This window comes from Salvia miltiorrhiza, chromosome 7, assembly GCF_028751815.1.
Source record: "Salvia miltiorrhiza cultivar Shanhuang (shh) chromosome 7, IMPLAD_Smil_shh, whole genome shotgun sequence".
Lineage (NCBI taxonomy): Eukaryota > Viridiplantae > Streptophyta > Magnoliopsida > Lamiales > Lamiaceae > Salvia > Salvia miltiorrhiza.
In genome coordinates this window covers 30,207,319-30,329,214 of record NC_080393.1, presented here as the reverse complement: position 1 = coordinate 30,329,214, position 121,896 = coordinate 30,207,319, and the positions used below count along the sequence as shown (strand labels likewise).

Here is a 121,896-nt window from a genome sequence, read left to right as displayed (position 1 = left end):
AATACCTCCAAACAAATGTTCATGTAAATTATTAATCTATTTAATACATGGTTATCTATCGAAGGTAAATATTTAATAAGTAGCCAAACTCACATGAAAAGCTAAGCTATTATTAATCTATTTAATTAAACAATACGTTCATTTCATTGTTCATCAGACAACAATATGATAGAATGTAAATCCGTCAACATAAGTTTGAAAAACATAGCAAAGAAACAATTAAAAAACAAAACTAATATCTCACCTAAAAATAATGTCTCATGTATCTAAAATATGTTAACAAAACTAATATCTCACCTAAAAACAATGTCTCATCCTGTAAAAACTCCATCAAATTTTGACGCATTCTCTGAAAGTTCAGCCTCATATTTCGTAGATGACTCTATCAAAATCTCATCTTTGTACTTGTTCTTCTCCCATGAAACAATTGTTGCACAATATCGCAGCCTCAGCAATCCTAGTTGATGTTGTGTTGCCTTCATTAATCCAGTATTCCAATTCACAGAGGTATCTCCCTCGAACGTCTCCATATGCCTCATCACTCTGTCACGACCGGACCTAATTAAGGATAATTAAGCCGGGGAAACCGTGACTAATGGAGGGATATTAGGAGCGGGGTAGAAAGGGAATAATTAAATAAGGAAGGATCGCATTTCATCATTTAACAAAAGGAATATTTATAATATAACATAAGTTTAGTCGTATAGACTCAAATAACTAGTAAGTTCAGATATCTCTGACTTAGCCAAATAAACATAAAACTTCTGAGTACGCAGCGGAATATGATTCTGATTACATGTATGAAGACATGTAACCCTAGAGTTCATTAATACATAATAAGACAAAAGAATCCTGCTCGTCACTTCATCACCATCGGCAGCTGCTCAACCTGCACATTTAGAAATATATGCAGGGCTTGAGTACAAAAGTACTCAGTGGACACGTATGCCTAAGTATAAAATACATGCTTCAAAACTGTAAATTGTCATGCCATAATAAACAGTACAGCAAGGGAGTTTTTCGCTAAAAGGCCCAAGCTTACTAAATTCATTTGTGATTCTTAAAGTTCGACTGCAGTCTAAGTTCTCTTGTAATCTATCATATCTGGAACTTTGTGCCGGAGAGGTGGCCACCTCTCACGGTCACTTGACCGGCCAACCCGCTAGATGACTCACGGCCACTGGTGTACACTAGCCCTGGCAGGATAGCTATCAACTGCTCAAGACCCGAATTCGATTACATGATAAAAGCCACATCAGATAGATATCATACTGAAATTGAAACATTTTATGGCAAGACAATATTTGAAATAACTTCAATTAATTTAGTCATGAAATAACTTGCTTGAACGTAACATTTAAACTTATTTGATATATATGAAAGTAATGCCCACCTGATAGCAAAGCTTTGCTACAGATTAGTGACTCCTTGACGAGCTCTTATTCTTGCGCTCGACCTTTAATCCGAGAAAATAACGTAAGACTTTAAATCGAGGGAAAATTCTCAATTAAATGAGAATGCGTAATTTAACTATGCATGAATCTCGTATGCATGAACTATTATTCTGAGATAATAATCAGGGAATTTCTATTGTTAATCCAGGCTATCAGATTTAAACAAAAGCTAAGTCTCGTCTCATGAAGCCGGATAATTAACTAAAATTAATCTATTCTCTTCAGGATGTTATACTCCACTGATTAAATAATCCCGCTCTATGTGGTAGATAGAAAGGAACTAACTCGGCTTATTCATTACATAACCTCGTAGGAATTTATCGGGCTTATCAAATATGAATGGAAATAATAATATAATTTCAAATAATTAAAAGGCTCAACATAAGGCAGCCTAATAATTAATTAAGTAGAAGTGGGCTTGAATAATTAACATGAGAGGCCCAATTGAAATAATTCATCGGCTCAAGTAATTAAATAAATCTTGGCCCAATAAATAAATAATTTGATTAGCTGGGCTCAATTAAATAAATCAAACGAGGCCCAACGAAGATAATATAACAGCCCAATAAAATAGATGGGCTTCAATTTAAATAAATTCAGCCCAATGAAATAATGTAATAAAAGCCCATCTGAGTAAAATAAATAAATTCAGAGGCCCAATCAGTAAATAAAATCGGCCCATATAAATAAAATCAGAGGCCCAATCAGTAATTAAAATCGGCCCATATAAATAAATTCAGAGGCCCAATTCATAATTTAAAATCAAGAAAGCCCAATTAAAAATGAATAGGGAGGAGCCCATGGATCCAGTTCACTTAAAAGGAATAAATTCAGCCCATTCTTTAATAAACTCAGCCTAAATATCGGCCCATCAAGAAAATAAGGAGCAGCCCAATTCGAATTATAAGGGAAGCCCAAAACAATTAAATAGATCAAGCCCAAAGTAATTAAATGCAATGGCCCAAACCAAATTAAACAAAGCCCAAGCTCAAAATTCGGCCCAAAAGAAATTAGAGGCCCAATTCTTCTTCTCTCTCTGTTGGAGCCGATACTCTCCCTCTCTTCAAAAAAAATCAGAACACGCCTCTCTCCTCCCTCTCGAATTCTGCCGCCTCCGTCTCCGGCCGGCGTCGGCTATCGCCGAGTTTAGGTCCGGCGCGACCGCACCCGTCTCTCTCTCCGTATCTTCTCTCTTGCTGGCAGTTCATCCGAGGTGAGAGGGCGTGCCCTAGTTCCTTCCTGACATCGCAATCGCCGCTGTCGCCGCTGCAATTCCCGGCGAACGGCGGTCGAACCTCCTCCCTCACGTCCATCTCTGCCTTCTCTCTACTCAAATCAGACTCAAGCATGCCCAATCGAAATTAGAAACCGAGCCCTAATTCATTCCTTTCTCAAATCGCCGCTGTCGCACCTCCATCTGGAATCCGGCGAAACAATCGGCGCCGGTCGTGGCCGTTTCTATCTTCGTCTCTACCGTGAGCTCCTGGTGCGGCCACCGCTGAGTTCTCCAGTGCCGCCGCGACTCAGAGGTTCCCCTAAAAATTGGCGAGGACAACGCCGTTCGTGCCCCCTCTTTTAAAACTGAATCTGCGGCCCCGGGTTCGCCGCTGCTCTTGAATCCAGCGAGGTCGAGGCGACCGTAGGCGCCGCTTCTGAAATCCCGGGTCACCGCCCTGGTTCGACGCCGTTGCGTCTGTAAATCCGGCGATTTACAATCGCCGTCCATCTTCCCGATTCAAAGCAGGGTAGTCGGCCACTCCTTTTCCGATGAGTCAGACGTCGTCGGCCACCGGTCTCATCTGCCGTTGTTGCTGTTATACACTGAAACAGAGGAGACAACGAGAGTTCGTCGTCTTCGTTTTCGAACTCCATCACGGCAGCAGAGGTTCGTCGTTGCTTTGGGCTCGTCCGAACAGGCAGCCGGCACTATATCTTAAAGCTAAGTCCTAAATCCTTCTGTTCTAGTTTCTATTTTGTTAAAGGCAGAGGTTCTCAAGCTTTTGTTGTTCTAGAGTGCAGTAGGATGAAAAGCACAAGTCTTTCTATACATAACGTGGACTGTCAGATATATTGGTGGAACATGATTATGCATATGTGATTTACTATATCCCTCTGTAATTCGAAACTGATCATGCTTGATGGTTGATGCGAAATGGATCGAATAAGTTGAGCTTAGTATATACCTTGTAATTGATGTTGGTTGGCTGCTGTGGTGTTAAATGAACTGGAACTTCTTGAAGTTTTGGCAGGGAAATGAACTGATGGTTTATTTTACTTCTTCCATTGTTAACTGGAGTAACAAATGCTTGAAACTGAAAATGGTAGTATTTGTTGTTGCTTAATGAATGCAGGTAAAATCATGGAAGAAGATGGAGAAGTTTAAGCCAAAGCTTACCTTGAAGTTGGCAGGACACTGGATGGAGTTTCTCTTTACTCTTCGGCGCATTTCTTAGTGTAGAATGGAGGTGAATGGAGGAAGGTTACTGCTGAATTGTTAAAGGATTGGAGATAGTGGCTATACTTGAGGGTGGTGGAGAAGTTGTTGTAGTGGGTCGACAAATTGTAATGCTTGACAAAATGTAGTGTTTGACAAGATGTAGTGGAAAGAAAAAGAGAAGAAAAAGAAAGAAAAAAAATGTAGAGGAGAATTATTGATGTATTTTCTCTATCTCCGTGATTCTGTAACTGTAATAAAATACTGGCTTCGATTCTGCTTGATACTGTATTTACATAAATCTCGATTTCGACATGTGATATCTTACTAAAAACGATAAGTTATGAAATGAATCTAAATTAAATCCGTAGATTTAATTCGTTCATTGATCTGATATCTAAATTAAATCCGCAGATTTAATTAACTTATTGAGTCGGAATTAATTCACGACCTGAGTAAAAATAAAATCAAATTCCATCTCGCTTAAATAAATAACGTGACTTTGCTAAGTCAGTTATAACTCTGAAATAATATCATTGACTGCTTTAATAATATGAATTCAGGATCATAAGCTGAATTCATATCAGGATAATAACCGTTTTCATTCGCTGATGAATAAAATAAACACTCATTACTGGATTTAAAATATATAAAAGAGCGGGTCACTACACATACAACCCAACATCTACTGATTTTATACGGACTGTAGAACTGAGATTTTAAACTTCTATAACTGATTTTGAAACAGATGCTGAACTTGAATGTTCATGGTTGTTGTTCAAAAACTCCGCCAATAAGGACCGCTGAAATTAAATTAACAATGTATTGAAAAACAATATTTATCGAACAATTTATTGAACGGCCCAATTCTGAAAACTTACAAGGATATGACACAAGTCGTTGTAGTTGGAACCAACGGGGTGTTTGTTCACTTCCACAGATGTGTCTATGATGAAAATCGCCTCTTTCGGAAGGTCAAAACATAGAACATATGGCTGGTTGTCGGGAAACACCGGGAAAAAGAACTGGGAAGCAAATAAACAAATTTGAGAATTGATAACAAAATAACGTAAATTGTTCTTACATATCATTACCATATCAATAGAGCCAAGTGAATTGGTTTGATACAAGCGAAGCTCACGATCCATCCCATCGAAAAATAATTTCCGCCGTGAAACATAAGTCATTCCAGGCTAGGATATGCAATCAATCTGTCACTCAATATAAAGAAAACCAAAAAAAATCATCCATCCACATCCAAGCCAAATAAATGTTGTTTTAACTATGAATACTTACATATATGTCTGTAAAGGCAAAGAAACGAACTGGTTTTTGTGATGAACCAGCTATTTATACATAAAACATACGACTGGCGGCACGTATAGGTACTTGTTGTTTACCTATTTATACATAAAACATACAATGATTATGCTTTGATATAGATCACACTTTTACTGAGTTAACAAAAAACGATAAGTATACAGCCAACCTTTCATTAATCTAGAATGATGATGGGAAACAAATTTCGTTCGTTTCTTATCTGGTGAAATAGAAGAATCACTTGTTGAATCTGAATATATCAAAAACTGTTTCATTAATACTAACATTCAATTATATATACAACAATTCGATAATTTACCTGGTACAATGACATCATTGCCAGGAGACGATTCCACATCTAAAACAAAGAATATGTATTCAGATTACAGAGATATATGAAGAACTGCTGAGATATGAAACACTATCTGAAAATATTTCTTATTCTTCTTTACAATTCATAAAACAAAAGTTCCCAAGAAAAAGAACATGTCTTGTTTACAATTGAACAGATATTCAGCCAAATTCGAATGAAGGGACAGAAAACCTTAAATTTACCAATTCAACAGATGTTCGACAGATATTCGAATGAGCAATCAACCAAATTCACCAGATCAAAAAATTCACCAGATATTCGAATGAAGTATATGTTTACAATTCAACAGATATTCGAATGAGCAATCAATCAAATTCACCAAATCATGAAATTAGATTTACCGAATGAGTAATCAACCAAATTCAACAAATCATAAAATTAAAATCAAAAATCAAATACAAAAACCACAAAAAACAAACTTTGATAATTCAGTTCACCAAATCTTTAAATTATATTTACCTAGAATCAGCTATCAGATTCACCGTCTTCGTTGATATCGAGAGACTGCAAAATGCCCAGAAAAAATTACCTTTCAACCGATGAATATGAAAACAACGAAGTAAGAATGTTTCAGGAAATCTTTCTGCTACGAAAATATTTGTTGAAATGGAAAACATAATCGCCATTCTATCGGAACAGAATTTTAGCGCCGAAATGGAAATTTCGGATTACACGGGATTTGCTGTAGAAGAGAGATCGCTGATTTTGAATTTTACATTGTTACCCTTTTCGATGAATATAATTCATACAAATCATTATTAAATTCAAAGAAATCATAAATCTCAAATCAACGTGGATCGTTGATTTGATTAATATCAATGGACCAAGATTGGTCTTTATTCTCCATCTAAAATAGTGGTTGTCATGGAATGCAACCCTATATATATATATATATATATATATATATATATATACACACATGTGTGTGTGTGTAGGGATCAGTTTATATACATGAGTGTGTGTGTAGGGATCAATTTATATAAATATCTCAGCTTTAAATAGTATATAGATCATAATCTCATCCACACATCTGTAAAAAAATTGATCTATGAGAATTTTCATATTAAAAAAAATTAAGGTAAAGGTATAATTATCCCATGAATATCTGACGAATGAGAATCTTTTGCATTTTTTATATGTTTAACGTGTTTTTAGGATGCATAATGTTAAACATAAAAGTATATGGATAATTTAAAAAAATTATAGCTAATCTAGAACATAGCTCTTCCGATTTTAATGGGATTTCAACATGAAGTTCGAATACATCCATATTTTATGCGCTTAAACCTATACACAAAAATGCATAATATTAAACATAAAAATATATAATGATAAACACAAAAGTGCATATATCAATTTTTTAAAAATATAAGATATCTGAAAATGAACACAAAAGTACATATATAATTCAACTTTTTATAAGTTATCCTCAAGTGGAAAAAACAAGGCACATGTCAATTGATAAGACACTTCTCTCCCCCACCCACAAAAAAAAATTAATTAGATTGGGAGTTGGAGCCATGACCAGAGTATATGAGGAACTATTATTGGCCCTCTTTAATGCATGGGGAAAAATGGTTATCTTAAAATGGTCTCTTCATAATTTTACAAAATTTTGTCATTAAATCATGTTATATCCATATCTTTTGAGGAAATTGATCGAAAAATATTTCTTTTCTTATTATGCATATATGTTTCTAAGGAGAATAATCTTTTGTTTTCGAGAATAATTAAAAATTGAAATTGTTCGATTCGAGCATCGAATCGTAGCCCTAATTACTCTTCAGAATAGAAAGAAAGAAAGAAAGAAGTGAGAGAAAATCTCAAGTGTAGAAAATGATTCAATGATTTCGAAAGAGTTTAATAAAGAGTCATATAAGATGAAAATATCATGTGTGATTATGTACAATGACAATAAGAATGACATATATGTCAAATATCATCTTAAAAAATTAATATATTTCTTCTGTAAATTTATTTGAACACAAAAGTGTATAACATTAAACACAAAAATATATAACATTAAACATAAAAGGTGCATAAGTATGAGATTCACGTGAATTTAATAATACCTTTTTGTGTTTTTTTTTCTAAAAATTATCTCTTCCTATATTACAATTATGCCATCTGCACTTTATTTATTGAAAAACTTTATTATGTGTCGCGTTTTAATGTAATCTGAATTATGATATACTCCATCTGTTTATGAAAGAACTTTTTAGGAGGGAGTGACACAAATTTTAAGAAAAAAATTGTCGAGTATATTGAAAGTGGAGAAAATGTTGTTGAGTATATTGAAAATTGTGAAAAGATGTTTTAATTTTAGGTAGAAATTTTTATTATGAACATTTTAAAGGAGAAATTTTTTTAGTTTTTTCATGATCGAAGGCTGTATATATTACCAAAATTACCTAAAGAAGATTATCTACCGGATTATATATATATAATATATATTAATGTCAGGGCTTATTACTTATTAGATCCCTTAAGTTTGACCACACCGAAAACGAGACAGAAAAACTAAAGAAATTTGAACATATATAGAAACAAAGTGATAATAAACTTCTAGATTTTTTTATTTTATTTTTTTTGATGGCAAACTCCTAGATTTATTACACCAAAATTTGTTACAAAATTGTCGGCCATAAAACTAAAACGACAAAGGCGGACAAAATCCTCCATTCTCTTCCCTAATACTTAATCAATAATCATACACGGAACCTATAATCATATTTAAATATAAAATACAAAAACTCCAAATCAATCCTTTTAAAAAAAATTGTGTTCAAAATTTGTAACTATATCATCAAAATTGGCTCAAATGCCCCCCTAATTGTAGCAAAAACTAATCCATGTTTTATGGAACAAAGGGGATTTGCTTGTTATGTATGGGACGTCTTCTTTTGACCCACCCATAGTCCATTGTAAAATATTCCGATTTGTTGGGGCCTTCTTCTTTTTCTGCTGCATTCATCACATTTTCTTCTTTTTCATGTTGTTTGGTACCTGGACATGTTACACATAAAAATAATAAATATCTATATAAGACACACAAATCATGTGTGAATTGAATAATGGGATGGATTATCTAAACATTAATTGATCCTCGTTTGCTGTTTGTACTGATGCAATTGTAGTATATAAGCGTGTGACGCTAGCTCCATCATCAACTTGTTTTATAATTAAGTAATTATTTGAGTTTGAATTTGATTAAACACGATCATCATCCGGTTCATTACAAAATTAAATTGGCAAATATATCCCGTTTGAATAAATTAAACATATGATCATATCCACTAACTAATTAAATTGGCAAATTAAAATAGATCATGTCACATGCTTGCCATTTGTAATTAATTAATACACATCCTTCATGCATAATATTACTTAATATATCTCAAAAATTTCAAAACATTAGTTGTTCTAACTACCTGATGATGCTTGTCTATATTTGATCACACAAATGGTGCAAAAACCTCAAAATGAAAACTTCCATGCATATATAGAATATGTTAGTTAATCATCTCAAGAAATATAATGATCACTGCGCAGATAGTTTATATATATCACATTATTTTTCTCTAAAATTTTCAAAATAGCTAAGATACCTGATGAGGCTTGTAGGGTTTCTTCCTCAGCAGAGCTCTTCATCTGATCGGATTGATACAGCTCAAATTAGCAGGTAAAACTCCAAGTGAAAAATATGTAACAGAGAGAGAAAACTGATGTATTAAGAAAAATAAGTACTAACTGTTTGGTGATTGAGATTGATGGGAGCAAACTTTGCATGATCACCTGCATATATAATTCCCAAGAATATTGATATAATGAGATTGATGTAAGCAAAAAAGGTGTACGTGTGAAATATTACCTTGTTGAATAGGTTTGTTGAGATTGAGGTGGTCGGAAGCACAGGGTGATAACAGAAATGAGATGGCTAGTAGTAATGAAACCATTAGGGTTAGCAATTCCATAAGTAAGACTAGCTCGGGATTCAACAAGGTTTTTAGTTGAGTTGTTTTCCAGTTTTTGCTTTCTGAAACTTGGGATTTATAGCAGAGAGAGAGAGAGAGAGGTAAAGACACGGGTATCAAGAACATACACAGAGCACAAAATTCAGAGTTCCAAAACAACTACACAGAAACCCTATTTTTTAATGTTTAGGAATTGAACCTTATTCACACAATTTGGGTTGAATTCTTGTCACCTACTCCTATATACCATATATTCCACCAATAGTGTTTATTTTTGTTGACTATACACGTTTCTTCAAGTAACAAGCAACTCACCACAAATCTTAGTTCGTTGCAGTCATTATTAATGACAACAAAAATCACACATAAATCTAGTTATTTACTTTTTCATATTGCACTTTTCCACAGTGTTAAATTGAGATTAATTTGAGGGTATACGTAGGATCTCTGTTTGAATATTATCCCAATGGGCTCTCACGGGGATTTTATTAATTTGAGAAAAATATTTACAATGTTTAATATAAAATAGTAAGAATATTGATGATTTAATTATATAGTACGTGCAGTCAAAAACATTATATATTCTTTCCTTTTGTTTACCCTCTGATCTGACTAACCCCTAACGAAGAAACAAGGCAATTTAGGAGTTGAAAGCGAACTCTCTGCAACAAGAAAATCCTGGGCTGACTCAGACTGGCATTGAAGATTCTAAACTTCCACTGCCAAGAAAGCTCACATCTAGCTAAGATAATCCGAATTAACCTAAGATTCATTTTTTGCTTCCTTTGGGTCTCTTCGTTTAGTATCACTTCTATCTCGCCCGGTTTTGTATGCATACTATAACTTTCTTTGTCTTAGTCGATTTGATTTATTTCTTTTTAGCACGGCTAATTAATAATAGTATATAAGATTGTAATATAAAAGTTTGGCTCATCTTTATTACAGTGTAAAATGATTATCAAAAAATGAAATAAGTCAAATCAAATCAGCTGAAATGACCGAAAATAAGTGCAGATTGGAAAAGAATATTATATTAGAGTCAATTTTTTATATAGCCATATTGAGAAATGAAACTCAATATTTGTCTATCTATCTTAAAAACACAAATTTTGGTCATTTTTTACATTTCGGACTGTATTGTCCTTAATTTGGACGGATCGAATCGAATTGGACGTGCGGGTTCGGGTGGTACTTTTGGCACTAATGTTATAATTATTAATTTCTGCCAAAGGTACCAATAGAAAATTACAAAACAAAAAAATACTAAGTAATTTGGTACTTTCCACACTAATGTTATAATTTGTGCCAAATGTACTAAATTACTTAGAGCAAATGAGAATATTAGTACCCAAAGTACCAACAAAAAAAAAATTAAAAAATCAAGTAATTTGATACTTTTGGCACAAATGACAATATTAGTACCAAAAGTAGCAAATTACTTGATATTTTTTTGTTCTAAGTAATTTAGTACTTTTGACACAAATTATAATATTAGTGTCAAATGTACCACCCGAACCCGCACTCAATCCGCTTCCATTCGCCCAAATTAAGAACAATATAGTTTAAAATTACAAAAAATAATAAAAATTTATATTTTTAAAATACTAAGACAATATAACAATATAAGTGTATCTTCTCATTATAAGTGCATATTCTCATTATATGAAACGTAATTTCTTGATTAGGATCAGTGAATCAATTAAGTCGGCTATGGATTAATAAAGAAAAGTTGTGCAGAAGTAACTTAGGATAGAGTCACTTTTACACCGTGGGGTTGGGGGTAGTATTGTCTGAAAAGCATATCATATACTAATATAAAATCTATGTTAAGAGTAGGGTGGGCTACAAAAATTAATTGAACTCAATTGATGCATATCAACTCATGAGTGCAAGAATGATCACATATATAGAATTATATGATTTGCATGTGAAATGCGGAAGATAGACATATAAAATAAATAATTTATTTTTTTGCGTACACGGGCAACAGCTCAAGCAACCGTATATAACAGTGAAGCAGGATACAGTTTGAAGATTTTGATTTTACCAAATATAATTATAATATCATCTTTTTTTCATAGATATAAAAGATATATTTATGTCAACGAAATTGAGCCGTTTCCCTTCTTAGAATAAAGTAAAACTACTAATTACACCTTATTTTTCTTAAATACATTAGAACTCTCACTTTCATTTTACTTTTTCATTTCACTTTTTCACTAAACACTAGTTCTTTAAATCTCTTGTCTAAGATAAACGCCTCAACTTCGTTGGGATAGAGGGAGTAATAATAATGCTATTACAAACTAGACTGAAATAAATACAACCTAATATTCAAACAAAATATTCCATCTGTCCCAACTAACTTGATTAATATTCTTTTTTGGATCTTTCTACTTAATTTGATCAATTTTTTTATGTAAAATAAATATGAGAAGAAGTTAATCAACATGCACATGCTCTAGTGAAACATGAATTAATGACATCTTGGAAGAGAGATATCTATTTGGTTCATTAATGAATTAAAAGTTCTCCGAAATATTTTGGTCTCTTCAAGCATAATTGCAACATTAAATGTTCTCATAATTAAGGAGTGTGCTAAAACAGTTGTGTTCAAATTATTTGCAAAAAGAACAAAAACAAACAAATGTGATATAAAACAAGAAAAAATTGGGCTTTCCCCTTCTGCAAAGCCCAAATGACTGAGGAGCGGGATTTCTTCATTAGCAAAGCCCGTGGCCCATTACCATAATTTCCACTATGCAAACGATATAAACACATGAATTAACAAGGAGGGGAAAGAATGAAAGAAAAGGTTTAAGCCCTGCGCATGTAACAGTGGATATCATATGGCAGCAGCTGTGACAATCAAAAACCTGTCGTATAAATATCGACTCACATACTTACAATACTCCATTTCTGAAATTTTCAGACGTATATTTGTTCACTAATAACCTATCACAGAAGCACTTAGAATCTACAGCAGAGAAGACCTGATCTCCAGCCCTTGTGTTTCCTAAAATCTCTCCTATCCGCTTTCGCCATTCGAACTGGACTGCTATTCCACTCGGACTGTAATCTGCAACGAGGAAATAAGACGTGACTAATGAGATCACTAGTATTGAAACAAGAACGAGAGATCAAATCTGGTAAGGTGAGAATGTTTACACTGGGAAAGCAAATGATTTCCCGCTTGTTGTGCTGCCATCAGACCGATGAGAGAGACTCCCAGAATAGGCTATTGGCCCAGAATAAGTGATCATGCTAGCTGCAGAGAAGCTCGTCTCGCCCATATCATGTTGTAACTGGTTAGCAACTGGAACATCTCCGGATTCCCTTTTGTCGGGGTTTGGACAATTTGCCTGAGAAGCCTGTGCATCATTTGTGGCAACTGGGCCCGTGTTGCTAGGAGACTTAAATGGGCTATCATCCATGGAAATATCATCAGAATTTGCTTGTTTATGTTCAGGGGATCCTTCGCTTATAGTTGACCCACCATCAGAATTCCCTTCATTGCTTACCAGGGATTGCTGGTGGGAATCATCTTCTCCGTTGCTTGCACACTGAACTTTTGCTTCCATGGAAGCTGGAAGAATTTCGGCATTTACATCCTTGTGTGCATCCCCCGACTCAGCAGACTGTTCCTTCACATCTTCAGGCATGCCGTTGCCAACTACCACCCCATCAGGGGAGCTGAAGTTGAAAATAATGGTTCCATTTTCAATCTTGCTATTGTATGCTAGACAGGTAGCTTGAACATCTTTCCTTGTGCCTCCTGCTTCAGCTGATGACGCAGCAGGAGTTTGAAGAACTGCTACTTGATCAAGAACCTATCAGGGATAGAATAGCAACATGAATCAACTTCAGGAATAAGAAAGCATCACAAGATTGTATAGCAATCTAGAGTAGTTCATGCTACAGATAGCAAAGCAGGCTACTAGGAAGAAATACGATATAACACAAATTGGTGTTGTACAGTGAAGCTCAGAGCAACCAATCAGCTGGTATGAAAATGGTGGGTGAAGCAAAGTTGGGAACAAAAACCTGGTCAGGCAGAGTACCAATATCTTCGTCTGGAAGTTTCCTATCTGCAAGGGAGTCATCTGAAGAATTAGTCTCAGCCCTGCCAGCTCCATCAGAGCATGCTTCACTTGTCTCCACTGCGTTCTCTAGGCAAGAATCAGTCTTTTCCATAGAGATCAGTTTTTTGCCATCATTTTCTTCTTTGCTCCCACATTGATCAGCAGTAAAGCTATCGGCATCCATTGAGGAATCTTCCTTAGCCTCAAGACCATCATTGTCATTAGGAGGCAGGGGAAATATGGAACTTTCTATCTCGTTTGCATCTTCCTCAGGCCTACCTTCATCGACACAGATATCCTTCAAAATTTGACAATCAATCTCTCTATAGCAAACCTCCAACTCTGGAAGACGACATTCCAATACACTCTTATCTGTAAACAATGGAGAATTAGAATCTCTGGGAACACTTCCATTACAATCTGCTAACTCTTCAACTGTGTCAAAACTTTTACGCTCTGGACTTCCCTGCTCTTTCTCCATATCAAACGAGTCAGAAGACAATGAATCTGCATCCTTATCCCAACTGCTTACATGATGTGCTTGTCCATCTTTACTTTCCTTTCTAGGAAAATCTATTGTTCCATTATCTATGATTTGATGATGTGAGAGTCCATTTTGACCTTCCTTCCAAGGAGAAGCCATCGTTCCATTTTCATCATTAATAGAAGAGTCATCCGCAACTTTAAAGTTTGAACAGTCATCTCTATCTTTTGCCTCTATTTCTGTAAGATTGGCATCCATTTTAGAATCATTTAGCGCGTATCTTTCTTTACTCCCGAATGCTAGGGCATCAGTCTCCCTCTCTAAACATCTTGAATCAAAGGTGGTTTCTTTCCAATTTTCCTTCATGGTCATGATTCTTCAGCAGGTCAAAGATGCTGCCAAATGCATTTGGAAAAAGTTAAGAAAAATTGTTAATGCATTACAACTTTGGACAGCTTTTTGTTTGAAATTATGAGACTATAATAATTGAGAGATAGTCAAATTCGTAAGATAATACAAAACTGAATCAGTAAAGATGACGGGATGCAGAAAACACAGCCACCAGCATAATATAATAGATAAGCTTTACAAACCAGTTAAAAAGTTTAGTGAACAAAACAAATATCTATGATCACAGTTAGTCAATCCTAAAACAAGAAAAAGGAAAAAGGAACATTAAATATTGAACTGGACCGGCCTTATTCTCATCAAGAGAAACAAGGACCTTCTACTAATTATAACTCTATCAAAGGCCTTTTATTTAATTCTGGGTTCGTAAAATCCAGTTCCAAACTAGAGTCCTGGATGTCAAATGCTATCCAACCAATAACGACTGCTTTAGCTTATTCATAAACTTATCAGTTACTAGAACAATCTGAAGCATCATATGTATGCAAAAATGCAAATAAAAGTTGCACCCAGACAATCCTAGAGCAACCATTGAAGAACAATTTAGATTTCATAAACAATAGATGCTTCCTGTTCCTGGCTTTGATTGCTCCTAAGAGAACAAAATAAAATAGAGGAAGACCTAAAAATCCTCAAACTGATTACCTCACCTTTGCTTTTGCAGATGAACAACATTTTATTGATATCCAGACATGGGTGCAAGGCTGTATGTCTTCACCAATTAAACCGGGTCTGTTATGGGATAGTATCTTTTTAAGTTTTAATCGGAAATGCAAAAGCTCCGGCGTCGTACATATTTTAGATTAGAAGAAATAAACAAAAGAAACAGCAATTATGGAATATTTAGCAAATTTCTTTGACACAAAAAACTAAATAACCTATAAAAAGTTTGGGCACAGACAGTAGACTTAAGCTTTGGAATCTTCCCTTTGTCTAAAGGTGAAGAAGAGGACAAGATAAAGTCGCCCACTTTTTCAAACATTGCAACAAACCTTTAACAGCTAAAATACACTCACTTTTTTTAATCTATATTTCTTGCTTCAAAGTCAAAAACCCCAGGCCCAACTACATCATTTGCCGGCTCCTCTCTATGACACATTCTCCCTCATTCAGATCTAAACAAACCAAATCTCCCAAACCTCTCCCACTTGCGTTCAAAAATATTTCCCAAACTCTTAAAAAAATCCTAAAATTTGAGAGGCTAGATTTTATGTGATTGCCGAAATCTCAAAACAGTCAAAAGGGAAAAAAAAAGAGAGAACGATAGGAAATACTCAAATACCTGTTTGATCGACGACCCCCTTATATTTATTCACAAAAAGACTGCCAAAATCCCCTTTCACTGCACCATTCCAGAACCATGGTCAATAATTGAGAGAGGAAAGCAAAAAAATCGATAGAAAAAGGTACGAAAAGAGACAATCATAACAGCCTAAATCAGAGCAAAAACAGTAAACAAAGACATCACGAAAAGATTAAGAAATACGATCTAAACCCAAAATTACGAATACGCAATTTTAGCACGCAATACAGCTGAAAAACACTTTTCAGGAAACCTCAAATTCTGCCTCAACTCCGCAAAGAACAAAAACATAGAGGATTACCCTTTTTCATTATATGTAGAAGCGAAAAAAAAAATGGTGGCGAAATCTCAGCCCGGTGCACGACACAGCATCACATACGCATAAATACAATAACCCCTATAAAATCATAGGTAGATAGAGACAAACGCATCCTCGGACGAGAGTTCTAGAGAGAGAGAAGGCGAGCTGCGATGGTGCTGTGTGTACGAGGCGTTTTAATATTTAAGTGAAAAGGCAATCACTTCCAACACACATTTAGTCAACTTTCTCTCTCTACGCATACTTATTGTTTTATGTTGTGGTTATAATAATAACGGCATTAATCACTGGGGTTTTTCCTATCATTTTCAGACTCAGAAAAGCTGTAAAATAATAACTAAAATAAAATAAGTATATATTTACTTACCCTTTTTTTTCTTGACCCAATGCCCACTCCCACTGATTCAGCACGGTGTCGTTTTGGGACCCTGTGATTAGTTATTATACATAGATCCCTAGATTAATAAAATATGTGGAATAATTGTTTACGGGATGAGGGCAGAGCCTGACAATGGAATCGTGATTGGGATAGAAATACTACTATAGTATAAATAGAAGCTAGAGAGAGAGAGAGATTTCTATTTTATTTTAATTTTTAGTTTTTTATGCTGTTGTGGGGGGACAAACTGAAGTCAAAGGTGAAATCAAATCCCAGTTTTTGTTGCTAATCTTTTCGTGGTTGATTTGGAAAGTAAAAATTAACTTCTTACTATTTATTAATTTTGTAAATATTGGTTGATTTGGTTTTTTATTTCCATAATCTAAGTAGGGTCAAAATTTAAAATACCCACCTTCATAACTTATCTATCAAAAATACCCACTTTCACAAAACACATATCAACCATATCCAACTCATAATTAATGCCAAAACTACCCTTCAACAAATCCTCTACAAATCCATCATTAAACCATTTCATGTTCAAATTAAAACTAGTCTAGAAAGACATAATCAGGCCCAACATGCTTCCGTAACACTTCGAAATAATTCAAAACATAAATCAACAGTATACCTTTCGTCGACTGGTCACCTTCAGGAGCTCTTATCGCGTTTTACGGACTTCTTGCCTCCTCGGCCTTCGTCCAACCACACACTCGCAAGTGATGGTTGCAACCTTCTTCCTTCACTGTGTTCCGGCTTTCGCCGAATGGTCACCTTCAGGAATCAGTTTCCCTCCTTCACTGTGTCTCGACGTCTAGTATTTTTGTTGATAAATGAAAAGAAAATATTTTTACTCAACCCGGAATAGTTGGACAAAAACTAAGCGTTTATAGAGGAATTATATAATAATTAATTTATTTCATAAATCTTCCTCAAGGGAGGAGACTAACTTGTTTAGCTACTCATAGTAGCTAATACTTGTGTACATAAAATAAAAAGGAAACTAAAACTAAAACGAAAAACTTTGAAAACAAAAATTTAAAAAATACAAAGATAATTTTTCTAGAGAGAGGAAGTGGTGTGTGAAAATGTGTTGTGATTTTCGGATAGCCTTCTTCTCTCCAGCACTTGGGTTTATATAGAGGTTTGAACCCCTCTATTATTGCTCGGTTGTTGGCCTCGGATTCCACCTTCGTGGCCAGCTGTTTTGAATGTGACTTCCACCTTCTTTTGTCGGCCTTGATTGCCGACATTTGTTAGTGTCATCACATGGTGCTGGGCCCTTGCTTTATCGCTTTGTGATAATGCTGGTAGGGGCCGGCTGCTTTTCCCTTCCACTCACGTTTGTCCTGGAGCGTTTGGTGAGTGGTCCTTCTGTCATTCCACCCACTTTTGTCGTTTCTTTTGTGGGTGCGATCCTTGCTGTGAATCACATGATTCACTTTGCTTTGTCGGCCATCTTACTTTTTTGGTGCCCGAGGGGTTCTTCCCTTTGGAGTCTGATGCTCGTCATGTTCATCAGACCGGAACCTCCTTCTGTCAGGTTTTGGGAAGAAACCTTTGCCGAATTCTAGCTCCTTCTGCGACGAACATTGATCACAGACTTTCTCGATCCAATGGCCCAGATGAGCCATATTGCAGAATTTGCGACGAGTCTCCTTGCTCCCCGCTATCCTGTTTCCCCATAACGTTTGCCTTTTATTCTCGAAAGATTTTTCGGCAAACTTGGTTGTTGTTCCTGTCATTGTGTTGACCAGGAACGTTCCCAGATCTGAACTTTGAAAGAACTTGAATCTGGACTTCATTTTGTCCATCTCTGTGAGACAGACCCATAGACCCCATGCTCGTCTCGTGGAGGTTTGATCCTCCTTATATGTTGAGACGATTGCGGCCTGAAAATCGGGAACTTTGATCCGGTTCAAGGCTCCCGTATCTGGTCTCCGAAGCTTGATGAAGTGGAAAGCTTCATGGACTCCTTTTCCAACGGGTTCTGGTGCTGCGCTGAAGAAGTACAGTTCCAGAACATCTCCCCGTTTAAGGGACTCGTTGTTCTCCCATGCCTCAAACACCGTTCTTTGGATCCATTTGGGTAGACCCTTGATTTCGTTGAAGGCTGGAGAGGTGGTATAAACTGAGGCCAACGCCCCAAACTCATACCATTCCTTGACGTCGTTTGGATTGGCTCCTGGAGTTGTCCAAACCCTAGGGTATTTCCCTGCAACATCAACCCGGCAATTTCCCGGATTAATGCCCTTTCTCGTGAGAAGTTTCTCCCACCTGTCTTGATACATCTGCCAGGAAGGAGAAATATCAATAAAATCAGTATCAACCTTAACTTGGCCTGTCATGGGCCTAAGATTGATCTCTTCCTCTTTTACCCCAGAGGTGGAGGGTTGACATGTTGATTCAGGGTGTGACCCCTTAACAACATCTTTTCCTTTGGGCTCCGGCTGTAAAACCATCGCCTTAGGACTTGTGCTAGGGGTACTTGAATCCCCTGCTACAGGTAATCCGCCCTGTACGGAAAGCATTGCTTTAATTCGATTATCTCGGATAACGCGCAAGAGCGGCTTGTTGAGTGCTTCCTGAAGATTGAACATCTTCATGAAGCAAGCATCGATTTGGTTAGATACTTGGGCTTCGTCAGCCGCTTGTATCTTTCCTGCTTGAACACACTTTTGCCATTCTTGTTGTAGCAGCTCTAGGCTTTCAAAGAGCTGCCCCTGTATTGCCTCGATGGCCTCCACTTCAGGGAGCTCCATCCCTTGTAAGGAAATCTGCAAGAACATTCTGATCAGATTTCAAGATGACAATATCATAATCATAATATTGGCATTATGCTTGCCATCTAAGCAATCTAGCCTTTTCAGGTTTAGATTCAATCTTTTTTGTTAAGAAAGCTTTAACGTTAGTGTTATCTACTTTCAAAACGAATTTTTTAGCAAGTAAGAAAAGCGGCCATTTTTTAAACGCCTTTCGCACTGCAAAGAATTCCTTCTCGTTGACGTGCCATCGCACAGCTTCGTCGTCGGAGAAAAGACCACTACAGTATCTGCAAGGTTCTTCTCCATAAGGGGTGATCTTTGTAAGCACAGCTGCCCACCAGAAATCACTCGCGTCGGTGTAGAGGACCAAGTCATCCTCGTCTTGTGGTATTGAAAGTTTCGGGAGATTTTTACAAATCTCTTTCAACTTCTTCATACCCTCCCGATGTTCCTCCTTCCATATGAATGGAATATCTTTCTTCAGTAGTGGACTGAAGACTTTTCTCTGTTCTGCAAGGTTTTTGATAAACATCCCTGCAAAATTGACAACTCCGAGAAAACTTTGGAGCTGCTTCTTCTCCTTGAGATCCTCCGGAAAATTCTGGACCTTTTCCACAATATGATCTTGTAGAATGATTCCAGATTCATCGATCTCAATTCCCAGAAACTTCATCTTCTGGGTGGCAATGACTGCCTTCTTTTCAGACAGCACTAGTCCTTCTTGTTGGCAAACATCTGCAAAGATCTCCAGATGCCTGACATGTTCATGAATGTTTTTTGATGCAATAAGAATGTCATCAATGTAAACAAACATAAACAAAGAATAATCCTTGAAGAGATTATCCATCTTCCTTTGGAATATCTGAGGCGCGTTGGCTAACCCCATTGGCATGACATTCCAGACGTAATGTCCTTGTGGAGTTGAGAAGGCTGTGAACTTCTTACTCCCTTCCTCCATGCGAATCTGGTAAAAACCTGATTTGCAATCGAACTTTGAGAATACCCTTGCACTCCTGATGCAGTTGATAAGGTGTTCTCTGCTTGGGATGAAATATCCGTCAAACTCAAGAATGTCATTAATCCCTTTATAATTAATGACTAATCTTGGTTTTCCTCGCTTGATCTCCCCATGATTTCTCACCAGAAATCCAGGACTGCTGTAAGGCGACTTCCCTGGTTCGATCAGCTTCAAATCAAGGTGTTCCTTGATTATACTCCTCATATCCTGTTGGTCTTGAGTGTTCATCAAGATAGGTCTGAATCTTACAAACTCATGCTCTTTTCCAGTTTTAACTTTTAAGGTAGCTTTGAGCTGGTTCTTGTCCCACCATGCCAAAGGATTCTCATGGTAACACTTCTGAATCCTCCTTTTGACGTCGGCAATGGACACCTGTTCTTCTTCCTTGATATCTTGGTGTGATATCAGGGAGACTTTGAGGATTTGAATTTCTTCCTTGGAGAGATCTGGGAATCCCTCAGTTCTACATTTGAGCAAAACTTCTCCGAATCTCCTTTGATCCTTCATTTGGGGTCTCCGGAGTCTGCCATCATCACCACGCTTGCTGCGGAATTTGATTGGCATCGAGCGATGAAAAGCTCCATTGAGCCTTTGCACAATGATCTTGTGATCACAATTGGTTGTGAACACTAGCCTCCTAGCTTCATTGTCTTGTATATACCTTTTGAAGCTTTGCAGAAAATTATTTCCGAATAATATATCTGCTCCAGTATCATGGAAATAAATTGGTGGAGTTTTGACCTTGTACCAAGGTGTTTGTCCTGCTCCGCCAATCAATATCTCCGTTTGTTTTACTCCCTTTGATAGAAGCAAAATCTTTTTGGAGAAATCCCTTCCTGCAATTCGAGGTAGGTCTTCTTCAACTTTTGCTGGAAAGACTCCTCGTTTTGCTGTACAGATTCCTGCTCCTGAATCCACATAAGCAGCAAAATATTCTGCTTTGAACTTCTCATATAACATCCCTACAGAGATGTATATTGAGAATGGACTTGTCATTGGATCATCAATCTTTGGCGTCCGATTGTGATCTCCATTCCTCCTGATTTCCATGACCATGGCTTATATTTGTCAAGGAAATCTCGTCCTAAGATTAGGACGTCCGCTTCTTGTCCGGCCTGGCCTTCGGTTTGGATTTCAAAACCTCCAACCTCCAGAGTTCCGATGTATCGGTTGTCTCCTGGATTTGCCAAATAATACAACGAACTACAAGGAAACTTGTTCTCCCTGTTTGTTGTATCAAATCTTGTAGAAACTTGTCTCCATCCTTCGGGACATTTGAGTTTGATTCTCATGTCCGGAACTGGTGTTTCCTGGATCGCCCTTCTCTCATACGAATGAGAGAAACTCCTTGTTATAGGCCCTGAAGTTAGCCTATTTCCTTGGAATGATAGCCTTGGTGCTCCTAGTCTGAGACTCTGGGTATGGCTAAGCACCGGCTTGTCTCCATTGTCGATGTCGATTTCCCTGATCTGAGGAATCTCCACTCGGTTTGGATTGACTGCCTTGGCCACCTCCTTGAATATTTCTGGAATTTCAATGTATTCTTTTCCCAGAAATAATTCCGTGTGATGGGAATTTGATAAGGCATACGAGACTTGATAAGTCAGTGAGTATGGCCTATTTCCATCCGTCATATATTCCTTCTTCTTGTAGTCCTGATAGAGAGTCAGGGCTCGGCTGAAGGATGAATCTTGCAGATTATAAGCGATTTGTGGATAGAACTCGGTTATAATCTTCTTGGCATAGAGATTGCCTGAAAAAGCTCCAAGAATTGATTCCCTGGCCTCTTTGATTCTTTTGTCGCAGAGTGCGACGTCAATTGGTTGGTCTGTCCCTGGGGAAAGGGAAGATTTGATTACCAATTGAATTGCTCCAATATGAATCCATTTCATCGTACTTGCGACTTCTGGCTTCATTTTCTTGAGATCCTGCCTAATTTCTTCGGCTGGAACCAGCTGGATTTCCACCTGATTACTTGTGATCTCAATTGGAAGCGCCATTTCTTGGCTTGTGACGCCAAAATAGACATGATGCTTCCTTTTGGTTGGAATCAAGCTATGTAAAACTCGATTCAATCTTCCATTGGAAAACCCTTGGTAGGTTTGAACCTCTTCGGTTTCCTTCTTGAGTTTTCTCACGAGCTTCTTCACCACCTCTTCTTGTGGAATCAGGAAATGGCTGGTAAATCCATTCTGATCCTCCTTCTGGGTGTGGTGAACCTCATGCTCCTCTTTAGTCTGACTCGTCTCCGGTTGATCCATCGGTCATCTCCGAATCCTCAGAACTAAAGACCTCTTCTTGCTCATATATACTCTCATCAGAGGATATATCTTCGAACTGATACACGGGTATCAATTCCTGGTGGTAGATAGCGTCTTCGATATCCGGGATGGATTCGAATATTCTTATCTTCCTTTTCTCGTTGTCTGGGCAATTGGTTGAAATATGCCCCTTTGCCCCGCACGACCAGCAGTTGCAATCTTTGAAACTTTCATTTGCTTTGGCCTGAGTACGCCTGAAAGTTTTTCTCACCGGGATTCTCTTTTGATTTGAGAATCTGTTTCTTGATGGTCCGCTCCGTTGGCCTGATTTGTAGGAGCGTGCCTTCTGTCTGGTCCACATAGTTCTTGGCTTCCAAGAACTTCTTCTGGACTTTCTTTCATAGGGTTGGTACCTATGCTTTTTTCGGCTCTTCCTTTGATATAGTAATTCAGCACCAATCTCTGTTGGAAGATCAATGTTATCGCACATCAAAGGAGATTTCTTATTGAGTCTCCTCAATCTCTTGAGATTCCTCTGGTCCGCCGCCTTCTGACACCATTCGGACAGCTTCTTGTGGACATAAGACATCCTCCTTGAAGCACTATCAAGTGGATATCCTCCTGGTGAAACATACTCATTGATGAGCATCTCCCTCCATGGACTCGGAAACTTTGGGAAGAAAAGGTCCATGGCCTTCTGATCTTCAACCTCCCCCATATGGACATATAGGGTGTATAGACGCAGAAATTCATCGAGAGCTTTTGGCTCGAGCACCATCAATCTTAGATTGTAAAGTGCCTGTTGATATTTCTTGCGCTTTTCCTCGGCGGATCCTTCGAAAAAACCCATTCCCAAGAAATGGATTTTTATCTGTCTAGTAGTTTCCTTAATGATATCATACATTGACGTGCTACTAAACATTTCTTCCCTTGCTGGGACCTCAATTTTGTCCCAGTATTGTTTTGCCATGCCTGCCAAACTGGCTTCGAAGACTCTGGAAAATTCTTTTTTGTCGTAATCTATTGTGGCAATCACGACTTTCAATGATGAAGCCCATTCGTCGATGAGACCCTCCCATTCTTTGAAACTGGCTTCGTCGAGGTTGAGAATCGATCCATATGGATGGACTGGTTCTAGTGTAACCTTTCCTACAGGAGTATCCTGCATCTGAGGCCTCCGTCGTCTGGTTCGTTGGAACTGGCTTGCATCGTCTTGAGCTGACCCCTTTTTCGATGGTTCTCCTTCTTGAGGCTCGGTTTTGGGAACCTCATCTCCTTGGTTCATCTTTAGATCAACCATATTGAGGTTAGCAAAAGATTCTGCTAACTCTTGTAGATCCTCTAATCCGATTCTGTCAAGGCTATTCATGATATTTGCCTTTCATGATTCGGATTATGTCCTCCGGCTGCAACTCCTTGGGTGTTGCATCAAATAGAGATAGATGTGTTGGGTCTTTGGACCATTGATTCCGAATTTTTCCGGAACATGGTTTTCGCCTTTCGATCTCCTCCATTCTTTTCTGGATATCACGCAAGAGGGTTAGTATTTCCTCTTGTTTGAGTGATATTCTGCTTATCTCCATCGGTAGATCATACAGCTTGATGCCATAATATTCCACCGTCTTTTGGATCTCCCGCAAGTTGACGTTGTCGGAAGAGCTTGGCTCGATCTTTTGATAGCTTGGATAAACTACTCCCGCCTTGTCTTTTGGTTCCATCAATCGTGCGACTGATGGGCCTCGTCCCTGTTTCGTTCAATCGTCGTTCTGGCTGCGGCGAATCTCATGAGATTCTCATGATAGAATTGGATACTCGCGATAATATCGCGAATAAGCTCGATATCTCCTCCCCGTCGTAGGTTGGTAACGAGGACTCGATTGTTCCAGTTGAGATCGCCTATAAAGCGACTGGTTTCTATCTCCAGATTTTGGAGAGAATTCCTGTAGTGTACACATCTCGGACATTCGTCCGGATCCATGAATTTTAATGGAGTCTCCTCCCACATAGGTTAATTATAAAATAAATTAAAAATTATATAATTCCTCTATAAAAACCCGCTCTGATACCATTTTGAGAAGCGCGGGATCAATTTGAACAATGATCAATAAAATCGTTTTTTGCTTAACAGTACGTGGCGTTGTCTCACAGTCCAGACCCAGATTACAGAGTAACCTATCGGGCACGAGGAAAGTTTCCAGCCGATATACCAGTCAAGCTTAATTAGGCAAAAGATGGAAGATAAAGAGAAATTAAGTATAAGGGTAGAAATGGTATTTCACTATGAAGTGGGTATTTTTCATAGATGTTTTATATAGGTGGGTAGATTTGATAGATATATTATAAAAGTGGGTATTAAAAACCATTTGCCCATCTAAGTATTCCTCTTTTATTCATCTTTATATTTAGTTTTTTTTTAGGGTATCTTTTATTCATCCGAGCAAATATTGGTTGATTTGGTATCTTACTATTTATTAATTTTGTAAATATTGGTTGATTTGGTTTTTTTATGCTGTTGTGGGGGGACAAACATTTATTCATCTTTATATTTAGTTTTATTTCCGTAAGCACAAGCCCAGAGTGTTTGTCAGTGTGATCAACTGACCGTGGACATAGGAATTGAATTCCGAACTATGTAGAAATCTCTTTGTCGTTTATTGCTTTCAGTTTTTACTTTCTTATCTGCGCACAAACTCTTAGTTAACTGATACTGATTAATTGCAAAGTGAAACTAAAATCTTGACACGTACGTCTTAATCACAAAGGCTATTTCAAAAGAAAAGTTTTCCGCTGCCAGTATTATTAGTCTAACTGATCAATCTTCGGATAGTCAATGAAGACTGCAACGTATCTAATGTATCTTGATATCAAACCTTCTAAAAATAAAGGAATTTGATTAGTATTATTTTGGGTGATTAACGGATATGATTAAAGAGAAATTAACTATAACATCCTCTGCTGTAAATTGGATGCATATAGTTAGGTTTAATATTAACCGTTCGATGGATCATGATCAATGGATGAGATTGTTTCTCCCTTCTTTCAACAATATTTACCTTTCTCTATTTGATGCAGCCCAAGGTTCGTTAGTACAAGACCCGGTGCATGTTCCTGTTGGTCCAATTACTAGAGCACGAGCCAAGAATTTCAAGGAGAGCTTGACGGTCTTAGTTGAAGAAGTTTGGAAGCAATAGTTGATGAAGAAGCTAATCGGAGATGGTGGAGTTGGCGAGTTGGATAGCCCATGTTTGATTAATCTCATTACATGCGAGTGGGCCGAAGTTTGAAGACTTCTTTTTATTTATTTCAGTTTTGTTATTTTCACATAGCCCATTAGTTTTAAGGGCTTTGTTATTTTCGAATTTATAAGGGCCTTGTTTGGCTGATTAGGGTTTTATTTAAGTTGTTTCCTTATTAGATTAGGTTTAGTCTTTGCCTATATATAGGGCTTTTATGTTAAACGAAAATTTCAGCTTTTCATTAATCAAATTGTGAGTTTTATTCTCTCTTGAGAGTTTTTGAATTCTTCTTGATTTTTCCAAGACGAATTCAATTTATCGACGTAACGGCGAGTCAACCAACCCTCGTCGGGTGTCATTCATCGTCCCCAAGTTGCTGCGTCAACATCACGTTGGGGTATAGGGAATGAATTTTCCATCTATTGTACATTCTTAAAGTCTTCCGTTTGCGTGTTCGTTTGAACGGTCTGGCAAGGATCGTATCACTATTGAACCTTTCCTATATATATATGGAGAGAGATACTTTAGAGCGGTGGAAGCGCGGCGACAAAGTTAGGATTTCAGAGAGAGATGGTGTGCGGAAGTAATAAAGACACACACACACAGAGAGAGAGAGAGAGAGAGAGAGAGAGTTTGTGTTTTTTTGTACATAACGAAGAGAAATTAAAAGACGGGTAATTCCATCTAAAACACTTAATTTGGGTTATAACTTATTGAAACTATGTTTGGGGCCGCTATTGATTTCTATTATTTTGTATGACTATTCTAAAGTCCGCCTCAAAATATTTTGTGGTGATACGATATGACCAATTCAAATGAGCCAATATAACATTATGCAACATCTTATATTGCAAAAGTAGATTATTATACACTTGAATAAGAATTAAAAATAAAATTTTATTAAGTAAAATTTATATAAAAGAATGTAATATTCTGCATGAATGAATGATGGAATTAAGGTCCATTATATTTATTATAGTGTAGGTCCAAATTAAGAAGATATTTCATGAATGAAGAGTATAATACATTATTAACTTGTGTTAAACAATTGAACAATTTCAATTGTCCCCAAAAACTATCAAATTTACTTGTTAGCCCAAAAAAGAAATGGGTTAATTACCGCTAAATTCATATACTTTTCAATTTTCGGTTATTTCCCATGACAAAAAAAACTGCTTTTAAATCCATGGATACTATGTGGCGCAATTCAATCCAGGTGTTAGGTTTAAAGAGTGACATGGGCGCCACATAAGATAATTAGTTTTCCACCTAAGCATTTCTCTATCCCCTCTCTCTCTATCCCCTTCTTCTTCTTCTTCTTCTTCTTCTTCTTCTTCTTCTTTTCTCTCTCTCTTTCTCTCGGTTCACAGAATTCGCTCAACACACCCACAAAATCAATTTTTTTCTCTTGGCTTTTGGCCTCAGAATTCGCAGTTGCGACCCTCCTTCCTGGCGAAGGGCGACACCCGTGCACCGCTCTCGACCTTTCTCTTCTCTTTCGCTCATCACAGATCGACGACACCCATGCACCGCCTCCTCTCGATCCCCGGCGATTGCAACAGCAGCCATAGTCGCCGCCGCTCTGAGCTCTAGCCACCGCTCTGTTCACTCTCTCTTAGAAAAATTTCTCCTCACATACGGAAACTCTGCTACCTCTCTCTCTCCTTTCTAATCCAACCGCTACCACCCGAACGCTAAATCTCCAACCCAATCCTTCTCTCATGCAACTTTCGTCGAGCAGTGGTGAAGACCGCCATCGCCGATCCCTCATTCTTTCCCAGTTCCAGCCGACAACAACAGGGCCATCACCGACTCTCCTCTCTCCTTCGTCCCCATGGCCACAATGTTCATTCCATTTATTTGCTCCTAAATTCAAGCTTGTGCTGAAGTTTTCGTCCATGTAATTCGAAGAACCCTAAATCCTCTTCAAAGACGCGAAATGTAGAGAAACCCTTGATTTTGGGTTAATTTGTCAACAGCCATAATTAAAACGACATCGTTTAATTAAATTTCAAACGGTGTCGTTTCATTTAACGGACGGCGAAGACACGCTGGATCTCCGACTGCCAGCTTGGACTAAATTTGGGGGTAAAATCGGACGCGGGAAAAATTTCCAATCGATTTTTCAATTCATGGATTTTAAAGCAGATTTTTTTTGTCATGGGAAATAACCAAAAATTGAAAAAGTATATGGATTTAGCGGCAATTAGCCCAAAAGAAATTGTCCTGTGAAATTTTTATCGTATCAAATTAACACTATAATATATTTTATACGGATTACTCACATATTTTAATAAAAAAATTATAAATATTCTATCAAAATATTTAATATAATACTTATATATATCGTATTAAGTATGCCACCTTATGAATGCTTTCATATAGTTAACTTAATTATCACACAAATATTATCTCAAAAAAAAAATATCACACCAACTTGAGAACATCAAGAATTGACACCTCTATCAATAGTGCTTAGAAAATAGTAGTATTAATTTTAGGGTTAATAGCCAGAAAATACACGAACTTTCATCGGAATTGCATATTGCACACGACCTTCAAAAATAGCCAGAAAATACACCACCTTTTATTTTAGTCGCAAATTGCACCTTTGAAGTACCCAATCGTGATGCAATTTGCGACTAAAATAAAAGGTGGTGTATTTTCTGGCTATTTTTGAAGGTCGTGTGCAATATGCAATTCCGATGAAAGTTCGTGTATTTTCTAGCTATTAACCCTTAATTTTATGTCCCATCATAGCCCCGCTTAGGAGCCACTAAGAAACAAGATGATAATTTTATTCTTTTTTTTACATTTCAGAACCAGAAACAAGATTATTTGAAATCTTCTCTCAAAAAAAAAAAAAAAAGATTATTTGAAATCGCTGGTTGTGGTAATTATAGTATTTTTTTTTCCTTTCATTTTATTATACTTATTACATTACATTGATATATTAATATCCCATATGGCGATACATAATTGTAATGACCTACACAGAAAATCATATCCTTAAATAAAGGGTTGAAAACGAATGGATTGCTTGTTTGCTGGGATTAGTACTAAAAATATGTACAATGAAATTTGTCTGAGTGTGGGTGCGAAGTAGTTGAAATTTTATATTGACTTTGACAAAAATAAATAATGACAAACGAATGACGCATTCAGGCGGAGGCGTACTTTGCTTTATTTGCAATTAATTATTGCTATTGTTTTATTTCCATTTTGTGAAAAATATTTGATTTTCTACAAGTATGGGACCACTGATCCTCAAATTGTTCTAACATGTATGATCACTATCTTCATTCACGTTTTATTTTATAAAATTGTAGATTCGCTCTTTACTTTTAATTTTTACTAGTTGAGCAACTTGTAGAATTTCAAGGATGAATCACTTTTACAATAAATATAAATATGAATTAAAAAAATAAATTAATATTTTGTTTCACTATGATAATATTCTATAATTCATTATAAGAAACATTAGAAGATAAATAAAATTATAATAGAAAAATAAGTTACAAAGTACTAGTATATTTTTTAAATTTTGTTTCAATTCAAATATTTAAATATTTTTATCTATATATCGATATCTAGGGATGTCAAAAACGCCTGAAACCGACGGATCGACCCGAATAGACCGATAAAAAAGGTGGGTTAGGGCTGAAAATTTTTAGCCCGAAAAAAATTAGCTCGAATGGCCTGAACCGAAAATAGTCCGAACCCGATAGGATTGGCCCGAAAATCGAGTGAGTTGGCCCGATTAACCGAACATATTTTTAATAATTAATTTTTAAACTTTAATACTTTACTTTTTAATTCGATAATAACATTTTGAAGCTTGTAAAATATGTTTTGATTTTTTTCCAACGGTTAATAACAAATATCTATGATATAAAAGTCAAAGAAAGATAGTCATTTATGTTAAATCTATATACAATTTTTATCAGAAACGAAATTAAAGTTAGATATTCTGTAAACTTATGTTAAAATAACACTATTTTTTGTATCTAAAATAAAGTGAAATGTCTTGATTTAAAAAATACGACATATTTTTATTACAAGAATATGATTATCTATACAAAAAATAAACATATAAAAAAATCGTAAAACTTGCAGGCCCGAACGGGCTAGCCCGAAACCGAGTGGGTTAGGGTTAGGGTCGAAAAATTTTAGCCCAAAAAATAAAAAAAATCGACTAGCCCGAACCGAAAATAACCCAAAATCGAATGGGCTGACTTGAAACCGAGTGGACTGGCTCGATTGACATCCCTATCGATATTGATTATAAATCTGATTAAAACGTTATTTAACTATGCGTTCTCGATTCAAACTCATATGGTAATACCCGTTAAATATTCGAATATGTTTAAATTACAAAAGTTATGTCAATAATTACTTATGTACCTCAATAAAGATTAAAAATAAGAAAAAGGATTATGTGGACATGTTCATTAATCTTCGCTTTAGAATTAAAAATAAATAATATTAATAAGAAAGATTTACAATAAAAAAATTCATATAGGTATGTCGATAAATGTTCGAACTTGACTATAATGGAGTATACATATACTCATCATAAATCTGATTATTTATCTGATCCCGTTTTAATTTATAAATATATATTGTTACAATATTTCGTTTAAAATGTTTGTACATGCATAGAATGATAATCAATTGAATATTTCTTTTAATTAAAAAAATTATTAAATCTATCTCAATCTTTTTAAATTTGTATCAATTTTTTTTATCTAACTACTGCATTTGGTGTGGCATAGGATGACGTGTTATTTTGCCATATGTACACCTTATTTTTTTGGCGAAATAACATGTTATTTTGTGACGTGCTACAGTACAATTTGTGACGCCGGGGCAAAAGTAAGAAGTGATTGTCGGTGCAAAAGACACAGACAAAGAGCGGCTCCTATAAGTGCTTTGAAGCGGAGGGGTACATCAACAAATCGAAACACACCTGAAAGAGAGGGATTCTGAGAATATGCAGGTATGAGACTGCATATTCGAGGAGAGTTTAAATGATTTAATAGATGTGACTCATACTAACAAAGTGCATCTTCTTTTTTGGTGACCACGTGGAAGAAACTCCAATGTTAAGTGTGCTTGACTTGGAGCAATTTCAAGATGGGCGACCCCCTAAAAAGTTTCTCGGGGAGCATGCGAGTGAGGATAAAACACGCTAGAACGGACTCGTGTTGGTATGTGGTGACAATCGTCAAGTCTGGAGCCGGGTTGTCACACAATCCAATCATAGTAGATAGGTTTTGATAGATTAAATAACACAAAAGTAATAAGAGAAAAAAAAAAAAAAAAACATACTCCCTCCGTCCCTGAAATAAGTTCCTCTTTTTCCTTTTTGGGGCGTCCCCCAAATAAGTTCCTCTTTCTTTCTTTCTATTTTTGGACAACTACCCCACCACTAATAATACTTTATTTATTCTTACTTTTCACTTTTTCACCACTCCCAATACTAATTATAACACTTTTTCACCTTTTCACCACTCTCAATACTAATTATAACATATTTTTTTACTATCAATACACTTTACCACTTTTCCTTAAAACTCGTGTCGTCCCCAAAGAGGAACTTATTTTGGGGACGGAGGGAGTACTTGAATTGGAATAGATGTTCAAAAATAATAAAATCAATCTTTAAACAACACCAACGTCGCCTAAAGCAAATAAAAACATAATAGAAAATTAAAAGGTGCCCAAATGGCTTATTTATTCCTTGGCTAGACTCTCTTAGGAAATAAAGGTACAAAACAAACTAATCTAAAATTGTGACTTTGATGGGTAAAAAGTGTGTTGTCATGTGTTGAAAAGTATATTCTGGCCTAGGGGAGTGTATCTATATATAGAGATCACAGTGGGCCTTGAGCCAGGTCTAGGGGTGGGAAGATAGGGTTCGGGTATAGGGTACCCGATTACCCGATCCGAAAAAATTGGGTATAGGGTACCCGATACCCGAAAAATTAGGGTATCGGGTCAGGTTCGGGTATTTAGGGTATACAAAAATCAGGTATTGGGTATACTCGATCGGGTATCAGGTATACCCGAAATACTCGAATTTTTAATTAAATATATTTTAAATTATTCAATTAAATTTAATTTTAAAAAATCTGAAAATAGGGGCTACATTTTCGAATTTTTTTTTGGGTAAATCGAGTATTAGGGTACCCGAATACCCTATTAAGCTAAATCGGGTACCATAATACCCGATTTACCCGAATTCACAGTTTAACTTTGAAACTTTCCATTTTGACCAGGTAATTTAGGGTACCCGAATACCCTATTAAGCTAAATCGGGTACCATAATACCCGATTTACCCGAATTCACAATTTAACTTTGAAACTTTCCATTTTGACCAGGTAATTTAGGGTACTTGAATACCCGACTCGGGTACCTGATTTATGCTTAAATTACTATATTTTTAAGGGTTTGTTTGTGCGTGTTTTAAGATAATCTTCTGGAAATTGGTGTGTTTTATGGTGTGTTTTATGCTTTACAGGAGATTTAGGCTTTCAAGATGGAAGAATGAAAGTTTGGAGAATTTTGGATGAATTTGGCGTTTTCTAGGTGCTCTGGTCTCCAGAGCAGAGGAATCGACATCTCCAGAACAGAGGAATCGACATCTCCAGTGCAGCGAAATCAAGAAGCCAGACCAGAGCAGCGAAGTCAACTCACCAGAGCAAAGAAACCAATCGCCAGAGAAGTCGATAGTCAGAGCAGAGGGGAGAGAAGTCAGAGCAGCGAAGAGAAGCCCAGTGCTCAAAAGTCAAAGAAGTGAAAAGTCAGAGAAATCAATCTTCAGAGCAGCGGAACCAAGTCATAGCAGAGGAGAAAAGTTAGCTCTGACTCAGCAGCCAGAGCAGAGAAGTTCACCAGAGATGAGAAGCGCTGCAGAGCAAAGAAATAAGACAGAGCAGAGAAATCACCCATTCCTCTGGCGATAGCCATTTCTCTGGCGCGACACGCTCCCCTGGCGATAGCCGTTTCTCTGACGATAGCCGTTCCTCTGGCGAGAGCTGCGAATTCGGCAAGAGTGGGAGTATTTTCCAGAGCGCGCATCCAGCTGGAGAGTTGCCTTATTTTACACGATTCTATTACCTTTAGAATTCTACTTTGCATGACAACTTCCATGGTGATCGAAGGAAATCTGAAAACTATAAATAGGTCCTCTTTTGACCTATTCACGACCCAGCATTCATATTTCAGTTTTATAGCTTTAGAATATTTTAGCTTTCTAGTTTTCAAGGCTTGGATCAAGATTGAAGATTCAAGCCGCTACAATCGTTTTCATTCAGTTTTTATACAATTTATTTTTACAATTGCGTTGAATTTAATTATGTTTATGTTTGATTTTATTATGTCTGGCTAGTTCTTTTAATCTGAACCTAGGGTTTGTACATAGCTGATTAATTATGTGTGTATGATTTATTGATATCAATTTGCCTTCCAACTTGTGATTCATGATTCCTTGTGCTTAATTTCTTGTGAATTATTTGGCCAATAATTTTACATGTTTAGCTGTTCAGTTTGAGTCTTGAATGTGATAATTGTTCAGCCGATTCAGGAATGCATGATATAGTGTTAGCCTTGAGTCTTGAATGCGATAGGTGAAGCTATAGGAAGCTATTCTTTATGTGCTATTTGGAGTTAATTTATTCCTTGGAGTCTTGAATGCGAAAAGGGGCTAATTAATCTACGTTCATAGGTGTTCGTTAGAGAAGCTTGTGAATAATATAGTGATCTTTCATCAGGGTTGGATTAAAATTGGTAATTGAATCAATAGGTTGAATGCATGTAGTTGATTAGTGAAAGTACATCCCTAGGGTCAGAGTTTTCCTTACATTTGAGTTAGTATCGTTATTTACATGCTCTTCAGTTTTTATTTAGTTAATCTTAGTTCGTAATTCACCTTCATAATTGTTTTACCTGCATACTGTTAGAGTCTGTTTAGGAAATAGATATAGTAATTTCGTTTTACAGTCTCTGTGGATACGATACTCTGCTTGCTGTTTTCATACTACAATTACACTGTTTAGTTGCAGTTTTTGTTGCTATAAAAATAGTGATCAACTTTTTGGCGCCGTTGCCGGGGACTGTTAAGAAGTTGCTTTAATATTTTCGATAGGACTCTATAGTACTACAGGTTTTATTTGTTTTTATTTTTCTTTTCTAACTTTTAAAAGGTGTGTTTCTGTAGGTTGCGTATGAACACTAGATCTCACGAAAATCCTCTTTTTGAGTTGGACCTTGAAATCAACAAGACTTTGCGCGATCTTAAGAAGCAGAAGAATCAAGTTGAGACAGATACGATGGCTACTCCTGAGCAAATCCAAATTCGAGCTCTGCAAGAGCAGTTGAAGAAGCTGATTGATGAACAGGAGACGAGAGAGGCTCAGAAACAACTAGCCATCAATGAAGCGTTCATACCACAGTATGTGTATCAGGAGCCTCCTCGAGTGAACGTAAACAACTTTGAGCTGAAAACGGGTTTGATCACGATGGTTCAACAGAGCCAATATGGTGGACAAGCGATCGAAGACCCTAATGCGCACCTGGCGCATTTCCTGGAGCTGTGTAGCACGGTGAAGATGAATGGTGTCCCCGATGACATTATCCGTCTTCGTCTTTTTCCCTTCTCACTGCTGGATAAGGCGAAGTCGTGGTATCATACGCTGCAGTTGGGAGATAATATCATGTGGGAAGATTTAGCTCATGCATTCCTACGCAAGTTTCATCCGCCTGGCCTTACGTTGAAATTGAAGATGGACATCGTGCAGTTTCAACAGTACGACGGAGAAAAGCTAGCGGAGACTTGGGAGCGGTATCAGGAGAAGCTCAGAAAATGCCCAAGCCATGGATTTGATGAAGGTACGCTCGTGATAATGTTCTACAATACCTGCGGGGACCGTACAATGATGCACATGGATACAGCTGCAGGTGGATCTCTACTCCAGAAAAGTAGTTCTGAAGCATGGAGCATTATTGATAGTATGGCTTCTACGAGCTACCAATGGCCATCTGAGCGAGTACAATTGAAGAAGGTTGCAGCTGCATCAAGTTCTGATCCTATGGCAGCAATGGTTACTCAACAGGCAGCGATGGCTACACAGTTGGCAGAGCTGACTACAAAAATTAGTGAGTTGAATGTTGGACGTCATGAGCAAGCTGTGATAGACCCGTCAGGCATGGAAGATGTCAATTATGTGAATGGCAGAAATTATGGGAATTTCCAGCGAGGACAGCCAGGAATGTATGGCAGAGGTCAACAATTTTAGCTGGGTCAGCAGCAGTTCCAACCAGGAGCACGCCCGCATCCTAACCTTTCTTACGGCAATCCGAACAATGCTTTGCAGCCTCCACCTGGATTTTCTGTATCTAGCGGAGGAGTTATAAATGAGCCAAAGAAAGTATCACTGGAGGATATGATGCAGCAGATGTTAACAGAGATGTCTAGCATGAAGACAACTGTTAATTCAAGGATGACTAATTTGGAGTCTCAAGTGGGAAATATTGGGAATAATTTTTCATCACTGTCCAAGCAAGTGCAGATTTTGGAGACTCAAGTTGGTCAGATTGCCAACCAAGCAGCTGCACAGCACACACCAGGAAAGTTTCCTAGCAACACTGAGATCAATCCTAAAAATCAGTGTAATGCGATTCATCTAAGGAGCAGGACTCAATATCAAAATCATACAGAGCAGCGGAATCATCCAGAACAGCGGAATCATCCAGAGCAGCGGAATGGCAAGGAAAAAGGTGTCGAGATTTTTGAGGAGGATGATTTGGAGACGAGTGTATGTGATTCGCCGCCTACTTCTAAGGCGTCGCGTTCTTCTGCTGTTAAGGAGCCTGTTCCTACCCCTTCATTCCCTAGACCGGAGTACAAGCCTGTAGCTCCGTTTCCACGGCGTCTACTAAAGCCAAAGTTGGATGAGAAGATGGGCAAGTTTATGGAGATATTTTCAAAGTTACAAATCAATATTCCATTACTTGATGCGCTGAGAGATATGCCAGGGTATGCTAAGTTCCTCAAGGATGCCGTCTCCAACAAGAAAACGTTGGAGAAATATGAGACGATCAATTTATCAGAGGAGTGCAGCGCGGTACTACAGAAAAAGCTACCGTTGAAGCAGAAAGATCCCGGTAGCTTTACCATCGCTTGTGTGATTGGAGGACAGAATTTCTCTCGTGCTCTTTGTGATTTAGGGGCTAGCATCAATTTGATGCCTCTATCTATTTTCCAACGATTGGAGATTGGAGAGATCAAGCCTACATCGATTGCTCTGCAGATGGCAGATCGTTCCCTTACTTATCCAAAGGGAATTGTGGAGGATGTTCTTGTGCAGGTGGAGCAGTTTATTTTTCCTGCAGATTTCGTAGTGTTGGACATGCCGGAGGACAAAAATACTCCATTGATCTTGGGGCGTCCGTTTCTAGCTACGGGCCGTGCATTGATAGATGTGCAAGAGGGAGATTTGACTTTCCGCGTCAATGATGAAAAAATGACGTTGTCCATTTATGATGCGATGAAGAAGCCAGCTGAGCTACAAATCGAGGATTGCAATTCAATTGAGTCTGTAGTGGATTTTCCTGCAGCCGTGGGGGATCCTTTGGAGGAGTGCATCACACAGTCATTATACCCTTATTCCAATCTAGACGAGGCGTGTGATGAGATCTTAGATTATATTGCAGAGCTGGAGGCCGTAGAGAGACATCCCATCGATCCTGTGCCTTACATGGATATTCACAAACCTGTTGATGGGGGAAGCAAGTCGGTGGAAAAAGAAAAAGAAAAAGAATTCCTTGCGCCATCGGAATCATCCAGAGCAGCGAGATCATCCAGAGCAACGGAATCATCCAGAGCAGCGGGATCATCCAGAGCAGCGGAATCATCCAAAGCTGCAGCCGCACCCAAACTTGAGCTGAAACCGCTTCCTGAGCACTTGAAGTACCAATTTTTGGGTGAGAATGATACTTTCTTGTTATTGTATCTGCCTATTTATCTCCGTTGGAGTTGGAGAAGTTGATGCGAGTTTTGAGGAAATACAAGTCTGCTATAGGATGGTCTATTTCTGACATCAAAGGAACTAGTCCTTCTATTTGCATGCATCGTATTTTATTGGAGCAGGAATACAAGCCTAAGGTGCAGCCGCAGCGACGTTTGAATCCAGCCATGCAAGAAGTTGTGAGAAAGGAGGTGCTCAAGTGGTTGGATGCAGGAATCATATATGCTATCTCTGATAGTGAATGGGTGAGCCCAACTCAAGTTGTCTCTAAGAAGGGAGGCATGACTGTGGTTAAGGATGAGAGAGATGAGCTTATAGCTACGAGGCTGGTCACAGGATGGCGCGTATGCATTGATTATCGAGCTTTGAATGCAGCCACACGTAAGGATCACTTTCCTTTGCCTTTTATTGATCAGATGCTTGACCGTCTGGTAGGATATGAGTAATACTGTTTCTTGGATGGGTACTCGGGCTACAATCAAATTATGATAGCACCGGAGGATTAGCATAAGACCGCTTTTACTTGTCCCTATGGCATCTTTGCTTTTAGGAGGATATCTTTTGGTCTCTGCAATGCTCCTGCCACTTTTCAACGCTGCATGATGGCGATTTTCCATGGGTTGATTGAGAATATTATGGAGGTATTTATGGATGACTTTTCTGTTTTTAGCTCCTCCTTTGATAATTGTTTGGGCAATCTTGCTCAAGTGTTGCAGCGTTGTGAGGAGACGGCACTCGTGCTCAATTGGGAAAAGTGCCACTTCATGGTTCGTGAGGGCATTGTTTTGGGGCATAAGGTCTCTGCCCAAGGTTTGGAGGTGGATCGTGCTAAGATCGTGGCCATTGAAAAGTTGCCGCCGCCTACTTCTGTGAAATCTGTGCGGAGCTTTCTTGGGCATGCAGGATTTTATAGGCGCTTCATCAAAGACTTCTCCAAGCTGTCCAAGCCACTTTGTGCTTTACTAGAGAAGGATGTGAAGTTTGTCTTCACCGATGAATGCCGCATCTCCTTTGAGAAGTTGAAAGCCGCGCTGATCTCTACGCCAGTGTTGATCACGCCAGATTGGAGTGCTCCGTTTGAGTTGATGTGCGATGCTAGCGATTGGGCCGTGGGAGCTGTGTTGGGGCAAAAGAGAGATAAGTTATTCAAGGTAATTTACTACACTAGTAAAACTTTGGATTCTGCTCAGAGGAATTACACAACCACAGAGAAGGAGCTGCTAGCTGTGGTGTATGCGTTTGATAAGTTTCATTCTTATTTGATTGGAACTCATTCAATTGTCTACACTGATCATGCCGCCATCCGCTACTTGTTCACAAAGAAGGACTCCAAGCCCCGCTTGATTCGATGGATCTTGTTGCTTCAAGAATTTGATATGGAGATTCGTGATCGAAAGGGGTGTGAGAATGTGGTAGCTGACCACTTGTCTCGATTGGAGAATCCGATCGAAGGAGATGATCCGAAGATGGCCATCAATGAGTCTTTTCCCGATGAGCAGATTTGGGCGGTGCTATTTAAGGATCCTTGGTATGCCGATTATAGCAACTACTTGGTTATTGGAGCTCTTCCCGAGGGGATGTCGCACTATCAAAAGAAGAAGTTCCTCCATGATGTCAAGTTTTATTATTGGGAGGATCCTTACCTATACCGGAGGTGCGCCGATGGCTTTATTTGGCGATGTGTTAGGGAGCATGAATGGCCAAAGATCATTGAGGAGTGCCATAGCTCACCTAGTGGAGGTCACTTTGCTGCCAACCGCACTGCCATGAAAGTAAATCATAGTGGATTCTATTGGCCTTCTATTTTCGCAGATTGTCATGCTTTCGTGAAGTCTTGTGATCGATGCCAGCACATGGGCAACATTACCAAGCGGGATGAGATGCCGCAGAACATCATTGTCGAGGTAGAGCTATTTGATGTTTGGGGAATTGACTTCATGGGTCCTTTCCCTCCTTCATGTGGTTTTTCCTATATTTTGCTTGCGGTGGAGTATGTGTCTAGATGGGTGGAGGCGATCCCAACCGTCACCAATGATTCAAAGGTAGTCATTAAATTTTTGCAAAAATATATTTTGACTCGGTTCGGAGCACCGAGAGCGTTGCTTAGTGATGGGGGGTCGCACTTCAACAACAAGTTACTAGCAAGCGTGTTGGCGAAGTATGGAGTAAAGCACAAGGTGATGACTCCATATCATCCTCAAGCTAATGGGCAGGCAGAGTTGGCAAATCGAGAAATCAAGCAGATTTTGGAGAAGAGCGTCGCCAACAAGAAAGATTGGGCAAAGAACTTAGATGATGCTCTTTGGCGTATCGCACTGCCTACAAGACTCCAATTGGTATGTCTCCCTATCAACTTGTTTTTGGCAAATCCTGTCATTTACCTGTTGAGATTGAGCACAAGGCATATTGGGCGACGAGGAGAATCAATTTGGAGTTCAAGGAGGCCGGTCATACAAGGCGAGATATGTTGACGGAGCTGGATGAGTGGAGGAATGAAGCTTACGAGAGTTCTCGTATCTACAAGGAAAGGGCGAAGAAGTTCCATGATTTGAGCATCCGCACAAAGGAATTCAAGCCGGGACATGAGGTACTCTTGTATGATTCTAAGCTTCGACTATTTCCTGGCAAGCTGCAGTCTAGATGGAGAGGTCCTTACATGGTTCACAAGAGCAATTGGAATGGGACCTATGAGTTGCTTGCGTCGAATGGGTCTACTTTCACTGTTAATGGCCATCGCCTCAAACCGTACTTCAAAGCAGAGTTGGACCGCGACGTGGAAGTGGTCAACTTCGTTGATCCGTGATTGAAGGTATCGTCGAGCTCTAGACGTTAAATTAAGCACTTGTTGGGAGGTAACCCAACTGTTTTTCTTTGTTTTGTTTTCCTTTCTTTCAGTTTCGTTTTGCTTCGTTTTGTTTCTCTTTGTTTCTTTGTTATGCTTGGGTTTTTAGTGCGGTGTTGAGCTTGGAAGTTGCGAGATCTCGCACTTTGTTCATGCCACCGCCATGGGCATGTGTGTCTCTGCCAGGTTACTGGAGGTTTTCATGTTTCCAGCGCAGCCACTCTCTTCGCTGCCCTGTCCAGCGCAGACCTCTCTACTCTGCCCAAGGCCACAAACCTTCCTTTTCGCCGCCTCTCACGATGCCGATAATCAGGGATGTTTTCTCACTCTTTTTCTTATGCCCTGAGGACATGGCATGCTTTAAGTGTGGGGGGGTGTTTTGTTGCTTATATTTTTCAAAAATTGGGTGAGATCAATCTTTCTACGCTTAGTTTTTGGTCTCGAATCTTGCTAATTTTTTATGAATTTGTGGAAGAGAAGATGGTTTTCGATGTGCATTTCGGGTTTGTGTTTGTTTGGTGGTTATTCTTATTTTACTTTTAATATATGTTTCTTGATTGTGCAAAGAATTATGAGTTTTGTTGCAACACTTTTGTAAGTTAGTAAAACGTGATTTGTCCGGTAGATGCTAGAAGGAGTGTTGTCATTGTGATTGCCTACGATCATATCTTATCTGTGAAAAATGAAAAAGTTGGACGAATTGCCAACTCTGAAAATGCCAGCTCTGAAACATCTGGCCTGTTCTGAAAAAGTGGCAGCTCTGAGTCTCTGCTCCTCTAGTCTAACTATGAGCATGAGAAACCAAATGAAAAGACTTTGGATTACATCCAAATGGTTTTATTTCATGAATTATGGCTCAACTGTTGAAAACTCTAAGCACACAAAGTGTGAAAAATGGTGATATTAATTATAAAGGCGATCACATTAGGGAATTCACTTCTAGCGGAGAATTGGGTCTGATCGAATTACTTGCATTACTCTTTTGTTGCTTCTTAAACTTTGAGTTACTTGCATGATTGAGAGATGTGTGTTGATTGTAAAGTTTTGAATTGACTTTGTGAATGTTTGGATGAAAATTAATATTGTTGAAATCAATCTCTTCCTAGGATTCATATAGATTTTGCTTGAGGACAAGCAAAAGGCTAAGTGTGGGGAAGTTGATTTATGCTTAAATTACTATATTTTTAAGGGTTTGTTTGTGCGTGTTTTAAGATAATCTTCTGGAAATTGGTGTGTTTTATGGTGTGTTTTATGCTTTACAGGAGATTTAGGCTTTCGAGATGGAAGAATGAAAGTTTGGAGAATTTTGGATGAATTTGGCGTTTTCTAGGTGCTCTGGTCTCCAGAGCAGAGGAATCGACATCTCCAGTGCAGCGAAATCAAGAAGCCAGACCAGAGCAGCGAAGTCAACTCACCAGAGCAAAGAAACCAATCGCCAGAGAAGTCGATAGTCAGAGCAGAGGGGAGAGAAGTCAGAGCAGCGAAGTGAAGCCCAGTGCTCAAAAGTCAGAGAAGTGAAAAGTCAGAGAAATCAATCTTCAGAGCAGCGAAACCAAGTCATAGCAGAGGAGAAAAGTTAGCTCTGACTCAGCAGCCAGAGCAGAGAAGTTCACCAGAGAAGAGAAGCGCTGCAGAGCAGAGAAATAAGACAGAGCAGAGAAATCACCCATTCCTCTGGCGATAGCCATTTATCTGGCGCGACCCGTTCCCCTGGCGATAGCCGTTTCTCTGACGATAGCCGTTCCTCTGGCGAGAGCTGCGAATTCGGCAAGAGTGGGAGTATTTTTCAGAGCGCGCATCCAGCTGGAGAGTTGCCTTATTTTACACGATTCTATTACCTTTAGAATTCTACTTTGCATGGCAACTTCCATGGTGATCGAAGGAAATCTGAAAACTATAAATAGGTCCTCTTTTGACCTATTCACGACCCAACATTCATATTTCAGTTTTATAGCTTTAGAATATTTTAGCTTTCCAGTTTTCAAGGCTTGGATCAAGATTGAAGATTCAAGCCGCTACAATCGTTTTCATTCGGTTTTTATACAATTTGTTTTTACAATTGCGTTGAATTTAATTATGTTTATGTTTGATTTTATTATGTCTGGCTAGTTCTTTTAATCTGAACCTAGGGTTTGTACATAGCTGATTAATTATGTGTGTATGATTTATTGATATCAATTTGCCTTCCAACTTGTGATTCATGATTCCTGGTGCTTAATTTCTTGTGAATTATTTGGCCAATAATTTTACATGTTTAGCTGTTCAGTTTGAGTCTTGAATGTGATAATTGTTCAGCCGATTCAAGAATGCATGATATAGTGTTAGCCTTGAGTCTTGAATGCGATAGGTGAAGCTATAAGAAGCTATTCTTTATGTGCTATTTGGAGTTAATTTATTCCTTGGAGTCTTGAATGCGAAAAGGGGTTAATTAATCTACGTTCATAGGTGTTCGTTAGAGAAGCTTGTGAATAATTTAGTGATCTTTCATTAGGGTTGGATTAAAATTGGTAATTGAATCAATAGGTTGAATGCATGTAGTTGATTAGTGAAAGTACATCCCTAGGGTCAGAGTTTTCCTTACATTTGAGTTAGTATCGTTATTTATATGCTCTTCAGTTTTTATTTAGTTAATCTTAGTTCGTAATTCACCTTCATAATTGTTTTACCTGCATACTGTTAGAGTCTGTTTAGGAAATAGATATAGTAATTTCGTTTTACAGTCTCTGTGGATACGATACTCTGCTTGCTGTTTTCATACTACAATTACACTGTTTAGTTGCAGTTTTTGTTGCTATAAAAATAGTGATCAGTACCTGAGTCGAGTATTAGGGAACCCGATTAGAAATCGGGTTCAGGATCGGGTACCCGATTTTTTCGGGTAGGGTACCTGATCCCGACCCGATTCCCACCCCTAACCAGGTCCATGCAATCTTAGCGTAACAACTAGGGCATCTAAGCGCATCAGCTAAGGTTTTTGGGCACAGTCAGGATTGCCGAGATTTGTTGTCTTGTATAATTAACTCAATCATATATGCATACTCATACTTTGGCAAGTAATCGCGCTGGATCTCTCTATAAAAAGGTGAGTGAATATCTGCAATTTTCTTTCCTTTTGCTGATAGGGTGCATCGCTTTGTCCAGTTTTCGCTCAAAGTCTGGCTCGTCGCTTTGCTCTTAAACACTAGCTAGTTTTTGCTCAAAGTCTGCTAATGTCTCTGCCCCGTTTTTGCCTAGAACACGATTGGATCTTGCACGGTACTTGGTTTGAGCAAAAGGTGCACAAGTGTGGTGCCCACGAATGATTTCAAGTCCTTAATTATCTCTTTTGCGGAATGCAGCTTGTTTTGCCCAAGATCCGTCCACATGTCCTATTGCCCAAAATGTGTCATCTCAGACATAAGACACACAAAAAGAAGACTTAATATAGATCTAAACAATGCATAAAAGTAGCACGAAAAATAGGTTTGTCATACTCACACACTTTAAGCACGCATTAACCTCAAGCGTGTAAATGCAATCTGCCCAAACAGAAAACTGAAAAGACAAAGACACAAACAACCAACCAACCAACCAACCATGATCAAGATAACAAGCATTATGAGCAAAATAGAAACTTATTAATGCATGTAAACAGTCAAATCAAAATTAAGATTATGCCTTCAAGTGAGTCAAGATTAGAACATTGAGCATTTTAGGTTATTCCTCACCAAACACTCATCACTCTATGTATTTTTTTTTTTATTTTTTTTTTGGTAATTGACTGAAAATTAGAGTATGTTTTAATTATTTTAAAAACACATAAAATCTCAGTTTGTGAATGTTAGTCCATACTTTTGAAACAAATATACATTTGAACTATAAATATATACTCTCTTCGTCCCATAATTATACATACTTTTTTATCATTTTAGAACGCTCCACAAGAATATGTATTTTTCATATTTGGCACTATCCCACCACAAACCCATCATTTTTCTAACATCACTTTTATCAACTTATTCATAATTTTACCATACATTATAACTACATATCTTTTACTTTTTATCTCGCTATCATAATAATATAATAAAAATAGGTCACTTCGTCCAATTATAATACCCCCTCCTAATATTTATTAAAATTTGTACTATAAAACAAAGCATATTTTTATGAAATTCAGAAAAAAATAATATTAATTTCAATAAATTTCTTGCTCTTTGAAATGACGTCATCTATTTATTTAGGTCAAAAGTCTATAATTGCTAGCGTCCATTTATTTTCCCCCAAAGAAATAACATAAATATAGTTTTACCATATGTATGCAATATTAATTAATTATAGTTCATTGCTCACGGCCTCCATTTCAGTTTCATCAATTGATGGCTATAGCCTAGTATATAGTATAAGGATGGCTCACCAAAACAGGTCAAAAACTACCATAATAACGACATCTATCCTTAATGTTACACGAAATGTGATTGTTGGTAGCGAAATAAATCTTGTTGATGATACGTCAAAATATAGATAAAAATAAACTAATAAAATATTTCATTTGTTTAACCAATATTGTATTTCATTGTTATAAAGTACATGTAGCAATATGATGTAATTCTATATATGATTGGAAACAAGCCCTTCCAAATTTCATTTAAGTTATGTTGGAGTAGATAGTTAAATAAAGTTCGTACCTATTTTTTTCATTATCGAAAAAATCTATAGCAGTTACTTATTTTTTTGATAAATTACACAAGTAAATAAAAAAAATTAAATATCGAACCATAATAAACTCGAAGCCTCGAACTCAAAACCTCAAACATTGAGCATTAACCACTTACCATTATGCCAACACACCTACGTAATTGCTACTTTCAAACAAATAATATTTGAGAATCTCGCTCGTATTTGATAGTGTATAAAGTTGGTGCACACATTCAATCGATAAGATCATAAGGTCTTAAGTGAAATCCAAACTTAAAACCTGTGATCCACACACCACACAATCAGACTCAGTAGCCCCAAATTGGTATTTCCTAGTTTCAAGATAAACTAGCATTTGCATCCCGTGCAATGCACGAGATTTTTTTATTTTTTATGTTTATATATAAATTAATACTAATTTAATTATCAAACTCATGAATATAATAAAAATTAATTTTTAACTAAATATATTTTCCTAAAAAAACTAAATATATTTGAATTTAATATTAAAAATAAAAAATAAAAAGAATTTACAATTATAAAATTTGATATTATGAAAAGAAAAAAAAATACTAATAAAATAGAATTAAAAATATTTTTTTTTCAAAAACATGAGAGAGGAGAGAGAAATTTATAAGATTTTAATATTTAAACAAATTTCATTTGTACATTTTAAATCAAATATTTTTACATAAAATATATGAAATTAAAGTTCTTATCGTGATCTTTAATTTGATATGCATATTAAATATTTTATAATTAATCGAATTTCACAATTTTGAAAAGAAATTAAAACAACAAATCAGAAGTTAAAGAAATGGAAAATAAAAAGAACAATATAGTTAAAATATAAACCTTCAATTTTATTATAATTATAAAATTATCACTTAATTTTGAAATTGATTTCCAATTAGAAACTGGTTTTTTAATATAGTATAGATTGCCTAGTTTCAAGATAAGATCATAAGGTCTTAAGTGAAATTGCCTAGTTTCAAGATAAATTGCTACAACTTCTTGTTTTGGTGTTTCCAACAATATTTTGCGAAAAAAAATGACAAAAGTATAAAAACGATATTTTTTTTATTAATTGCACTCTGAAAATCTGAATATAGTATTGGTACTCATTTATAACTTTGTATATAACTATGACTTTCAAAATTAAATTGACAACTTTGAGGTGTTTATTATAAGATCAAGATGTATTCCAATTTGCTCTATTACCATTCCCAACAAATGAAATAAGTCAACCTAGCAAAGAGATAAGTAACGAAATGATGCAATTTTGGATTAGTATTGAAACTATATTTATGATATGATGAAATATGGAATAGTATCTCCAACATTAGGGGTGTTGGCTTATTATGAGAATTTTTGGTACAGTTTGTGCACGGAATGATAGTCCGCACAGAAAGGAGGAGCCCCCAACGGCCCTCTTCACATGGCCCCCCACGTGTGCCACCTTGTACAAACACCCGAATACCCCTCATGCAATTTCTCTCTATTTCGTCTTTATATTTTTATTTTTGACTACTTCATTTCATTAAACTTTTATGCAATTTTTCGTTTTTCCAAAGTTGTTTTGATTTATATGATTACAATAACTTTGATCATTTTTATAGTCATGAAATTAAATACAGGGACAGCCAGGGAAAACATTCTTTACGGAGGTGTTTCTAAAATTTCGAATTCGACCAGACAGTTCTCTTGTGATTCACTTTGATGATTGAGGCATTTGGATTGAAGTTGGTGTAAAATGATTTTGATTTAACGATTTCATAAATATAAATTATTAAAAGATGGGGGTGGGGTGGGGAATTTGAAGCCATGATTGAACTTATTAGTTTCTTAAACATACTCCCTCCGTCCATGATATCATTTTTACTTTTGACATTTTGGTTCGTATCACGATATCATTTCTACTTTCATGTATAACAGTATGATTTATCAACTCCACTCATAATAATAGTGGAATCCAATTTCATTCACAACAATACCCATTACTATTTACTATTTTCTTAAAACTCGTGTCATCCATAAAGTGGAAACGATATCGTGGATAGGGGAGTGTATAATTTAGGAAGATTATTGAGTGGGGTGAATATGTGAATCCAAAAATATTAAATATAAATAATACAGTAGCATAAATATGGCAATGCGAGTGGATTGAAAATTGGAGTCACATTGCGGTAGATTTGAGTAGATACATAAACATTGCTAAGTGCGTGCAATGTTAAAAGGAGTATTTGATGTTGTGTGAAGGAAGTAATATTCAGGTAGTGCGTACATTGTTAAAAGAAAATGGCATTTAATAAGTTGGTATTTGTCTATATTCAATTAATCATTAATGTTTGGCACATGCTTCACTGTACAACTATCCGTTGTACTTGTACATGATGAGGATATACCACTCAACGAACTAATGTCATCTCCATTTATTAGATACATAATACACATATTAATATACTTTTACTGATTAATATACGATAAATTCCTTTTGCATCGACTTCCATATATCGACTAATACATTATTATTATTAAAATAATGTATAATTATGAAGATTGATACACTTATAATAGTCTACCTAGTTAAGTGTTTAGTAATTTTTATGTATACATATATGAATTTTATACATTTCATTACAAATGCATAATTTTAATTAAAAGAATTTGTCAAATCTGGACGCTTCAATGGTTAGCAGTTAGCACCACCTTTAATCATTTTATTACAAGTTAATCGTTTTGGACATTCAAAAAAGTGTTACCGTGAAAAGCACTAGTTTTGATTTAAAGTCCAAAAGTTTGTGCGTCTTCCTCTCTATTTCTTTTGTTTTAAATAAGCCAAAAATGCCAACAAATTCTTTTCATTTGGTATGCAATAATGCATGTAACAAAAAATGTGATCTCTGCAGTTTAAGAATGAATGATTTAGTTTAAAAGGTTCATAAAAACATGATATTTGAGAATCTAATGCAAAATTTAGATTTCAGACATCATACTGAAATCATTACATCCTATAAAAAATATAGGATTTGGACATGAATATCATAAGATACCAAATTGGCCTTAATCAGCAGAAATCTGCCTGCTTACCTATCTTTATATTCTGCTTGCCTAGGAAATCTATGATGGCAGTCTTCTGCCAACCCTTGAAACTCCTGCACGAATACGAAAGGGCAACGCAGTTTCAGAATCTGGAAAAAAAATTATGCGGAAAAATAGTTGTCTCGACGAACTTACTTGTGATCAAGATGAGCCAAGATTTCCCCGCCTGGGAAGGCTGCTTTTGTAGCATCGAAAGCAACTTGGATTGATTGTTTCCACGTCCCTCCAATGCTTTCAGCACTTATACTCGATTTTGTCTGCCCGGGATCTTCCATTGGAAGAGAATATCCAGATATGAGGTGGCCAACCCAAGTTCCCTCTTTTCTGCAGTATTTTTTTTCCGGACGAGAGTGATTTAAAAGATCGCTCAATGCATTGTAGACACTATATCACATCAATGCGTCTACTTAATTGCACTTTTCCACAGAGGAAGATACATTGGAGGGATAAGAAAAGGTGGAAATTCATCATGAAAAAATGAGGGATAAGAAAAGGTGGAGAAAATTATCACACCATTTTTTTATCTCATGTTCTCTAGGCAGGAAAATATGGAAAAATATCATCACACCACTATTCCATGATAATATTATCATAAATTGGAGTGAAAAGGAGGAAAAAGGGGCTGCCCCATCCTGCCCGAGGAAAATTATCCATCATACAGAACATGTGAAAAGAGTGGAAAGATTGTGAATATATATAATTTCCATCCTTTTCCATCAAAGAGTGGAGTAATATTGCAATGAGCAGCACAAATGAAAGTGTGATGTCGTTCATTTATTGTTTCAAGAACGCAACTGTATGTGAGGGATGTATAGTGTCCTCAATAGGCTAAATCATCTCAACTTAAAAAAGAACACATACATGCTCTAAAAAAAAGAACACATACATTGTGTTGGACCAACCAAAATGCTTTACATAAAACAAATACTGATAGAATGAGATGGTATGTGACGAATAACCAGGATTCTATGTAACACAAGCACATACTATAGATTCTTTATTTGTGTAATAATAAAAGAAAGGTTTCAAAAGCACGAACACTCGACATAATAGTTGAGGCAATCGACTTACTGAATTATGTCCATATGACGGGGTACATAATGTCCTCCTCCAAGACCAAGCAGCACTCTCTTCTTTTCAGTTGTACTGGTATTAACACAACCAAAATGTATCAAGAAAAATAATGTGGAAAAATGAATGTATGTAGAACTCAAGACTCGATTCCATGTATATAAGAGAAAACAACTTATATACAGCACATACTAAATATGTAGGCACCAATTTTTGGCAATAACAAATTATATCATGAAAGCAATCCAAAAGCCCTAGTGTATAGTTCTCTGAGAGAGCTAATATGTTTTCAAGAAAATTAACTATGAATAGAACTATAAAAAAATAATGAAAAATAATTAGGACTAACTTCATGAGTTGGAAAAAACCTGCGCCAAACTCCGACAGCATCACTTGCTCCAAGACCAAGTCCCTCCCATACCAACTTCAACAATAAAAGAAAAATATCATCACAACTTATAAGTTGGAAGCACGTATATAATACTAGATGCTCTCATATATCATCACAGAAAATACTACATAAGACATAGTTAGTAATCATTCGGCGTTCATTCTCTGTTTATTTAATGACAAGTATGCTAAACAACTACAATAATTGTATTATATAACTTATATTTACATATGGAACACCCACTCACCCCTATACAAAAGTTTCATGACATTTCAATCCAAAACATTCTTCTAGCTGCAGCTGATTTCAGTAAAGCGCACTTTCAGAAACTAATTCAAGAATTTCACTATATAGACTGGCATCAGCTTGTACTCACTTGAGCAATAACTTGAGCAGCATCCTCTCTTCCCCAGTATTCTTCTGTGCTACCTAAAATGAAAGTACAGCAAAACAATTACGGAAAACCCATAATGAATTACAATTCACACAGTCCCGTTTAATGACAAATAGAAAACATTAGATGCAAGAATTGAAACTGCAACCAACCTATAATCAAGTTTAATTGCTTTTGATAATGTATTAAAAAGTTCATAATTACCTATCTCAATGAACATAGCTGGTTTAGATGTTACAGGTCCATGATGAGTAGCTTCCAATGTTATCTGTATCCAACATAAAGAAAATGATACTAATTGATTAACAATCTCAACCTTCTACACAACACAGTTGTTAAATTTGAATTTTCACAAGAAGTCCAAGCTTAAAATCAAGAACTGAAACTCTATTCGGAACAAAGAGGAGCTGCACTAAGTCAAAATTGTAATGTTCTGGATTTAAATTTTAACCTCAAATTCAGGTACTAAGTTGTGGGATTCAGCAAGCTTCTTCAAAAGCATCAGCCATGGCCCTATACGCGGACAAGGCGGTGCAGCCCATCCCGCCCTTCCCCCTTGCGGTAGAACATCTCCCTCCTTCAAATGTGGTACTCCTGCAACCAATGTAGTACAAACTAGATTAGCTCAACCTCATATTTCTAGCATCAGAAAAAAAATTAAAAGAAAAAAACTTCATCTGATGCTTGGAATTCTAATTCAAAGGCACAAAGTTTCAATGAACTCAACATATGACATGAATAATGTTTGAAATGAAATGAAGCAATCAAGATCTCAAACAATGAGTATGCATACATAAACAGACTTCACCTTTGATCTTCACAAGCATTTAAAAGTAAATACAATTATTGTCTATTGATGATCAAATACATAAAGACACGTGTCATAATGCGATTATACGATACCTATAGGGTGGATGGTGAGGGCAGGGCGGGTGGAGACGGCGGCGTGGCGGGAAAGAAAGAGGAGCTCCGCCACAGTCTCACCGGTGGCGGCCTCCCACCTCAAGTCGAGGTCGTCTTCTTCAATTATGAATTTGTCCTGCTGCAATAGACGAACGACGTCGCCGTTCTTGAAGCTCCTGATCCCGCCGTCGAGGGTGGGGCCCGGCAGCCAGCCGGGCATGGAGAGAAGGGCTTTGGCCGGGTTGATCGACGCCGGATCAGCGGTGGTCGCCACCACTAAAGTCGCCATTTTGCGGAGGGCGGAGAGAGGTGGCGTGGAGTGGAAGTGGCTTCCGCTATATAACTTGGTGAAAATGTTTTTGCCGACGGCTCTTGTTTCACCTTTCATACTTCCGAATATTCTTCGACTGTTATCACAATTATAATTATAAATTGGGTTAATTACGCGAAAAATCATGAACTTTGGTCGGATTTTCAAAATTTCCATCAACTTTTTTTTTTTATCAAAAATTTCTTGAATTTAAAATGATGAATAATTTTTCCATAATTTTCAAAAATCCCAAAATTGAATACTGATATGGCATTTTTAAGTGACCTGAAATATGACATAGTATCGCCGGACGGGAACCAAAACGACGTCGTTTAGTTGGGAGTAAAACGACGTCGTTTTACCTTAAATTCCAGCCCCCCGTTTTTCTCCTCTCTGAACTCCGACGAGGAGCCGCCCACCGAAAATTAGTTAGGGATTTACTAAACAAACTATTAAACTAGAAAAGAGAGAAGAAAAAAAAAGAAAAGAAAAGAAAAGAAAAAAAGAAGAGAATGGATGACAGCAGCAGCCGCGAGCCACCGCGGTGGAGGCGCGACTAGCGGCGGCGAAGGCCGGCGCTGCCCGCGTCACGGCGGTCCGCGGCGGCTGCCAACAACAGAGAGAGAGGGGGATCGAGCGAGGGATAGAGAGAGATAGGGGAAAGAGAGAGAGAGAGATGAACGAGGGGAGGGAGGCAGAGTGAGATAATGATGCAGCCCGAACAGAGCTACTGATGCAGCCCGAACAGAGCTACGCTCGCGCCAGAGCAGAGATGAGTTCCGCGCCAGAGCAGCGAAATCAAGCTCGCCAGCGGGACGGAGCTCGCCAGCGGAATCAAACAGGGCAGAGGAATCGAAGCGCCAGAGGAATCGAAGCGCCAGAGGAATCCTCCCGCCAGAGGAATCCTCCCGCTAGAGGAATCCTTCCACCAGAGGAATCCTCCCGCCAGAGGAATCCCGGCTTTCCAGAGCAGAGGAGCGGACGTGCAGAGCAGAGCGTACGGAGCTGGTTTTCTCACTAGGGTTTATTTTAGCTTGTTGAGCAAGTTTATTAGTTTCCTTGTTTTTACGATTATGTCCTTTAAATTAGGGTTTTATTTTGCCTATATATATGGCGGCTGTATGGAACAAAAGAAAAAAAACTTGGATGATATATGATATCTTTAAACGATGTGAACAAAAAAGATCTAGAGAACGGTGAAATGAGATGGTTATAGACTTACAAGTAAATACATAGCATTTTAGTTATAGAAATTTAAAGATACTGAAGAAAAAAGATGTTCAATGGTTGTAAGCAATTTTTTCTGAATATATTGATAGATCTACAACAAAAAAATAGCATATAACCAAAAAAAAATCGCAGAGGAATTTTGAAATTGCAGAGTATTGCATGTGAGTTCCACGTAAGTAATCAGATTTTTGAGTGTATTAGACATATGATTTAGTTATGCTTCACAACTCATCTAAAGCTATAAATCAAGAGAACAAGAACAAAACGAGAGAAGCATGTGAGTTCTACATAGTGATAAAAAAAATTTAGCCTATTAAGTATAAGAATCACTTATGTTTCATAACTCATCTAAAGCTATAAGCTATAAATTGAAAGACCGAGATAAATCGAAGGAAAGAGAAGCATAAGCGAAAGAATAAGAATGAATAAAAAGAGAGAAATGTGAGGTTAAAGAATGGGAAGCATTAAACAACATCATATGGGCCTTAAAGTAGCTAGTTTGATGGACTTTTTTTATAAATGAAACTAATGGGCGTTAAAAGATGAAAGTTGAAGAAAGCAAGTTCTTAGCATGGTTTGAGGTAAATAAGAAATATTTTGAAGCAAAAAAACTTATATATGCAGAATTTTGAACACGATTTTTTTGGCATGGAGATAAAAATAAAAATGCATGGGAGCCAAAAAAAGAAAGGTATTCGATTGGAAGAATTTTTTATTTGCCTCATAGGAGTGGAGAAATGTATTATTTGAAATGTTTACTCAACATAGTATGTGGGCCTACATGTTATGAAGATATAAGAACTGTTAATGAAATTGTATATGGTATTTTTAAGGGAGCTTGTTATGCAATGAGATTGTGAATGATGACAGAGAATACAATGATGGTATGATTGAGGCAAGTTGTTGGGCATCTGAAAAAATCTTTAAGAAAGTTGTTTGCCACATTATTGTCGTCAGATTCGTTAGGATGCGTAAGAGATGTTTGGAACATATGTTGGACATACTTATCAAATGAAATCTTATACAATCGAAGAGCTTTGTTGCATCATCCACGTGAAATTAATTATAAATTTTTATGTTATAAATGTACATATTTATCATTTAAAAATTTAAATTAGATTATATAAATTTATTTATTTTATTTGCAGAAATATATTTAGCTGAAGATTGATCAAATCAAGTGTTATATACTTGTGGAAATTAAAAAATTATTGAGTAGTTTTGGTAAGTTCAAAGTTCTTTGAATTTGCTCAAAATAATTTGATCAATGATGAATTATGATATGATCGAAAAGTATTATGAAATGAACGTATAGTTTTGGTTAATAGGCTTATAGATGAATAACATTGTGTTTATGACACTATTATGAATGCGATAGAATCAAATTCTGGAGGAATGCTTTTCATATATGGATATAGGGGTACATGAAAAAATTTCATATGGAACACGTTATCTGCAACTCATATATCTAAAGGGAAAATTATTTTAAATGTTGCTTCAAGTGGTATTGCATCCTTGCTATTGCCTGGTGGAAAGACAACTCATTAACGATTCAAAATTCACATTATTAATGAGGATTCCACGTGCAACATTCATCAAGGATCTCCACTTGCAAAATTGATTGTTAGATTTATGCTTATAATTTGGGATGAGGCACCGATGATGCACACATTTTACTTTGAAGCACTGGATCAAAATCTACGAGATATAATGCGGTTTGTCAATTTGTGAAGTGCATCTACTCCTTTTGGAGGCAAGACAATGGTCTTTGGAGGTGATTTCAGACAGATATTGCATGTTATTTCAAAACAAAGTATATAAGATATTATTTTTGCAACAATAAATTCTTCATATATTTGGAGATATTGTAAGATTTTACGATTACAAAAAATATGAGGCTTCAAAACATGAGTTCCAGTGCTGAAGCTATGGAGTTAAAAGAGTTCTCTAAATTGATTGTGAGTATAGGCGATGGAACAATTGGAAGTGCAAATGATGGTTATGTCAGCATTGATATTCCGACATATTTGTTAATAAAATGGTCAGGAGATCCAATCGAACACATTGTTAATACCATTTATCCATCATATTTTGCTGATAATGTAGATACAAGAAAAAACAATTAATACTTGCTCATACTCTTTATATTGTTGAATCTATAAATCAATATATGATTTTTTTGAACAAGACTGAAGGACAGTTATATAGAAGCTCATATTCAACTTCTAGATCAGATTCAGTCACTGATTTGGTGCAACAGGTTCATACTCCAGAATTCTTGAACAATATCAAATGTTCAGGGATACTAAATCATGAATTATATTTGAAGGTGAAAACTTGATTATATTGTTAAGAAACATCGACCATGCAAGATTGTGCAATGACACACGACTGATGATAACAAGACTTGGTCATTATATTTTGGAAGTGCGAATTCTTATAAGAGATAACTAGTGTATTACCCGTCGAAATTCGACGGGTACATATTTTCTTGTAATTTATATATTTTATGTTATTCTTATGATAATTATATAAACTCATTTGGTCATCTATTCCGCATGCTCGCCATTAAACTAATTAAAGCTATTATTAGATTATAACTTGTCAGGTCGTTGTCCCCTAATTATAGAGCTGGATTCTGTCCTCATCATCCCGCTCTGTCTAGTAGCTCTGTATTTCCTTCCTTGGGGCAGACTTCTACTCTTTGGCTCCGCTCTGCTAAGTAGCTCCGCCTTCTGGCGAATTGTCTCTGGCGTGTGGCTCCACGCTCTGGCTCCAATAGCTTAGCTCTGACTCTGGATCTGGCGATTTGGCTCTGGCTCTGACTCTAACGACTTAGCTCTGACTTTGGATCTGGCGACTTGGCTCTGGCTCTAACTTTAATGACTTAGCTCTGGCAGCTCTGCTCTGGAAGCTCTACTCTGGAAGTTCTGCTCTGGAAGCTCTGCTCTGGAAGCTTTGCTCTGGCATCTCTGCTCTGGTTAGCTCTGGCTCTGGCATCTCTGCTCTGGCAACTTGACTCTGGCCCTCTGCTCTGGTTAGCTCTGTCTCTGGAAGCTCTGCTCTGGCAGCTCTGTTCTGGAAGCTTTGCTCTGCCAACTCTGCTCTGGTAAGCTTTGCTCTGGACTTTTTCCTCTGCCTATTTCTCACAGCTTCTTTGCTCTCTGCTGCTCATCTTTGGTATTCCAAGCAAAGCCACGTGTCCTGATCTTAGGACCTTGCATATTTCACCCCTCATCATAGTTGATAAATCATATTGCTTCCATGCAACAATCACAACACACTTGATAGCAGATGCCAAAATTCTTTCCAAAATTTGTTCTTTCTAAAATAATAATCATTCTATATTTAAAATAGTGAAACACGTTATTAAATTAGGAAACTAATTTAATACTTACCATAGGTGTGTAGGAAGAATCACGACAGATCAGGAAATGGAGGTATCAAAACAGAGAAGTCGTCGGTGGGGTGGGGGTCGACGGCACGGTGGACGAACTCCAGGGCTCAGCGGTGACTTGGCGGCGGACGAACCACAAGCTCAACGGCGACTATTTCGCCGGAGTCTAGAAGAAGGAACAACAATGGGTTATAGGAAAAAGAAATCTTAGGGCTCTTGTATTAATTGCTTCGAATGGAGAATTCTCATGGGTTTAAGAAGTGGAAACAAAATCGAACTAATTAAGGAATGGAAGAGGGAGTCAGAGATGAGGCGGAGCAACGCCGCCCTTAGGACGGCAGCGACGCCTGAATTTAGAGGGAGAGAGAGGCGGACAGTTTAAGGGGGGAATTAGGGCTTGATTTGAGTGTGCAATCGACTTTAGAGAGAGAAAAGGATCGAGAGAAGAGAGAGACAGTGAAGGGGGAGACGACGCCGACCGGATTCAAGGACGGCGGCGATGGTGTGAGGAAGAGGGAAGCGTGACTTTTGTTTTAAAAGTGCGAATTCTTATAAGAGATAATGCAGTTCATACAAATTTGATTCCAAGAATGTCAGTATCAAGAGTACGAAGTCGAGAATGACTTAAAATTTTGCTTTCTGAAGATGGTAGAGATAGATACAACTACAAACGTTATATATATAGGGAAGTTTTCTAAAATGTGTAGTATTATGTGTATTTATTTGGTATTTTTTTTTTTTGATGAAATTACATTATAAATAATACAAACCACACACACCCCACCTAGTGGTTATTGTGGCCGAGAGTATTCGAACCTGTGACCTCTTGGACAACAGACAACCACCCCAACCACTAGGCCATCCCAAGGGGACTTATTTGGTATTTAATTATAATTTGATTTGATTGACTTACCAATAATATTTTATATTTATATTTATTTTACTTAAAATATTCAGATATATAAAGCACGGGTGGGTGTATTAGTTATTAATAATAATTTAATATTGAATAATAAAATTATTAGTTCCCTTCTTGAATTATCGAGTGAGAGGACAGATGTTGAATTCGTCGGCCGCGCGTAAGCTCTCTCTAATCGCGCCCAAGCCTCAACGCTTCGCATACTGTAAGTGACACGAATCTCTCTCTCTCTCTCTCTCTCTCTCTCTCTCGCACACAGAGCGCGGTCACGGGGTAGGGAAGTATATCTTATTTTGGAGACGCACAAACTAATTCATTGACGCATTTCATCGAACAGCTGCAGAAATTGTTGGTGCCGCCGCCAAGAAGCCCAGAACTATGACAACCAATGCGGCTGACTCTGACCAAAACTATATGAAGAACGCCTTTTCCAAATACGCTACTTACCTCAACAACCTGGTACTCTCCCTTTTTTCGTGATATTTTGTGAAATCAAGCAAAATCGCTCGTGCTTGAATTTCTTCCGTTGCGCAAACATGTTTAATGTTTTCTAGGTTTTCCTTATCTTATTTTAACTAATTAATTGGTGAACATTTGGTTAGTGACAGATGAGATTAAGCAAGTTTGCAAGATTCGTAATTTTGAATCTATAACATACTATTATGAGAGCGTTTACTTTGGAAGATTAGTCTAGATAGATAAAAATAGTACATGTCATTTCCTTGTTTGTTAAGATGGATTGAAACTTTGGAATATTTCAAATCCCTTGATAATTTATATAATTTGAACCTATTTTGCTTGATTCATATCTCATTGAAAAGTGGAATTGGAGATACCCTAGTATCGAGGATAAAAATACTTTAATTTATCAATCATGAAAAACAAAGGCCCCCATTGTGTAAATTTGATCATTTTCAAATATTTGAACTTTCAGAAATTTCTTTAGTTCGACAAGTTTCTTGAAAGGACTAGTGTTCTACTTTAGCCTTATTTAGATTTGATACAGCTTTGTGACGAGTTACTTGATTTCTTTAGTTATTGATATATTACAAATGCAAGAAAAATTTGGATGTTGGAACAATCATGTAAAGTTCTTGGTAAATTTGCAGATTTCTGTAGCATTAAGCGGTGTTTTTGTACGGCATGGATTAGTAGTTCCTTTGAGATATTTCTTGAATGTGTCTGCTATTAATAGAAGAAACGGCGATAAAATTCCAGTCCAACTTTCTTCAATTGATATTTTCTCACACTGTTGATGCATATGAATTTACATAAATGTATGATGCTCTTTATCACCTGATAAGATTCGTTACTGTTGATCCATATGCACCACAGAATGACAAGAGAGAAAGGGTGGTAAAAGCTAGCCGGGATATAACTATGAACAGTAAAAAAGTCATATTTCAAGTGCACAGGTAAAAAGATATTGTTGCTTGTGTTCAATTGTTTCATGAATGTTCATTCCTAATATTTGTTTCCTAGTTTATGTTCTGAAGCATTACTACTAGCATATCTTCAACTATGTATGCTCATTTCACATTGACTTTTACAAAGTTGATGGCAAAGGAATATCTAATTCTCTTTGTGCTTTTCAATAGCTATTGGCATATGAGGTTTATCACGAGCAATTGGTGCTCACCTGACTATTTATAATTCATGTTAACTTGTTTAATTAAACCCATACCCATGTTGTTTCTTGGTATTGTTTGAAACTACCTTGAAGAAGAGTTACTATTTGTTTAACCTTTGTAATCACAGAATCAGTAAGCACAACAAAGACGAAGTCTTACAAAAAGCAGAAAATGATCTAGCTGCTGTGATGGATCAGTATATAGCTCGTTTAGTAAAAGAACTTGGAGGAACAGATTTTTGGAAGTTAAGACGAGCCTATTCTCCCGGGGTAACCATTCTGCCATTTTAACTTCTGAAGGCTTCAAAATGTTTTGGAATCTTAATATTGATTTCCTTGCATTTCTAGGTTCAGGAATATGTTGAAGCTGCTACACTGTGTAACTTTTGCAAAACAGGTGCTCTTTTGAATCTTGATGAGATCAATGCTTCCTTGCGAACTCTAGGTGACCCATCTAATGAGCCTTTGCAGATTAATGTGCTCGACTATCTGTTGGGGGTAATTCTCTAATATTTTTGTGACACTCATACACACAAATAGTGGTGATCATCTGCTATGTTAGGCTCAAGTCTATTTATGTATTTGAAAGATGACTACATTGTCTTGTTCAATATCCGTCTCTAACACTAATTACCAAGGCATCATAATCAGCTTGCAGACTTAACTGGAGAGCTGATGAGGATGGCAATGGGTAGGATATCAGACGGTGAACTTGAGTTTGCTCAAAAGATTTGCAGATTTGTACGTGAAATCTATAGAGACCTGACACTTGTTGCTCCAAAGATGGACGACCCCTCGGATATGAAACAAAAGATGGATGTAATGCTCCAAAGCGTAATGAAAATAGAAAATGGTATGATGCCAATATTGTTTGTAGATATCTTGGTTTCTTCCCTTTCTGTATGCTCCAAATGAATGGGCCATTGTTTTAAATATTCCTCAAGATGGAATCTCAACTTGCTTATTGTGCAGCTTGCTTTAGTGTCCATGTGAGAGGGTCAGAGTACATTCCGTTCCTTGGATCTGAAGATACCAGCTTTTCGATGTTGGGAGCGCCTGAGATTGAGTGATATAGATGCTGAGAAGTGTCGAGTTACGTTCACTCATTTCACAAATACCATTTTGCATCTGCAGTATATGTTGGGAGAAAACCAGCAGGATTTTTGTTAACTAACTAGTGAGTATTCATACTTGGTAGATGTGCTAAGAGAGATTTTGGCAGTAGGTTATTTGAATATAAACCGTGGTGTAAATTTGCTCTGTTTGTCCTTGTGGTGTTGTTCTGATACACTCATAAAGATAATAACACTAGGAGAAAAAAATGGTGGCATTGTGGCCACCCTCGTCTCATTCATATCATTTCCAGAATTTCGATCGATTTTCTTGCTCATCTTTATTGCATCTTACGGAGGATAAATTGTTTGTCATTTTGGCAATTCTGTTGGGGATGTGACTTATTATTATACATTTGCATTATCGATCATGATTTCATTAATTTGATTTTCCTATACGTTTTCAAGGAACAAGAATTCCATTTTCAAGTGTAGTAGCATTATGAATAATACTAATAGTTGCGTTGCGTCACTATCGATTGGCATGGGGCAGGACCATGCACTTTATAATTTGCGTGGGTTCAAAAGGAAATAAAGTTTCCCCAGACCCAGAGCAGGACCATCAACCCACATGACTTTTGCATTACGTGCATGCTGTCAGAAGCTAACTATTTAACACGCCAATGTCACGTGCTCAACTATTACTCCAAAATTTTCTATTTTAGGAGTGTTGGGCCACGATAAATTAAAAATAAATAAAATTAAAAATCTCGACTTGGCATTTCAATTTTAGCTCTTGGGTGCAATCGATTGTACCGTACTGTACAAATTACAATTAATCAAGTTGCATTCTGACCCATACGCTGATCTGAACCCGCATTCTGATTTAAACTGTGTAAATGACACTGTTAGTAATTGATACAATTCGGTTATACAAATAACACTGCCTATAAATGACATTATAACATTTTAAAATGACATCGTGTATAACCGAATAGTGTCAGTTATAAGAAAGTATCATTTGAATAACCGAATATTGTCATTTATACGGTTGGAGTAAGGAGAATGAGGGTAATAATTCATTCCTAGTGGGGTAGCAACCCTCCACTGAGTCTCCCTATATGTGAAGGTGAATCCAGCATGCAAATTAAACCAAAAATGCCATCAGAAACGAGTCCAGCAACTCCAGAATATCTGCAGCAAGAAGAAAGCGTAGGTGAAGAAGTGAACGAGCTGATCAGCAGACTCCCGAAAGAAAAGGGGTGGCTGACCGCTCACCTCTACCAATATCAAGGCTTCTGGTATCCCGTCCGCCACCTCGCCGGCGTCCTCGCCTGCCAAAAGCACTTCCTCTCCGAAGACAACGACATCTTCCTGGTGTCCACCCCCAAATCCGGCACCACCTGGCTCAAGGCCATCGTCTTCGCCCTCGTCAACCGCTCCCGCTTCCCCACCAAGCCCCACCCCCTCACCGCCTCCAACCCCCACGACCTCGTCCCCTTCCTCGAGATCAACCACTATGTCGACGGCCGGATCCCCGACCTCTCCTCCTCCCCCTCGCCGCGCCTCTTCTCCACGCACCTCCCGCTCCTATCCCTGCCGGAATCCGTCGGGAGGAGCCATGCATGCAAGATCGTCTACCTCTGCCGGAACCCTAAGGACATTTTCGTCTCGCTCTGGCACTTCACCAACGGCCTCAAGCCGCTCCACTCTCCGCCCAACTCCATGGCCGATGTTGTAGACATGTTTCTACGCGGCGTGAGCTTGTTCGGGCCGTGTTGGGACCACGCGCTTCACTATTGGAATCTTTGCAAGGAGGATTCCGGCAGGGTGATGTTCGTGAGGTTCGAGGAGATGAAGGAGCGCCCCAAGGCTCAGCTGCGGCGCCTCTCCGAGTTCCTGGGATGCCCTTTCTCCGCCGCCGAGGAGGAGGCCGGCGCCGTCGAGGAGATATTGCGGCTCTGCAGTTTTGAGAACTTGAGCGACCTCGAGGTTAATCGGAGCGGGAGGCTGTCGTCCGGCGAGGAGAATAGGGTGTTCTTCCGCCGTGGAGTCGTCGGAGATTGGAGGAATTATTTGGATGACGAGACGGCCGCCAGGTTTGATCGGATTGCGGAGGAGAAGTTCCGGGGATCCGGATTGGTGCTATGATTCTTCTCCATTTTTTTTTTTAAATTATCAAGCTCGTGAGTGTGCAGTATGTGAATAGTCGGTCGAATTTGAATTTGAATTTCTATCGTGGATTTGGTGGTGCTTTTTTATATTAAAGATTGATTAGTATATCACGATACCCACGCGATATATGAGGTTTGAAAGTTTGTGTGTAATAGTATTTTTATTTGAAAGTTTGGAAGTTGTAATGGAATTAAGGTTTGTGTGTTTGTCAATTGCAAATAATGGTGTTTGTATTTGAGGAAAGAAAAGAAAAGGGGGGAAAAGGAAATTTCTTATTGTTTCAATTTTTGATGCAAAGTTGCGCAAAAGATTTAAAGCACCTTTTCTTATTTTCAACTGCACATCTTCTTGAAATCCGCATCTTAATATATTATCTTTTTTTTTTCCTAGAATTGCACATGGTCAGCCAACTATCAATCGAGAAAATGACGTGAACGCCAAAAAACGTAACATATACACGCCGAAAAAAAAAAATTACTTGATGTGGCAGCCATGTAGGAATTTTTTTTTTTTTTTGCTATTAAATTTGAATTTACACATTTTAATATTAAGGAATTAATTTCTCAAATCCCCAATTTTCCCCTAAATTCCCTAATTTTACAATTTCCTCCCACTTTAGAATTTCCCTAGCTAGCGTCTGGTTTCATTTTCGACCATATGCTATAGCCATTCCACCAAGACCAAGAGAGGCAGGCTCGACCGCATCTGGGTGTGGGTTCGACGGCTCACGACGAACCGGCAACCAAGCCTCCGGCGCATCTCGAACCAGGTACGGAGACGCACGCAACGAACCGGTGACCAAGGCTCCGGCGCATCTTGAACCAGGCAGGTAGACGCATGCGATGAACCAGCGACCAAGGCTCCGGTGCATCTCGAACCAGGCAGGGAGACACACGCGACGAACCGGCGACCAAGGCTCTGGTGCATCTCGAACCAGGCAAGGAGACGCACGCGACGAACCGGTGACCAAGGCTCCGACGCATCTCGAACTAGGTAGGGAGACGCACCCGACGAAGAGACGACCAAGGCTCCGGCGCATCTGGAAATTTGTGGTCTTGATTTCACCTGTTATCTAATCTGAACTAAACTGCTCATTTTCGGGCCAATTCCTTCTTCCCCCACTCTGCTTATTTTAAGACATGTGTAAAAATGAGTAAGCTTTCTACCAATTTTCATCTATAGTTGTGTTTTTGTTTAATTTATTATTTGTGATCTTATTGATATATAGTTGCTCCTTGCTCTTTGCAACCGGAAAAGGTCTAAAGATGAGTGCTTTCGCTTCATTAATGAATGGTTATGTGTTATTTATGCTAAATTTTTAGCGAACCAGAAACTGAAACAATTAATTGATTCATCGCGCATTTCAGTTGTCCAGGTGTTTTGAGCAAGCCTTCTGTTGCAGCCTCTGGACTCCAACAAGGACAAATTTAATTAAAAGAATTCTAACAATTGAATTGTGTAATTTGATGTGGACAAATTTAGAATTTAGGGAAATAAGTGGGTTTGGGCTAAAATATTAAAAATTAGAATTTAATAGAAAAAATAATAATAATAAACAAAAAATTTCTACATGGCTACCACATCAATTAAAATTTATTTTCCGGCGTGTATATGTGGCGTTTTCGGCGTCCACATCATTTTTCCAATTGGTGGTTGGCTAACCATGTGCAATTCTAGAAAAAAAGAAAAGAAAGGTGATGTATTAGGAGGCGGATTTCAAAGGTGATGTGCAATTTCATAAAATGGGAAATGTAATGTATTTAGAGGGCAATTACCCCATATTTTTGTCGGATTACTTTTCAGCTCTATTCAATAATTGGTTCAGACAAGGAAATAATAGAAAAAGAGTTTCAATATAATATCATCATTAGCGCATAAACTGATTGTATATCACCATTAACCGCTCGTTGAATTATGAAAATTTCCCATGAGCCGATTGCATCCATTGAGCAAATATGGATTTCAAAATTTACTTTTTGGGAGTACCAAAAGCAAGCATGACATCATTATGTGAGTTTTGTGCATTGTCTAATAGTCTAGATTCTCTACTTAATTTGTTTATAATGATGAATTTTCATTTTCGTTTAATTAACATTTATCAACGTATGAAATATGATGTGTGCATGTGTTCGTTTAGCTATAAAATGATTAATTAACATTGATAACCTTAGAAGACATCTACTACTTATCATGCTCCTAGCGCATCACATACACATATTATGTAGTTCATATTTTGGATTTATATACTACATTAAGAGGGTGGATCAACATGATCCACTTATATATATAGGGAAACAACAAAAATGTATGAATTTTATGTAGAACATGTATGAATTCGCTGCATAAAGATATAAATTGCGAAAAATAATTTTTTTGCTACCTATGAGATTCGAACTCGGGATCATGAATTCGTCCAACAAGGTGATGAATCAATCGTAGATCTTGATGATCTAAGGGCTAAAAATTGCTCCTATTTTATATGCTAAGATGTGTTTTTATTTTAGCCCACCCCTATCTATCTATCTATCTATCTATCTATCTATATATATATATATAGGGAGAGGTTCAAATAAGAACCACTAAATAAAATTAGAACAGAGAACCATTTTAAACCATTCGATCATCAAGATCTACGGTGGATGCATCATCTTGGTGGATGAATGCAGATCCTGGGTTCGAATCCTGAAGGGAGCAAAAAATTTATTATTTTCGGATGCATTAAATTTAATAGCGAATGCATTAATTTATATAGTAGATGCATTGATTTTAATGGTTCTTATGTTCTCACGATAAGTGTGGTTCTCACTATAACCGCACCATATATATATATATATATATATATATATATAGGGAGAGGTTCAAATAAGAACCACTAATAAAATAAGAACGGAGAACCATTTTAAGCCATTCGATCATCAAGATCTACGGTGGATGCATCATCTTGGTGGATGGATGCAGGTGCTGGGTTCGAATCCTGAAGGGAGCAAAAATATTATTTTTTTCGGATGCATTAAATTTAATAGCGGATGCATTAATTTGTATAGCAGATGCAGTAATTTTATTTGTTCTTATGTTCTCACTATACCCGCACCCTATATGTATATATGGTTAAGTTCAATGAAAAAGGCCTAAATGTAAGAGAGAAGAGAGAAGTAATCTCATCCGTTGATCTTATCTAATCTAACGGACATGATTTATTCACGCCATGTTCAACGGATTTTTTCGTTGAACATTCGTCAAATATTTGGGGGTTCTTGCGTTCGACCCCCCATATGTTCAACGGATTTTTTCGTTGAACATGGCGTGAATAAATCATGTCCGTTAGATTAGATAAGATCAACGGATGAGATTACTTCTCTCTTCTCTCTTACATTTAGGATATATATATATATAGGGTTGGGTTCCGGTGGATCCCTATGCTTATAATAGATCCGTAGATCCAAATCTAGACCACACATTTATGACATGTGGCGCATAAAGATGGTGACACGTGGCAAGGCATTTCAAGGCAAAATCTGGAGAGGGGTAAAATTGGAATGTAATTTTTGAAATTAAAAAAAAAAATTCACAAAATATGTATATTTTAGATGCATAAAGTTTCATACGAGAATGCATGAACTTTCATATAAAAATGCATAAAGTTTCATATAAAAATGCATAAGATTTCACCCCACCCCACCCCAGAACCCCACCCCCACCAACCCCCCACCCCCCCCCCCCAAATATTTTTTTTTTTATTTTTTTAAAAACTGATTTTCTGACCACTGACCCACCCCTACCCCCACCCCCAACCCCCACCCCCCCAATTTTTTTTTTTGAAAATCAATTTTTTTTTAAAAAAAATTGGGTGGGGGGGGTGGGGGTGGGCCAGCAATCAGAAAATCAGTTTTTGAAAAAAAAAATTTGGGGGTGGGTGGGGTGGGGGTGGGGCAGGGGTGGGGTGGGGTGGCGAAACTACCAGATTTATGAAAATGAAATGCATTTTTTGTATAATTTAATGCATTTTTATGTGAAAACTTTATGCATTTTTGTTTGATATTTATATGCATGTGAAACATGCCTATTTGTTTGGGGGGTGGTAATGGGAGGGTTGGGGGTTGTGTGGGCTGTATTGGGGTTGGTATTGGGTGGGGTAGTGAAAATACCAAAATGACAAATTAAATGCTTTTTCTGTCTCAAGTTATGCATTTATGTGAAACTTAGTTGAACTAATGTAAAATACTCCCTCCGTCCAAATCAACTACCCAATTGCTCTAAAATTTGTCACAATATTTACTCTCTTTTGACATTATACCCCCTTATTATCATTTACAATTGGACCCACCACACTCTACATTATTGTTCATCCTTTGTATTAAATGAGTAGTAATTTAATATATTTTTTTTGAAATTTATTCCAATTAATTTTTTTCTGAATTTTTAGTTTATTTATTTATTTTCGAATTTTCAGTTTATATTTATTTATTTATTTCCATTTTATTTATTTTCTGAATTTTCAGTTTTCTTATTTATTTATTTTCGAATTTTCAGTTTATTTATTTATTTCCCGTTTATTTATTTTCTGAATTTTCAGTTTATTTATTTATTTTCGAAGTGTAAGTTTATTTTTCTAAAAAAAATAATTTTCCAGATTTTAATTAATTAATTTAATTATTTTTGAATTTTAAGTTTATTTACTTTTTTAATTCCAGTTTATTTATTTTCTAAAAAAAATAATTTTCCAGATTTTAATTTATTTATTTATTTTCAAATTTTCAGTTTATTTATTTAATTCCAGTTTATTTATTTTCTGAATTTTTAGTTTATTTATTTATTTATTTTCGAATTTTCAGTTTATATTTATTTATTAAATTCCATTTTATTTATTTTCTGAATTTTCAGTTTATTTATTTATTTATTTTCGAATTTTCAGTATATTTATTTATTTCCAGTGTATTTATTTTCTGAATTTTCAGTTTATTTATTTATTTTCGATCTGTAAGTTTATTTATTTTCCAAAAAAAATAATTTTCTAGATTTTAATTAATTAATTTATTTATTTTTGAATTTTCAGTTTATTTTATTTATTTAATTCCAGTTTATTTATTTTCTAAAAAAATAATTTCCAGATTTTATTTTATTTATTTATTTTCGAATTTTCAGTTTATTTATTTGTTTAATTCCAGATTATTTATTTTTTATTTATTCATTTATTTATTTCCAGATTATTTATTTTTTATTTATTTTTGAATTTTAAGTTTATTTATTTATTTCCAGTTTATTTATTTTTGAATTTTAAGTTTTTTATTTATTTTATTTATTTCCAGTTTATTTATTTTCTGAATTTTCAGTTTATTTATTTATTTTTTGAACTTTAAGTTTATTTATTTTCTAAAAAAATTATTTTCCAGTTTTTAATTAATTTATTTATTTATTTTCGAATTTTCAGGTTATTTATTTATTAATTTTTAGTTTATTTATTTTCTGAATTTTCAATTTATTTATTTATTTATTTATTTTCGAATTTTCAGTTTATTTATTTTCCAGTTTTCAGTTTATTTAATTTAAGAGTAAAAAAAGAAAGAAAGAAATAGCTTATAAAAAAAAGAACACTTTAATAAGTCAAGGCATTAAAAGAATGCCAAATAGCTAATGAAAGATTAGTAAAAGTAATCCAAATATATTAACACTACCCTTTTAGTCTTTTACACCACTTTTACACCACCTTTTTCAGCTTTCTTAGTTTCCGTGCCGACCATCAAATGGGTAGTTGATTGGTGGACGGAGGGAGTATCTATTTTGAGAAAATCTAAAAAAAAATATATATTTTTTTAATTATTAAATCCGAAAATTACATTCCAATTTTACCATCTTGATGCGCCACATGTCATAAATGTGTGGTCAAGATTTGGATTTAGGGATCTATTATAAGCATTGGGATCTATATGATCCCATTCCTATATATATATATATATATATATATATATATAGGGAAGGGATCAATGAAGAATGCTAAATGTAGAAGGAAACAACGAAGGCTGAATAACTCAATACATTTACTGAATAAATCACGCGAGCGCATGAACGAAAAATGTGCGCGTTTATTCAGTAAAATAACTATTCGTGCGGTCGCGTGATTTATTCGATAAATTTATTGACTTATTCAGAACGAAATATAGTTACTTCTTCATAGATCTCAACCCTATATATATATATATATATATATATATATATAGGGAGAGGTTCAAGAAAGAACCATAAACAAAAAAAGAACGGAGAACCATTTTCAGCCATTCGATTAACAAGATCTACGGTGGATGTATCATCTTGTTGGATGAATGCAAATCCTGGGTTCGAATCCTGAAGGGAGCAATTTTTATTTTTTATTTTTTTGAGTGCATTGATTTTAACAGCGAATGCATTAAATTTTACAGTGAGTGCATTAGATTTGATGGTTCTCACGTTCTCACAAATAATGTAGTTCTCTTTAGAACCACACCCTATATATATATATATAGGGTGCGGTTATAGTGAGAACCACACTTATCGTGAGAACATAAGAACCATTAAAATCAATGCATCTACTATATAAATTAATGCATTCGCTATTAAATTTAATGCATCCGAAAATAATAAATTTTTTGCTCCCTTCAGGATTCGAACCCAGGATCTGCATTCATCCACCAAGATGATGCATCCACCGTAGATCTTGATGATCGAATGGCTTAAAATGGTTCTCTGTTCTAATTTTATTTAGTGGTTCTTATTTGAACTTCTCCCTATATATATATATATATATATATAGGAATGGGATCATATAGATCCCAATGCTTATAATAGATCCCTAGATCCAAATCTTGACCACACATTTATGACATGTGGCGCATCAAGATGGTGACACGTGGCAAGGATTCCAAGGCAAAATCTGGAGGGGTAAAATTGGAATGTAATTTTCGGATTTAATAATTAAAAAAAAATAGTATATTTTTTTTAGATTTTCTCAAAATAGATATATTTTAGATGCATATAGTTTCACACAAAGATGCATAAAGTTTTCACATGAAATGCATAACTTTGAACAGAAAAATGCATTTAATTTTTCCAGTTTTGGTATTTTCACCACCCCACCCCATACCACCCCCCAATCCAGCCCACACCACCCCCCAACCCTCCCCATTACCACCCCCCAAAAATATGCATGTTTCACATGCATATAAAATCAAACAAAAATGCATAAAGTTTTCACATAAAAGGCATTAAATTATACAAAAAATGCATTTCATTTTAATAAATCTGGTAGTTTCGCCCCCCCACCCCACCCCTGCCCCCCACCCCACCCACCCCCCCACCCCCACCCCCCAAAATTTTTTTTTTTTTTCAAAAACTGATTTTCTAATTGCTGGCCTACCCCCACCCCCACCCCCACCGACCCACCCCCCACCCCCCACCCCCCCCCCCCCCCCCCAAATGTTTTTTTTTAAAACTGATTTTCAAAAAAAAAAAATTTTTTTGGGGGGGGGGGTGGGGGTGGGGGTGGGTCAGTGGTCAGAAAATCAGTTTTTGAGAAAATAAAAAAAAATTTGGTGGGTGGGTGGGTGGGTAGGGGGGGTGGGGGTGGGTCAGTGGTCAGAAAATCAGTTTTTAAAAAAATAAAATTTTTTTTTTTTTTTGGGGGTGGGGGGTGGGTGGGGGGGTAGGGGGTGGGTGGGGGTGGGGTTCTGGGGTGGGGTGGGGTTCTGGGGTGTGGGGTTGGGGTGGGGTGAAATCTTATGCATATTTATATGAAACTTTATGCATTTTTATATGAAAGTTCATGCATTCTCGTATGAAACTTTATGCAACTAAAATATACATATTTTGAGAAAATATAATTTTTTTTTTTTTGAATTTCGAAAATTACATTCCAATTTTACCCCTCTCCAGATTTTGCCTTGAAATGCCTTGCCACGTGTCACCATCTTAATGCGCCACATGTCATAAATGTGTGGTCTAGATTTGGATCTACGGATCTATTATAAGCATAGGGATCCACCGGAACCCAACCCTATATATATATATATATATATATATATATATATATATAGCGAGAGGTTCAAATAAGAACCACTAATAAAATAAGAACTGAGAACCATTTTAAGCCATTCGATCATCAAGATCTACGGTGGATGCATCATCTTGGTGAATGGATGCAGGTGCTAGGTTCGAATCCTGAAGGGAGCAAAAAAATTATTTTTTTCGGATGCATTAAATTTAATAGCGGATGCATTAATTTGTATAGCAGATGCAGTAATTTTATTGGTTCTTATGTTCTCACGATAATTGTGGTTCTCACTATAACCGCACCCTATATAGCGAGAGGTTCAAATAAGAACCACTAATAAAATAAGAACTGAGAACCATTTTAAGCCATTCGATCATCAAGATCTACGGTGGATGCATCATCTTGGTGAATGGATGCAGGTGCTAGGTTCGAATCCTGAAGGGAGCAAAAAAATTATTTTTTTCGGATGCATTAAATTTAATAGCGGATGCATTAATTTGTATAGCAGATGCAGTAATTTTATTGGTTCTTATGTTCTCACGATAATTGTGGTTCTCACTATAACCGCACCCTATATAGCGAGAGGTTCAAATAAGAACCACTAATAAAATAAGAACTGAGAACCATTTTAAGCCATTCGATCATCAAGATCTACGGTGGATGCATCATCTTGGTGAATGGATGCAGGTGCTAGGTTCGAATCCTGAAGGGAGCAAAAAAATTATTTTTTTCGGATGCATTAAATTTAATAGCGGATGCATTAATTTGTATAGCAGATGCAGTAATTTTATTGGTTCTTATGTTCTCACGATAATTGTGGTTCTCACTATAACCGCACCCTATATATATATATATATATATATATATATATATGAAGAGGTTCTAATAAAAACCTCTGTTAAAATGAGAACTAAGAACCTAATCTTGACCTTTTAAATATTAGATCTAATGGTTAGGATTTAGTCAACAAAAGAAACTGTGCATCTATTATATTTTACTGTGCACTTAAAAAATATGCAATTTATGCAATTGAAACCAACAATGCAAAATACTCAAGCAAATCGAAATTGTGCATCTGTAGTTTAATCTCAGCCCTATATTTTATTTAAATCAATGGCTTTAAATTGGTTCCTAGTTTTCATCTTAAGAGGGGTTTTTATATTAACCCTACCCTATATATATATATATATATATATATATATATATATAGGGTTAGGTTCAATGAAAAAGGCCTAAATGTAAGAAAGAAGAGACAAGTAATCTCATCCGTTGATCTTATCTAATCTAACGGACATGATTTATTCACGCCATGTTCAACGGATTTTTTCGTTGAACATTCGTGAACATATACAATATTTTTGGGGGTTCTGGGTTTCGACCCCCCATATGTTCAACGAAAAAATCCGTTGAACATGGCGTGAAAAAATCATGTCCGTTAGATTAGATAAGATCAACGGATTAGATTACTTCTCTCTTCTTTCTTACATTTAGGCCTCCTTCATTGAACTTTAGCCTATATATATATATATATATATATATATATATATATATATATATATATATATATATTTGGGTAAATTGCCTATAAATCCATAACGTATGTTGGGACGGGATTTGGAAATTGCACCTATTTTTAAAATCGACCACACAATCCATATCGTTTCATTTTCTTGTCAAATTTGTTCGATGATTGATTTTTATCTACATGGACGTTGGAAATTGATAAGGAAGCGGCCAAAAATAGCACAGTGGCCGCCGGAAATCGATATTAACATCGATTCAGTGGTGGAAAATAATCAAATGAGCGAGCAAATGTAGGAATGAGTTGGACAATCCTACAATGCAAATCGCCCTACCAACACTCTAATGTGGTAACCTATACTCCCTCATTTTCAAAATTTACGATGTTTTAAGTTTTTGCACTAGAATTTAGAAAGATTAATTAACACCAAATTTTAAGAACTCATTCTCTTTTCTCACACCCTAAACTTAATGTTTCTCTTCATCGATACATGTTTCCATAAGCTTAAATGAATAATTAAGTGTCTATTCATTTTAAAAGAGTATTTTGAAAGGGGAAAAGATAAATAAATTTAATCATTATTTTAACGAGGAATTGGAAAGTGAAAAATTTAATGAGGAATAGAGAAAATTAATCATGGTTGAAGACAAAATCTTATATTGTTAAACAAAATAAAAATCTTAAAACATCTGATATTACAGAAAGAAGGGAGTATAAACAATGTAAGTCACAATTCTACAAAATGCAAAAGTAGACTAAATTGTATTATGAATGTTATAACAAGATTACGACCATCTAGAATAGTGGTAAGAACGATGTCGTTGTTTTGGAGATGGCGCAAATAATATACAAGCAACATCACATTACACGAGGCTTTAAGTACCTTAGAGTATAGCGAATTATGACGAATTGTCCCAAATTCGCAGAGGTTCAAGGGAATTTTCATGCATCTAAAAGAATAACAAATTCGAAAAGAAAAGCTTATACATCGTCTTTCAGCACTGAAGATGCTGCATGAGCCGTCCAATCAGCCAAAGAACAACGGAGGGGAAGGAGAAATGAAAAAGAAAAATAAATGAACTTGTTGTCGGACGTCTACATATTATGCCAATGTAGCCAATTAACGTATGTATAAAGAAGAAAGACTTACGTACAAAGGGGAATGATCAACGTATAAAGGAGTATAAAATCGTAATGATGGAAACATCAAACATGACGGAAATGTAGAAGAAAATACAGCGGAAAACGTGGGATTTGATTCTTCAAATATAGAAACATGCAGGCATTTGAAATGGATAGGACAAGAACCACTTATTTTATGTGTGTAAAATGGGTAGAGACCATATACTATTTTTTAGAAATTATCATTGTAAATAAGACAACTAAAATGAAAAGTGTGGCATTATAAGTGGGATGGAGCGACTAATAAATAAGAGATTAAAACACTATAAACAACTGAATTTCTGATCATAAAAATCGGTAACGAGGCCCAAGTTTAATGTAGCTCATTCTAACCATTTTAGTGGCCCATGAAGCTTCTACCAGTATGGGACATCCCAATTTTTGGATTCATTAACGGATCATTTATAAGTCCGAACAAAGTTTTTTGCTATCTTTACAAGAGGCTTAAATCTGTTTTCGTCTAACCAAAACTAGAAAGAAGAGGAAGCATAAGGTTCTAGGAAGATAATAAATTAGATCATTACATACTTTGAGAAAAAAAATATGCATACACCTGTCCCACAATTAATGGCGGAATCAGGAATTTAGTTTGGGGCAGTAGCCCTTGTTTTTTATTATTATTTTTTTTTTTGTGACATTCCGTTCATTTTAGGTATTTTTTATTAGCCAAAATGGATCATAAAATACAAATTATGGCCACTCATTGAAAAAACATAAATTTTAGCCATTTTTATAGCTTTGGGACGTTTTTGCCCTTAATTGGGCGGACTGGGTAGGGTCAGGAGCGCGGGTCGCGTGCCGGGTAGGATCAGGCACGCGGGTCGGGTTAGGCACTTATGGCACTATTAGTGCCATAAGTGCCAACAGAATTTTTTTTTACTCCCCCTGCCCTGTCTACCCCCCAGACCCCCGACCCCACCCACCCCCAAGCCAAAAACAAAAAAAAATTTACTCCCCCTAGATAAAAATAAATCAAATTTTACTTTTGTTATTTTATTTTATGGCACTAATAGTGTCATAAGTGCCAACGAAAATCCAAAATAAAATAAAGTAAAATGGTCTTTTTAGCACTTATGACACTATTAATTAGTGCCATAAGTGCCAAACATGCAGAACAAATATAGAAACAACAACATCATCTAAACCCTAAATGAAACATTTAAACCCTAAATGGATAATCTAAACCCTAAATGGAATATCTAAACCCTAGGGGAAGTGTTTAAAAAGTTCCTTTTGGCTTGGGGGTGGGTGGGGTCGGGGGTCTGGGGGGGTAGACAGGGCAGGGGAGTAAAAAAAAAAATTCGTTGGCACTTATGGCACTAATAGTGCCATAAGTGCCTAACTCGACCCGCGTGCCTGATCCTACCCGGCACGCGACCCGCACTCCTGACCCTACCCAGTCCGCCCAATTAGGGGTATATTAAGCATATTGCCTAATTAATGGCCATAATTTGTGTTTTTTCAATTAGTAGCCAAATATTGTGTTTGCATGTTCAATATGGCCATTTGACACCATTGTTTCTTTTTTTTATTATTAAAAGACAAATATAAGAGTAATAATAAAGAACAACAATTGTATAGATTATATAATTTTAATATACATTACAAATTTGTTTGGGGCATTCCGTATATTTTAGACATTTTTTTTATTAAAAGACAAGCACACTAGTAACAATATAGAACAAATAACACAATTAACCTTAAATTAAATATATATGAGGAAATATAACAAGCAAATCAATTTTTGTAAAACAACATTCTTTTAAAATTAGGAATATATATATATATATATATTAAAAATCTCAAAATTAAGATACAATTTCACTATCATACCTTTATTTATTTATCAAAAAAATAAAAGATTCTTAATTCAAATAACGTTAAGTAAGAAAATACTAACAAAAAAACAAATGAAATACTTTAACAAAGAAAGTGAATCATAAATTTAGGACATATGAAGCTATTTCTGTGGAACGAATCGATTTATATTTACATTATTCTCAATAGCCTTCCTAAAAGATATATACAATAATCTTTCTCATAACACAAAAATAATCATTAAAGAAACAAGATTTTACAATAAAAAGTTCGAGAACTTCCATACTAGATTTTGCTTGTTAACCTACAAATATAAGTAGCCGATAATCCTATGATTCTCCGACCTCAACACCATTTTTTATTTCCTTTAATAATTTCATCTATCTTTTCTAGTTTCTTTTTTTAATTTACTTCCTAGTATTATTTTTCTTTTTTGGGTTGATTCATTGTAAAGCAAACATCATGAAAATTTAAAAGTTGGTTTAATGAATATAGTTAGTTCGTTAGTTGGGCGGCAATAAAATTGAACAATCACATTTTTATATTGTTAGCCATGTCACGACTCATTAATCTATGGTGATTAGTAAATTATCTCCCTCACCCAATTTATACTATATGAAATTGAAAAATTCTCTTTAATATCTATTAAAAAGTAAAGTCAATGTACTATTATAGCCCAAGGCTTGTTTGCCCGAGGCTTTTTCGCTTGAGCATTAATGAAAAAGCAGTTATCCGGGATTATGGGAGATGGGAGGACGGGAAATGGATATGGGATCTTAAGTGGAAGAGGGAATTGTTCGGGAGAGACCTTGGGGAGCTAAACATTCTGCTATCGAATATTTCTTCCTTCTCTCTGAATGTAGGAATGACGGACGGCTGGAAATGGAAGGCAACTACACACGGAGTCTTCTCTACGAAGTCGGCTTATGACATCCTGATGGAGAGCGCGGCCAATAGATCCATGTCGAACATTGCAAAGAAAGTTACTTACAAGGTGTGGAAGGTTCCAGCAACTCACAAGTCTAAGGTTACTGCTTGGAGGCTTCTTCAAAATAGACTTCCGACTTGTGACGAACTATTGAAGAGGAATATTCCGATGAGTATCGAGGAGAGTTTCTGCTGTTCGTGCGTGGCAAATCCGGAGACAGCAAATCACTTGTTTCTCCTTTGCCCCAAAGCGGGGATGGTTTGGGATGAGATCCAGATTTGGATCGGGATTAGTACGGTCCGGCCTCAAGGTATTATCCATCATTTCCTTTCTTTTTCCAATTTGGGCGGCGGGAAGAAGAGATGTTTGTTCCTTAAAGCATTGTGGATTTGCACTATTTGGCTTCTCTGGAAAGGAAGGAACGAAGGTCGGTTTGAAGGCAAGGTTTGGGAGATTCATCCTTTGGTTCAAGAGATTAAAACTCGACTTTGGAGTTGGAATAAAGCATTTAAAATTATTGAGCTTGATGTCAGCCTCAATGTGTGGTGCTCGTGTGTTTTGTCTATGATGTAGCTTATCATCTGTGACCTATGATCTTTGGTACCTCTGGTACCCATTTAATATATTCACTTTTTCTGACCAAAAAAAAAAAAAAAAAATTATAGCCCAATATAAGCCTGTGTTTTAACTCAACCTAAAAATGATTATTTTAATTAAAAAAAAAATACATGATGAATTGTGTGGTTGGTGGCCGGAAACACGCCTGGCTTTTTTACTCGAATATAATATCCAACTTTTCACATCATTAAATATAGGGAAAATTGCATCTAAATACACAAACTTTGTTAAAAATTCATATTTGACGCGAAGTTAGGATTTTATATTTTAATACACCAACTTTCGTTGTTGTCCAAATTTGACACGACTTAATTCTTAAAAATTCAAAAAATAACCCTTTTTGTAAATAATTATACAAAGACTTACTTATGTTATAATTTGGGACATTTAATCCAAAACAAGATATTTCCTTATGATGTTTTCTTTTAAACCATTTTAGGCGCGGATCAAAGATTAAAAAAAATATCATAAGGAAATATCTTGTTTTGGTTTAAATGTCCCAAATAATAACATAAGTGGGTCTTTGTATAATTATTTACAAAAATGGGTTGTTTTTTGAATTTTTAAGAATTAAGTCGTGTCAAATTTGGACAACAACGAAAGTTAGTGTATTAAAATGTAAAATCCAAACTTCGTGTCAAATATGAATTTTTAGCAAAGTTTGTGTATTTTCACGCAATTATCCCTTAAATATAATAATAGACTTAAAAAGTCGCACGTGAATTTCGATTATCAACTACTATAATTCAGCACTGTCAAATTAACCTAAGTTTATTTGAATATTTTTTTTTATAATTTATCATGTTTGCTTTTGTAAATAAGTATTTATCGGGACACAATACAGACTTTTATTAGGTTAGGTCAATATATATATTCATATTCTCAATAATTAAAGCTGAAAAATATAAGTTAAATTAAATTAAAAATGAAAGCTAAACCAGGCTGTAAAGTTTTGAAAAACCAGTGAGACATGGCACCAACAAACAACAACAGAAGCTGATCAACCTTTTCAGGCTCGTAAGGAATGACCTTTTAATTATTGGACCTACAACTTTCAAACATCACATTTAATTTCACAATTTCATTAATATTGAATTTGTTGGAAATTCTTTTGCTACTTAAATCGACAATCAAAGTTGTAAACAATCTCTATTCACGTGATCAGTTGTTACATTGCCCGCTTCTGACACATAAAATTAAAACAGTATGAAATGTAAAATAAATTCGAAGACACAGAACATGTGACAATTTATTTCAAACGGTGAAAATGAGAAAAATTATATACGTACTTACCCCTTTCGCATAATTATGAGCTATTGTATGTAAATGGGGATTAGCCTAAACGTAGATTATGTCGTCCCACTCGCTAGCAATTAGGAAACAGTCACCAAAAAATAGGTTTGGTGCAAATATAAATTAAATTTAATTAGGGTGATGTCTATTTTTATTCATTGAAGAAAATTTACATAGACATATATAGCGCACGAGATATAAATTGTACGATTTTGTGGGGGGGGATTAGTTGTTGCCAACCTGTGTTGTACCTTGTCCTTTGAAGGGGTACCATGCATGACGCGTTTCTCAGATAACCTTTATCAATTTGGATGGCTAAACCACGTCCACCGCGATAATTATTTTTATTTTTATTTTTTTAAATTACAAGAGATGTCTATTGTACAATCAATAAGCAACATACAAAAGCAACCCGTACGCATGCAGAACCTCTAAGTGGCGGATCCAGAATTTTTAAGTTGGGGGTACGAAAAAATAAATTGCCGAAGGTTGGGTTGTTTTGTCACTCCTTTCGATTTTTTTGATTTAGGCGTTTCACATGCCATTCCTATATGCAATACACAAATATATAATAATACTTTAGAATTGAATGAATGAAACGAATTCTAAACGAAAAAGTAAAGAACGCGATAAATTTAAAATCAAATAAAATATTTTTCTTACCTCCAAAACTCTCACTATTATTTTTTAGAACAACTTGTTGCAGTGCAATATGTCAATATCGATTATCTGACTCTATTCTCATCTCTAGGGGTGGATCGGTACGGTATACCGAAATTTTTTTGTCATACCGTATACCATACCGTAAATTGCGGTATGAGAATGTAATACCCGTTTCCTCGAGCTAAGTTTAGAATAATTTTGAACTTAGAATTAAGATGATTCACGTCGGATTGAGAAAAAGAATTTATTTTTTTTATTCCAACAAAAATCATTTACAAAAGCATTTGTAAATTTAGTAATTGAATTTTATGCATTTCATATTTATTTAATTAAGCATTCAAGCATTTTATAAGTGGGCTTTAATTTTATTTGGACCTCAAGCTTTTAAATAAGAGTATGCATAAATGAAAGCCCAACCCATCATCTTCCATCAAAGCCCAACCCACCTTTGATCCTTGATATTTTCGTCCACCTCCACCGCCTCACTGTCCTCTCTCTTCAAATATATCTCCTCCACAAAGTTCACAAAAATCATCTCCTCTCATTCACTCAATTCTCTCTCGTTCCAACAAGCCGGACGGAGCTTCAAGAACAGCAGCCCAGTGATTTCAAGCAGCCGACCATCAGTATTTGATCAAACCTCTAAAGGTTCCACCTTTAACTCCCCTGCTGCTTCACTTCACTTTTCGATTAGGAAACTCATTTTCATGTTCATGTTTTTGTGTGTTTATATGTATTTTTGCTGCATAATTTTTGAAAGAATAGATAAAGGTAGAGTCTTGTTTTCATGCTTGCATACTTTGGGTGTCTGTGTTAAGGAAATGGAAGAAAGGTAGAATTTTTGTGGAATTTTGGGTGGTTCAGTCGAGTTTTGGATGAGAGTTGAGGGTAGCGGCCGTGGCTCACTGCCGTCGCCGGAAACAGAGGGAGGTGACGGCGCTTCGCTGTTGCCAAGGGGGTGATCGGCGGGAGCTGTACTGGTGGGCTGAGAAAGAGAGAGTCGGCGGGTGTTTAGATATTATGGGAGATGAGAGTAGGGCTGTGCGGAGCTGGAATGCCAGAGCTGGAAAGGCCAGAACTGGAATACTAGAGCTCGGAGGCCAGAGCTGGAATGCCAGAGCTGGGAAGGCCAGAGCTGGAATGCCAGAGCTCGGAGGCCAGAGCTGGGAAGGTCAGAGCTGGGAAGGCCAGAGCTGGAATGCCAGAGCTGGGAAGGCCAGAGCTGGAATGCCAGAGCTGGGAGCCAGAGCTCGGAGGTCAGAGCTGGGAAGGCCAGAGCTGGAATGCCAGAGCTGGGAGCTAGAGCTCGGAGGCCAGACCTGGAAAGGTCAGAGCTGGGAAGGCCAGAGCTGGAATGCCAGAGCTGGAAGGCCAGAGCTGGGAAAAGCCAGAGCTGGGAAGGCCAGAGCTGGGAAGGTCAGAGCTGGGAAGGCCAGAGCTGGGAGCCAGAGCTCGGAGGCCATAGCTGGATGCCAGAGCTGACTAGCAGAGCTAGATTGCAGAGCAGAGCTAGAATGCAGAGCAGAGCTAGATAGCAGAGTAGAACGGAGTAGAGCACTTGTGCATTTTAAGTATGAAATGAGTCATTCATTGCATCATGATTTAATTGGTTTTTATAATTCCAGTTACAAAAGAAAGATGAGTAAGAATATTGTTGGTATTCTTAACTCAAGAGATTTGTTTTCAATTGTTTATTCTTTAAATTTTGAAAACCCGGCTAAGTGAATCATAGAATGTTAAGCACTTTACCGTGACTTGAGTTTAGATTAAGAGACCTATTAAGAATAGATTTCTTGTAGGCTTTGAACGTCAGGAGGATTAGCACTGCTATTCCGATTCAGATTATAAGATTAAACGACAGGCTTTGCCTAAACAGGTGGGCTTACTTTCCAAATGTATAAAGTATGATTGAGTTATTAAGCTCTAAATGTTTCAATGAAATGCAAATTATTTATTCAATGAAATGCAAACTGTTTATCCAATAAAATGTTTATGTGCACTCTGCTCTGTTTAAGGCTCGCCACAACGAATCAATTGAGGTTCTCTTATGGTCTAACACGTTATTTGAGAATTGTGTACACTCGTTAGCTGACTCGGTGGGTTGATCTCCATCGGGCACTAACTAAGAGGCGTTATAAGGGGGCTTGCTGGATGTGTTCTGAAGCATGTAACGTAAGGGCCTGCTTGGGTAGCGTCCCGAGGTCAAAGTAAACTTGTCTGGGTTACGCCCTCAGTTCAAGTAAATGGGAGAAATGGATCTGTCGGTGGCTAAAAGGTCTGGGATCACAGCGAGTAACAGAAAGGGAGTGTGACATGTGCGCACAAATGAAAATTATTTTAACATGCTTAGAAGTTCTTTCAATTTAAAACCTTCTAAGTTATGTCAAGTATGATTGGATAAACTGTCTTTATGAAATGAATGAAATGTTTCAGAAAATGCATGCCCACTGAGTACTTTAGTACTTAGCCCAAAAATACTTTCAAATGTTTTTCAGGTTGGCTGGCCGGTGCTGACGGGACGGAGCTGAGGCTAGGATTCAATATTCTATTAAGACTTCCGCTGCAACGCTAGGTTTCAACTGTCTTTTGTTTTATCAACTTAAGACCTTTGTTGGGAACCTTGTGGAATATCCTAATCCTTGTTTTGATGATACCAAAATTCATAGGTCTTAATTGTAATAGACTAGAACAGTTTTGAACTCAAGTGTTAGAGTTCGTTTCTAGTTTAGCTTGCGGTTCTGAAGACTGAAGGACTGCAGACTGAAGACTGAAGATACCAACTGAAGTATCAGTTGAAGAATCAGTTTGGAACTGATTATTTAATGCGTGCCGCGTGGACTCAGCGGACTGATACTAAAGTCAAGTATCAGTTAAACATTCTTCCTCGGACTGAACTTTCAACATTCAAAGGAAGCCACGTACTCACAAAAGTACAGCCGCATTAAATGCAGAGATCTCATGATCTCCTTATCTCTGCAGAGATCATTCCTATTTGGTGGCTACTTTATCAGAGACGTCACATCTCCTGTCCCTCAAGAGAGCCGTTTCCACCAAACAAGGAACCTCGAAGATTGAAGCCTCAGCCCAAATTCGAATTGCTCTCCAACGGAAGAAATCTTGAGGACGTTCTACGCCAACAGATCTATTCAAGAGTTCTCCTACAAATAGCGCTCGAGGATCACTTCAACCTTCACCGATTCAACAACATAAGTTGAAGCTCGGCCAAAATCGCTACTCAGCCTAAAGCTTAACCTCCCCAAAGTTTGAATCGAAGAAGAGAATTACAAAGCCAAAATCAGTCACTGCTGATTACATACATTCTCTTAGACCTTAGGCAAACCTCTGTTCACCCAGAAGCCAAGGTCAAACTTGCTCCAAAGAACTTGTTCTTTGCAGTATAGTTGGCACCCGTTCAAACCTCCTTTCAGGAAGAAAGATTAGAGTGTTTGAGTGATTCGGAGTTCAGGAAGGTACTCTGACTCTGAGAGTCTTAGCGCGGATTGTGCTAAGCAAGAGAAATCCGACACGAGTGAAGTGTGGGTACTGAAGAAGTGGTTTCTTCAGTGGTACAGTTGTGTGCACCCGACAAACACACGGTTTGGTTTGCAGTGCACCTGTTAAGCACTTGCGGAGTGGATTGTTGGTCTGATCAACCGACCGTGGATGTAGGAAAGGCTTTTTCCGAACCACGTAAAAGTCTCTGTGTTGTTTACAACTTTCAGTTTTACTTTCCTACTTGTGTTGTTTCAATTGATAAACTTAATACTGAATAACTGCAAAGAGAAACCTAAGACCAACAACGTGCTCAACTGAGGCTATTGCGAAATTAAGTTTAATTTCCGCTGCGTATGATATCAGTCTAACTGATCTATCTTTTGATAGTCAGGAAAAGTGTTGTCATCTCTATTTTAGCAAACTCGACTGAAGCCCTTACGTGCATCAGTTAAGTTCCAGTAACTTAACTGATAACTCCTTACTGAAGAGTTTTCAGTATCAATCGTCAATCCTGTTTGGTCAAAACTGTTTTCAGTTAACAGGCATCACTTTTTGCGTGTTAAGTTTCGTTTTGATCTCTATCTTGAGATCCCTCAGTTTGAGGAAAAAGAAAAATAGCCCATAGGTGTATTCCCCCCCATACACCTATTCGAGACCCTCCGGACCTAACAATTGGTATCAGAGCAGGTTGTTTGCAAGAACACTCTGTTTCTGATTAGGTTCTAACTGAACTAGATCCTAATGAGGGTATTTTGTTTTTGATCAAAATCTTTTCTCAAGATTCTTCTTAAGATTGCTTGCTCCGTGGTCTCTTCCTGCTTTCTGTGTGTTTCTCCTTGTTTTCTCTCCAATGAACAGGAACAAGAAAGACTCATCCAGCGACTATGTCCACACATTCTTTCGAGGAGTCAATGGACTGGAGATTGGGACATTGGATTCTAACCTCGATGACAGATTCATCTTTCCAGAAGAAAATCAGAGTCCAATCCACTCACAGTCAGAAGGAACGAGCAGATATGATCAAACTCGACTAGAGTATCAACACCTAAGAACGAGATTTGAAAATCTCCTTAGGGAGCACAGACAGATCATCAGAGAGATCGATCATGTGCAAGATGCTCAAATGATCATCATGCGTTACTTCATTTCAGATGAAGACGAAGCTGACAGAAGGGATGTTCAAGAGCGCAGACTGACCAACAGACTGAAACTGCTTCAGTCTCAGAAATAAGAACTTCTGCCACATCTTGAAGAAACAGAGACAGAATTTAAAAGGATGTCAGAAGTATTTGAAGAAGTGATTCATGAAGAAACACTTCAGTTCAGAAGAATGATGAAACGAGAAAAGAACATGCAGCAACAGTCGACAGATTCATAACTGAAGGAGAACCAATCATACATTCCAAGGGGAACCTGCACTTCAGTCAACAAATAATCCAGTGCTAAGCACTGTGTAAGCTTCTCTCAACGAACTCACTTGTTTTATGACTGATTTTCTTTATTTACTTCGACTGAATTTGTTTTTAGGCTGACGTGTCATTAGAATTAACTTCTCACTCCCTTTTTAAATGACACGTAGAAATTTCATTCTAAAAATAGCTGACACACGATCCCACCCTTTTTACTAACAAGCGGATTGATCCACGTGCCACGTCTCCATTTGCACGGATTTTAAAAGTTTATTGAAATCGCCTTGTGCACGATCTTTCACATTCTCTTCAAAAACGTTTCATCTTCGGAAAAAGATTTACTCAATCTCAGAGAAATCATTTGTGCAAAAATCTTTGAGTCTGCTATCTCTTCAAGGCTAACAGTGAAAATCCACAATTCAATCTCTGTGAGAACCATTTTACAGATTTTTGCAGAAATCTTCTTCTTTCAAATTCCACATGGCAAAATCCGCATCTCAACAAGTTGTATGTTACGAATCCATCGTAACATCTGAGTCACTCCAAAGTCTTGATGAGTTCAACAAGATTAATGAAATCTTGGAACACCATGGATGGACGAAATTCTTTCAATGCTCAACGGAGTTCCTTCTCGACAAAACGATCATCAGAGAATTCTACGACAACATCAAGACTGATGAGACAACTGGTGATCTCACAACAGAAGTCACTGTTTTCACCGATGAAAACTTCTCAGAATCCACGAAGGTCTCTATCAACATCTCACGAGCAGCAAGAGAAATGTTTAATCTCCCAACTGACGGACCAGCACCATTCTTTGCTGATGACGAAGCCACGAATCTCATGAGAGATACATTGATGAGCGATGCAACTGTCGACCTCAACATCACAGATGTCTTGAGCATATCAAGATTACATCCTCATCTCAGACCAATCGCCAAAATGATCAAGAAATGCTGGTTTGGCACTCTTGGATCACCTGGTCATCTCTCGAGACCACACAAACTGGTGCTGATTGCCCTGCTCCAGAAAGGCTCATTCAACTGGGAAAAGACCTATCTTCAAATTCTTGCTGAAGAAAAGAAGGAATCCCATTCCTCCAAGCATCTTCGTCAAGGAACCAGAGTTTCATCACCGATTCTTCACAGTGTGAAAGAAACTCAATGCTTCTGGAAGAACACCACTCAAGTGTCTTCCACCATTCGTCTATTCGAAGGATAGAAAAGTTCAATCAAAGGGAATGTCAGTCTGACAATTGAAACCCCTTTCTCCACTGCAGAGCCACGCTTCAAAACTCGAGGCTCAATCAAAAAGAGCCTTGACAGTTCGTCATCTCCAGTCAAGATCTTGCTTGACACTCCTCAAAGGTCTCCCAATGAGGCACCTGAAGAAGCTGCACAGAAAGCTTAAGAAGAAGTGCTGATTCCAAGCACTGAAACGTCTCAACAACGGTTTCCCACTGCTTCTCCACAAAATGAAGGAAATCAACAGCCGAAGGAGGCACAAGTAGCTGACAACAGAAGAACTGATACAGAAGAGCATGCCTCACTTCCTCTCAAAGGATTCTTCCACTTCTGCTTGGAAGGGTTCGACAAGAAAGTGAAGTTTGATGAGCCTGCTGACATCAATGCTGCATCCTCATCCTCATCCTCTGTCAATTAAACTGCTCTTCTCAGAAACTTTGTGACACTTCTGGCTCAACACTGTGTCACAACCACCTTTCCCTCAATCATTGCAACCTAGAATCCTGAAGAATTTCGGGATCTTGTCAACTACTTCTTCTTCATCTTTGTCAAGACCTTGCCCAAGTCTCAATACAAGGAGATTGATGAAGTTCTCACAGATGAAGAATTGGATGCTTTAGAGAGCAGTGTCTTTGGAAAATTCAAAGTCACTAATCTCTGGGATGCAATCCATGACTGGGCACCCAACTTCAAACTGTACCTGATTTCCAAAGGTCTTCTCAAAGAAGATGATGCTGAGGATACTGAAGTGCATCGTGAGTCTCCACCACGTCAGACTGCTCCTTCCGACGGAAGAAATGAAGACTCAGCTGGTGAAGAACAGAGATCAGCAAGGCCTCTCACTGATGAGGAAATTTAAATGCTTGACGAGAGGCTGATCATTCAAGAAGATGCAACTTATGAGTTTAAAGTCAAAATGGTTTTTCTTGAATCCACAGTCGTGCATCTTCAACAGCAACCTGGAAATGCAGAACAAATACAGCGGTGCTCCTGAATCCCACGACAAAGACAAACAAGAAGAAGACAGGAAGGGAAAAGGGAAAAAGGTTGAAGAATCAAAAGGAAGTCCTCCAAATAAACCAAGCAAGAAGCTCCGCATCAACTAAGGACAAAGGAAGGTCAAGGAATGTCATCTGATCAGAAATCTTCTCATTTTGTAAATGATGTTCTTAGATTGTTTTTGTGCAACCTTCCTTGCTTTGTGTTTCTGTGCATCGTGAAATTGTTTGTCAATGAATTCCAACTGCCTTATTGTTGCTTTTACTCAACTTGTTCCATGAGCTTTACTGTTTAAGTTGATAATGGATTATCCAATTTAGGGGGAACTCTGCTTGAGTATTATCAGTTTTGACTGTTTTCCTAACTAATTGTTGGGAACTTGTTTTTATTGGCTTACACCTCAACTGACAAAGAAAATAGGGCTTGTGTGACATAATGATTTACTGGCGACTTTGCATTAGCTTTTGGACTTTTAATTTCTGAACACCTCTTTTTGGACTTATCTTTTCAAAATCATTGCATGCACTGTACGCCGCCTATTTTCGGCAAGAGATTGTGTCTAATATTCCATATCAGTTTAAATCTCTTATTTTAAGGTATTCCTCTGACGGACATTAATTACGGACGTCAAAATTCATTAAACCTGACTTGGCGCGCAGATTTCAAACCGCCCATGTCTTTTCAAATGCCCTAGGAAACTGTTCATCCTCCACGATCACACTTCCTTCACTACGCCCACTCCTCCACCATTCATCACTTTTGCATTCACACTAACTCCAAAATCCACAACACTCTACTGTGAGATTGCTCTTTGCAAACTTTTCTTCTTTTTAGACTTCGCATCAGAAATGGCCAAGACCAACATCAAGAAGAACAACAACAAGAAGGAGGCTTCGACCAAGAAGGAGATCAGATATGAACAATCCGTAGACAAGGATTCTTTCAAAAAGAAGCCTGAATACGCGAAAGTTTCAAAAATTCTCAACCGACACGGATGGACAAAGTTCGTCACTAGTGAAGCGAAATATCTACTTGACGATGCAGTAGTAGAATTCTATAAGAATCTCAAATTCAACAGCTCCGGAGAGCTTATCTCCAAAGTCAGCGTCTTCACTACGGCAGACTGTGTTGCAGATAAGGAAGAGACTCTCAACGTCACTGAGATTGTCAAAGAACTGTTCGAACTCCCGAACAGTAGAACTCTTTTTTCAGCCTGACTGATGAAGAAGCCAACAAGATTCTTAAATCTGCTTTGAAGGATGAGTCTGAATCAACGGAAAGCACTATCACACTTTCCCACCTTCATCCTGAATACACTTTGCTGGGCAAGATCATCCAGAAATGCTGGATAGGGGCAACCGGAACCCCTGACAAGGCTTCTCAACCACAGAAGAATATCATGGCAGCTCTTCTGAAGGATGAATCCTTCAACTGGGAAGAAGCTTATCTGAAACTTCTCTTCAATGAAGCCCACAACACAAGGCCTGCTACGATGGTTCGACAAGGGAACAGGGTCTCCCAGATCATCATTCATGGAACGAAGAATCACAGCTTTTTGCACTGGCCGAAGATGATTGATTTCACGAACAGTCTTCGACTTTTCAAATCTGGAAAAGGAGAACCTAAACCTTCTCCGAAGACGAAGGTAATCAATATCTCCTCCCCACAGTCTTCAGCATCAGAAGCCCCTGAATCCCCACCATCAAATCCTCATGCCCACACAAATGTGCCCCGACGATCTCGTTCCACCCTCCCCCAAAGATCATCCAAGAAAATCTCCAAACCAAAACCAGCGTTTGCCTCCAAAAAGCCTATCTCTTCGAAATCCAAAGGCAAAGCTGTCTTGGAGATTATCCCTGAACCAGCCTCTACTGGTTTTTTCAGAGAAAACTCAGGAAGTCGTTGAACTGCAATCAGAAGCTCAATGAGATGCAACAAATCACCTTCATCGTCTCCTTGGTGATTTCTATACATCACTTGAAGTCTATCAGAATCTTCATAGACTTCTCACGTACACTTTCCTGAAGACGACACCCTGCCCTCAGGTCAACAGTCTTCACAGCACTCAAGCCGAAGACTCATTCGAAATGGAAGAGGCATCCTTGGTCAGCCTTTTTCAAATCGAGAAAGTTTGGGATGTAATCTATGGCTTTGACAGATTCGCCATGGATTATCTGAATTCTTTCAATCAGTCCAGACATCCCACTCCATTCAATGACGATGCTGGCACTTCTAAGGCGTCTGAAGAGCCCTTCATCTCTGAACGAGTAGCTGATTTACTCAGTTCGTCGCCACATCGCCAGGATCCCCAAAAAGCATCTGCTTATGAGACTACTCCTCCAGCAGAATCTGCAGCTGACATTGCTCTGAACAACTGATGACTGACCCAATCAGTCAGTCGCACTCTGTGTTGGATTTGTATACTGAAAGCAAGAATGTTTTATGCTTGTATACAATGTTTCCTGTTACCACTATCCAATCTCCTATCTGATTGTGTTCATGATTGCACATGTATGTCCCTTATCTCTTTATAAGTAGATTATATGGTGTGTTGTAGATCACTGAAGATCATATAATTGGAATAACCTTAAGAGATATAAAAAATGATCACAGCCGAGATGACTTCAGGACGAGTCATTGGTTTAGGCTGCGGTATAGATGGAAGTAGTTTGTCTAGACTACTTGTCTATACTGGTACGTCGTAATGCATTGATAGGACCACAGTGAGATGTATTCTTCTATCTGACTTAAGTGAAGAATCAAAGATCTCGGTGACTTATAAGATCTTAATACTAATAAGGTTTCAAATATATATATTGATTCGTATATCACTTTGATTTACTATGGGTGAGAGTTATATAGTAACTTGAGTACTCTGTATCTTGGGTGATAGCGGTCAATATATGATATTTGGTTATCTGTATTAGTACCCGTATCCGGTATAGGATAATGACATCCCCTTAAGGAACTCAATAAGGTTTATTGCGTCAAACCCTGCAGGTTGATTAAGTTCAGGTGCAATAATAAGGTTTGAGTGTTACTACTTAAGGATTACAAAGAGATTAATTAATTTAAGCTGTCAGAGCTGTAATTAATTAGTGGATGTCGGATATTTTAAATACGGGGATTTAATAAGTCTAAATACAAGCCCCGACTCATCACCGACAATAAAGGGGTAAGTCAGTATTGGTTCTCTAGTGGAATGAACTAATATTTATAAATTAATTATGGTCTGGGCTGACCATGGAGAATTAATTTATTTGAGGCCCATCTTTATTCCTTGTATCTGGTACCTGGATTGGCCCAAAGTCTCCTTGCCCTAGCAGAAACAGAATTCGCCCATCACAAGCATTCTGGCGTCCCACAGCTTATTTATTTATTTAAATACAGCTGTATGCTCTCAGGAGATACACACTAATTATTTTAGGGTTTTTGAGAGAGCAGAGAGGCGCCAGAAACGTGTAGGGCAAATTCTCTCTTGGGACTTTCACAGCTCGTTGTCCATCCAACGGTGAAAGCTGAGCGGGATACAGTTCAGAAGATCTGAGCTGGAGTCAGATTTTCGCAGGAAATCAAGTTCTGGCAGTTTCGGAAGAACGGCCATAACTTCCTCCACAGAACTCCGATTCAAGAGAAGCAGGCGGCCACGGAAAGCCCTCTCGAAGACGAAGAAGTCGTATTTCTGGGCAAAATACGATTTGAGGACGTTTGAGGCTTCAAACGAAGGCTTGAAGCTGACTGGTCTGTTCAGCTGCGAGTTTGACGAATTCTTCTGAATTCTTCAGGTATTTCTGAACTCCAACGTGCAGCACTTAAATTCATAGGGGCATGTTAGGGATTAATCGTTGTATGATAAATTAATAATAATTCAAGGAACGATCTTCGGATAAATCGAGTATTAATTCAGTTTAATATTCCTTCACTCTGAGCCTTCAGCTATTCTGTCAACCTCAGCTGAAGATGATCAAGCTGGTGTCATTGACGATGCTATAACCTTTCTGCTCATCGCCCACAGCAGAACTGAAATCAGCTGACAATGCTGATCCCTCATCCCCTGAAGGACGAGTCGAGGATATCATAGAGACTCCTCAGCCTTCATCACCACCCCTCTTCAACACTGATGAGCCTACTCCTTTCGAAGGCATCACCATTAGTCAAGAGTGGACGAGTTCTCATCCGCCTGCTGAAAAAGAAGCTCAATGGCCTACTCCTCCGAGCAACGCTGAGGCTTCCACCTCAAAAGCTCCTGTTGACGGTCAACAAGCGAAGACCCCTTCTGCCAACCCAGAAACACCGATAGAACACGTCGAGCTCCCTTGCCCAACAGGACCTGTTCTATTTGACTCAGACGAAGAAACTGACGAGCTTCTTACCATCTGGAAAAGCAAACGACCGCACAAGAATCAGTTTCTGATTCCTGAAGGTGTGGAAGATCCGAATGCTGTCCTACTCGAGCACATTTCCAATCAGCAGCATGAAATCGAGTCACTCTATCATGAACTCGAACGTCAGAACATCTACGGAGCCAAGTTTGTGAAGAAACTCCAAGAAGTTCAGAAACAGGCGCCTGATAACATGATTCATCATGCCGTTTTGATCAATAAGCTTAAGATTGATTTGACAAAAGATGAAATTGATATTATCAATCTCAAGAAGGAAATGATTGATCCGACCAACGGCCTTTCCACAATTAGGAAGGATCACAATGACCTGCACACCTTTTTGCTTGAATCAGAGATCAAGACAAAGACGCAACTTCATGAGTTCCAAGTTCGATTCGATAAATTGGAGATTGAATTTATGAAGACGTTGATGCCTTCAGCTGAAGCCAGATTGCTCGTTGCAGAAGAAATGCGCCCTGTCTTGGATCGCCTTGCAACGGTTGAACAGCAACTTCAACGTCCCCGAGAGTCCCCTGACTCTGCTCTTCTTCAGAAAATGCTTGACGATCTTCAAGAGCTGAAAAGCCGACTCCCTCCTAATGATGCCAAAAATGGGGAAGAGGATATGGAGAAGTGCGACTGAAGGGAAGAGGATTGGATTCCTCCATCCTTGAAAAAGGACTTTGCCGAGGCTGAAGCCCGCGTCTCAAAATTTGCCAAGTCTTCTGTTCAAGCTCCTACCACTGCCTCAGAAAAACTCTACAGAAAAAGGCACAGAGAAGAAAGTTCTTCAAAAGAAACAGAGCCAAAGGCCAAGAAGACTCATCATCAGGTTGAAGACAAGAAACTCGATTTCTTATTAAATCTTCTGGACGGTCAAAGCTAGCACTACTTCAGTGAAGGTCTGATGGTATCATACTTGGACAAGATTGAACATCAAGATAAATGGATACCATCTGATTTGAATAACTGGTGGGAGAAGATTAAGGAATGCTACACCAAGTGGATGGTCTTTGCCAACATCCAAGGAGACATAGATTTCCGGAATGAAGCCTCGAAATATTTCTTGATGCAGCAGCCTGAACGAGCATTGGTCTTGAAAATGCAAGATGCTCATAGAAGACTCGGAACTAGCATTCCTGACCCTATGAAGAAGATGGTGACTCCACCAAGGATCAAGAACGGAGTCAACAGAGACAAAATCAAGGTGGAGATCAAAGCCATCTGCAAGATCTGGAATGTGAATCCAGACTCCCATTCAGCCGATGAAATCAGGAAAGCAGTCTTCAAGTTATATAATCAGAAACCTTGAGTCTTCTAGTTGTATTTTCTGTGTTGTTCTTTTCTATTTCAATTTGTAATTTAGACTGATGACTTCTCAGTCTTTCATTAATGAAAAGAACTTCTTTTTGATCTCAACCTGAAGACAATGACTCTTTGTCCAGGCTCTGATTATGTTTTTCTATCTTCTCCTTGCTCTGTTTTAGAACTGTTTCATTCTTGACTCTAAGTACAAGTTTTTAGGTTCTATTGTTAAGGGGGAACTGTTTTCACCCCAGGTTTAGAACTTGTGCTGAGAGTTCAGTCTTTTTGTTGTCTAGAAATGCTGTATGGTTTTGGCATCATCAAAAAGGGAGAAATTGTTGGGAACCTTGTGGAATATCCTAATCCTTGTTTTGATGATACCAAAATTCATAGGTCTTAATTGTAACAGACTAGAACAGTTTTGAACTCAAGTGTTAGAGTTCGTTTCTAGTTTAGCTTGCGGTTCTGAAGACTGAAGACTGAAGATACCAACTGAAGTATCAGTTGAAGAATCAGTTTGGAACTGATTACTTAATGCGTGCTGCGTGGACTCAGCGGACTGATACTAAAGTCAAGTATCAGTTAAACATTCTTCCTCGGACTGAACTTTTAACGTTCAAAGGAAGCCACGTACTCACAAAAGTACAGCCGCATTAAATGCAGAGATCTCAGGATCTCCTTATCTCTGCAGAGGTCATTCCTATTTGGTGGCTACTTTATCAGAGACGTCACATCTCCTGTCCCTCAAGAGAGCCGTTTCCACCAAACAAGGAACCTCGAAGATTGAAGCCTCAGCCCAAATTCGAATTGCTCTCCAACGGAAGAAATCTTGAGGACGTTATACGCCAACAGATCTATTCAAGAGTTCTCATACAAATAGCGCTCGAGGATCACTTCAATCTTCACCGATTCAACAACATAAGCTGAAGCTCTGCCAAAATCGCTACTCAGCCTAAAGCTTAACCTCCCCAAAGCTTGAATTGAAGAAGAGAATTCCAAAGCCAAAATCATTCACTGCTGATTACATACATTCTCTTAGACCTTAGGCAAACCTCTGTTAACCCAGAAGCCAAGGTCAACCTTGCTCCATAGAACTTGTTCTTTGCAGTATAGTTGGCACCCGTTCAAACCTCCTTTCAGGAAGAAAGATTATAGTGTTTGAGTGATTCGGAGTTCAGGAAGGTACTCTGACTCTGAGAGTCTTAGCGTGGGTTGTGCTAAGCAAGAGAAATCCGACACGAGTGAAGTGTGGGTACTGAAGAAGTGGTTTCTTCAGTGGTACGGTTGTGTGCATCCGACAAGCACACGGTTTGGTTTCCAGTGCACCTGTTAAGCACTTGCGGAGTGGATTGTTGGTCTGATCAACCGACCGTAGATGTAGGAAAGAGTTTTTCCGAACCACGTAAAAGTCTCTGTGTTGTTTACAGGTTTGAGTTTTACTTTCCTACTTGTGTTGTTTCAATTGATAAACTGAATACTGAATAACTGCAAAGAGAAACCTAAGACCAACAACGTGCTCAACCGAGGCTATTGCGAAACTAAGTTTAATTTCCGCTGCGTATGATATCAGTCTGACAGTGATCTATCTTCTGATAGTCAGGAAGAGTGTTGTCATCTCTGTTTTAGCAAACTCGACTGAAGCCCTTACGTGCATCAGTTAAGTTCCAGTAACTTAACTGATAACTCCTTACTGAAGAGTTTTCAGTATCAGTCGTCAACCCTGTTTGGTCAAAACTGTTTTCAGTTAACAGGCGTCACTGTTTGCGTGTTAAGTTTCGTTTTGATCTCTATCTTAAGATCCCTCAGTTTGAGGAAAAAGAAAAATAGCCCATAGGTGTATTCCCCCCCCCATACACCTATTCGAGACCCTCCGGACCTAACAACCTTCATGTTCAATATTAAATGATATCCCTGATCGAGTTTAGACTCTTAACTCCTAGATTTATGCTAATGAATGTCGGTTGTCAGAAGCATGAAACTAAACTTGCGATCCAAAGGGGACTAGCCCGATTTGTCATCTTATTTGGGTTTTAACAAGGTTGTTCCTCGTTTATTTCTATGAATTAGTTGTACCTCGATTATATTTATTCATTCAAGAATTGGGGTGTGACAGAGAATTTCCATACAGTTGCCGTACCGTACTTTTCGGTATACCGAAGATCGGCATATCAAAAATTTCGGTATGAGAATTTTCATACCGTTGTCGTACCGATAGTGCGGTATACCATACCGAAAGTTGGTATACCATACCTTACGGTATTACCGAAATTATTGTTATATCGTTTCATGCCTAAATTGCCAAACCATTAAGATATACCGTATATTTGTACATATTGAAATTTCATTAAACAAATACAAATAACTTTCTAACAATTAAACTCCACATCTTCAACAAAGCAAAAAAATAATTTACCACTAATAATATATATATATATATATATATATATATATATATATATTATTAGTGGTAAATTATTTTTTTGCTTTGTTGAAGATGTGGAGTTTAATTGTTAGAAAGTTATTTGTATTTGTTTAATATATATATATATATATATATAATTGATTCCGACGGTATATGGATTTTTTTGATATATACTGTCGGTATATACCGGTGGTATATACCTAAACAACGGTATATACCGGTTTTTCGACATATACCGCGGTATGAGGAAAATGATACCGTTGACGTACCGAAAATTTCAGTACGGTACAATACCGTACCGAAATTTCGGTATTTTTGGTATTTTTTCGGTATGGTAAGTGTGGTATACCGATTTTTCGGTATTTTGCTCCACCCCTAAGTCATCTCTGTAATTTCTTTTATTTTTCTTTGAGGAATCAGAAGTCTCGCCTCTGTCTAATTTTTTTTTCTTTATTTGAGGAATCAGACATCTGTTCGCCTCCTCCTCTCTTCAATTTCTATTATTTTTCTCTGAGGAATCGCTTGTGATACCTCTCTAATCACAGCCGCCACTTTGTTACATTCCAATGGGCCAAAGGCCGAACGTCCATTTTTTTTTTTGTAACGGTTGGGACTTGGGATTTGGGGCTGGGGGGACAAAATCAACTAATTAACTTTAAATATATAATACATATATAATACTACTACTAAAAAAAAAGTTTTGGGGGTACAGTTGTACCCACCGCCCCAAATAGATCCACCTCTGGTATCTCTACACCACACAAAGGTGGTAGTGTGTTGGTGAAGCGGTAAGGGATTAATGTCTAACGCCAAAGGTCTTGGGTTCAAGTCCCTTGTGGCGCGACCTTTAAATTTCTTTATTTAATACTGTTAATTTATCAAAAAATAATAATAATAATTGCACGCAGGTGGAACCACTACACACACAAAAATGGGAAAATTACTCACATAAAAGGTGGAAAAACTGCCAGATTGAACCTAAGACCTCTCATAAAGGAGAGTCTTTGAATGACTCAACTTTTACCACTTGAATTAAGTCTCATTGGCCACAATAATTAATTTTATATTCATATTTCATTATATCAATAATATAATTTGAATAAAATATTATCTCTCTCTCTCTCTATCTCTCTCTCTCTCTCTCTCTCTCTCTATATATATATATATATATATATATATATATATATATATATATATATAGTTTTGATATGCTAAGCACCTATTTGAGCGATTTTTGTGAGCACTTATTCTTATCTCAGTTAATTCCTTTTTTTATTATATTATATTTCCTTTTACTAATTACAACTATATCTCTATATTTGATATGCATATGATACTCCCCGTCTACTTCTTTTCTCTCTCGAGTCCTCGACATCCCGCCGCCACATCATAATTCTCTCTCACAATATCGTCTCTCTTCATCTCGCCGGCAATCGCGACTCATAAGTTGTGAGTCGAGGTCCCAAAAATCAGCGGACCGACCCCCCCACTCCTCACCTTCACCCGCAACAACGAAGCTTGACGTTGGAGATTTCTATTCGAAGGCCCTGTTCTGTAGCGTAAGTCGACGTCAAAGATTTTCTGCTCATTATGCATTCGTCATGGGATAGGTGGCGTTGGGGATGGTTTAAGCGTTTTACCTATCTTGGCTATTACGAATTTGCGAAATAGATATAGTAGCAGACTCATCATGCTTGTATAATTAAGCAATTTGCGATTAGTGCACATAATCTTGGAACTTCAGATCAATCTATTAGCACATCAAGTTTACTGCATTCGCCAAGTGTTCGAAGAAAGGTCTCAGAGAAGTTTTTGAAACAAACCCACGGCCTTCAAATGCACGACCCAGATCTACCACAAAACCTCTGAATCAACCCCATGGCCTTCAAACTTGTAGAGTAATGCCTTCGTAAATGAGTCTCCGACGTCAAGCTTCATTGCTGCGGGTAAAGGTTGAGGAGTAAGGGAGGGTTGATATGCTGATTTTTAGGACCTCGATTCACAATCAATGAGTCGCCACCGCCGACGAGATGGAGAGGATAACATATCGAGAGAAAAGTACGATGAAGAGGGACGGCAGGGGACGTCCGGCGAAAAAAAAAAAGATGAAGAATGGAGCAGAACGTGTGGCAAAAAAAGAATATAAGAAATGGTGAAATAAAGAGACAAATATGGTATTATGCTTATAAAAGAATAAAGATTTCACTAATTATTCAAAGAAACTAACTAAAAACGTGGAAGGAAATTCAACTGAGATAAGGATAGGTGCTCACAAAAATCGCTCAAATAGGTGCTTAGCATATCAAAACTGTATATATATATATATATATATATATATATATATATGTATATATATATATATGCGTCGTATGTGTATCTGAAGATCATCAATTACAAATTTTAAATAAATCTAGCAGTTGAACGTTTTACATCATTAGTACTTTTTCTGTTAAAAAGAATTGAATAATCAGAATACGAATCGCAATTTCGACATCAATTTTCGAAAAAAAAGGGTCTTGGAACCTATCCGAGTTCCACATTTAAGGGGAAGTCAACAATTTATAATGAAGATGTTAATGAACTATCCCTCGTAATAGTCCCCAAGGGGACACCAAGCGGTACGAACTCCTGTCTACAAATAGTGAGGTCCAGGGTTCACACCCCACCGGACTCCCTCTCCCCCAAATAAAAAAAAAAAACTATCCCTCATAATAATGATGTAATCATCTAACACATGATAGATATACTAGCTAGGTATTATTATAATATAAAAAGTAATATGCTTTTTATTTGCTCCCTTCGTCCCGCTAAAAGTAGCGGGTTACTTTATTACACGAAAAATAAAGAGAGTGTATAAAGTGAGATAACTTATACTTTTTCATGAGTTAAATTATGTCATTTATGGAAGCACATTATTTATAAGGAGAAAATCCAAAATATAATACAAGTCACTTTTAGTGGTACGAGATGAGTATTACAATAATACTCCCTCCGTCCCACCGTTTGAGTCCCCTTTCAATTTTCACACATATTAAGAAAACACATTTAATTTTATTTAGATATATTAATTTATGTGTTTTTTTGTCTATTATACCCTTATTAATGAAGTTTGATTTTCTATATGACTTAGTGGTCAAAACTTTATCTTGTAATTTAATTTCGTATTTTTTATTTTATCCTCAACTTTTGTGCATTTTACTAACAAATCATGTTAGAGTATTTATAAAATAGAGTGTTTATGGGTAGAGTGATGAAACATCAATGGTCGATTCTTTTCTTATTCCCTTTGTTCTATTTAATGTAGATAACATTAAGGAAGATGCATGTATTTAATCATCTCACTTAATCCTATGTTTGACTACATTAAGTGAAATATTGAATAAGGATAGTTTAGTAAAATAATATTTTTATTTAATTTAAATTTAAGAAGTGGACTATCATTTTGGGACATCCCAAAATAGAATAAGGGACTCAAACGGTGAGACGGAGGGAGTACTTGTTTTCATGATAATCTTAAATTATTTTATAATGCTAATAAAATTTCAGTTTCATAGGTTACTTAGGATTAGTTTAAAGGTTATTATTAAAGAAATAGTGCAAAATTTAAGTTCATGGTGATTTTTTCGCCTAAATTTATAGCTATACTAAATATAGTTTGAATTTATATCTCTTGTGCCGTTTATAGCCTAGTCAAAATTTCAGCCGTTTGAGAGTGCGTATCTTGCCAGAAGCTTATTTGACAACTAAAACAAATTACATCATATTTTGTGTTTCTATATTAGCTCTCAAATGTGTGTGTGTGAGAGAGAGAGAGATATTTGTTTTCATGACAATCTTAAATTATTATATAACGCTAAGAGCATCTGCAATGGGCTTACTTGATAGTCTACTTGATAGTGGGGGATCACATTGAGTAAGTAGTGCTGCATTGGGGTTACTTAATAACCTACTTGATTTTTTTAGTTTTTAAAGAGGAGAGAGAGATTTTTAAAGAAAAGAAGAGAATTAAAAAAAAAATAGATCGCTCGTGTATACCCGAAGGCTCGAGTAAGGCCCCCCCGCAACACCCTACTCGAGTGCAACGCTCTACTCGAGTAAGCGCTCGAGTAGGAGCGTTGCAGATGCTCTAATAAAATTTTAGTTTGATAGATTACTTAGGATTAATTTAAAAGTTATTATTAAAGAAATAGCGCAAAATTTAAGTTCATGGTTATTTTTTCGCCTAAATTTATAGCTATAATAATAAATATAGTTTGAAATTATATCTCTTGTGCCATTTATAGCCTAGTCAAAATTTCAGCCGTTTGAGAATGCGTATCTTGCCAGAAGCTTATTTGGCAACTAAAACAAATTACATCATATTTTGTGTTTCTATATTGGCTCTTAAACGTGTGTATGTGTGTGTGTGTGAGAGAGAGGATGAGTTAAAATAAAAATTTATTCGGTTCAAATCTCATAAAGAACGAAAAATTTGATTTTTTAAAATTAAAATATTTATACGATTACCCAAAGATTAAATCTCAGAGTTAGATTATGGATATATAAATAGTATAAATATGTTTCTAGTTTATTCATAAAGTGGTTTACAACCCAACTACTCCATATATATATATGAATGTTATGTTACATACCTTATGTGAGCACCACTCACGTTTAGCTCTCATTTGTGTTATCTTTTTTTATTCATGTATTTATTTTTATTCTAATACTTCATAAATTAGTATTGAGATCGCTAATTAAATCAAAGTTCGATTTGTTCATATTCTCTTTAACTTCAAATTATTGATAAAAATAACAAATAAGAACTTGATTTTTATATAATTTATAAAATTAGTGATCCCAATACTAATTTATGAAGTATTAGAATAAAAATAAATACCTAAATCAATATATATATATATATATATATATATATATATATAGGGGAGGGCTAGAATAAAAACACTCTTAAGTGTATAAAATATAAATGATTTTCAGCCTTTAGATCATCAAGATCTACGGTTGATTCGTAACCCTGTTGGATGAATTCGTGGTCCTGGGTTCGAATCCCAAAGGTAGCAAAAAATTATTTTTCACAATTCGTAACCATGTTTCATGAATTCGTAACCCTGTTGGATAAAATTCGTACATTAAAAAACGTTTATATTTATATTTTAAGAAGTGTTTTTACCGTAGCCCTCCCCTATATATATACATATATATATATATATATTGTTGAATCAACAAAAAGTGGGTTAATTGCTTATAAAATACACGAACTATACCAAAAATTTTCTTTTTAACCAAATGTATTCTTTTTGGTCGACAAATACATAATATTTTATTTTTTTAAAGGGTTAAGGTGCAGATAGGCCCCTTAAGTAGAGGCCCTTATAGCGTTTCACTCCTCTTACTCACTGTGTGTGCAATATAGCCCCTAAAGTACCAAAAATCGAACATTTAACCCCCTCCGCCCTAACTCCGTCAGTCCACCGTTAGTCAAACTTTTTTTTTAAATTCAAATCCCTTCCTCCGGCGAGGCCAGCACCCTTCCTCCGGCGTCCGATGCCCCTCGAGAACGGCCAAGCAGCAGAACCGGCCGCCGAAGCCGCGCTGCCAGAATTCGGCCGTCGAAGCCGCGACACCAGGAGCAGCAGCTACTCTGACTCCCAAACCAACATCAACATACAATCCAATCTCTCTCTCCTCACCCTCTCCTCCATCTCCCAAACCGGCCGCCGAAGCTGCGCTACCAAAATTCGGCCGTTGAAGCCGCGACACCAGGAGCAGCAGCTACTCTGACTCCCAAACCAACAGCAACATGCCAACATACAATCCAACCTCTCTCTCCTCACCCTCCCCTCCATCTGCCTTCGTTTTCTCATTTGGATTTGCAGCGGACTGGTTTGGAGATTCTTGCTCACCAGTTCTTGAATCTTGAGATGGCAGATTGGATCTTAGTCCCAGTCCCCCATTAGCGTCATCTGCCTCTCCGACGCCCTCCTCCGCCGCATCCTCTCCCTCCCCACCCCGCGCCCGCGCCCATTCCACGCCCTAATCTTCTTCGACGTGCACCGGCTCTACTCCAAACCAGAGCTCTCCTTCCCCACAATCAAATCTGAATTCGCCCTTTCCAATCTAATAACCCTGATTTCAAATCCAAACTCTTCTTCTTCGAAATCGATTTCCAGGAATCCCAATCTTCCTTCGCCCTATTCGGCGTCAACTCCCTTCCCCACATCCGCCTCATCCCGTTGTCCGCATCCGATGCCAAGACGGATTCCGTTCAAATGGACGCCGCCGATTACTCGAGACTGGCCGACTCCATGGTCGAATTCATCGAATCTAGAGCTAAGCTCACCGTCAGCCCCATTTTTGAAACTAAAAAAAATTTCTATTAAAATTAAAAAAAAAAGTTTGACTAACGGTTGACTGACGGAATTAGGGCGGAGGGGGTTAAATGTTCGATTTTTGGTACTTTAGGGGCTATATTGCACACACAGTGAGTAAGAGGAGTGAAACGCTATAAGGGCCTCTACTTAAGGGGCCTATCTGCACCTTAACCCTTTTTTAAAATTTGATATGAACTCAAAGTTCGTTGGCTAATAACTTATTTGTCTGAATTCCAATGCGATCCGAAGGTACCATTGAAAATTTTTTGACGTTATCTTTCTAATTATACTTATATTGTTGAGTTTTGGTCACCGAAAGTGGTAAAAAATGACATGATTTTTTTTTTTTAAATGAACACCTAAAGGGCGAGGGGTTAAGCAGACTTCCAGCCTGTAAATAAAATATCAACCAGTATCTCATACACGACGTTGCCCAAAAAATGACATGAAAGTTGACATAATGAAACTCTATATTTTTTTTCCGACCACCTTCATTGACCAAAACCCAATAATATGAGTATCATTAGAGAGCTATTATTAAAATGTTTCTAACGGTACCTTTGAATTTCTAATCAGATTCCTTTTTTAAACAATCAAGTTATTGACCAAAGAACTTTTGGAGTCAAAATAAATACTAAAAAATTAAAATTTTATATACTTTTCGACCAAAGACCAAAAAAATAGATCGAGTATGAAAGAAATTTAGTGCCTAAATTTACTACAAAAACAATGTTTTGTAAAAAACATACAAATTCCGTAAGAACAAACTTATAAACATAAGTTAAAAGTTCATATATCATCATGAGTGTTACTAACATAGTAAATAACAAACAGCCAAAAATAAAAGATGACACCAGAAATTATTTGTGCAGATTTATCAACATAGATAAATATGCGGTTGTCATATTGACCGTAAATAACTATGATGGAATCTTTACAAATTAGAACATAGTCAGGCAACTATATCCTAACCTTCTAGATCCTTGAACCTAGTCTCGGTGAATACACATTTACAACTAATCTAAGTCTAGACTAGTATTGTAATCATACTTAAAGGGGAACAACTGTACAGACGTAAATCTGCCTAAGGAATTCTCACAACTTCTGAAATAGAAATTTTTATTAAAAATAGAGAAAAGAAAAGAGAATCCTAAACCCCGTGAAAGCACAGACGCAGACTAAGGGCCGAGCCTCATTAAAACCTCTTTAAGGTAAACCTAAGGAATTCTCACAACAAACATATGATTACTCTAAGAATAATCTACCTACACTTGTGTTGTTCAAATTACACAGATTACACAATATGTCCAAACTAACAACACCTCTGCTAAAAGACGGAGTTACTAACACAAGCTGGTAGAATGATGAACTTGGAGGAGCTCTTGAATTTGCAGCAAGGGTTCTGGATCTCTAAATGCATAACCTCGTAAATGAGGTCTTCTCTGGTATATATAGGCGTTCCACTGATCATGGACTTCATGGAACATGATTGCATGAGTTGAGATAACTTCCTTTGGTAGTTAACTTCATGATCTCCATGATCTCCATAACCGTCGCACTGCCCACTCCTTTGAAAACTGCTCCTCCCCCTTATTGTATAACTTGAAGAACAATATAAAAAGATACACAAATAATAGGAAGATAAAATCGATTAAATAAACTACAAGGATAAAAAATCCGTATGGTTAAAATGAATAGCGGTTTTCATGTTTGTTAGTTAACCATGAACTAACAAACAACATCATCTGTTGGTAATACTTCAACAAACACGTGTTCACAATATGTATTTATAGACAATTAATTCAAAAAAGAGGACATCTATTTAATAAAGTTAATGATTAAGTTCTAATCTTAAACCCATTAAAAATCTATGTGAACACGAAAATAATTGTACCAAAAAAATTTGTTCGAACCCTGTACAAATATAATTTTAGGTCTATTCAATCTCAACTAATCTCAGACGAATGTTCATTAACTATTTCTCCCTTTTTTTACATGTAATTCACGATTCTTTAGGAAATATAGTGGAAGCTCAAAATGCTTTTTTTTAGAAAATTATTACATCCAGTTAGGTAAAATAGATGGTAATTAAAAAATAACTTACAATAGGAAGTTAAATACAAGGGAATTAGAATATCCTAAGTCGGTGAATAAATCCAGCAGTGTAGGTAAATAACTAAATATACTAACGAATGCACATCCAATCAAACAGTTTTATGTTGGTGGGGATGGGGGACGCAATTTCAAAAAATAAATGAACATGATATGACGAAAACACATTATTTAAGTTTGATATAATACTTGATGAGGGGTGAAGTGTATTCCTCTAAGATCATGACACGTGGCATACCTTATTGAGCATACGATCACAAGAGATCTGTAGTGTTGGGGAACGGTTAACCCCAGATCAGATCAGAGTTGGGTCAAGAATAGGCTGGGTCAGATCAGAGCGCGCAAGAGCAGCATGTATTCGACCAAAGTAAGCCAGAGTTAGAAGAAAAACTCAAGGACAGAACAGAGAAGTCATTGCTAGAAAGACGATTTTAAGGCAGAGCTTAGAGATAACGCCAGAGGCGAAGATTGAAGACAATATCCCGACAAAGAATCTGACACTCCTTTTCCTAGATATATTCGCTTAGACCTAGTTAGTTAGGGCGTGTAGTGCGTGTATTAGCATAAAATTACTGTTTTAGCCTTCTTGTAACCTCTATAAATAGGGGCACCCTTGAAATAAAACATACTCTCTCTCTATTTTTCCACTTTCAAATTCTCTTTAACTTTCAGATATTTTCGCTTAATCATGGGAACACAGGTAGATAATAGAAAATTTTCCACCGTAAATCTGATAGGTTCAATTCTAGAATCACCAATACTTAATAAGAGTGGATCTTGAGATAGGTCTCACGAATGAGATCGGTTCTTCAAAAAAATGCGTGGCTCTAAAGTGTAAGGCGCGAGCACGATTATGACGAAGTTGTGATCGCGATCTAAAGCGCGGCCATAGAGTGCAACCCGCGACGACAGAGTGCAGGACGCGACAGTGACTTTGGCAAAGTCACGACCGCGGGGTGCATATGTGTATTGAAAAAAGGTAATATAGAAATATTACCTTTCTTCATATCAATGATTACTTTTTATTACGACAATAACTACTTCACAAATAATTGAAAAGTATAAGTCCTCGTGAGTAAAAATAATAATTGTCGTGGAAAAGTAACGTTTGACAAATATTACATTTCTTCATATCAATTAGTATTATTTTTATTACAATAATAATTACTTTGAATTATCCGGCATGTGACCTGTGACCCAGCCCCGCCTTGACCCGTCTTATACATATGCTCACATGAGAATTTACGTTAAAATAACTGTTGAAATTCACACGCACATATATGTGTGTCATGTAAATAGATTAAGGGGCGTGTATTAGTTCAAGACTTTAATAAATTTCTGCAGACTTTTAAAAATCTGGGTGTATTCGTTCAAGACTTTTAAAAGTCTATGAAAAATCTTACCTACAAACTGATAAGCACGTCCAGATATTTCCATCTAAAGTATTACTGTCTGTCCCAACGAAGTTGAGTCGTTTGAAAAAAATTAGGTAAATTAAAACCCTGATTAAAGCTACTAATTATGTTCGGTCTTCTGCCATCGCCTCCAACTAGTCCACAGAAATACACGTACAAACACACGGACGGGGAAACCCTCTTCTCTTTCTCAAGATTTTCGCCACCACCTCCGAAGTCCGGCAAGCAAGCGCTGCCTCTTCTCAATCTCAACTTTTTTTCGTCCATGCTCTCCGACAACAAGCATACGCTGCAACATTCATACAACACAAACAGTCGTGCCTCCCTTTCGACAGATGCCCTACAGCCCATATCACCCTCTCTCCTCATCGCCTGAGTGCACAACAATACCATCCGCTTGCCATCGGCGCCTCCGATCGAAAATTCCCAAAATCGTATTCTCAAATTGAACCCCCAAATCATGAATCCCTAATTCTGATACTGTTCATCAAATTTCTTAAATGGTGACAACAAAAATTAGAAAACCCTCCATGAGTCGATTGACGGAGGCTAGGGATTTGGGGGTGTGTTTTTAAATTATTATTTTTAATTAATTTTTCTTAAAAATTAATAATTACACATACAATCAAATTTTTAAATAAATAATTATATTATTAAAACAATAAATTTGAACTCAAAATTATTTGAAATCACTTATTACACATGTAATTATGCATCCAAAAAATTAAAAATATACTTAAATAACTAAACATTAACTCCTTAAATCTTGTATCCAAAAGAAACGCCTTAACTTCGCTGGGACAAAGGGAGTGCCATATTTTGCAAATTAAGCATTAATTAATAAATACAAAAAATAAGAAAACATAAATCAATGTATGATATTTCTATAAAAAAAAGTATTTGTGATGAATGATAAATAATTTGATTATGGCGTATATATAATTTCCAATTATATACACTTGGGCTTGTTCATTTGAATTAATGTCTTGATCAATATTCACCATACGTGCAAACAGAAGAAGCAAGCATGATGGTACAATAAAAAAATCATATACTATAACGTATTGTTTCAAGAGTTAGTATAATGGCGTTATTATCATTCCTCAAAGCATGATGGATTCTCTCAGTACACAAGATCTTATTATGAAATTTAAACAAGTGTGAAAGATATTGATTTCGCTTTCAGCTAATACTCTCTTCGTCTCATAAATTGATCAATTTTTTTTTAACATGAAATTTAAAAAATTAGTATTTTAATTATGTTTGATATAAAATGAATAAATGATTAGATATTTTCTAATATATATTTATTCCATATAAAGAAATTGAAAATGACCCAAAAAAGAATATTGATCAATTTATTTGAGATTGATAGAGTATAAAGTAAAATGACATCTATGGTGATGGACATTGGAACAAATTAATGTCGCATGATATTCCTCTTCTGTGTATTCGAAATTTGGCGCAATACTTCATCTCGAACACCACTTGAAGATGGCACGATACAAATTTGCGAAACCTTTAAAAATTATTTTGATAAGAGTTTATATTTCTTCACGTGATCTTAAAATTGTATATGGATATTTTTTCCTTTTATTAACCAAAAGTTGGTAATTGGTATATCTCATTTTGTCGAATCTAGAAATCAATTGCTTACTTACTGCATCCACAATATCGTTTCCACTTTGTGGACTATGAGTTTTAAGAAAGTGGTTGATAGTAGTGAGTATTCTGGTGAATGGAGTTTGGATCTCACTATTGTTGTGAGTGGAGTATGTGGACCTTATTGCTATAAATATAAGTGGAAATGATATTGTGGATGGACAAAAATGACAAAAGTGGAAACGATATCGTAGATCGAGGGGGTATATCCAAGATCAATGTTCCCTTTTGTCCACAAAAAATATTTTATTTTCATTTTTAAACACTACCCCACAATACAATTTACTAATGTGGGACCCAAACTTCACTCATCCACCACACATTTTTAAACACTACCCCACAATAATATCTTTAATGTGGACTCAAACTCCACTCACAACATAATTTATTAATATGAGACTCAAACTCCACTCTTCCACCGCACATTTTTAAACACTACTCCATAATAACGCCTTTACCATGGGATCCAAACTTCACTCACACACACTCATCTAACTTTTTTTAAAATCTGCACCGAGAATAGTAGAGAACATTGATCATGGACGGAGGGAGTATATAACTATCTGCCCATAATATAGGAATAAAATGAAAATTAACTTTTAACTGCATCAAAATTCACAAACAAGATAATGAAATAAAGGGAAAAAAATATATTTATTTTAGAGTTAATGGTAACTTTTTACCCATTCTTAAAGACAAAAAATAAAAAATATTACTAAAATATACCTACTTTTGAGTAATTTGACATTCACACCCTTATTGAAAAATGATGAGAAATAAAATTGAAAAAGTACTTCATTTGTCCCTCATAAATATGCATTTGTTTAGAGTATTGATAATGAAGAAATGGACCCATATTAAAGGTATTGTTAATTAAATTATGGGTAAATAGTGTAAATTATAAGGGTAAAATTGTAAAAAATTATATGTAGGATAATGTCCAAAAATAGGGTGTGCATAAATTTGGAATACGTACCAAAAAGAAAAGATATGCAAGAATATGGGGACAAAGGGAGTAATAATTATCCTCCCAAGATTGAAAAAAAAATTATCCTCCCACGTACTTTCTCTTTTTGTTTTTCTTTCTCACTCTGCCCACCAACCGCTAACCCCCTCCCCTGATTATCCCTTTCTTTATCAGCTTTCTCGTCATTCATTGTCTCCGACAAGTCATGCACCGCTCAACGTACTGCAACGTCGATGCTCAACGCATAAATGCTTGATCTAGCTTCGAGTATGTAAGGACTAGAGACAGATCTATGAAGTGTTAGCGACGGTGGTGATGGATTTGTGGATTGGTGACCACGATGATGGATCGATTTGTGAATTGCGGTAGTCTATGGTAGTGATGGATGATTTGAGAAGCGGGGCGGTGGTCGTCAACCAACTGTAGTGGGTGGGAGATCTATTTTATTTTTTAATAAATTATAAATAATAATTTATTTTTAAATTTGTATAAGGATAAAATAGTAATTATAAGTAGAACTTATATCTTGTACAGATAAAATTTACTCCCTCCGTCCCATGAAGCAAGACCAAGATTTCTTTTTGGTCTGTTCCACGAAGTAAGACCAGTTTCTAAAAGTAGCAAAAAATTTACTCTATATTCACATTTTCATTTTTTCACCTACCACACTTAACACACAAAATACCAATTTCTTAATTCCTCTGTTGAAAAGAACATGATCTTACTTCATGGAACGGAGGGAGGATATGCTTTTATCTTCCAAAAAATGTATACATCATCTTGCCCATTTCTTTTATAGTTTTTGTAGTACAATATCCAAAGTGGACAAATGATTAGGACTTAGGAGCAAAAGGCCACTAGAGAAAAAGGCGAAGGCTCTCCCACATATATTACACTATATTAATCCCATCCTCAAATCAATACATCGATCTTAGCTTTTCCGCATTCTGGGATAGCAATTGTGTGCTAACCAATCAATCGTCTTCGTGGTCCTCTCTCTCTCTCTCTGGACCATTCACTGTGCATGTACTTGCTGAGTGTGTGTTTTACATAAATATAATGTACATACATATAGAGAGGACATTTTGCATATCGTGGGAGAATTGACTTCTCCATGATTTTCTGGAAAAAAATTGAGAATCTTTACTTTTAGTGACCTAAAAGCTGGTAATAACGTTTCTTTAGATCACATTAATTTGACATTTTTCCTTCTTGTATCAACATAGGGCAGACCGAAGACTTGTTTGTTCAGAAAGAATCTTACAAATGCAGTCACATGTGATATATGCACTCGGCCTAACCGCACTCGTAGTAAGACTCTTAATGACATGCAGTGCTACCAAAATAAATTAAAATTAAATTGCGCATATATAATTTATATAATTTTCCTTCTTTATTTGGTGTGTAATAACAAACCATTCAATTCAGAAGATTGGTGACAAATTACTCTCGAAAGTGTCGTTTTCAAATTGATGGAGGAAATATTAGCGAAAGCACCATCCTATCAAATGGGACAAGTTTTACATATTTTAATTAAGGGTTAATTGCCCATAAAATACTTAACTTTCATTCAATTCTTATTTTGCATACAAACTTTGGACTATGGTCAGATAATTAGTAAACTTTTGATTTTATCTCATTTTGCTACTAGTACAAATTCCGGCCAAATTTCAGGCTAATATGGTGTGCCAATATTTGACGTGGCGTATTTATTCTTGTGTGGTAATTAGTTGGTAAAATAATATTTTTTATTTAATTTCTTATCAATAAAAAAAAGCACACAAAGCAAATAACCCAAATTGTCAATAATTTAATATATCAAATCAAAAGATTAGTAATTATCACGCCATAGTTTAAAGTTTGTGTGCAAAAGCAAAATTGGATGAAAGTTCAGTATTTTATGGGCAATTAACCCTTTAATTAATCGGAATTTATACACCATCCTAAAGTTTGCATCTCAGCGAATAAAATGGACGTTATATATGTTCTTCCTAATTAAATCAAGGATTAAATAGCACATACATCCCTAACGTTTATAGCAAAAAGTAAATAGGCTCTCAACGTTAATAAATTGGGACAAATAAGTCCCTCTGTCTAACGGTTGTGAAAGTAAGGGATCTATTTTCCCAATTTATGAACATTGGAGACTTAATTATTTGGTTATTAATGCATACGTTATGAGTGTTTATGCTTATTAAAATAAATAAATTATATATATATTTATAAGGGTTAAGGTGCAGATTGCCCCCTGAACTACACCCCCCTAGAGCGTTTATCCCCCCATACTCGACTAAGGTACGTTGACCTTCCTGAACTCCCGAAACAAGGGTGCAGATTGCCCCCTGCGTTCAACGATTGTTAAACGCCGTTAAACTTAATTTTTTTTTTGCGGTTCTCTCTCTCTCTTTCACCGGCTCAGATCGTCGTTGCTCCTCAAGGCGGAGAACAGATCTAGTCGCCGGGATTAGGGGGAGCTGCCGGAGAAGGGGGCGACGGGGATGCCAGTTAACTGCTAAGGCGGTGGAAGCTAAAGGACGTGCGATTGTTCGTCAACATAGACGACGAAACAGAGAGAAACGGACGGTGGAGATCGACTTCGTTCACGCATCCGGCGACGATGGAGATGATGGTGATGGATGCAGATCTGAAAACGAAAATCAAATCGGTTTTAGAGAATTTTTTGAAATCCAGGCAGTATTACCACCGATTAGGCCACGTTTAGAAGCGAAGCTACCTGCTGTACGGGTCAGCGGGGACCGACAAATCCACGTTCATAGCTGCGATGGCGAAGTTTATGAGCTACGACGTCTACGAGATTAATCTGCACAATGTGAGAAACGACGCCGATTTGAAGTACCTTCTCCTCCAAACGACGAAGAATTCGTTGCTCGTGATCGAGGATCTCGACCGTCATTTAGAGGATAAATCGATGGAACTAAGCTTATCCGGAGTCCTCAACTTCATGGATGAAATATTCTTCTGCTGCGGCGAGGAGAGAGTCATGGTCTTCACCATGAACAACAAGGAAAACGTCTGCGCGTCGATCCTACGCCCCGGGAGAATCGACGTCCACATCAACTTCCCCATTTACGATTTCACCGCGTTCAAAAATTGGAGCCGCCAGAATCTAGCTGTATTTGCAAAGAAACCCTGCACATTTGGTTGGGGTGGGGCCCACCGCAAAAATAATAATAAAAAAAATTAAGTTTAACAGCCGTTAAACGCGGGGGGCAATCCGCACCCTTGTTTCGGGAGTTCAGGGAAGTCAACGCGCCTTGACCGAGTATTGGGGGATAAACGCTCTAAGGGGTGTAGTTCAGGGGGCAATCTGCACCTTAACCCTAATTATAATTGCATAAAGAAATTTATTATTTGTATTTGTATCAATCTAAATAAAATGTTGAAATTAAATATGTCTAAAATATAGAGAGAGATTAGAAAGAGAATTTAGATAAATAAAATAAAATAAAATAAAAATATAGGGGTGTCATGTAGGATAGATGATTGAATTATATTTCATATTATCTCTAATATGTCTATATAGGTCCGGTGATGACCACTAAAAGATTAATGTGATTCAATATTTTCAAAAATATATGAATTAAAATTCACAAAATGAGAATTTTAAGAGTTGAATTTTAAGAGAGGATATTGGAGATGCCACATAGCACCCTAAATAATAGAGAGAGCTCGAATCACTTATCGTATTATATATTTGATATGGCAATATAGTAACTTATACATAAATTATCTTGAATAAATGCACAAATTACGTTTAATGCAACAATTTATCCATAAAATTATAAAAAAAAAATATGTAATTTAGAATTAAGAAGACATCAATTAAGAATTTTAAAAAAGAAAGATCGAAATATAATATGGAAAAAAGGTATAAATTAAGAATTTAGAAAAAGAAAAGATAATAGTTAAGAAGCAAAAACACCCCTAACGTTTACATTGAAAACCTATAGGTCCCTAACGTTTATAAATTGGGACAAATAAGTCCCTCTGTCTAACGACTGTGAATACTAGGGACCTATTTGTCTCAATTTGTGAACCTTAGAGACCTATTTATCTCATTTGTGAATGTTAGAGACTTATTTACCCGAATTTGTAAATATTAGGGACTTAGTTGCACAAACATAATGTTAGGGATCGATTTGATTTTCAATGCACACGTTAGGGGTGTATTTAATACTCCCTCTGTCCACGAAATGAATACCTATATTTTCTTTTTCGTCCATCCACAAAATGAGTACCCATTTCCATTTTTGAGAAGTGTACCCCACAAAACTCTTTAATTAATACACTAAAAAAGGTGGAACCCTTATTCTATTCACACTACACTAAATATATTTCTTATACCATCCACAAGTGGGTACTCATTTCGTGGACGGAGGGAGTACTTAAATAGTCTATTAACTTGTATTCATCCAACGTACCAACCTAATTTTAGGTTGGCATGTGAAATATAAACATGATGATTTATTATTAAATGAGAATTTATTAAAAGAAAAAATGAAAATCTAAACCCTTGAAAGCACAGAGAAGCAGACTAAGGGTCGAGCCTCATTAAAACCTCAACTTGAGGAAAAAGAGTACTCGTCTATAGAAACGAAGAAGAAACTGTGCGGGAGCGGAGTGAGGCCACCTCAGAGACTCCGGCCTAACCATCATCCCTAGGTAGTCTCGGCTCCCCAACGCAGAAAAGAGCAAAACCAAGAACAAAAAAATAAAAGAAAAGAGCACTATAAGCCAACAAGACAAGCAACACGAAGGCTCCACCAATCGTGTGCAACCCCAGCTGAGACCCCAAACCAGCAAGTCCCATGCAAACCCACAGTGAAGGCGAAAACCGCCAAGATGGGACCTCAAAACAAAAAACCAAACAACAACACAGCTAACATACCTCATCCTCGAACAACTCTCGCAGCTAACCGAAGACCAGCGCTTTGAAAAGAGCAAGACACGGCGTATCAATGATCAAAACTCGCTGGTCCCAAGAACTCGACGCCAACGACTATATTTCTTCGCCGTATTTTCTCTCTCATCTTCTTTCTTTAGGAAATTTCTTTCTCTTTTTTTATTTAAATTGATTTTTCCCAAAAATAGTCGAACTTGATTCGTAAAAAAAATTCAATATCTATATAATATATAATAACGCTTACAGATTGCTGAAAATAGTAACTTCATTTTTCTATTTTTTTCATCTTTCCGTTTTTAGATATTAATTATAGTAAATAGTTATAGTAACTTCGTTTTTATGTTTACAAATTTCTAAAAATAATACATTTAGTTTTCCCAATTTCCACTATTCATTTGTTGAAAATTAAATATGTAAATGCTACAACTTATTCTTTGGTATTTTTACATTCAGTAGTAATTAATAACATAAATTAGAATAACACAAATTACTACTTCAAATTAATTTTAACAATGTATACGCATGTCAGTTCCAATATAATTTTTAAGAGAAGTTATTTATGTTATATAGGTTGTATACATAATACATGTATAAATTATATAGTTCATATCATATCATTATATAATACGGTTTGGGATTCTTGGTCTCTCCTTAATCCTAGGTCCTACGTAGCTTCATGAGGGAACTTTATTTCAAATCTCTGTAATTCTAGAGCTTATAGCTTAATACTATACATCTTATGTGGCAAAATAATTCCACATGTAATATTTATTTATATTATTCTCATACTCACTTTAAAGCATAAAATTTCTTGAAAATAAAATATTGAAAACTAACAGTTGCTTAACAAAATCAAGTTCTATCGTCTCACTCCAAACTATGAAAGAGATTCGCCACCGTCACCGGCATCTCACCTTTTCCACCAGGCAATCCCAAGTCGGCGGTGCCACGCTTATTTATCTCTCCCAAATTCAATTTCCTTTTCCCCGTCTCCACCAGACTCCATCGTTCCCCCGCCATGATTTGCCACAGTTCGACTCCAAGTCAGCGATGTCGTCCTTCACTTTCGTCATTTCTCTGAGTATCTGACTCTCTCCTCCCGCAGCAGCCCCATAGCTAGTATAGCAAGTAGCGCGCCGCCGCATCTCTGCTCCGTCAACCACCATTCTCTGACCCGACTGCCTCGGCACTACCTTTCCACATTGGCTCTCTCCTTTCTCCCACCGCGATTCTTCTTCCACGACCATGATAAGCGATCTGCCCCCTCCATCTTCCCTTGACGTCGTGATTCTTCTTACACAACAATGGTAAGTATTAAATTAGTTTTCTGATTTAATGTGTTTGACTATTGTGAATATAGAATGATTGTGGTGAACTTTAGAAATAACAAATTTTGGAAAAAACTTTAATAATGGAAACTTATAACCTAGATTGTTAGCTATAAATTCCTTAGTTAAAATGATTTAGGTCGCACCGTGTTTTTACAGCCAACGCAAGGTATCTTTTTTCTTATTTTGTTGCGATTTTTTCTTCTTTGATCATTGTTTTTTGATGCGTATCTATGCATTTAGTATCCTACTTCAGTTTGTGTTTATTTCTCTTTTGGTGGGATTGTTGTATTGGCTCGATCATGTTTTAAGTCGGTCTATAATGTACTCCCTCCGTCCCATTAAAGTTGGCCACATTTCCTTTTTGGGCGTCCCACTAAAGTTGGCTACTTTCCTTTTTGGGTAAAAATTACACCAAATTAAACTCTATAATTAATCAACTAATCTACACCTATTAACCTAACCTATCCTCACTCATATTTCTCTCTCTCACACCGCACATCCCTCTCGCCTCTCTCTTATTCTCCGGCGAATGCAACCCCATGGCCGCCGCCGCCTCTCCCTCTCTGTTCTTCTCCGGCGGACGCAACCCCCATGGCCGCCGCCGCCTCTCCCTCTCTCCCCCTTTGTTCTTCTCCGGCGTAAGCAACCCCCATGGCCGCCGCCGCCTCTCCCCCTCTGTTCTTCTCCGGCTTTCTCTCCGTCGGACGCTTCTCTCCTCTCTCTCGTCTGAATCTATCGTCGTCTCCGGTGAGCAAGGGTTCCGATTCGCGCGATTCAGGGGTAGTTCGCCCAGATCTGAGGTGGCGTGACCCCATGGCCGTCGTGTCTCTGTCTGCGCCGCGACCCCATGGTCGTCTTCCCTCTGTCTGCACCGAGAATCCATGGCCGCCGCCTCTCTGATCTGCGCCGCCTCTCAGCTCAGGCAAAATCGTTGGAAGAGGGGTTAGGAGCAAGGGCTGGAGCCGGAAGGGAGTAGGCGGCGGTTCAGAAAGGAGTACGCGGCGGCGGCGGCGTCTGGTTTTGGGGCGAGAATGATTTGGTTTTGATTGGGGTCTGATTTGGTTTTGAGGAAATTGGGGTCTGATTTGGTTTTGGTGCCGTCTGATTTGGGTTGATTGTCGTTGTCTGATTTGGGGTGATTGTCGTCGTCTGATTTGGGGTGATTGTCGTCGGCGGCGGCGTCGCCGTCGGCCGGAAATTTAATCTGGGGTGATTAAAGAACGTCGCCGTCGCATAGCCAGAAAATTTGTTACTTTAATTTTATTGGACCACTTAATCTCCACTAACTATCTCTTTCTTAATTTCCGTGCCGAAAAGAATGTAGACGACTTTAATGGGACGGAGGGAGTATTTGATATATTTCCTTATCGATGGGATGCCGTATCGATTTGAGCGTGTGTCGCTTCGTGCACTCGTGTATCTTAAATTAAAGATCGTGATAAAATCTTTATTTTGTTATGAAAATAAAAAAATATTTAAAATGAATAATCATTGCACGACTCTTTCTTGAACTCGTCATATAAATTCGCTCCCGAGTTCAACACAACCACTACCGAAATTTTGCACGATCAAAATCTCTTAACTCTCAAAACACTTTGCAGTGCATTTCTTAGAAGGGAAAACTACAAATCCAAAAAATCTCTTAGTTTACTCTGGGAGAACTAAACGGTTGACTTACAACCATTAAAAAAGAAATCTTACGGTTAATTAGATTCTCCTGTTTAATGAGGATTTTAGACATAGGAGCAGCTTAATTACTCTAAACCACATTAAAACTATTGTATGCTTTACTTTTAGCACCTTTCAACTATTATACTCTCTTTGTCCTAAAAAAGTTTGCCCCAGTTTTGTTTTTGAAGTGTGTCCAAAAAGTTTACTCCAATCTACTTACTTTCTACTTTTGTACTTGACTCTACTATCAACTTTACACTTACAACCCATTAAACACTATTTTGTACATGACCCCACCATCAAATAACTTCTTACCGACTTTTATTAAAACCTATGTCATTCCCCTTGGGACAAACTTTTGAGGGACGAATGGAGTATTAAATCATCATTTAGTACACATTACCACTACATCATATCAGCATATCTCATTAACGAGCCCCTATTTTGAGCTCAGTTTTATGTTGTATCTCAAGTTTTTTTTTTGTTTATGTTTCGGAGGACACTATTGAAGCAAGGCATGATCGAGGTGGAAATGGGCACGGTGGAGCACTATTCTGGAGAATGGGAATGTGCTGAGAGATGGTCAGACACTCACTGAGTGGATTAGTGTAAATGAAGATACAATCATATGCTAATTGCTGGAGCAGACGTTATGGCTAGATCATAGAGTACTGCTCAGAACAGGGACTTCATTGGACCATACGCAAGATGGGACAAAACTTCCCATTGATTGAGCGTCAGCCTAACTAGTATTCAGAGTTAGAATTCCATCCATGACAATCATACATAAGGTAAAGCCAAGACGACTTAGAAGAAACAGAAGAAGATGAGCATGAAAGAGATGAGAAGTGATTGGCATCACGACCAAGAAGATGACGTGGCAGAAGCGAGCGAAATTAGGAGGAGAATAAGGAGTAATATCGATCTCCCCTAAAAACCAGGAAAAATTGTGTCAAATTTCTCCCGATGAGCATGGACCGAGGGAAAGTTGAACCGGAGAAGAAGTCCTCGCGCTAAAAGGAGATTCAAGTGCATTGAACCTGGACAATTGGAATCTAAGAAGGATCTCTCGGCCCATCCACTTGTTGGCCTTCAGCCCACGCCTAGAAATTCCTCTGTAAATACCTTTTTCCCATGTTCATTTAGTGTGCATGAAATTCGAGAACCATATGTTTGTGCCACCAAAAAAAATTAATTTATGTTTTTACTGTTAACTCTTGGTTTATGTAAGATGATCGAAGTTTTAGTTTGTTAACGCTTTTGTTCGGCAATGTTGGAGTTTGCCCAATTTTGTTTAGTAGTAAGTTTAATTTCCTGTTATTTATGTTTTATTTATTACGTCTATTATTTACTTTATGTCCGACTAAGTTAATAAGCAGGGGTTGGGCAAGGTGCAACGTATATGAACTTATAAATCGTGAGGTTGTTTTGTACTTAATAAAAAACATGTGTGTTCTTGAACTACCGAGCTTAATTCTAATGATTGAATTTTACTTGATTAGTTAACAGGCTATTAATTAATTGAGTAGAAATATATCACTTATAACTCGAGGTTATAGGGTGCGTAGAATCATTATACGCCCTGAGGATGTCGAGGGTACGGAAGGTTGAAGTAGGCTACGGTTTGCCTTTGTCAATATCATGTCTATATAGGGCTCAATGCTTCTTAGTTTAATTGCATATATGGAGATGTCCACGTCTATGGAAGTGCACGTGACAAGTGAGTATATTGTCACATGTCATTGATAGTTTATACTAATAGACAAACGTAGTAATGAATATCTTCACCAAGGAATGATAGAGTAAGTATCCGTGGATTCAACCACATGCCCAAGTTGTCTTTTATTATTGATTTTAGTTTGTTTAGTGTTTTTCGTTCCTCTTCGTTTTTAGTAGGCTTAGATTTGTCCCTTGAGCCCAAGATTTGGATTCGATGACATGATGTATTCATGCGTTTCATATTCCACCCATAGTTCGCTCCCAGAATTATAGTCATCCCTACCCCCTACGTCAATTCCGCGAGCCTCTTATCCATTCTCATTTAATCACGGCGAGGGACAAATCCAAAAAGAAAAACTCATATTGGGTTTAGGAATAATCATGCTCGTATTGATTACTTCCACCACATCAAGGTGACACTCTACCGCTGAGTTATGTCCCTTCCATGCCCTCATCTAGAAATAGAACTGACAAATACCTAAGTCAAAAGGTCGAGAGACTTAACGCCACTATTCTTGAACAATTTAGAGCTCAGTCTTCTTTTTGCACTATTACGAATATGCAAATAATGGTCTAAATCGAATTAAATTGTCAATTGCCCCTATCAGATATTTGAATTGATTAGCGATTCCGAATGAACTGGAATTACATCCCCTTTCCATTCAAGAGTTCATATATGTTTTCACGCCCCTTTGAGACCCCAAAAAGTGGACAAATTCCTTATCTTAAGTCTTAAGAACACATACAAGATTCATCACTACAAAAAGGATGGTAACCCCACCATTAACTACATTTATGAATGTCATAGTAATAGAAATACATGTCCTACCGAGACAGAATTTTATAATTTGCTTGCCTTTTGCCTAGCAGGCAAAGATTTACCTACAAGGAAATGATGATTCATTCGGATCGACATGAGAATCCAACTGCATTGCATTGTCATAATCCATGTTGTATATTTTACATTTGAAAGAGGTTGACTTCCTTGCTTTTCTTGTGTATACGTCTAACCTTTTTTCTCCTAGGCCTACAAGGATAAAATGTAGAACTGGTGCTAACAGATCATCACAGAAGAAAGGACTTACCAAGCTAAGATCATTAATTAATCTAAATCACTAACTAGTACTAATCGAATACTAATCTAAAATAATATAATATAAAATACTAATATAATAGAAAAGAATTGTCCTTCCTTTATACTTTCCCTGGTTTCGTTGCAATCGCGGGCTTTACGCAATCGATTAGATTAGATAGATATCCCTTCAACACAATATAGGTCATCGAAAGGATCTCGGAGACCCACCAAAGTATGAAATCCATGATCTTTCATAAAACGGATTCATATTCGGAGAGTGCATAACTGCATGGATAAGCTTACACTAACCTGTCAATTTGGGAACCATCGAATTCGATATTTTATTGTCCTTATTAGGTATCAGGAAGTAATTGGAATGCAATAAGATCGATTCATATAGAAGAAAAGGTTCTCTCTTGATTCTGTACATATGGGATGGGGATAGAGAAAAATAAAAAATCAAAGATTTCACGTAGTTCTTTTGATCGAAAAATCAATCAGATTTATTTCGTACCCTTCATTCAATTGTTAAATTCTACATAATCAAACGTACGGAACTTAAGGAATGATAAATGATATATAAAAAAAGAAAAAGAAATTAATATTAAATAAAAAATGAAGTAGAAGAACCTAGATTCCAAATGAACAAATTGAAAATTAAAATTTTTTTAGTCTCGAAGAATAAGGGGCAAGAGGATTGATCAAGAAATATATCTTGTTCTTATTATGGGATAGTGATTGGATCCGCATATGTTTGGTTTGGTAAAGAGAATAATCTTTTCATTTGAGAATAATAAAAAAATGAAAAATGTTCAATTGAAACATGAAAACATGATTAAATTAGCCCTAGTTACTCTTCAGGACAAAGTGGAAGAAGGGAAAGGATTCTCGAGCGCGGAAAATGATCCAGTAAATTCAAAGGAATTGAATGAGGACCTATGTGAGGTGAAAATCTCATGTACGGTTCAATAGAATGGCAGTAAGGGTGACTTGCATGTCAACTTTTCTACTATTACCCCCAAAAAACCAAACTATGTCTTACATAATGTTGCCAGAGTACGATTAACCTTTGGATTTGAAATCACTGCGTATATTCCTTGTACTGACTATAATTCACAATAACATTCTCCAGTCTTAGTAACAGAGGGAAGGGTTAAGGATGTACCCGGTGTAAGATATCACATTGTTCGAGAAACCCTAGATGTTGTCGAAGTAAATGATCGTTAACAAGGTGTTCTAGTGCTTTGTAGATTCTTATCCAAGATGTGTATCATTTGATGATGCCTAGAAACATGTGAAGTGTATGGCTAACCCAATATTGAAAGTTTCGTAAGGGTATTAAAATAGGCTACCACGAGACAAAAGATCTTCTTTCTAAAGAGATTCGATTCAAACTCTTATATGTCCAAGGTTCAATATTAAAATAATATTGATATTTATTTAAGTTAATCATGTGAAATGAGTGTAACGAATAAGTCAATAAAAATTTACAAATAAGTTGCTTGTAATGCACGAATAGCCATTCAAACCTAGACTTGAATGCTAGAGGGGGCGAAAATTTCATCATATTAAATAAAGTACGGTTATTCGTGCATTACAAACAACTTATTTGTAGATTTATATTGACTTATTGCTATTCTCATTTATCATGAAAATAGTAATTCTCATTATAATCCAACCACACACACACACACACACATATATATATATATATATATATATATATATATATATATATATATATAAGGTTAGGTTCCATGGAGAATTATATTTTTCGAGAGAATGGAGAATAACAAATAGATCAATAAAATTCTACGAACAATCCAACATAACTAATGAACAGACATATATTCACTAAATATGGTGAAAATCTCGCTTCATCCAAGATTCGAACCCAAACTAAAATGTTTTTTTCATACGATACATTGATTTGTTCATAGAAATTATTTTTTGATGAAAATACAAAATATATAAATAACGAAAAAATGTGTAGCATACACAAAAAATCTCGGGCATACCCAAGGGGAAGACAATTGCCACAAAAACACAAAACCTCAAGTGAGGCCAAGTGGGGCAGGGGGTGGGGTAGTTGAACCTTAAAAAGGCTCATTTTCCAAATATGAAAAAAAAAAAAAAAACTATTCTATTCTATTACCATTGTAACAAACAGGAAATAGTTTGTTTTCAGAATATAAAAACTTAAATTTCCTTATTAAGCATTCCTAAAGAAGTTTAGGATGCTGGGGTGTGGAAAGATAAGTAAAGGTAAGAATTCCAAATAAATTTTCGCATTTTGCAAGCAGTTTGTTTCTCTTTGTTATTTATGATTTCAGCATTTTTTTTTGTTGTGGTTACGTGAGTTGTGACAGAACCGACAGTAATGAGGGGATGCCAAGCAGGGATTTGTTGATGGCTTGCTCCCCAAAACGCACCCACACACACTTATTAATTATTTGACAATGTGGTACAAGCCATGGCCGTGTGGAACATTAGATTAATCCACACCCCAAACAACACGGAGTCATACAAAAAATGAGGACCCTGGCGAAGGCCGCGGCTTACTTTTCATTTGGCTACCTGCGACCTAGTGTATGCTTGAGCAGCTAGGCATGAACCCAGGGAACAGCAACACAAAAATTCATCAGATAGCAGGGCTTTGGCATTAAGAGAAACAGCAGCAGCCGAAGGGTTTAACTGCCAACTCCAAGGGCTGGTCCGAGGAAGTAGAGACCATGAGAATGCAATCTCTAGGGAAGTTCCTACCTGCCCATAGTAGGAGCACAATGCAGAGTTATCACTAGAACCGAAGTGTAAGAAAGTAGGGAGAGAAAAAGGAAGTTCAACACCTGAGCAAACCTTTTCTTGATCTTGCAGCTCCAAGGACATTCGGTTGTGATGATAGCAGATTATCAGAGGACTTGGGGCATGAGTGCTCAATTCATTCCAGTCAAAGGTGCTCGTCTTTATGTAGTATTACTTTCAAGATGAGCTCTAACATCTTCAGGTGGGTAGATCTCATTGAGGCAGCGATAAATGTCACTCTTGATATCTAACTCAACCTAAACACTACACTAGATTGACTTGCAATAGGACGAGATCTATTGTAACGTGTAAGCTAACCCAAGTCGTCTCTCAAGGAAGATTTAACAGGGCTTCTAATTGTATCACAACGAAAGCAGTAAAGGTTGTCGTTTGAAAACTGTAAAATTAAACTAACACTTGTAAATTAAACTTAACGTGAAATTAAACTCGGAATTAACTAGGCAAAACACAAATACTTAAGCATAAATAAATTACTAACCCTAGGCAGAATTAAACGGTAAAGTAAAGGCTACTCGAATTTAAACGCTATTACGCTAAGAATTTAAACAACTGTAATTAAAAGCTTCTAATCTAAACTGACATAAACGAAATTGCATAATTGAAAGCAAAACATAATTCAAGTAGAAGCAAAGAATTAACGTAAATACGAAATATCAAAATCGTCGCGAGAAGCGAATCACTGTCACTTGATTACAACTCGAAACAGTAAACTAAAACAAACTGAATTGAACGCTAACTTAGAACAAAAACTCGAAAATTTTAATAACTATGAAGATTATCTAAGGTAGAAGATTATCTTGGTCCGAAGGCTAAAAGTTATCTTTTTCATGATGAACATTAACCCCTTTATATAGACTACCTTTCATCAACCCTAAAGACCATCAAGAACGGCCCAGCCAAACTGGGCCTAAGAGATAGAATCGTGACAGCAAAGGAAAGTTCAGGCTGGAAAGAGTGCTCAGCAAGTAACAGCAGCGCTGGCGAGTGTTTGCCAGCTCTGAAGCAGTGCTGGCAGCTTTGCGCGTGATTGCCAGCGCTGGCGACTGTGCGCGCAACTGTCAGCTCTGGAATATTCAGCTCTGTAGAATTGTAGTATACTCTGGAGATATAGTCTGCTCTGGAGTTCAGCAGGTCTGGCAAGTTTTTAGTCAGCTTTGGTGAGTTTTGGTCAGCTCTGTAACTTAGCTCTATCGACTCAGGAGTTCGGCTCTGTCGAGTTTGGTCAGTTCTGGAACTCAGCTCTGTCGACTCTGAAATTCACCTCTGGCTGCCTCGACCGCTCTGGGGAGCCTTGTCAGGGCTGGCGAGTGATTATCAGCACTGCTAGCACCAATTTGAGCCCAAATAAGCGATTTCTGATCCAAAATCTGCAAACTATGATTCTTTCTCCTATTTTATCAAAATCTCCTGCAACACATCAAACAGACTCATAAATGCACCAAATTCCAGAATATTTAACTCAAATTTAGCACAATCAAACCCCAAATTAAGAACAATTAGGCATAAATCAATATCCTTTACCACTTTAAAAATGTCGAAGGGTTCGTTTTTAAAAATTAATTTGTTACGGGAAAACCATAACTGATAAACAGTAATAGCAAGAGCTAGCTGTTTTGCCTTATGCACGATGGCCGACCCTTTCTTTTTTTCAGTTAGATGCTTGATTGCACTGAGGATTGTCCCCATAATCTTCTTGATTCGGAGCCAAACTTTGATTTGGTACCAGACCTCTTTGGTACCTGCACAAGCAAAGAAGAGGTGATCATGGCTCTCGTCAAAGTTTTTACAAATAGAACAGAGTTTTGGAACTCCCTCAAGTCTATCGACTGTTTTGAGCCTTCCTTGAATCGCCTTCCACAGCGTGATTGAGCATCGCGGGGGGATGAATCCTTTCCAAATTGCCTTATGCCAAAAAAAATTCTCCCCTTTGGGGCGGAGGAATTCATTGGCAACCGCGGTGATGTTAGAGGTAGCCCATTCCTTGATTTTTCCTTCCGTCAGGTGGGCATCATTGTTGTGCTTGGTGAGGATGGAGTCTCGAACTTTGAGTATGTTTTTGATAGGTGAAGAGTCGCAGCGATGTTCGAGGGCAGTCCAGATGCTCATTCCCTTAAGGTATTCGACATGGATCCATTGCACCCATAGGGAGTCCTCTTTGGCAGCAATATTCCAGAGATTTTTAACCAATAGCGCTTTGTTCCATACCGAGAGGTTACGTAGAGCTAGTCCACCCTCCTCCTTGGGAGAGCACACTTTGCTCCACGCAACTAGACTTGTGGCAGAGCCCCAAACAAACTTCCTTACCAGGGTGTTGATACGGTCAATAACACATGATGGTAGAAGGAAGACTTGTAGCCAGAAGCACTCGATACCTTGGAGGACCGATCTTGCTAGTTCAAGTTTACCTGCCATTTAGAGATTGATGTTAGACCATTTATTAATAGAATCAACAATCTTTTTAATAAAATGTTCATATTGAGAGGCTAGAAGTTTTTTCGATGCTAGTGGGATTCACAAGTATTTACTTAGGAGATGTCCAATAGCAAAACTAAAGAGATCAATAATCTCCTGTTTATGAGCTCCGAAGACTCCTCCCAAAAAGATTTGTGATTTGCTTCTGTTGATTTGTAGTCCCGATACACCTGCAAATTCAGATAAAGTGTCAGCCAAAATTTTCATGTATCCCAGGTCGCCTCTTCCAAATAACAGCAGATCATCGGCAAAAGCCAAATGAGAAATTTTCAGCTTTTCACATTTTGGGTGATAGTTAAATTCCTTTTCTACTGTCCTTAGTTGTAGAAGCCTAGAAAGGTACTCCATACAAAAAAGGAATAGTGTTGGAGACATAGGGTCTCCTTGTCTGAGTCCACGTTTTCCTTCGATGAAGCCGTGATGTCCACCATTGATAGAGATGGCAAAGGTGGCAGATGAAACGCAGGTCATAATCCAATGTATAAATGCTGGGTGGAAGTTCAATCCACGGAGAACACGGTCCAGGAAGTCCCACGATATTGAGTCGTAGGCCTTTTGGAGGTCGATTTTCAGCATACAACGAGGAGATATACGTTTCCTTTCATACTTTCGAATGATTTCCTGTGCAAGAAAGATATTATCAGTGATTACTCTATTTTTAATGAAAGCAGATTGAGAAGGATTGATAAGGAGGTTAAGCGAAGACTGCATCCTTTTGGTAAGGATTTTTGTGATTATCTTGTACACCACATTGGTACAAGCAATCGGCCTAAAGTCCGCTGCCTTGGGGTTGTGCGCTTTCTTGGGTATGAGAGAGATAATGGTGTGGTTAAGTTCTGGCCCAATGATTCCATAATTGAAGAACTCCTGGACAGCTTTCACCACATCATTTTCCACCGGTTGCCATTGTGATTTGAAGAAGGCTGACGAGAATCCGTCTGAGCCGGGGGCTTTATCACTATCGATGTCCCATAGGGCTTCTTTAATCTCCTTTTCTGTAACAGTTTGGATCATTTCATCTCTAAGGCTTGGGCTTAGTACTGGTCCTTCTTGGAAAACTTTAGCTTCAACCGGATTCGCATGAACTGATGAGCCAAAGAGGTCCTGATAGAACTCGGTT

General features: G+C 37.2%; 6 protein-coding genes across 8 annotated transcripts; 3 read left to right on the top strand and 3 right to left on the bottom strand.

Moving 5' to 3' along the window:
* Positions 1-629: 629 nt before the first annotated feature.
* On the bottom strand, positions 630-50,616 carry LOC130995955 (D-aminoacyl-tRNA deacylase). Of its 2 annotated transcripts, XM_057921482.1 has the most exons (9): positions 50,222-50,604; positions 49,770-49,912; positions 49,523-49,586; positions 49,301-49,353; positions 48,902-48,957; positions 48,534-48,608; positions 47,598-47,786; positions 47,428-47,515; positions 630-643 (listed from the first exon to the last, which is right to left on the bottom strand). In XM_057921482.1, the coding sequence occupies exons 1-8, from the start codon at positions 50,508-50,510 to the stop codon at positions 47,428-47,430; spliced, it is 957 nt and encodes a 318-aa protein (XP_057777465.1). In that variant the 5' UTR covers positions 50,511-50,604; the 3' UTR covers positions 630-643. The 2 variants fall into 2 exon arrangements, with proteins under 2 accessions (XP_057777465.1, XP_057777464.1); XM_057921481.1 differs by lacking the exon at positions 630-643 and having other exon boundaries at positions 47,270-47,515; positions 50,222-50,616.
* On the bottom strand, positions 8,243-9,730 carry LOC130995989 (protein GOLVEN 6-like). Its single transcript, XM_057921522.1, has 4 exons — positions 9,453-9,730; positions 9,333-9,376; positions 9,190-9,232; positions 8,243-8,587 (listed from the first exon to the last, which is right to left on the bottom strand). The coding sequence occupies exons 1-4, from the start codon at positions 9,679-9,681 to the stop codon at positions 8,439-8,441; spliced, it is 465 nt and encodes a 154-aa protein (XP_057777505.1). The 5' UTR covers positions 9,682-9,730; the 3' UTR covers positions 8,243-8,438.
* Positions 12,360-16,418, bottom strand: LOC130995938 (uncharacterized). 2 transcript variants are annotated; one of them, XM_057921447.1, is made up of 6 exons: positions 16,134-16,400; positions 15,812-15,871; positions 15,180-15,261; positions 13,600-14,516; positions 12,724-13,385; positions 12,360-12,634 (listed from the first exon to the last, which is right to left on the bottom strand). In XM_057921447.1, exons 4-6 carry the CDS (start codon positions 14,491-14,493, stop codon positions 12,526-12,528), a joined length of 1,665 nt encoding a protein of 554 aa, XP_057777430.1. In that variant the 5' UTR covers positions 14,494-14,516; positions 15,180-15,261; positions 15,812-15,871; positions 16,134-16,400; the 3' UTR covers positions 12,360-12,525. The 2 variants fall into 2 exon arrangements, with proteins under 2 accessions (XP_057777430.1, XP_057777427.1); XM_057921444.1 differs by lacking the exon at positions 15,180-15,261 and having other exon boundaries at positions 16,134-16,418.
* Positions 50,617-56,148: 5,532 nt separating the features above from the next.
* Positions 56,149-59,066, top strand: LOC130995971 (uncharacterized). Its single transcript, XM_057921498.1, has 7 exons — positions 56,149-56,282; positions 56,415-56,536; positions 57,413-57,492; positions 57,836-57,977; positions 58,056-58,205; positions 58,359-58,560; positions 58,680-59,066. Exons 1-7 carry the CDS (start codon positions 56,216-56,218, stop codon positions 58,775-58,777), a joined length of 861 nt encoding a protein of 286 aa, XP_057777481.1. The 5' UTR covers positions 56,149-56,215; the 3' UTR covers positions 58,778-59,066.
* Positions 59,067-59,658: 592 nt separating this feature from the next.
* On the top strand, positions 59,659-61,140 carry LOC130995959 (cytosolic sulfotransferase 12-like). The gene has a single exon (XM_057921487.1). It carries the CDS (start codon positions 59,900-59,902, stop codon positions 60,908-60,910), a length of 1,011 nt encoding a protein of 336 aa, XP_057777470.1. The 5' UTR covers positions 59,659-59,899; the 3' UTR covers positions 60,911-61,140.
* A 46,403-nt stretch (positions 61,141-107,543) lies between these two features.
* Positions 107,544-119,331, top strand: LOC130994067 (AAA-ATPase At2g46620-like). The gene is made up of 3 exons (XM_057919103.1): positions 107,544-107,894; positions 118,356-118,434; positions 119,159-119,331. Exons 1-3 carry the CDS (start codon positions 107,544-107,546, stop codon positions 119,329-119,331), a joined length of 603 nt encoding a protein of 200 aa, XP_057775086.1.
* The last annotated feature ends 2,565 nt before the right edge of the window (positions 119,332-121,896 follow it).

Excerpts from the sequence above, each read along its gene's own strand:
- LOC130995989 (XM_057921522.1), bottom strand. The coding sequence starts at position 9,681 with ATGTTCTTGATACCCGTGTCTTTACCTCTCTCTCTCTCTCTCTGCTAT. Across the intron at positions 9,233-9,332 it reads TCAATCTCAATCACCAAACA|ATGAAGAGCTCTGCTGAGGA; the intron begins GTTAGTACTTAT and ends CAATCCGATCAG. Across the intron at positions 8,588-9,189 it reads AACCCTACAAGCCTCATCAG|GTACCAAACAACATGAAAAA; the intron begins GTATCTTAGCTA and ends TAACATGTCCAG.
- LOC130995938 (XM_057921444.1), bottom strand. The coding sequence starts at position 14,493 with ATGACCATGAAGGAAAATTGGAAAGAAACCACCTTTGATTCAAGATGT. Across the intron at positions 13,386-13,599 it reads TTGGTACTCTGCCTGACCAG|GTTCTTGATCAAGTAGCAGT; the intron begins GTTTTTGTTCCC and ends TATCCCTGATAG. Across the intron at positions 12,635-12,723 it reads AAATCATTTGCTTTCCCAGT|ATTACAGTCCGAGTGGAATA; the intron begins GTAAACATTCTC and ends TCCTCGTTGCAG.
- LOC130995955 (XM_057921481.1), bottom strand. The coding sequence starts at position 50,609 with ATGAAAGGTGAAACAAGAGCCGTCGGCAAAAACATTTTCACCAAGTTA. Across the intron at positions 49,913-50,221 it reads CCTCACCATCCACCCTATAG|GAGTACCACATTTGAAGGAG; the intron begins GTATCGTATAAT and ends CATTGGTTGCAG. Across the intron at positions 47,787-48,533 it reads CGTCATATGGACATAATTCA|AAAAGAGGGAACTTGGGTTG; the intron begins GTAAGTCGATTG and ends AAAATACTGCAG.
- LOC130995971 (XM_057921498.1), top strand. The coding sequence starts at position 56,216 with ATGTTGAATTCGTCGGCCGCGCGTAAGCTCTCTCTAATCGCGCCCAAG. Across the intron at positions 57,493-57,835 it reads GTCATATTTCAAGTGCACAG|AATCAGTAAGCACAACAAAG; the intron begins GTAAAAAGATAT and ends TTGTAATCACAG. Across the intron at positions 58,206-58,358 it reads TGCTCGACTATCTGTTGGGG|CTTGCAGACTTAACTGGAGA; the intron begins GTAATTCTCTAA and ends CATCATAATCAG.
- LOC130995959 (XM_057921487.1), top strand. The coding sequence starts at position 59,900 with ATGCAAATTAAACCAAAAATGCCATCAGAAACGAGTCCAGCAACTCCA.
- LOC130994067 (XM_057919103.1), top strand. The coding sequence starts at position 107,544 with ATGGCGAAGTTTATGAGCTACGACGTCTACGAGATTAATCTGCACAAT. Across the intron at positions 107,895-118,355 it reads GGAGCCGCCAGAATCTAGCT|CTCCAAGGACATTCGGTTGT; the intron begins GTATTTGCAAAG and ends TTGATCTTGCAG. Across the intron at positions 118,435-119,158 it reads TCAATTCATTCCAGTCAAAG|ACTACCTTTCATCAACCCTA; the intron begins GTGCTCGTCTTT and ends CCCTTTATATAG.